Below are 128665 nucleotides of genomic sequence, written 5' to 3'. Positions count from 1 at the left end.
AAGAACCAAGCACGGTGAGGCAGCATTTACTTATTATGCTCCTCACCTCTGGAACAAGTTACCTGAAGGTCTGAAGTATGCTCAAACTGTTAGCTCCTTTAAATCAGGGCTAAAAACGATTTTGTTTAGCACTGCATATCCATAACTGTCTATATATTTCATTCTATTTGCTTTCTATTCTTATCTCCATTGCTGATTTCAATTATTAGCAGTAGTAGTAGTATTTGTTTTTTTATTTATTTTTTATTCGTTATTAAATGCGATTTTTATGTATAATTTTATTTCCTATTTGGATTGTCTATTTTTTTTTTTTTTTTTTTACTTTCTATTGATTTTAATGTGATTTTTATGATCTTCCTGTGATGTAAAGCACTTTGATTTTAATGTGATTTTTATGATCTTCATGTGATGTAAAGCACTTTGACATGCCTTGTGTTGAATTGTGCTATATAAATAAATTTGCCTTGCCTTTGCCTTAACTGAAGATTTGTATGTTCTTTCACATCTTTACCAGTGAATTTGGCACCAGGGACATCATTTTCGAACAGAATTGGTAGGTTTAGCTCAGTAAACATCTTGTTCATACACTATTTCCATTCATTTCCTATTGGGGACAAACGGTCGCGTGTTCCCCTCCATAGCAACATTAGCTAATATCATGAGTATTAATGAGTGGAAGTGACGTGTAGCGGGCGGTACGCCATTCAAATTGCATTGTGTAAAAAAAATTTCTGAGGATTGAAGTCAAAAGCTGAAACAAATCAACCTGTCAGGAGTCAATGTTTCAAAAAACAAATCGCAATACGCCCAAAAAAAAAATACAAAAGGATTCACTGCATCTAACACTAATGTATTGTCATTTTTAGAATTATTTTGTTGAATTTGACTGTGTACATAAAAATTTAAAAATGACTTTCAGTTCACAGCTCACGCAATGTGAGGCAAAAAAAAAAAAAAGAAAGTTCAGCTCACTATAATGAAGATGCTGCTGGAAGCAATCAGCGTGGCTGAATTTCAAGATGTACAAGAACGGGTATGGGGGGCACCAGACTTTGCTTTAAAGCACTCTCACATTTGTATGATGAGGCACTAAAAAAGTACTCTAAAGTGGCTAATATGAGTGTTATTTAGCCTATTTACAAGTATTAAAAACATGTGAGCATAGACTTCATAACCTATTGACATAACACAGGAAACGGGGCCGATTCGTATGGGGCGTATTTTCAAACTTCAAATTCCAATATTTTCATACCAAAGCTGCTGCCAACCTAAAACCAAAACAGGCATCTTCCTTAGCCAAAAATGAGTCTCCATGAGCAGCGGCATCAAAAAAATTCAAAGTCGTTCCCTTATAAAATCCCGATTAATTATTTTTATTTTAAGTTTTCAATAGCTAATAAATCACTCAGTTTAACATCAGAAACTTAAAGGGTATGAAAAAGCAAAGGGGGTGTGAGACATCAATAGAACCGTTATGTGCCAAGATAACAAATATTGATAAAGTTAACAAAAAAATCAATCACATTAATGAGCAATTATCGAAAATAGATCGAAAATGACGAACATTTCCGAAAGTGTTCCGGAAACAGCCGAATGGGGCGGAGACGTCATAACAAGGAAACAAAAGGTCGAGGCAGGTGCCATCGTTGTTTATCGACGAGAGAATTGCGTTCGTGTTTTATCAAAAAATCGCTAAAATGGTTCAAACCTGTCATGCTATGTGGTTTACAAATAGCCATTTGTCGCAATGTAGTACCCATGGGTTCCCAAACGCGAGAAAAAGAGCTGGACTACGCAGACAATGAGTAAAGTTCGTCAGTGCTAAGAGGGCTAATTTTGCAATTTTACAGAGAAACGGGAACCTGACAAACCAGATGATGTGCCTACAACCTCAAAGAAAACAAAATTTATGCTACTTCCCAATCACTAAAGACCCACGAACTGCGAAGGAGTGAATTCGTGACCTGTATGTGAATAAATCGAGTGATTCGAGCATGTCTGTGGAACAGGAATATCAGCTTGGAGAGATCGCAAATCACGGCGACTTAAACGTACATTTGAGACAACAATTCTACCGAAGTTCTGGATTAAAGTCATTTCCGAATATCCCGACATCGCTCGGAGCGCGCTGAAAACTGTGCTACAATTTCCAACATTAGCTTGATGCTAGCTTCTCTCACTCTCCCATCTCGTCTCAACGAAACAAACTCAGCCCTCCCACTGATTCAGCGGGTGAGTTGTATTTTTTCACTGCACTTAAGACGACGGGGCTAAAAACAAATGCTATTTTATATTTGCTGTATTTTTCTGCCGCACATTGCCGGTGTTCTGACAAAGTTGGCATGCGTGTAACGTTAAAAAGGACCGCGAATGCAGCGATTCCTAAGTACACACTACAAACTTTCTTTAAAGAAAGGAATATTAACTTACGTTTGCCATGTTTGGCGCACACAACAACTGCACGTAGCCCTCTCACTTAACGACTTCGCCGTGTCGTTAAGCGTTAATTTATGCCATTTCCGTGTTGCACATGTATGTTTGTGATGTAAATAGTTTTTTAGCACCATTGGATAACATTGAGAGTCCAACTGAATATAAAAGAGGGACACCGGTCCGTGAAAAAAGACCCAAATCACACTGGTCCGTGGTGCAAAAAAGGTTGGGGACCCCTGCTCTAATCCCATTCATATTTGTGTCGGTTGGCAGAGCGCAACCGATGATAGCATATTAAATGATAATTATTCTATACATTATTTTGCGGTCACGGTGTATCAGCTTCACAAAAAGAAATGCAAAACATACCATTTGGTGTTTCCCACACGAACTGTTGTCGGGGTTTCATCAGTGTGATTGCTCCCCTCAATGATCCTTTCATTAGGCTGCATTGGCTTTCGTTTGGGCTCAAATTGATAACCCAAAACACCAAAGAAAGGTTCATAACTCTCCTCGTCACCATTAGAAGAATGTTCGTTGCATCGTATTCGTCGCTGCAACTAGAAACGTAATTGTCCGCCATCATCGCCGCCATTCATTACTAAAGCCCTGAGCCGGTTGTTTCCTTGTTTTGATGTCACGCCCACAATCTGCCAGGTTTCCGGGATCTCGGGGGCGGGTCTTTTTAGCTTGAAATTGACCCAAATTTCTCTCATTTTCTTGGTGTTACGATGTGTGTAATTACACAAAGTGACATGATATGAATCCAAAAGGCATTCGTTTATGGATAAATGATGGAATATTAGCATTTCCCCAGGTGTTGACATACACTTTAATACTTGAGGAAAACGCGCAGAATCAATTGTAAATAATATGTAAATAGGTTATTAATAAATTCTATATACAAACACAACTTTATAGAATAGAGTGCCCCCTTATAACCATTATGCACTATATACTGTTAGCGAATGAGGCTAGTGGCCGCCTGACGTAAACAGAGCTTTTCCGGCAAAAATTCTTGTGAATAACTGCTTAAATCCCCGAATTCTTCATAGATATGGACATAAAACAGTCTCGATTCTTGGATAAAAGCAAAAAAAAACGTGCAGTTCGCATTTATTTTATGTAAATATATTAATATATAATAAATAAAACTATGATGCTGGTCAGTAAGCAAATTAGCAGCCGTCATTTCTAAACAAAGAAGAAAATTCCTGCAAATAAATGCTTCAACCAAGCATTCATGGTACTAAAAATATAATATTTACCTTGAATCCTTGAACAAATCACTCCTGAGACAATCCTTCCTGTTTGTATGCGGTACAGCTTTTAAAAATCCAAGCTTCAATCCAGTTTAGACATGAGCGTGTGCCGTCTTCGCCTCACTTCCAGCCATTTTCACCAGTGCAACCCCCTTCGCTCCCGGCCGTTTTACTGGATTTTGACTGATTTTGCAAGGCCCACAGAAAATTCTGTTCTATTGCTATATAAACATGGAACCCACCAAAAGAAAGATTAGACTATCTTCTTTCAGCAGGAAAAAAAATTATTTCATATCTTTTTCCATTCTTTAGAAATCAGCATTAGAAAATAGCTTAGTTTGAGCAATTTTCCATAACACAGCTATTTTTTGCTTTAGTTACATCCCAAACATCAGAATAATGTTTTCCTTCTACAAAGTAACATAAATAACAAGACAAATAGAGCTTTTGATAGCAAAGTAACAATTTATTTACAAACAACTAAACTACTGAACTGAGAGATGACACTGTTGTGGCCATGACAGCCGAGGTAAACTTTTCCCACATAGCCGCCCGTCTCATGAAGATTTTTTTGAGTCTTTCTTTTGTGGTGACCACTGCCTCGTGGCGGAGTTCGCCTGGGGAACTTGTGTTCCTGGGGGGGGGGACTGGTTTGGCCATGCGCGTTTCTGGCTGAGTCGCAGGACACTGGAGCGTGCGGGGGACACGAGCGGCCGAGCACGACGGCGCTGGCTCTGCTCGGCGTGCAGCACGGACTCAACGGCATCGTCCGCTGCACTGGTTGTCCCGGTCGTTCTGCTCAGTCATCCAGCGCCTGGCATCCCGGGCGTCCTCTAGGTTGTTCTGCTCAGTCATCCACCGCCTGGCATCCTGGACGTCCATTCGGTCATCTTCCGCTGGCGCCCCAGCCGTGGGGCCCGGCCATTCGTTTTGTTGAATCGGGTTCAAATTACCAAATGCGCTACTGCCCTCCAGTGGCCAGTTTTATTGTTTTAACATGGATTTTCAGCATTGTGCTTTGGAGCTAAATTGCATCAGAACATAGAGATGGCTCTTGTGAAAAAAAAAAACGTAAAAGATACAAATTAAAAATAAAACATATTTATACGTTTTTGGGAGCAAATGAGTTAATAAAACCAAACAGATTGGAAGAACGGGAGTCAAGGTTACATATCTCACGAGTATGAACCTAATTAATGGATAGGCTATATGATCAATAAAAAATAATCTGTATAGACCTATAAAAACGTTCACACTGCAAATTTATAACGTCTTAATCTGATAATTTTTCTTAAATCTATTCGAATAATTTCACCCATCTTGTATAGAGTGTTAAAGACTAGTTATCAGATAACTGGGTAAGATGATTCCATTTACTTTTAGTAAATATTACCATTTGTTCTTATTAAGCCAATACATCTAAAAGTTGGTCATTTTTCACCTAAATCAAGAAAAAATAGCTTTCAAATAATGTTCTGAACAATATCTATTCTTGAATTAAGAACAATTCCGATTTTTTTTTTTTTTTAAGTATATTAATTTAAGATTATTAAGCGTTTTTGTTTCCCATAATTTTTGAGGGAAATTCTAAACCAGGCTGCATAGGAGTTATATTTTTCGCCTAGATCGTCATCCATTGAATATGGAACGCCCTCCGTTGTTAACAGGTGATCTGTCAAATTTTGCACCCCATCAGAAATTGCAACTTTGTGTTAAAAATGGCCGCAAAAACAGGTGTTACATTGTAACCCCTACAAACTTTCTTACGTTCTTACTTAACTTACGTTCGATCATGGATCATGGACGGACATGTAGAAAAGTTCTCCTCAGACACGTTCTGCCATGTTTGCTGCACACAACAACTGCACGCCGCTCTCTCACTGTTTACGTCTTCGCCATGTAGTTAACGATTAATTTACACCATATTCGTGTGGAACATGTATCTTTACGATGTAACTTGTTTATTTAGCACCTGTGGATAAAATTGAGAATCCAACTGAATGTAAAAGAGGGCTTATTCACAGCCATAACAGTTTTGGCAGCGAAATATTATAAGGGTACAAAATTTGTTGTACAATTAGCGTCTTTAGTGGGGGAAATTGAAACTCCGCTCACCATTTTGGCGGTTATCTCTGGCTTTTCATGGTCCAAATTTTCAATCCTTAGTTCTTGCTCAGTAGTTGTTGTCGCTTTTGATAGCTTAGGTTTAAAAAAAAAATTTCGTATGTCTATCTTGCCTCTTCGTTTCTCAGGTGGTTTTGGCTAAGCAAAGCAAATGACCGTCTAAGGTGCTGGTTGTGTTACTTTGTATTTGTGGGTTTCTTGAATAAAATAACTTACTGAAAGGGTTGACGTTTTTTACTGACCGATATTTAGTTACAGAACAGAAGAGACGAATCATCAACATTAACTGTTCCTGGCGGGCTTTTTATCAGCTGTCTCGAGCTCGCTGCGTATTTCTGACTTCCGTGCGCTGTGACGAGCAGATTACTAATTACATTACTAATTGAACATGCAGATACTATTTGCTCATATCATTAAAATAGTCACAAGATCTGTTCGAAAAATAATTTTGACCCATTATAATTTTTTTTGTCCATTTCATTCATTTTTGTTGTTTTATTGCTTTACAACTTATATCGACAATATTTTACCGGAAAAAAAAAATATTTCAAAATCAAATATGGGAAAGTCAATTACATGCAATGACACTTTATGGCCACCTGGGGTCCTGGCCCCCCCTTAATATTCGCTTATGTTTATAAGATATTTTTTAACATACACAAGAAATACAAACCATGTTAATCATCTCTTAACTATCCAAAAATTAACATTTGTCTTAAAATATTTACTATTTATTTATACTATTATTACTATTATAATCATATTTTGAGACGATTCGACTATATACAACAATTTGGCAAAGCACAGATGACGAGAAATTAGTTTTTTAATCCGCCGCCTAGCCACGCCTACCATTATAGGGCTCTAGTGTCCCCAACAGGTGGATGACGTCGGCAGGAGAATGGTTTCTTCTGTTTTACTATTCAGCCCATTGAGGGGTAATTATACATCACGAGGAAAATGCGATGAAGAGAGCCGCAAAATGTCATTGTTTCAGACTCTGTGCTCCAATATTTTTAAAGGATATTCTTTTTATCCAAATATTTTTCCCAATTGCTAAATAAATGGTATGGTCATTACGAATAAAATTTTTGTGCGAAATGGAATATGAAATAATAAAATAGCATTTATTCATTACGACATGGCAAAATTTCTCCATAATGGTCAAAACTGTCGACTTCACCTTTACTGTCGCACCTCCCAAACGCTATATTATGCCGCCGTAGTTAGTCAGGCTTTTGACATTTCCATGTCCCCTGGCTTCGGAGAATGTAAACAAACCAAGAGGCGTGACAGCTAGCCGACATGCTAACCCGAACCGAGTGACGTCTCCAAGTCTTATTTTCACTTTTTGAAGGAAAAATCACACAAAACTAGCCCGGACATATCATACTGCCGCGGGGTTGTCGATTGTCTTCACCGATTGGCTACCCGCCCGGCGGAGAGCAAGTTACAGCTCGTTCCCCTGCTACTACGGACAGGAGAGCTCGCAGGGGAAGCAGCTGGAGAGTACCGCCGGACAAACCAGCTGACGTCGGAGGAACACGTAGCTGCCACATGGTCAACATGAATATAATGAAAAATAGTGCTTTACTACACAGCCATTACGTAAATAAAGAGCGGCGTGCAGTTGTTGTGTAGCTAACATGACAGACAGAATGTGTCTGAGGAGATCTTTTCTACCTACCCTTCCATGTTGAGACATAAGTAAATAGTTCTTTATTAAAGAAAGTTTGTAGTATTTTGCAATCACTGTATTCGCAGCCATTTTTAACACAAAGTTGCATTTTCTAATGGGGTTGAAAATTTGACAGAACGAGTATAGTGCTCTCCCGGCGGGGGGATGTGCGACAAACCGCCGGTGTCATCGGCCGAGTGGACAAGGAGCATGTCTGCCACAAAATGCAAACCACCTACGTATTAAAATGATCCCAGTATTTGACAGTATTAAACACGTTTACTCACTTCCTCGTAAGTCCAGTGAGTCAGTTGTTTGCCCTTCAAAATATATGTCTGGCGTTGTAGAGGTATTACTGACAGCATCTGATTCATCCATTGTTTGGCTGAAGGTCGATGATCGGATTTCCATACTAATGCAATGCATTTCTTTGCCATTATTAAACCAAGATTGATAAGTGTATCTGTTCATGTGTTTTGTAATTATGTTCCTCTGGAAAAAATCCCAACAGAAAAAAATTTGGTCCAAATGGAATTTCTTTTAAAGTGTGTATGACACCAAAATGCATGTTTATTTCATATTTCATGTGGTGTTTTATACTCCTGTATGAAATCGACCACTTGGATGTGTGTGGAAGCGATCGTTTTATTGATTCAATTTTTGAATCCCGCACAATGAAAATTAGTTACTTCCTGCTCCAGTCTCGGGTTTAGGACGAATGCGAATGTGACGTCACCCGGGTCAGCATCTCATAATAGAGCATTGCTTTATAGCATGCAGATGGACTGCGGATTCAGCTGATTTTGCGGATTAATTCGTTTATTTTTCCATCACGCCAGTCAAACGGCTGCAGGCTTTTGTAGCTGCAACAGGGGAGAGGCGTGTGAGCCTTGTCGGGTTTCAGAAAGTTCCAATACACCCCGAGACGGCCAAAACAAGTGTGCGACAACTGTGAGACAATTGGACTTACAAGTGAGTAAACCGTGTTTTGTATGATGTCAAATAAAGAGATCATGGCACACATTTTAATACGAAGGTGGCTTGCATTTTGTGGCTGACATGCTCTTTGTCCACCAAGAATGACACTCGGCCGACGACCAGTGGCTTGCCGCCCCCCCCCCCCTCTCCGCCAGGAGAGCGCTATACTCCGCTTATTGCCTCTTCGTGTGCCCGGTGTTCTGTCAAATTTTCCACCCCATCAGAAATTAACTCCTGAGTTGCAAATATTTAAGAAAGTTTCCCGTCAAGTCCAAATTTCAGTCTTAATTGATCAAAGGACATAACATTTGTGTCAGAAATATAGAAATCATCAATTGTTTTAAAGTGCCCACGACAGGATAAAAAAAAAAGTCTTATGGCATTATTATGGGAATTAGAATCATATTTTAAGATGATTCGACTGTTTTCAAAAATTTGGCAAAGCGCGGATGACGAGAAATTAGTCTTTTAATCTGCGGTTTAGCCAAGCCTACCATTATAGGGCTCTAGCGTCCCCAACAGGAGAATGACGTCGGCAGGGTCATAGTTTCATCTGGTTTAGAATTCAGTCCATTGAGGGGCAATTATTCAGAACGAGGAAAATGCAACAAAGAGAGCCGCAAATGTTATTGTTTTAGTTTTTCTACTCCAAAATTTTTACAGGATATTCTTTTTATCCAAGTATGTTTCCCCAATTGCTAAATAAATGGTATGGTCATGACAAATAACAGTCTTGTGCTAAATGGAATATGAAATATTAAAAATGCATTTATTCAGTACAACATGGCAAAATGACTTCATAATGGTCAAAACTGTCCACTTTTTGCACCTCCCAAACTGTATTTTATACCACCAGAGTTTTTTGTCATTTCCCTGCCCGGCTTCGGAGAGCGTAAACAAATCAGGAGGGGTGACAGTTAGCCAACACGCTAACCCGAACCAAGTGATGTTTCAGTCTTATTCTCGGGATTCGAAGCGAAAAATCTAGAGCTGAAACGAATACTCGAGCAACTCGAGTAACTCGAGTAATTTTATTCACATCGGGGAATCGTTTAATTTTGCCAGCTCTAAGCATCACGTTTTGCCCGGACTACTTTTCATGCGGGACAACGCGCTGATGTCACGTGTGTGGAGGAAGAAGCAATAAAAAATAAAATACCTTACTGCAGCCGACAGCTGTTACAAATTGCACCAACGTTGCTAAAAATTACGCCCGCATGTTGCTACAGTGGTAGCATGTAGCGTCTGATGCGTGTCATAGATATCACATGTACGTAGAACTAGATGCGAAATGACCGACTCAGCGGTGTTAATAAAACAGCCGCCATCTTAAAGCAGTACACTTCTCAGCGCTCATAAATAAGATTAACGTTACTGTCATTTGCTCACGTAACGTTATCCCAGCGGAGGGCTAGGTTTCTATTGATTATGACCACTGTATCCGTGGCTAACTCTTACATACAGGCTTTTCTGCGAAAACAGCGCTGTAGAGTGATTAGGGTGTAAGATGAAACTTTATAATGCTAACTGTCAATTTTAGCTCAGTAGTCATTGCTGGAAAAAACACCAAGTAGCACTGGTGCTTAATGTGCTCCAATACAGCACAGCATTTATTTTGAACAGTGCAAAAACTCAAAATCCTATCAGGACTTACAGTTTAGACCAAACCAAATGCGGCCCCTGGTCAAATTTCATCTGGCCCCCAGCCTCTGTCATAAAATCAATAACGTCTGGCCCGCACACGGACTTAATAAATTGGTCAGCAGTACTGCTACCAGCATATGAAGTAGCTTACACACTAAATGTTGCTCCTCATTTACCCACTAAAAGGCAGCAGCACTCAAAGCAACATTACCCTATGTGACCCTATGCTCCCAATTTTCTATAATGGTGACAATCAACAAAAAAAAAGTTGACTGCGACGGCCGACGCTTAAAGGATAGGTGGAAATTGGACTATTTCTTCACTAAAATACGCAACAACTGTGTCTGCCTCATTTGCAAAAAGACAGCCGCTGTTTTTAAACAGTTCAATGTGAGGCGATATTACCAAACAAGACACGCTGACATGTACGACAAGATTACAGGGAAGATACGTAGCGAGAAATTGAAGCAACTTGAAGCTAGTTTAATTTTGCAGCTGCAGTATTTCACAAGAGCCCGAGAGTCGAAAGAGTACGCTACATAGGCTAGTTGCAAGATTGTTGAAATTATTAATAAAAAAAAATAATAAAGCAAATGTGACACACGGAATGGCTTGCTAAAATTTGCTTAAATATATTGTTCTACGTAAAGGACATCAGCCAAGGTCAGCCCCCTACAATTTTACCACACCAAATCTGGCCCCCTTTGCAAAAAGTTTGGACACCCCTGGTTTAGACTCACTTAAAACTTAACTAGAACTTATAGCTTGACACAAGTGGAAATTCAATTGACACGTGGGAAAAACACCTAACTTTTAAGTTATGTGTGCTATCAAGCATAATGAAATTTTTAGGTAAGACATTTTTTATAAACTTTATAAAGTTTTTTGAGTGAAAGCAGTTAATTATTTTTTATTTATTTTTTAGTCACATTTGAGATGCAATTGTTGGCTGTTTTCAACAATGTACATCAAAAATAAAGACATTGATTGACTGAAAATGGTTCTATATTAGATGAAATGTCTTGTTTTCTCATCTATATTTATAATTGCTATTTACCTAAAAAAAAATATACGATTACTCAATTAATCGATAGAATTTTCAGTCGATTACTCAATTATTAAAATATTTGATAGCTGCAGCCCTAGAACAATCACACAAAACTACCCAGGATCATGTCACACGGTGGCGTGGTTGTCAATTGTCTTACAATGTATCACAAAAGTGAGTACACCCCTCGCATTTCTGCAGATATTTAAGTATATCTTTTCATGGAACAACACTGACAAAATGACAATGAAAAGTAGTCTGTGTGCAGCTTATACAATAGAGTTCATTTATTTTCCCCTCAAAATAATTAAAAATATAGCCATTAATATCTAAACCCCTGGCAACAAAAGTGAGTACACCCCGATGTAAAAAATTGAGTACTGCTTGTCATTTTCCCTCCAAAATGTCATGTGACTCGTTACAGGAGTGCTGTCAACATTGCTGCAGAGATTGAAGAGATGGGGGATTAGCCTGTTAGTGCTCAGACCATACGCCGCACTCTGCATCAAATTGGTGTCTATGGCTGTCACCCCAGGAGGAAGCCTTTCCTGAAGACGGTAGGTACACAAGAAAGCGCAAACAGTTTGCTGATGACATGTCAACAAAGCACATGGATTACTGGAACCATGCCCTATGTTCTGATGAGACTGGCGGGCTTTCTTGTGTACAGTCTTCAGAAGAGGCTAAAATAATGACTAGCTAAAAATGTGGCTTGGGAGACTACAACATAACGGGACGAGAACGAGACGAAAATGCCACATTATTTCTGTCAGCGTGACATTTTCATATTGTATGTGGAGTAGGTCAGCTTGCATCGTAGCAGTGTTTGGGTAGTGTCACTTGTGCGAGAAATGCTGCACCTTTCCCTCACTCTCCCCACTGGAGTTGAAAATGTGTTTCAAGCTGGGCTGCGCTCCATCGCGCTTGGAAACACATGGTAATATTTGTTTTCGTATCTTTGCCAGAGAGAATATGTAATGTTGCTTTAGCCTTTTAAGGTTTGTGTTAAACAATATTTCCCACACTAAATATAACTCGTTGCATTAGCATCGCATTTAGGTTAGCATTAGCAAGCATCCCCTAAATACTCGGTCTTTTTTTTTTTCCCATACAGTTTGTGGCTTTTAAGTGGGTTTAATTGAAAATAATGTACTACTTTTCCTGCCGAGTGCGTATTATCATCACAAAGTTGGCATTTTCCTTATAGACGCTACAATATGTGCTTGTCTGTCTATGTTGATACGAAATGGTAAATGGTGTTATACTTCTATAGCGCTTTTCCACCTTTCAAGGCGCTCAAAGCGCTTTACACTATTGAAAACCTTTATTTTTGTACCAAAACTTTTGAATTTTACAGACGAAAACATATTGAGTAGCTCTCGACTAAAACTAAATGAAATTTGTATGAAATTTCATCGACTACAACTAGACGCAGACGAACACATGTTGAAATAACTAAAATATGACAAAGGCAAATAAGTATTTATGTCCAAAAGACAAAGACAAAAATTTAAAGGGCTGCCAAAAACAACACTGCTCTAAAGAGTACAATCATCCGGTGTGCAAAATCTGATGACACTAGCATGGATGAGAGGCAAATCAGTCACACCAACACATATGTGTCTCTTAATTAAATCCTTTTGAGTGAATCCTTGACCACAAACTGAGCAGGAAAAAGGTTTTTCACCGGTATGCTTTCTTTCGTGTATTTTTAAAGAGCTCCTGCAACTGAATCCTCGACCACAAACTGAGCAGGGAAAAGGTTTTTCTCTTGTGTGGGTTCTTCCATGTCTTTTTAAAGTGTGTTTGTTAGTAAATCTTTTTGCCACAAACTGAGCAGGAGAAAGGTTTTTTGCCAGTATGGTTTCTTTTGTGTATTTTTAAGGAGCTCTTGCAACTGAATGCTCGACCACAAACTGAGCAGGAAAAAGGTTTATCTCTTGTGTGGGTTTTTTCATGTCTTTTTAAGATTTGCTTGTCAATGAATCTTCTTCCACAAACTGAGCAGGAAAAAGGTTTTTCGCCAGTATGGGTTCGGTCGTGTATTTTTAAGGAGCTCTTGCAACTGAATCCTCGACCACAAACTGAGCAGAGAAAAGGATTTCCATCAGTGTGGGTCCTTGTGTGTTTAAGCTGCCCTTCCAATTGAATCTTTGACTACAAACTGAGCAGGAAAAAAGTTTTTCGCCAGTATGGGTACTTTTGTGTTGTTTTAGGGCGCTCTTGCGACTGAATCCTCGACCACAAGCTGAGCAGGAAAAAGGTTTTTCGCCAGTATGGGTTCTTTCATGTATTGTTAAGAAGCTCTTGCAAATAAATCCATGACCACAAACTGAGCAGGAAAAAGGTTTTTCACCAGTATGGGTTCTTAGATGTGGTTTTAAGGATTGCTTCTTAGCGTAACCTTTTCCACAAACTGAAGAGACAAAAGGTTTTTCGCCAGTGTGGCTCCTCATATGCATACGTAAAGTATAGTTTTTAGTAAAGGTTTTTCCACACTGAGCGCATTTGCAGAGTTGTCATCAGGGTAAGATTTCTTATGACCATCATCATTGTAAGGTGAGTGTGATGTGGCGCCATTTCTGTCTAATACAGCGATGAAAAAATGTGCTTGCAATCCTTCTGATGAGCTGCTGCTGCTGCTTGGAGGCTCCGCCCCACTGCTGGGCTCACTCGGACAATCTTCACTCTTCAATGGCTCACCAGTCGACCTGGTGATACAGTCCTCCTCTTTAACGTATGGCACCTCCTCCTCCTCCTTGATTGGAAGTTGTTGTTCTCTCTCCTTCTGTTGACAGGGCTTTGGCTCCTCCTCTTTGATTTTGGGGTGCTCAACATCCTCTAATGCCAGAATATTCTGGCTCCTGCCGCTCAGCAACAAGATATTTTCTGAAACCTGCAAGAGACAAAAAAAACCCACTGAAATATTTCATGGACCACCACTGAGTCATCGGCCAGTCTGTTCTTTGTGAAAAACAGACGAGTACAGTGATCCATCGCGACTTTGCAGCTCACCTTGCATGGATTCAGTGCATCGTGGGGTTTTAAAAAGTATTCATCAAAAAATAAAAGTGAAAAAATACCACGGTGTTTCATTTTTTTAGGAGCAAGAGACAGGTTTCGCATCGAGATGAGACCGAAAATTTGGCACCGAAAACTGTCATCCAAAAGTTGCTCAGACACATTATTGTTTTTTGGTTGAAATTTTTTACAGACTGACAGGGGTTAATTTGAGCCGGAACATGTCGGAACTCTTAATTTTGGCCTCCCTGTGTTCCGGGACTTATTTTGGCAGATCAGACAAAATGTATTGCAATATTCCTGAATGGTGGGAAAGAAGGAGAGGAGTCGCTGATGGATTTCTCCACTATATTGTGGCGACAATTAGAAAACAATAAACAAAATACCAGCATACTGCCGCCACATTCGACCGCTAACTTTTGCTTCTCGCCTGTCTCCCCCTCGCTACCCATTACCTCACAGCTCTCCAGTCCCAGTGTCTCTTAAATCGACCGTGCATAATTACGGACATTACAGTATAAAATAAAATAATAGTCTGCATAAATTCATTTACAGAACAAATCCCATGAATTGCATGTTGTTTATAAAAATTTAACGTCATTTGAAAGAGTCGAATTTGTTGATGCACTGGTTTATATGGTTTAGCGATAGTACTACTCCAGATTGTCCCTAGTTGAATTTATTTTTTGGGCTTTTGACCTCAATAGTGAAATTGTAAATTAATTGTATGACAACGTTCTTATTATGCCCTTATTATATTTTCAGGTAGTTCATTCACAACGTCTGAGTGAGACGCCTCTATCACCCTGGTTTGCTGCTCAGCCCTCAGGAACAATCTTGTGTGGACATTGCACCTGCATGGCTGGTTTGGGTGAAACATGTTCACATGTCACTGCTGTAATGTTTGCTGTAGAAACGGCTGTAAAGATGAAAAATGACACTACCAGAACTTCAGTTGCTTGTAGCTGGCTAGCTCCTTCACAAAACCAAAATGTTGAGTATGCCAGATCATCAGACATAGACTTTACAAGCCCAGCAGCAAAAAGGCGGAAATGTGCTGGGAAGTCAGTTAAGTCAGTAACCTCAGGTAAACAGGTACTGCCACCCCCTGAGGATTATACTGACTTTTATCGAAAATTACACTCTTCTGGTGTCAAGCCAGTGGTGCTGTCAGTCTTACCCGATTACTGTGAGGAGTTTGTCCCCAAGACTGTTAAGTTGGACTTGCCGAAACCAATGTCTTCCCTCTTCATGGAGACACATGTGTCTAAGTCATTGGATGAACTTATAGCGGAAGCAAGTACAATTATGACCAACATGAAAATTGATGATTCTCAGGTAAGGCTTAATTTCACTGTCATTGTCGAGTTATAATATTTTAAGCTGTGACCAGTTCAGTGAAAATTTTGTCTTCATTTCAGATCAGTGCCATAGAACAGATGACTAGAGAACAGTCAACCACAAAATCCTGGTTTCTGTATCGGGCCGGCCGTATTACAGCTAGTAACTTTAAAGCTGCATCTCGGACAAAGATAGAAAATCCCTCCAACTCACTGATTCAGAGGATATGCTACCCTGATGCATTCAAATTCACAACAGAGGCTACAAGGTATGATCAAAAATCATAAAGTCCCTTCAGAATAAATGCATTTTTCACAGGTTTGCATTCATTCACATTTTTTGCAGGGGAGGATCATTATATTATCTTATCACAATATTTATATCCATTGATACATATTTTCAGTTTTCATTGAAATGTAGCAGTGACAAACATGAGTGTATTATTTCTAATATTTTTAATATAATTTTATCATTGTAGGTATGGATGCAGTCATGAATGGAAAGTGAGGAAAGACTATGAAATGATCACCGAGACAAAACATAGACAAATGAAAGTGACAGAGTGTGGATTCTTCATCTATAAGGAGTTTCCTTACATAGGTGCCTCACCTGATGGCTTAGTGACGTGTGACTGCTGCGGAGAAGGACTCCTGGAGATAAAATGTTCTTTCTGCCACAATGATTCAACAATCGAATGTGCTGTGCAAGATAACAATTTCTGCATAGAGTCTGTTGATGGGCATTTCAGATTGAAAGCAGACCACACATACATGTACCAGATCCAGTGTCAGCTGGCTGTGACTGGCCGCAGTTACTGTGACCTGTGTTTGTGGACAGGTAAAGAAATGTTTATCCAGCGCATAACCCTGGACACAAAGTTCTCTGCCGAAGCATTGGAGAAGGTTGCCACTTTCTACAAAATGTGCATACTACCTGAACTTCTTAGCAAGTACTTCTCCAATAAAAATACATTGTGTTTGCCAGTTGAAAATGTAGAGAACAAGATATGTTACTGCCAAAAAAGTGACACCAAGAAGACAATAATTGATTGCAGCAGTGATGATTGTAAGATTAAGGCTTACCACAAGGAATGCTGCGGTCTTAAAAATATGCCTAAAAAGGGCTGGTTTTGTCAGTATTGTAAGACATTGCTGAAGAGAACAAAATGTACAAACAAACAAAAAAATAAATAAAATTCTCATATACTGTACCATTGTAAGAAATCGTTTAATCTTTTTTATCAATTTCATTTCCACAGTAAAGCTATAAATCAGTCGGACGGAACAATGGGAGGGCAGGCATTGCAAAGTGCACAAGCAATTGCAACAATTTTATCGAGACATGTCGTTTCATTATTGGCTGATTGAATCATAGTGATTGGAATTACTGAATTTAGAACAGAATTTTTTTTTCGAACCATTCCTATAACTCTTTCTACATGTATCCTGACATTAGCAATTTTTCTAGTTTCTAAAACATCCGTGGCATCCAGCTGAGATTTACTTCTAGTAAATGCAGGAATGTGTAATGTAGCATGTCGAAGGGCAATTGAATTGGCAACATCAAAACCACGATCTGCAAGCATAACGTCACCTCTCTTGAGCTTATCCAGGTAACCTGAATGGTCCGTGACATATTTATCTGATGTTCTGCCCCCCAACCCTTTTGAAATGAAAGATATATGCCCCTGAGGTGTAATACTGATTAGGAATTTTATAGTGTTATGGGATTTGTACTGAGAGTAGGTTTGAGCGCGAGCTTGCAGGTCACTGGGTCTGGCAATAAACAATTCAAAACAATCTATTAATGATGTACAATTCTTAAATTTTCCATAAAAACATGCAGGTAAAGATTGCCGAAGAATATCCTTATCAGGCCAGAATACAAGAGCAGGTACAGCGTACTTATAAAGAAGTTCAATATTTTCCAGGAAAATCCGAGAAACACTTGACCTGCTCAGCTTAAATAAACAAGCCAGAAAGTCATTGTTAATGAAGAACTTCATCTTCAGTAGGCACATGATAAACTGCTGGAATTTTGACACTTTCCTTTCAGTCATGTGTGGTTTCACCTGCTCAAATATCGCCATGAGCACTGCCAGACAGGGAAGTCCAGTGAAGTTGGTCACCTTCGCAGAATTTTCGTCAGTAAAGCCAGACTCATCAAAGCTACTTTCACTCAGCTTTCTTTTCAGTTCAAGATTTTCAGTCCTCAACCTCCGGCATTCCTCCTCAAGTGATGCCATTTCATCCATAGTACAACTCGTTTGGGTCCCCATATCAAGAGGGGCATTGACATTGGGGCCAGCTTCAACAGCCACCTCTACATCCTTTAAGTATATCTTAAATGCATCTTACCTGATATAAAATGACTACTACATTAGTCTGTGGTGATTTTTTGGTGCCCAGTTTTCACGTCGAATTGCAGCCGTCCATTTCGCTATCCTCTTTGGATCCCTCGGAATACGGTAAAACTTCAAGTCTCTCCTTCCATCTTCTCTGTTAGTGCAACCAACAGCCACACACGCCTTCACCATTTTGATTATTAATCTTCAACACACTACATTACCGTCTCCCGAGTCCCAATTTACCGAGAGATTTTATCGGTAAAAATGTCAGCTGTGTGGGATCATTTCACCTTAAAGGACGACAAAGAAGAAGAGACAGAGAGTGCAACGTATGCCACAGTAAAGTCAAGCGTGGTGGTAAAGCTGTAAGAAGTTTTAATACACTCCACCTAATCAAGCATTTAGCGACATACCACCACAAACAATATAAGGGGTGTGTTAAGAAAACCGAAGACAAAAAGAAAGGTCCTACGCAACTTAACACTGGCAGAAACTTTTGCTATGCGTGACAAACTGGCACTCAACAGTCCCAAAGCCCAGGGAATAACAAGAGTCATTGCCGAAGAATTCATTCTGGATGACGAGCCATTATCTCTCGTGAGTAAAGACGCACCATCCAACACTTTTATGCTCCATTCCAGAGAAGTGGGAAATCGGATTTATCCCACTCGGATGGTACCAGTTCCGACCTCAAAGCGTTCCAAGCAAATGTAAACAAAGATGGCTGATCGCGACGAGGTGTTTTTTATTTTGGCCATCCAAAGACATTTTGACCTCCAGCGAACCTGCCTTCCTATAACCGATCAAATAGTAGAGGAAAAACGACGGCTGCGTTATAGCCCACACTGTAAACTGCCTTTTTTTAGTTACATCCTTTGCTGATCGTCAATATAAAAACATAGCACAACAAAGATAATTCACTGTATGCGGAAAAAAATACATGTTGTCTCAAATGAACTTGATTGTGTTATCATTCAATACGTTTTCTTGAGCGCCATTTTGTCCAGTGACGTCAAATTGAAACAACTTGGAAGTCGGGGTAGTTATTTTTTCTCCGACTTCGCGACTTGGACCTCCTAGTTCGAGTGGCGTTCCAATGATATTTTCCTAGTCGGAGGCCGGGAAAGTCGGACATCATCTTTGTTGTGCTATGTTTTTATATTGACGATCAGCAAAGGATGTAACTAAAAAAGGCAGTTTACAGTGTGGGCTATAACGGTAGCCGTCGTTTTTCCTCTACTATTTGATCGCTTATAGAAAGGCAGGTTCGCTGGATGTCAAAATGTCTTGTTTTCCTCTACTATTTGATCGCTTATAGACCCTACTCACCAACGTCACACAATGACGTGTCGCTGTATCCGGCCGCCATATTGTCCGTCATTGTTTATCCGTATTCTCAATGGTTTCAATTTGTCGTAAAATTTATAGTGCAATTCATGGAAGCCCCGGTGCTTTCAGACGCTGTAAACTCATTGGATGCGTTGCATAAAAGGCGTTATGTGGAAAAGCTTCAGTCTATCCATTCGCCAGATCCATTTTTGATGCCTAAATCGACATTTTTCGACCCGCTGTCTTCGCCCTCTCTGCCTGACATCTGCCACCCTGATATCTACAACTATCTTGTCCACACAAAATCAGCCTATTCTCACCAAAGTTTGAAAAACTTTAAGAGCAGCACTCTCAGCAACACTACCCCGTGTGACCCTTTACTTCCAATTTTCTAAAATGGCGACAATCAATAAAAAAAAAAAAAGTTGCGATGGCTGACGCTTCAAGGATAGGTGGATATTGGACTATTTCTTCAATAAAACACGCAACAACTGTGTCTGCCTCATTTGCAAAGAGACAGTCGCTGTTTTCAAAGAGTTCGATGTGACGCGATAATGATATTACCGAACAAGACACGCTGACATGTATGACATTACAGGGAAGATACGCAGCGAGAAATTATAGCAACTTGAAGCTTGTTAAATTTCACAGCAGCAGTATTTCGCAAGAGCCCGAGTGTCGAAAGAGAACGCCACAAAGACGAGACTGTTGAAATTATGAATTAAGAAAAATAATAAAGCAAATGTGACACACAGAAGGGCTTGCTAAAATTTGTTTATATATATTGTTCTATGTAAATCAGCCAAGGTAGCCCCCCGCATTTTACCACACCAAATCTGGCCCCCTTTGCAAAAGGTTTGGACACACCTGTTTAACTGATGATCCGTAGACAAGGCCAGCTTCTTTCACTTGGTACCAGCTAAATATTATTCAAAATGTAATGAAGGTGGAAGGTCGCGACCCGACCCCGGAACAAGCGGAAGATAATGGATGGATGGATGGATGGTGGAAGAAATAAGCATCTTGAATTTGAAACTATATGTTGTCGGCGATTAGCCTCGCAATGATCTTAATTGTGGTTGTCAGCCGAAAACCCTCTAGATATATATTAAATGCATCGTACCAGATATAAAATGACTACTACATCATCCGTGGTAATCGTTTGGAGCCCAGTTTTCTCGTCGAATTGCAGCAGTCCATCTCGCTCTCCTCTCCCGGGTCTTCACTATTTTGATTATTAATGTTAACGAGCAGAAAAACACGCCATAATAGGAAGAATTTACGTAGCGGTAATGCGTCAACACGACGAGTTGACTGACAATATGGCGGTTGTGGTGGTTGTGACGTCATGTGAGTAGGGTCTATAGGAAGGCAGGTTCGCTGGAGGTGTCTTTGGATGGCCAAAATGAAAAACACCTCGTCGCGATCAGCCATCATTGTTGTTTACATTCGCTTGGAACGCTTTGAGGTCGGAACTGGTACCATCCGAGTGGGATAAATCCGACTTCCCACTTCTCTGGAATGCAGCATAAACATCATGCTTGTCTAATAGATATCATATGTATATAGAACAAGATGCAATTTGACGGACTCAACGCCGTTAGCAACACATGCATTGAAAACTACGTTAGTAAACAGCCGCCATCTTAAAGCAGGAGACTTCCCTTGTAGGCTGTTGTAGTGAACCTTCCAAGCGAACCTAATTAACGTTTTATCTAAAATACTCCTAAATCGGCAAAATCTTGACTTGAATCTATCTTCAAAACAGTTTTAAAACTTTCACATGTCAAAAGTAGACAGAAGGGAAATTATGGAATAACGGGAGCAATTTTAACAACTTTTAACAGTTGATTCGCAAAATTAAATTAATTGAATGTAGTTTAAAGCTGCTGATAGAGAATGGGGACTTGAGTAATTTATTTACTGTTTTAAAATGTTAACTTCATACTGAAATGGTCGTTTATTTAAACCCGAGAGGCTTTTTATACAATTTTTGTAACTAATGCACGAAACATTAAATGTATCTAATAGCTTGGAAAGTTTGTGGGATTTTCCACTGACAGTTTACAATATTATTTGCACGTTTTATTGACTGACTATGCCATTTCTGTTTGTTATCTAGAATGTTTTGTGTTTGTCACTGAATAAACAGGTCAGTTTCTTGTTACCAACCATTGTGTGTTATTCAAACTCACCTAATTCAGCTGGCTAGTTGTTATCAAGAGTACTAAGACCCTTTTCAACATGAGTCTAACAACAAAGTAAGGAGGCTAAATAACTTTAAACTTTAATACATGCTCAGATAGGCCGGTATCGGTATCGGCCAGTATCGGTATCGGATCGGAAGTGCAAAACAATATTGGTATCGGATCGGAAGTGCAAAAACCTGGATCGGGACATCCCCATTATAAATAAGCGCTCCCGTCAGGGGGGACATTTCACGCGGGGCAGCTATTTTTCGGCACACACCGGGCCGTTGTCGATCAAGTTTCATTTTACAATCGTGACAACGGTGACGCTCAGGTGACCAAATGTCGGTTTATATTTGGGCCGGTGCCGATTTTGGGTACCCGACTCCTCACCGTGACATAAACTGGAGTATGATTGGAAATTTTGTGGTCTCAGGACGAGCTCTGACGCACGGAACGGGACCGGATGGGAGGAAATATCGGTTTGGGCATAAAATATGGATCTGCCAACTGGATCGACCGAAGCTTTTCCAAATAACGGCTTTTATGCAACTCATCCAATGAGTTTACAGCGTCTGAAAGCACCGGGGCTTCCATAATTTGCAAGTGAATCCACCTTTATAAACTACTACCATTGACAATACGACACACAATGACGGACAATATGGCGGCACAATACAGCGATAACTATAGACCCCAATCACGTGACGTCACAACTCCGCCCCCCTGACTGGTTCCGCCATATTGTTCGTCAGCTCGTCGTGTTTACATATTACTGCTACGTACATTCGTCCTATTAATGCGTGTTTTTCTCCTTGTCTAAGGAATAAAACGAACCCAAAAACCTTCCTGACAATCGTTAACATTGATTGATCTGACTTATTAATCAAAATGGTGAAGGCATGTGTGGCGGTTGGTTGCAGTAACAGAGAAGATGAACAGTCATTTTAGAAGTTGCTGTGTGCCCATTGTTAAAAGTGTTAAAGCCCCACAGCAGGCCTGTATGCCTTTTCCTTTTTTTTCCCTCTCCCAGTCATCAGCACTCATTCCACACACCTGTCCTGCACACCTGGTCATTACCACAGCCTCCCTACATAAGCACACACAGCCCTCTGCTCCATTGCGAGTTTGTTAGCCCTCACTGCAACTTACGAGCGTTCCTAGTTACCTTGTCTTGCCGGTTTTTTGATACATTTTTTTACCTTGTGGATTTTTGCCTCTAGCCTGCTCCTCGTCTGTGCCTCTGCCTTTGATACATTTTTTGACCTTGTGGATTTTTGCCTCTAGCCTGCTCCTCGTCTGTGCCTCTGCCTTTTCTCTGTGACCTGAACCCTGCTACAGGACCGGCTCTAGACGCATCCTGCCTGGGCCTTCGCCTTGCTCGTCCCCCCCCTGCTCGAACAGCGTTCCGTGCCTCTCCAAGAGCCAAGACTTCTTCCTCTCATAACCATTGTTAATAAATCTGCTCTGAGCACTGCATTATTGGGTCCGTTTGTTCTCTGAGCCTTGTCAGAACAAACTCGCCATAATATGGACCCAGCAGGCTCTTCCCTGTATGAACAGGCCATCTACAACCAGGGCCAGCGTTTGGACAAGCATGAGCAGCTCCTGTCTCTTCTGACCCAAAGCGTGTCACAGCTTTCCCACATGGCTGCGTCATTTCACAACCGACCCGCTGCCGAAGGGGAAACGCCAGTGTGGCCTGAGCCAAACATTCCGCCACCCACTAAATACTCAGGTGACCCGTGTTGGGAATAATTCATACCTTAAAATATTACGCAATAATTACCTGACTCCGTTTTAGTGTTATATAAGTTTTACCTTATCACCAAACACTCTTCCAACAATTACGCGTATTCGTTCTGAAAAGAAAGGCGTCAGGAAGCCGGCATTTTCACACACGAGTGGATTTATTCCTAACAAGTAAATCTAATACAGCACTTGGGTCTCGGGCCCCTCTCAGTACAGCCTCGTACTTCCCTGTGTCTATCAGGAGAAGCACACACCCCGAGTTGCCCAAGAATGATTCATACTACACAATATGCAAATACATGTTCCTATCGACTATTGATTGGCTATGTGATATCTGCAATTAGTCTTAGCTTGCTCTGATTGGTTTAAATTCCTCTGCAGGATGGCGGGGTCTTCTCTCTTTATCTCCGGATGGTTCCTCCCAATATGCGGGACAGCCGAGGTGTCTTACCCGCCTTCTGAGACAAAAGGGAGCGTCTGCCCCCCTTCCTGTGGTTGACTGTGGGCTTATTCTGCAAGTCCTGTAATTGTGCCTTCGCACACATCTGTTATGTTATTTCCTGGAACTTGTATGAATGCCTCTGCCATTACATTTGACTGTCAATTAATGTTAGACATGTTAAAACACTGTTTTCTCTTGTTATGAAATTATTTCACCTTCATTCCCTCTCATGACCTCAGACCACTGAGGTCATCATCACATTTTCACATTGATTAATGAGTACATGAATATTTGATCGTAAATCACCACAACAAAAGGATATATTGATTGAAAAAATACATATTGTCTTCTTCAGACACCCATGTCCAGAAGGGGCACATCCACGTTGTCATCCTCCTTTTCCAAGTCCTTCTGTGGAATTAACATATATTGCCCCCCGGATGGGAGTGGACCCATTGTACGCTCTAAGGTCCTAATGGTTAGTTGACGAATGCACGGAACACAACAGCAACCACATAGGACCATAATGGCCACAAACACAGCGATTGAAGTAAATATGGTAGCGACAAAATGCTTGTAACGACCAAACATGTCAAACATATCATCATACCAGAAAGTATTCACACCAGACGCAGCTTTTATTTTATTAGTAAAAGTTTGCAGTCCTTCCAATGTTCGGGTCAGGCGGCCATCCGGGGCTGTGTTATTGGGAATTAAAGTGCAACATTGTTCGCCAAATTGTCCACATACCCCGCCATTTTCTGCCAACAACATGTCTAATGCAATACGATTCTGGAAGGCCATAAGCGATGTCGCTGCAAGTTGTTCATGGACGGCTTGAAGGCCAACCAGAGTCAAATTAGCAAGCCTTTGCACATTATAATGTATCCAGTTAATGTTATCTACATTTCTATTTATCGTTATCCATGGAAGTATACTTGCAAATCCTGCACCTACCTGGTTTACCAATTTATATTCCGATGGTACACCTCTAGGGATACCTACCGCATCTATGTATGTGGGATCTCCTTCTTTCAGCCATTCCCACATGCTTTTTGGAGAAGCTATTTGTCTTTTATTACGTTGTAACCCTCGTATATTAACTCCCTGGACCAGTCTGTCCCAATCTGTTTTGGAGGGATCAATTGGCACAACGGTTACTGTCAATATGTTACTGTTTTTAGTTAGCACAATTTTATTAGCATAATAACGGTATACGTCGGTCGACTGTGGCCCCCAATAGTCCCCTGCCTGTGTTGTAATCAGTGTCTCCCAACTTATATCTACTACGTCGTACCACCAGTTTTCCAGGTATTTGCTGCCATTCACCTCATATACACCTGGGAATGCGGTTGCTGTAGGTTGGAAACCATTTAAGGCTGCAATAGGTATCTGTAACGAGGTTGATGTGTTTCGAGCAATCGTAACCTGTAAGGAGAAATTATACGCCCATCGTAATAACCATGGTAGGTGTTGTGGCTGTTGAGGTATCGAATTCATGGCTGTACTTCTTCTCTTTCTATGTGGTGTGTGTGATTTTAACCAATTCTTGTGCTGATATGTCTCCACTTTAGCCCTTAAGTCTTCCCATTCCTCCGAGACATCTAATAATTTTACCAATGCCATTACTTTGTGTGAGTCTGTACAATTTGTTTGCAACATGAACACCTGTGTCTGTGTCAAAATGTCACCTGTGCCTCGCTGAGCTTCATACATCACCGTTCCATTGCGCGCATACTGGACCATACATCGTTCCTCAATCACTCCTTCCATTCGTTCGCCATTGGGATTAAAAGCCATGGTGGGAGTGTCTCCAGCCCCACCCAAGAAAGCAGACGACACCTATTGCTAGTGCGACAGTGACAGTGTAAACAACAACACAACATATTCGATTAACTCTTGTCATTGTCTGCCACGTCTTCCATCTGTTAATCCAGGTCCCAATGTCACTTTGGGGCAGCATACTATTGGTTTCCTTCCACGGCGGCTGCATCATGTCTATCCTCCCTCTCTTGTCCAGCCCGTCCGGGCTGGCAACTTGGCAATTCACCATGATGTGGGGTTTGTGCTGGTCTCACTTGCGAATAATGAAACCACTTACGACCTTTTGAGTCCAGCTGCAACGCGTGGGAGGTTCTGGCAAGAACCTTAAATGGGCCGCACCACCGTGGTTCAGACCACTTCCTGGAGAGAACGCGGAGGTAGACGTACGGTGTGACCACCTCCTCCAGTGCTGGTGAGGCCTCGTCCGGCGTATTCTTCTCAACAACCTGCGCAGAGACACTGGACACAAGGGAGTGAAGATATTTCCAATATGACGCATGCGACAAATCTGGCGTCGGCAGTTCAGTGAGTGGCATAAGAGTCGAGGAGGGACCCGGCATCAGGCGACCTGTTAAAAGCTCAAATGGAGCAAACCCTGTGACTTTATGAACTGATTGTCTGACTACCAATAAGGCCAAGGGAAGAGCTTGAAACCAAGTCATGTGTGTTTGTGCCATAATTTTGGCAAGTTTCTCTTTCAAAGTTCTGTTGAACCTTTCTACCTTCCCTTGACTCTGGGGGTGGTATACACAGCCGAACCGATGTTTCAGCCCTAGGAGGGCCTCAACTTTGGCTAGGGCCTTATTGTTGAAGTGTGTTCCATTGTCCGACCTTACCAGAGCCGGAAATCCATGTGTTGGAATGTAATGATTGACTAGGGCTTTGACGACTGACGCGGTGTCTTCCCTGGCACATGGGTAGGCCTCAGGCCATCTGGAGAATGAGTCAATGATGATTAACAAAAAGCGTTTACCATTTATTCTGTGATTCAAGTCTGTGTAGTCTATCACTATCTCCGCCCCTGGCCAGGCCACCGGAGTAAAAACACCGGGAACTGGTTTTAAGGTAGGCCGGGCGTTAAATGTCTGGCAAATGTCACAGGTCGCCACAAATTGCCACACCACCTCCTGCAACCTCGGATGCCACCATTGACGCAATTTAGGGAGCATTGCCTGAGGCCCCACATGAGCGGGAGTGTGGGCCTCCTGCAACGCTGAGGTCATTAGGTTACCTTCTGGGAGCACTGGCTGACCTCTGGGGCCGACCCAAAGGCCATCATATCTCCGCACCGCTTTAGCAGCCATCCATACAGACTTTTGTTCCGGTGATGACTTACCTTGTGCCTCCATGATGTCTTCCACTGTGACTGTTGGGGTCACAGGGAGACCAGGGGCTTCACCATCCCACACCACAGAGGGAGAGGCCAACATCATCTCCCCCTGCGGAGTGTACCCTGCGGCTTGTTTCGCGAGCGCGTCTGCCTGATCATTTCCTTTGGCAATCATTGTGTCTGCCTTGGAATGACCAGGTACTTTAACAATTGCCACCTCATGGGGGCCCTTAATGGCCAAATATAAGCGCTCCATGAGGTGTTTGTGGGCAATTTCTTTACCTTTTGCCGTCAGCCAGCCACTCTGTAGCCAGCCTCTGAGATCAATTAATGCGGCCGAAGCTGCATATGCCGAATCAGTGTAAATTGTCACTCTTTCGTTAGCCCCCGCCTCTAGAGCCAGGACCAGTGCCAACACTTCGGCTGATTGAGCCGATGGCTTGACACTCACCTGTTGTGCAATTAGAGGGGTGAATGTTCCATCGATGAGTTCAACTACCGCTGCTCCCGCATGTAAACTTCCATCCTTAGCCCTCCAACAGCAACCATCCGTGAAGAACGTCCGTCCTCCTTCCAGTGGTTCTGTATAGAGGTTCTGTCTCACCCTTTGATCCACCTGGACCCTAAGGGCACACTCATGCGCCCCCTGGACCAAGTGGTTTGCCATATTGACTCCATTGTGAACGTAGGTGATATTTGGAGCCGTCAATATCCGCAGTAACCTGGTTTGCCTGAGCGGTGTTAGGGTGAAGGCTGCAGAAGCCACAAAAGCTGAAACGGCATGATCTGTCAGCACCTGTATTGGGTATCCCATTACTACATGAGCTGTCTTTTGCAACACTTTCGCTAACCCTGCCGCGTACCTGACACAATCAGCCTGCTTCTTCTCGACACTATCAAGTGGGACACTGCAGTACATGAGTACTAACGATTGGAACCTTGTTTTTGATACAACGCTGCATTGACTGTGTGTGCTGTGTTTGCAACATCTAGATAAAATGGCTTTGTGAAGTCTGGGGTTGCTAGGGCAGCAGCAGATGCCAATTCCTGGACCAACCGCACAAAAGTTGCATCTTCTTCTGGGGTCCATTGTAAGTTCGCCTTGAGGTTGCGGACTCCCTGGGTTTTGATCAAGGCCCGCAATCCGGCAGTTTTGTCGGCGTAACAAGGAATGTAGGCTCTGCTGTACCCACATAAACCCAGAAATGACAACATTTCCTGAACAGTGTTCGGACGAGGATGCCGCAAAATGGTGCTGCGGTGTTCTGGGGACATGGCCAATCCTGCTGGGGTGATGACCCGTCCCAAGAAGACAACCGATCGCCTACAACACTGTAACTTCTTACGTGACACTTTGAAGCCCAAGTCTGCCAGTGTCACCAGTACGGCACGTGTGGCCTCAAGACATTGTTGAGATGTTTCTGCTGCAATGAGGAGATCATCCACATACTGCAGGAGGACCGATCCATCTGGCAATTTGCACGGGGCCAGCAGCTCTTTCAGGACTTGGTTGAAAATTCCAGGGGAGTTCTTGAAGCCTTGCGGCAACCTTGTATATTGTAATTTCACGCCCCTATAAGTAAATGCAAACGCGTATCGTACATTCTCCGCCAGAGGCAGACAAAAATAGGCATTCGCCAGATCAATGACCGTATACCACACTTTAAGTGGACCTATGGAGGATAGGATGCGGTGAGGATCAGGAACTGGCAGCACTGGCGTAAGTGTGATGTCATTGACAGGCCTCAAATCATGGGCCATCCGCCAGGTCAAACCGTCGGCCTTCTGCACTGGCCGCAAAGGAGTGTTCCACTTTGAGGTGGATGGTTCCAGAACTCCCGCATCCCACAGTCCTGCCACTGTATCCTCCATTCCCTTATCTGCTGCTTGGGGCCAGCGATATTGTGGGCGGTATATCGGAACCGTGTTATCTATTTGCAACTGAACTGGTTCCACCGTGTGGCAAAACCCGACATCAAATGGACTTTGCGACCATAAGCTCTGAGGCAATTGATCCAGCATTTCTTGAGATAACTCATGGTCCGACTGTTCACGTCCATGGTACCGGTCCAAAAAGACTAGTTCTAAAACAGCGTGATCTGCCATTGTTGCCATAATGCGATAGCTTTTATCTGACGGTGAAAACCAGACATCTGAGATATTGGTCAGTGTCCAGTCCCCTCGTTGCGTAAGGCGCCGTACCATGGGCCCCAATTGGCGTGGCTCATGGCCCGGCGACACAGCAAGTGAAACATGAGGGCTACCTTCTTCCCCCATTTTGAACCAAACTTCCTGTTCTGGGGTCAACTGGACATATGCAGCTACTCCTTCTTTGCCTATGTAGATGCAGGGGGAAGCTATGGGCCAAACATCCCCCTCTATTTCTTCAAATGCGTCCCTGTACACATCATCTGAATTTCTGTCATAATACAGGGTGCAATGCAAAGGATCCACTGGAGGGTGGTATGGGGCTAAAGCCTGGATCCAAGGTTTCCACAGGAGGTAGGTGGAGTAGATGCCACCCCCAAACGGTGTTTCTGGTTGTAACTGGGCCCAATAAATTCGTGCTGTTTCCGGAACTGCAGGTAGTGGCGCCATCAGCCACTGTCCTTTTGTCATTACAGGCTGTGTGCAGTTCATAACCTGACCACCAGGGAACGTGACCGTGAGTCCCTTGTCGCCGCACAAAATTTGGGCCCTTAATGCGGAGAGCATATCTCTTCCCATTAAGTTGACAGGTGTATTTGTTGCATGTACATATGAATGAAAAAACTTCTGTCCCGTTTGCGGGATTTCCGTCCTGAGAGGACGGGTAAAAGGCAGAGACTGAGAGGATCCCGAGAAGCCGACCAAAGTTGTAACTCGCTTAGATATTGCTGTACTCGGCAGTGGCAGGTTGAGTGAAGAATGTGTTGCTCCTGTGTCCACAAGCATCTGGACTGGTGTCCCTGCCACTGTAAGCTGAAGCATTGGCTCTGCCTGTGCCATGCTTCCCGAGCTTCCCAGGCCTCCCTATTCGCTGCTGCCATACCAGGGGTCAACCTGAGAGAATTGACCCTGCGTGGCAGGCTGTGGCCAGGGGCGGAACTGTTGGGGTGGCCCCCTGGGGGCTGCTGCCCCACCACTGGTTGTCGTTGTGCCGCCCCTGGAGGTGGTGGGTTCCCATGGCAATCCCTTGCCCAGTGGTCTGGAGATCCACAATTAAAGCACGTACCTGGGGGAAAACTCGTCCTATACTGGGAAGATCTAAACTGGGGATTCCTAAATTGGCCCTGCGGGGCACCGCGTCCTCGACCTCTGTATCCACCTCTCGTCTGGCCTCGACCACGACCATCCCCCGGCGGAGCCTGGAACATTTGCTTTTGCTTTACTTTTTCTTGTTTGGCTTTCCCGTGCAACTTTGCTAGTTGTAGCTTTACAAGGTTCTGGGCTAGAACGTCTGTCTCCTTTTGGTCTTTATTTACCTTATCAACATAAATGCGACAATGATGGATCAAGTGCCTCTTAAAGCGTGCCTCATCGCAAACAAGAACATCTGGGTCTGTGTTTAAGGTTACCTTTACTTCAGTGGGCAAACCATTCATAAGTGCGGTTCGGAACATCATTTCAGATTCCGGTGTATTCGCCGGATGTTTACCTGTTATACTTATCCATGATTCTAATGCCTCTGCATAATATTGCTCTGGGGGTGCTTCCTTCCGATAATTGAATGTAGTCGGCATAATATCTATCGGTGAAGGAAACGCTGCTTTTATTATACCGGAACAAGCCATCCGCCATGCCCGCTAAAGGAGTCTCTCTTCCCATCTGCTGTGTTCCCGCCGCTCTTTCAATATTCTGTAATTGGATCAGGGAACACGAACCCAACATTGCCTGCCGCAAGTCTCCCAGAGCAACCCCTTGCCCTGACATGGCCGCCAAAAACTTGGTCACCCAGGCTCGGCCTCCTTTGTGCAGCGGAGGGAGTTTCTCCACCAGGGCAGCCACATCTCTTAGTGGCAGTGGTTCATATTGCCTTGTACCGAGAGGTGACGTAATCAGTGGTGCCATAATGTGCTTGTCGCTCTGTGCTTGTAGTAGCATCTTACTTGTACTTCGAGTTCCATACTTCCTTCCTGCCTTTTCTCTCTCCTGCTTGTCTTTTCTAATTGCCCGCAACATACTCTTTTCCTCTCTTACCACATCTTCCTCCTCCCCTTCAGTGCTTATCTCTTCGTCTGTGCTGCCCTCTTCTCTATGCCTGCCTCTCGCTCCTCTCTGCTCCTCCCCCATCACTTCTCTCAACATGGCTGCCTCTTCATTCTGCACTGTTGCTCCTTCGCTACACTTCCTCAAATCCTTCTTGAGCATTTTCTCCATTCATAAATGCCTTTCTATGCTTCTCTTTTTCCTTCTTCATCTTCCGCTTATCAATGCCACTCAAAACCTGTAATTCCAACCTTGCGTAATGATCCGTAATTTCACTCCAAACCTTGCTTCTTTCCACTCTTTCTTCCGACCCGATAACCCTCTCATTCGACTTTCCCGCCATTTGTTTAATCCACTCATGTGCGTCCCGACAACCAAACTGAACAGAGCGTATCGCCGTGTACAATCACACACACAACTTTCACACTATTGTTCGTGATATATAAATTCCAATTTATGTTGGATTTAATATTTTGTCGACAGTGTCAAAATCTACCGTAAGTAAATCCCAGATTTTATACCTTACGTTTTAGTGAGTAAATCCCAGATTTTATACCTCACTATTTCCACACATTTCTTATTAAATACGCAAATCCCAGATTTTAAATCGTATTTGATCTAGTAAGTAAATCCCAGATTTTAAATCTTACTTTTTAGTGAGTAAATCCCAGATTTTATACCTCACTTTGTCCACACATTTCTTATTAAATACGCAAATCCCAGATTTTAAATCGTATTTAATCTAGTAAGTAAATCCCAGATTTTAAACCTTACTACTTTATACTTCCACACTTACTTCCTCTTTACCATTTACAATGTCCAATCGCAGATTTTAAAAGGATTCTGCTTACCTTTTTTGGGTGATCACCGAGAGGAAGGAGTGTAGGAAGTCTGGCTGCCTATCGCCTCAGGTCGTCACCTGGTGTGGACTAGGGTCCCAGACCCTTTTTCCTTGTTTAGTTGTCGATTTTTCCTCTTATTTCCTTTCTTTCATCACGTCGGGGTCACCATGGAATTGTTGGGAATAATTCATACCTTAAAATATTACGCAATAATTACCTGACTCCGTTTTAGTGTTATATAAGTTTTACCTTATCACCAAACACTCTTCCAACAATTACGCGTATTCGTTCTGAAAAGAAAGGCGTCAGGAAGCCAGCATTTTCACACACGAGTGGATTTATTCCTAACAAGTAAATCTAATACAGCACTTGGGTCTCGGGCCCCTCTCAGTACAGCCTCGTACTTCCCTGTGTCTATCAGGAGAAGCACACACCCCGAGTTGCCCAAGAATGATTCATACTACACAATATGCAAATACATGTTCCTATCGACTATTGATTGGCTATGTGATATCTGCAATTAGTCTTAGCTTGCTCTGATTGGTTTAAATTCCTCTGCAGGATGGCGGGGTCTTCTCTCTTTATCTCCGGATGGTTCCTCCCAATATGCGGGACAGCCGAGGTGTCTTACCCGCCTTCTGAGACAAAAGGGAGCGTCTGCCCCCCTTCTTGTGGTTGACTGTGGGCTTATTCTGCAAGTCCTGTAATTGTGCCTTCGCACACATCTGTTATGTTATTTCCTGGAACTTGTATGAATGCCTCTGCCATTACATTTGACTGTCAATTAATGTTAGACATGTTAAAACACTGTTTTCTCTTGTTATGAAATTATTTCACCTTCACCCGACAACATGCAGAATGTTTTTTAAGGCTTATTTTTATGTCTCAGTCCCGTCGATTTTCCCAGGAAAACGGCTAAGATTGCTTTTCTGGCCAATCTCCTGGAGGGGGCACCGTTGGGCTACTTCAACGCCCTAATGGCGTCATATGATCATGTTGCAGCAGAGCTGAAAAAAATCTACGACCACCCACTCCGCGAACAGGAAGCCGGCGCTCTCCTCCTCCAGATGAGGCAAGGTGGCGAACCCATTAGAGAGTACATCAGCCGGTTTCGCTCCTTGGCGGTGGAATCTGGCTGGGAAAGCAAGGCCCTGATTTCATCTTTTAAGACCGGGCTTAACCCAGAGATCGGCAGGGAGATAGCACTCAGGTGCTGTTTTTCGACGCTGGACGAGGTCATTGACACCGCCATAGAAGTGTCGGACCAGTACAACCAGTGGAGGTCCCATTCCGTCGGCCTATCCGTTGGGCCCTCAGCCCCCCGAGGTATCGCCAAGGCTGCTTCTCCCACCCAGGGAGAACCGATGCATATCGGCAGAGCCAGGTTGTCTGTAGAGGAACGCAATCGCCGTATTTCAGCAAGGCTCTGTCTTTACTGTGGGGAGCCTCGGCATTTTGCTGTCAAATGCCCCAACAAGAGGCAAAATTATGCACATAAAGTGTCTGTCAGTCGAACCATCTCTCTCGGTACAACCTCTCGAGTCCAACCCACTGTTGTTTTAAGTGCACCTGTCTTCTCTCTCCAGCAGAAAGCATTGATTGACTCGGGGTCAGATACCAACCTGATAAACATGGACCTGGCTAAACAACTTCGATTGCAGCTCATCAAAATGCCTTCTCCTCTGGAAGCCGTGGCCCTGGACGGAAGCCCACTATGGCGGGTAACACACCGCACACCCGTCATCCAGATGGAGTTTCCAGGTCGTCATACCGAAAGTATCAGTTTTCATGTTTACCCTTCCCCCAACGAACCACTCGTCCTTGGATTGCCCTGGCTGAAAAGACACAACCCCCACATTGACTGGGACACTGGGAGAGTGGTCTCCTGGAGCCCATCGTGTGACAGAACTTGCATAACAGACGGTATGGCGGAGACGGAAAAGACTGACTCAGCCCAGATTGCATCCACATTTATCTGGCAGAAAGAGAAACAAGCGGAGTTCCCTGACCTCGATAAAGTCCCGGCCTGTTATCATGACCTCAAGCAGGTATTTAATAAGTTCAAGGCCTCTAGCCTCCCACCACACCGTCCTCACGACTGCGCCATAAACCTACACCCGGGCTCAATACCCCCCAGGGGTCGCTTATACTCATTGTCTGGCCCAGAAACCCAGACCATGACGAAGTATATAAATGAGTCGTTAGCATTAGGGCTCATCAGGAGATCCTCCTCTCCTGCAGGTGCAGGGTTTTTCTTTGTCGAAAAGAAGGACAAGTCTCTCCGTCCTTGCATTGATTATAGGGGGCTCAATGAAATAACTGTCCGCGATCGTTACCCGCTGCCATTAATGTCTTCTGCTTTTGAGATGCTCCAAGGTGCCCAAATCTTCACAAAGCTTGACTTGCGCAATGCATACCACCTTATCCGCATAAAGGAGGGGGATGAGTGGAAGACTGCTTTTAACACTCCTATTGGCCACTTCGAATATTTGGTCATGCCTTTCGGCCTGACAAACGCCCCGGCTGTCTTCCAAGCCCTGGTCAACGATGTTCTGAGAGAATTTTTGAATCTGTTTGTTTTTGTCTATTTGGATGACATTTTGATTTATTCCCCCAACCTTGAGACCCACATTAAAATGTCCGTTCAGTTCTTGAAAAATTGTTACAAAACGGCCTTTTTGTCAAAGCAGAGAAATGTGTATTTCACAAACCATCTGTTCAGTTCCTAGGGTTTGTCATCGCAGAAGGAGAAATACGCATGGACCCAGGAAAGGTACGAGCGGTCCAGGATTGGCCAAGCCCCAGTTCACGTAAGGAGGTACAACGCTTTTTGGGATTTGCGAATTTCTACAGAAAATTCATAAGGGGATTCAGTTCAGTGGCTTCACCACTACACTCTTTGACATCTCTCAAGTGTCGTTTTCAGTGGAACCCCAAGGCCGAGGCGGCCTTCTGTAGACTGAAACGCCTTTTCACCTCTGCTCCGATCCTCAGATTTCCTGATCCAGCTCTCCCGTTTATAGTCGAGGTCGACGCCTCAGACACCGGAGTTGGTGCAGTGTTATCCCAACGGTCTCTCCTTACGGGAAAAATGCACCCATGTGCATTTCTATCCAAGAAACTCACCAGCGCAGAAAGAAATTATGATGTGGGGAACCGGGAGTTATTGGCCATCAAAGTGGCCTTAGAAGAATGGAGACACTGGCTAGAGGGGGCTGAACAGCCATTTGTGGTGTGGACAGACCACAGGAATCTCGAGCACCTCAAAACAGCCAAAAGACTCAATGCTCGTCAGGCCAGGTGGGCCTTGTTTTTCACACGCTTTAATTTTACCTTGTCATACAGACCTGGGGCTAAGAACACCAAACCAGACGCCCTTTCGCGGGTGTTTCCCTCTGAGGGACACACGGAGGAACCTGAACCCATCCTTCCCAAATCATGCTTGGTGGGGGGTTTCCAGTGGCAGATCGTCAAGAAGGTCCAGGAGGCCACGAAGGGATTGACGAGCCCTCCTGGTACCCCCGTAGGGTTGCTGTTTGTGCCGCAGGGCCTCCGAGGGGAGGTCATTCATTGGAGCCACACATCCCGATTTGCAAGCCATCCGGGGACCAAACGCACGCTTGCTATCCTGGCACGGAAATTTTGGTGGCCGCACATGAGGAATGACGTCAGGGACTATGTGGCGGCGTGTGTGGTCTGTTCCACCAACAAGACGCCTAGGAGGTCACCGGCGGGCAAATTGCTCCCTTTGACTGTTCCAACGCGACCCTGGTCACACATCTCGTTGGACTTTGTCACCGGACTGCCTCCCTCACAGGGGAAGACCACCGTATTGACGGTGGTGGATAGATTTTCGAAGATGGTCCGATTCATCACCTTCCCTAAACTACCAACCGCCAAAGAAACTGCCAGCGCTCTCCTCGACGAAGTGTTCAAGATCCATGGCTTTCCGTCAGACATCATGTCTGATAGAGGGCCACAATTTGTGGCTCGCTTCTGGAAGGCGTTCTGTGGGCTCATCGGTGCCACCGTCAGCCTATCATCAGGGTACCATCCTCAGAGCAATGGGCAAGCGGAGAGGATGAACCAAGACCTGGAAACAACCCTACGCTGCTTGAGCTCCAAACAACCCACCACATGGGCCAAAAACATCGTGTGGGTCGAGGTCGCCCACAACTGTCTGCCTTCCTCTTCCTCGGGGTTTTCCCCATTTCATGTTGTTTTTGGGTATCCAGCCCCTCTCTTCCCACAGACCGAGACGTCCACGCAAGTTCCCTCCGCCTTGTTATGGATCCGTCGCAAGAAGAGGGTGTGGCACCAAGCCAAGGCCAGTCTTATCAGGAGTGCAGCCCGCATGAAGAGGTTAGCGGATCGCCACCGGTCACGCAACCCGATGTACAAGGTGGGTCAGAAGGTGTGGCTGTCTACCAAACATCTGCCTCTCAGGGTTGGGAGTCGCAAACTGGCTCCCCGGTTTGTTGGCCCCTTCTCGGTCTCCAAGGTCATCAACCCTGTGGCTGTACGGTTGCGTCTCCCCAGGACCATGAGGGTCCATCCGACCTTCCATGTCGGACAACTCAAGCCGGTCTGTGAGAGCCCTCTGGTTCCCCCCACGCCGCCTCCCCCACCTCCTCGATTGATTGACGGTGGTCCGGCCAATACCGTGAGGAGACTCCTAAAATCCAGACCGCGGGGTCGCGGTTTCCAGTATCTCGTGGACTGGGAGGGCTATGGCCCCGAGGAACGTTCGTGGGTCCCTTCCTCTCACATCCTGGACCCGGATCTCATTCGGGACTTCCATCGACTCCACCCCGACGCGCCTGGTCCGTCCGGAGTCCGTCCCTTGGGGGGGGGGGGGGGGTTCTGTTAAAGCCCCACAGCAGGCCTGTATGCCTTTTCCTTTTTTTTCCCCTCTCCCAGTCATCAGCACTCATTCCACACACCTGTCCTGCACACCTGGTCATTACCACAGCCTCCCTACATAAGCACACACAGCCCTCTGCTCCATTGCGAGTTTGTTAGCCCTCACTGCAACTTACGAGCGTTCCTGGTTACCTTGTCTTGCCGGTTTTTTGATACATTTTTTCACCTTGTGGATTTTTGCCTCTAGCCTGCTCCTCGTCTGTGCCTCTGCCTTTGATACATTTTTTGACCTTGTGGATTTTTGCCTCTAGCCTGCTACTCGTCTGTGCCTCTGCCTTTTCTCTGTGACCTGAACCCTGCTACAGGACCGGCTCTAGACGCATCCTGCCTGGGCCTTCGCCTTGCTCGTCCCCCCCCTGCTCGAACAGCCTTCCGTGCCTCTCCAAGAGCCAAGACTTCTTCCTCTCATAACCATTGTTAATAAATCTGCTCTGAGCACTGCATTATTGGGTCCGTTTGTTCTCTGAGCCTTGTCAAAAAGGGCAAATCTCTAAAGCAGCACAGTTTGTTTATCTCGGTCCATGATGCGTTTGTGTCGACAGCCGTCAGACAGCGGCAAAAACATCAATATGATGGCAACACGAGACATCATCAGACGGAGACTACGAAGCTCGTCGCCACGGTCGCGCAGCAAGAAGGTGAGCACAACAACAGGTGTTGTGCCGAAAAATAGTTGCCCTGCGTGAAATGTTCCCCCCTGACGGGAGCGCCCATATGGAAACGACTTTCTTGTACCGTGAATATGTATTATTTTACTCTGCTTGAACTAACAAATGTCATACCTGTGTGATTGTCATTGGGATATGGTCGTGAAAACCTGTAGACTAATACATTTCTGTTCAAAGATGGTTATGTGGCCCAGTCCACGATTTGTTACTAAAAGGAAGTACTAATATTTTGTGTAATTTAATTATTTAAAACTGATCTTACAGTCGTAAATCCATTACTGTAATGCGTCCATGATAACATTTGATGTTTTCACGTCAATAAAGCGTTATAAATAAGCGCTCCCGTCGGGGGGCATTTCACGCGGGGCAGCTATTTTTCGGCACACACCGGCCCGTTGTCGATCAAGTTTCATTTTACAGTCGTGACAACGGTGACGCTCAGCTGACCAAATGTCGGTTTATATTTAGGCTGGTGCCGATTTTGGGTACCAGACTCCTCATTGTGACATAAACTGGAGTATGACTGGAAATTTTTTGGTCTCAGGACGAGCTCTGACTCACGGGACGGGACCAGACGGGAGGAAACATCGGTTTGGGCATCAAATATGGATCTGGCGACTGGATCGACCGAAGCTTTTCCAAATAACGGCTTTTATGCAACTCATCCAATGAGTTTACAGCGTCTGAAAGCACCGGGGCTTCCATAATTTGCAAGTGAATCCACCTTTAGAAACTACTACCATTGACAATACGGACACACAATGACGGACAATATGGCGGCACAATACAGCGATCACGTGATTGTGTGACGTTGGTGATTGGGGTCTATATGTATCATCGAACGTGAACCAACCTTTTAGTGTGAGAAGCGATTGTTGGTGACGAGGGGGCTCCTCTTTTACTCCACAAAGTTCCTCCTGGAACTTAACTGCAGCCTCTGTCGTTCTCCCGGACATTTTCTGAACGTTTGAGGACGTGCTTTGCAGCTTTGTTAGCGGTTGGCCAGCTAGGCTAGGCTAAAGTAGGTCGCAAAATGTCAACGAGTGCTGAGATTTGAAGACTGATGTTTGAGTCCGTAATGTGGCTAATGCCTGACACGTCGTCTCGGTTCCCGTTTAGTTAAAGGGTATGAAAACGCAAAGCGGGTGTGAGACATCAATAGAACCGTTATGTGCCAAGATAACAAATATTGATAAAGTTAACAAAAAAATCAATCACATTAATGAGCAATTATCGAAAATAGATCGAAAATGACGAACATTTCCGAAAGTGTTCCGGAAACAGCCAAATGGGGCGGAGACGTCATAACAAGAAAACAAAAGGTCGAGGCAGGTGCCATCGTTGTTTATCGACGAGAGAGTTGCGTTCGTGTTTTATCAAAAAAATCGCTAAAATGGTTCAAACCTGTCATGCTATGTGGTTTACAAATAGCCATTTGTCGCAATGTAGTACCCATGGGTTCCCAAACGCGAGAAAAAGAGCTGGACTACGCAGACAATGAGTAAAGTTCGTCAGTGCTAAGAGGGCTAATTTTGCAATTTTACAGGGAAACGGGAAACGGACGAGCCAGAAGATGTGCCTACAACCTCAAAGAAAACAAAATTTATGCTACTTCCCAATCACTAAAGACCCACGAACTGCGAAGGAGTGAATCTGTGACCCGTATGTGAGTAAATCGAGTGATTCGAGCATGTCTGTGGAACAGTTGGGGACCCCTGCTCTAATCCCATTCATATTTGTGTCGGTTGGCAGAGCGAAACCGATGATAGCATATTAAATGATAATTATTCTATACATTACTTTATTTTGCGGTCACGGTGTATCAGCTTCACAAAAAGAAATGCAAAACATACCATTTGGTGTTTCCCACACGAACTGTTGTCAGGGTTTCATCAGTGTGATTGCTCCCCTCAATGATCTTTTCATTAGGCTGCATTGGCTTTCGTTTGGGCTCAAATTGATAACCCAAAACACCAAAGAAAGGTTCATAACTCTCCTCGTCACCATTAGAAGAATGTTCGTTACGTCGGATTCGTCGCTGCAACTAGAAACGTAATTGTCTGCCATCATCGCCGCCATTCAGTACTAAAGCACTGAGCCGGATTGTTTCCTTGTTTTGAGGTCACGCCCACAATCTGCCAGATTTCCGGGATCTCGGGGGCAGGTCTTTTTAGCTTGAAATTGACCCAAATTTCTCTCATTTTCTTGGTGTTGCGATGTGTGTAATTACACGAAGTGACATGATATGAATCCAAAAGGCATTCGTTTATGGATAAATGATGGAATATTAGCATTTCCCCAGGTATTGACATACACTTTGAGTGACTGAAATCGAGGAAAAACAAGACGCGCACAAAGGCCAGTCTTTTTGTTTTACATTTCCGTCCAGAATTAGGCTCGAGCGTTTACGTCACAGCAGCACGGGATCGTGCGAGATTTGCGACAACGCAGCCATTTCGGAAGCACATCTGCATCACGGGACATTTAAACTTAACAGCAAATACAATTCAACTACGAGTGCCAAAGATGGCAAAATGTAGGGAAAACTTGCCAGTTCGATGTTATATATTTGCCCTTTGGCTTAAAGATGTTTAATTCAAATAAAGAAAGACAGTGGAACATGCGTGGAGCTTGGTCTGTTTACTCAGCCATGATGGATCACGCAAGTACGTCACATAGATCTCGCGATATGACAAGTAATCCCAATGACATGGTGTGTTGGCGCTCTCTAGCGTCTGGATGTTACATCTCCCTTCTTTTAGAAAAAGTAAGTCACATAATGATATGTATATAACCATTTGAGCATGCAGCATCATTAAACACGTGAAATCACATTTGGTGGTATTGCTAACAAATTTAAACAATATAGATATCACTGACCTATAGTACTAAATAAGCATAACCAAAGTGCTAGCAGAACAATCACCAATATTATGAAAATAATATTGCAATGACAAAGTAAAATGAAACTTGTGCAAGTCACTCAAACGTTTGTTTTTTCCTAAAGTGCTATTAACATTAGCTTATCAACTGAACAGTAGAACACACTTTATTTACTATTATTTTATAGGTCTAACACTTGTCTTGGCTTGATGGCTCTGCCCGATCTGGTAGTGTACTCAGATTGAGTCGAGGGCGGGCTGGATTCGACGGGTGTCGGCATTTGTGGATCTTGGCTCGCTTGTGGCACGGATTCGGTTTCTCCAGCTTTGCTGGAATGGTCTTTGGTCTCACGCAAATGCCGTCGGTTACGTCGAAGACTCTGTCCTTCCTCGGTCTCGATGTGATAGCTCCGGTTGGTGTGAGCTGGTTCTATCACTCTTGCGGGTTGCCATGAACCATCGTCGTGGTGAAAGCGGATGTGCTCTCCTGCGGTGAGTGGTGGTAATTCTCTGCTCGATCGGTTGTAGTAGAACTGCTGACGCCGTTGGCACGATGATCTGCGCTCTTGTACTGCGCGCTGCTGTGCGAGTGTCGGCTGTAGCTGTTTGGCTGTTGCAGGGAGGATAGAGCGTAGTCTGCGACTCATCAACAGTTGTGCTGGGGACTTAAGATTGTCAACAGGCGTGTTTCTATACTCTAAAAGTCCAATAAAGTAGTCTTTACCATCGGCTTTTGCTTTGCTCAGGATGCGTTTTGCTGTTTGTACAGTTTTCTCTGCAAGGCCGTTGCTCTGGGGGTATTTGGGACTGCTGGTGGTGTGAGTGAAGTCCCAAACCTCAGCAAAGCGTTTGAATTCATCTGCACAGTAGCATGGGCCGTTGTCGCTGATGACGCGCTCAGGGATGCCATGCCGAGCAAATGCTGTTTTGAGTTTTTCGGTGACGACCTGTGCAGTGCAGCTGTTCAGTTTTTCCATTTCGAAAAATCGACTGTAATAGTCCACTATTATGACATAGTCTTTTCCGTTCCATGTAAATAGGTCGGTTCCGACTACCTGCCATGGGCGTTCAGGAATAGCGTGTGACAGTAGTGGTTCTTTGGCGTTGGCATTTTGTCGTTCTTGGCAGATACTGCATTGTCCGACTACGGTTTCAATTTGTTGGCCCATGAGTGGCCAAAACAGTAGGTCACGTGCCCTGTTTTTGGACTTCTCAACGCCCATATGACCGGCGTGAATGCGGTTTAGCATTTCTTTTCTGAGACTCTGGGGGACAATGATTTTCTCACCTTTGAACATTATGCCGTCAACTTCGCTGATTTCGTCTCGATGGTTCCAGAATTCCTGAATCAGCTGTGGGCATTGCTTGCGTTGGTTAGGCCATCCCGTTCTAGTGACCTGTTTGAGCGCTGAGAGTTGTATGTCAAGTGCAGTGGCCATTTTGATTTCTTCGATTTTGTTGTCGCTTACTGGAATACTTTTCATGAGCATGTGAACTTGTGCATCCAGGCCTTCTTGTATGTTGTCATCATTTTGCTCGATCGACTTCCTGGACAGTGTGTCTGCCACAGGTATTTCCTTACCGGGCTTGTGAGTGAGGTGGATGCTGTACTTTTGCAGTTGCAGTATCATCCTTTGAAGTCGAGGTGGAGCAGCTGAGAGGGGTTTTTTCAATATTGCCTCCAGTGGTTTGTGGTCAGATTCTACAAGAACTTTTCTGCCATACACGTATTCGTGGAAACGCTTACAGCCGAACAACACGGCGTATAGCTCCTTTTCGATTTGGGCGTAGTTTTGTTCGGTGCCGTTTAGCGATTTGGATGCATAAGCGACTGGCTTTTCGTCTTGGAGTAGCACAGCACCTAAGCCGCACTTTGAAGCGTCCACTTGGAGTGTGAGCTCTTTCTTGGGGTTGAAGTATGACAGGACTGGATATTTTGTGATCAGTTCTTTGATTTGGTTGAATGCCCTGTCGTGGACCGCGTCCCACGTGAACTCGCTGTCCTGCTTCAAAAGTTGTCTTAGTGGTGCGTTTACTTCAGAGATCCGAGGTGTGAACCTGGCCAGATAGTTGATCATTCCGAGAATGGTCTCGAGCTCGGGTTTGGATTGAGGTGGTGCCATTCCACGGATTGCCTCGATCTTTTTGGGGTCTGGGCTGATCCCCTTGTCTGAGAGGGTGTGCCCGAAGTAGCTGACCTGCTGGACACCGATTTTGCACTTGTCTGGATTTAGCTTAAGTCCTCTTTCTCGAGTGCGCTCTAACATTGCCCGTAGGTTTACATCGTGTTCCGTTTTATTTTTTCCGAACACCAGAATGTCGTCTACAATGGCGGTGACACCAGTAAGTCCTTCATAGGTTTCGTCAACACGCCTTTGGAATTCGTCCTGCGCTGAAACGATCCCAAACGGCAGCCTTAGAAACCTGTACCTGCCGAAGGGTGTGTTGAATGTAGTTAGCAATGACGACTCCTCGCTCAGTTTTATCGCCCAGTAGCCTGACCTAGCGTCAAGTACACTGAAGTACTGCGCTCCGGCTAGCTTGGTCGTAACGTCCTCAAGTGTTGGCAGAGGATAGTGGGGCCTTTGAATTGCTTTGTTTAGGTCTCTGGGGTCTAAACATACACGGAGCTTGCTTTTCTGTTGTTTTTCTACAATCACCAGTGCGTTGACCCAGTCAGTAGGTTCAGTTACCTTTGTGATGACCTTCTCGTTCTCCATTTTGTCGAGTTCCTCTTTCAGTCGTTCCCGTAGCGCGATGGGGACTCTGTGTGGAGGGTAGACCACCGGCGATGCCTTTGGGTCGAGCCGAAAAGTGCATTCCCCTTGGAACTCTCCAATGCCCTGAAATACATCTGTGTATTCTTTTAATATTTCTTTTGAGTCAGAGGGTGTTTTTTCAGTTTTTGTTTCACTCACTCCCATTACTAGTCGGATGAGGTTTAGTTCCAGGCTAGCGCTCAGTCCTACAATGGGTGGTGCTTTAGCATCAATGATGTGGAAGTCAAGTTTGCGTTTGTAATTGTTGTGTTCACACGTGAGACTGCAGACGCCACATACCTTCAGTGCTTTACCCCCATATGCTGTGATGGACTGGCTTGGCGGGGTGAGAGTTGTAGTTTTAAACAGTTTGTTGTACAGGCTGCTTGGAATAGCATTGATTTCTGCACCTGTGTCGATTTTGAACCGCACTGTTTCTCTATTTGGACCCACTTGTATGTCTGCATAAGCCTGAACATTGTTTTTCTCTGTGTTCATGGTTGTAATGTTGTCAATGAATAGCTCGCACGGGTCTTCATCGCCTTGCTCTAAGGCGTGCAAGGGTCTTCTGGGTGGCTTTGTTGTAATAATGCTTTTAGTTCTACAAGATTTGGCAAAATGATTGTATTTCTTGCAATTCATGCATTGTTTCCCTTTGGCTGGACATGCCTCTTGTAGACTGTGCATGCCTCCACATCTGTAGCATTCTTTGTTTATCGTTTTAGGACTTGTGGATTTCACATACTTTGTTTTCCTTTGTTTTATTGTGTGAACATCAGCTTTGTCCTTTGTCCCTGTCATTTCCTTCAGTTGTGATTGTGCTAACTCATGTGCGCGCGCAATATCAATGGCCTTTTCCAATGTGAGATTAGCACCTTCATTTAGCAACTTTTCTCTAACACGTGGTGAGTTTATTGCGAAGACGATGCGATCGCGGACCATTTCGTCACCATTTGGGTATCCACAGTCTTTGACTAGCAGCTTAAGCTCAGTCACAAAATGATCAAATGGTTCGTTCGGGGCTTGTACTTTCTCATGGAAACGGTACCTGGCGTATATGGGGTTGGATTTTGGCGTGATGTAGGCCGCATACTTATCGTAGTACGTCTGGAGCAGCTTCGCCTCATCTGCCGTGAATGTCCACGTGCTGTACACATCTCGACCCTTTTCCCCGATCCATAAAAGCAGGTAGCTACATTTGTCCGCCTCCTCTTTTTCACGGAGCGGGCCGGAAAATATAAGATCTGCCTGCTGTTTGAAGCGCCGCCATGCCTCCGGTAAATTCGCCGAATCCCAATCCATCCGTGGCGCTGGGATGCCGTACGCGTCCATCTTGATCTCTTCAGGTGGGTATGCGAACCTCTACTCTGACACCATGTTATATATTTGCCCTTTGGCTTAAAGATGTTTAATTCAAATAAAGAAAGACAGTGGAACATGCGTGGAGCTTGGTCTGTTTACTCAGCCATGATGGATCACGCAAGTACGTCACATAGATCTCGCGATATGACAAGTAATCCCAATGACATGGTGTGTTGGCGCTCTCTAGCGTCTGGATGTTACATTCGATACAGAGACAAACTTGTTACCACGGCGAAGGACAGATATGTGAGCAATTTTAAGAATGTGAACAATGTTGACCCTCACGAGCAAGCCGAACACAAATGGAATAAAGATGTCGAAAAGCTTCCACCACTACGCGAAATGGACATCATGCTGTATTTAGAGTTTGGTGTATGTTCCTCCACTCATCAGCAATTCCGAAACTACAAATCGGTACAAACCTACAAACAGTTTTGCTGCGGATGGGTGCAGGATCTGCACATTATGACCATAGCAAACGGCAACACCATCTTTCAAGCAAAGGTAGGCAATGTGTGTTTACATTAGTCTGTGACCACGGATGTACAAATTTTTTGTTGCAGAAAATGTAGCCTGTGTACAAATTCTTTGCCACTCTCTCACGTCAAAATATTACAGCTTTTTCATTTAGCAACGACAGGAATTATGTCTTATGAAGACAATGAACATGTCTGCATCCTAGTTGTTTAGCTGTAGCTATAGCTAACAACAGGCCGATTTAGGGCATAAAGTTACTGAAATTTGCGTAAACAAACGAAATTAACTTACCGGAGTGGAAGTGCATAGAGCAAACTCTGTGTGTAACTGGAGAATCAAACGTTATACCCTTCCTTCTGATCGAGACCACCCATGCCATTCTTCGACATTTGGTAAGTTCAGATATGACCTTTCCCTCGCCTTTTCTCCACGTAGGGATCCGGAAGAAACTCAATGGTGTTCCGTTGAGCTGTACATTCTCCTTTCTATTCGATCGGTTGTTGCAATTCTTTACCGCACAATAATTTCCAACCATTTTTAAAGAGCGACCTGTGTTGAAATGCCTCACTGTTTATGTTTCTCGCTTCCAAAATGGCGATAGCGGCGGAAACCTCGCGAGTGCCACGTCATACGCTCGAGCCTAATTGCATGATGGGTAAGATAGTGCTCCAGCCCAATCACACCGTAAAACCCGCCTAGTTCAATGATAAAAAAAAAAAAACAGCCCAAATCACAACTTCCCTTTCAAAATAGAAAAAAATTCTCTTATATCAATCTACAGTGCCTTGCAAAAGTATTCGGCCCCCTTGAACCTTGCAACCTTTCGCCACATTTCAGGCTTCAAACATAAAGATATAAAATTTTAATTTTTTTTCAAGAATCAACAACAAGTGGGACACAATCGTGAAGTGGAACAAAATTTATTGGATAATTTAAACTTTTTTAACAAATAAAAAACTGAAAAGTGCAATATTATTCGGCCCCCTTGCGTTAATACTTTGTAGCGCCACCTTTTGCTCCAATTACAGCTGCAAGTCGCTTGGGGTATGTTTCTATCACTTTTGCACATCGAGAGACTGACATTCTTGCCCATTCTTCCTTGCAAAACAGCTCGAGCTCAGTGAAGTTGGATGGAGAGTATTTGTGAACAGCAGTCTTCAGCTCTTTCCACAGATTCTCGATTGGATTCAGGTCTGGACTTTGACTTGGCCATTCTAACACCTGGATACGTTTATTTTTTAACCATTCCATTGTAGATTTGGCTTTATGTTTTGGATTATTGTCCTGTTGGAAGATAAATCTCCGTCCCAGTCTCAGGTCTTGTGCAGATACCAACAGGTTTTCTTCCAGAATGTTCCTGTATTTGGCTGCATCCATCTTCCCGTCAATTTTAACCATCTTCCCTGTCCCTGCTGAAGAAAAGCAGGCCCAAACCATGATGCTGCCACCACCATGTTTGACAGTGGGGATGGTGTGTTCAGGGTGATGAGCTGTGTTGCTTTTACGCCAAACATATCGTTTTGCATTGTGGCCAAAAAGTTCAATTTTGGTTTCATCTGACCAGAGCACCTTCTTCCACATGTTTGGTGTGTCTCCCAGGTGGCTTGTGGCAAACTTTAAACGAGACTTTTTATGGATATCTTTGAGAAATGGCTTTCTTCTTGCCACTCTTCCATAAAGGCCAGATTTGTGCAGTGTACGACTGATTGTTGTCCTATGGACAGACTCTCCCACCTCAGCTGTAGATCTCTGCATTTCATCCAGAGTGATCATGGGCCTCTTGGCTGCATCTCTGATCAATTTTCTCCTTGTTTGAGAAGAAAGTTTGGAAGGACGGCCGGGTCTTGGTAGATTTGCAGTGGTTTGATGCTCCTTCCATTTTAATATGATGGCTTGCACAGTGCTCCTTGAGATGTTTAAAGCTTGGGAAATCTTTTTGTATCCAAATCCGGCTTTAAACTTCTCCACAACAGTATCTCGGACCTCCCTGGTGTGTTCCTTGGTTTTCATAATGCTCTCTGCACTTTAAACATAACCCTGAGACTATCACAGAGCAGGTGCATTTATACGGAGACTTGATTACACACAGGTGGATTCTATTTATCATCATCGGTCATTTAGGACAACATTGGATCATTCAGAGATCCTCACTGAACTTCTGGAGTGAGTTTGCTGCACTGAAAGTAAAGGGGCCGAATAATATTGCACGCCCCACTTTTCAGTTTTTTATTTGTTAAAAAAGTTTAAATTATCCAATAAATGTTGTTCCACTTCAAGATTGTGTCCCACTTGTTGTTGATTCTTGACAAAAAAATTAAATTTCATATCTTTATGTTTGAAGCCTGAAATGTGGCGAAAGGTTGCAAGATTCAAGGGGGCTGAATACTTTTGCAAGGCACTGTATATTTTGGCATGATTGGGGGGGGGGGGGGGGGTCAACTGTGGGATCGTAGCATTATGATTTCTCCTATACACGGTTCCCGTTTGACGTCATATCCGCCCCTGCGCCGCCATTTTTGTTGGCAACAAGGAGCAAACTATTACATAATACAACAGCACTCAAGATGGTTGTATCTTGTTGGGTCCGTGGATGTGTGAACAGAGCAGATGGGGCGAAGAAAATTGGATTGTACTCCATTCCAAAGGTCAGACAACATGAAGGGGATTTCACTAAATCGCTCACAGAGGAACGTCGTCGTCTCTGGTTGGCAAATATTAAGAGGAAAGATGAACCCTCGAAACATGTCAGGCTCTGCTCGGACCACTTCATTACAGGTAAAATCTAGTGTGTTTTTTGTCATATGTGAGTGTCAGAAAAGTACTGGCGTAAGGCAAGCAAGCAAGCTAATGCCAGGGACACACGGTAGGATTGGTTGGTAAAATTCCAGACAGACGAGAGACCCCACGCGGAACGAGCACATTCCTAGACAAAAAGTTTTGCTCCTGCCGATTCTCTTCCCGTGGGTCGCTGGTTTTTAGCCGTTATCACACAGCAACCTTCTCTTAATTAGTAATGTTGGGGATAAGTGAAATACTAAGCTGATGTTATTCGTGTCTCTCTAAACGATGTTCAGGTCGCCCTGCTAACATGTACGACCGAACAAATCCTGACTGGGCGCCAACATTGAAACTCGAGGAGATGACTCCTACCGAATATCTGAAAAAGCATGCTGAGCTTGAGAGAAAGCAAAACAGGTATGTGTAATTCTCAAACCCCCAGATCATTAATTTTTTCGGTGTCTGACTGTAGCCTGTAAAGCCCACATGACTTTCTGCCAATGCCGTTCAAGTTTTTTGTCAGTAATCTTGCATGGCAACATAATGGCTTCATATATAATGGCTCCTTGGGCCCTCTGGTACTAATAATTGTCATTATCAAGGACACCAATAGACACATCACTGTCACAGTTTTCATCTAACAGTATTAATGTCACTTGTTTTTTCTCAGCTATGAAGATTTGATGTTTAACATTGGTGTCATTAACATGAACAGCCTATGTGGTTTTGTGTCTAAACAGATTTCAGAGAACAGCTAAAAGGCAGGAAACAAAGATGAGGAACGATGCAGCCAGTGCTCTTCTTCACCTCCAGGACAGCTGCCACCAACATGGCTACATGTTTCACCCAGTCCAGCCTTGCAATCACAATGTGCTGCTTCAACTGTTCCATCCTTGTTGGCAATGACCCACGGATGCAAAGGGGCTGCAGTCAGCTGCTGAGAATGAAAGACCTGCACAAAATGCAATGAATGTACATTAAATATTAATTACAGAATACTTTTTGCACATTACAGTTTTCTGCAAATGAAATTACAAATGCAAATAACTGATTAAATGAGTTCATTTACATGCACACTAATTATCTGATTATTAACAGACCTCTTCAGTTATTCAAATCAAATCCTAATCAATAACATACTGCCTCCCCCAACCCCCTGGTTGGGAGGTAACAACAAATGTAAACAAAAAATGTAAACAATAACATCAGATGTGGGCTGCCAAAAACGGTTTTGAAATTATAATATCTTGGTCACATATGGTGGTCAGTAGTGAAAGTATTTGAAATAAAACGTCATGATTTATGTCTGTTATGTAAATTTTTATGTTATGATTTAATGACATATTGATGGCTCTAACTTGTCCATATTGAATATTCCAATTTAAATGTTTTTTTATATATATGCAGATGACTGTTAATTTTGCTCTTAGCACAATATTGCTTTTATTGTCCATAGAGTATGGAGGACCAGGAGTGCAAAAATTCAATAAATAAATACACAATTAGATAAATAATTAAAAGTGTCATTAAAATGCTTTTATTTCAATATTTATTTATTTATTTCAATATTTATTTCAATTTTTATTTATTTATTTCAATTTATGTTTATTTCAATCAATCAATCAATCAATCAAATTTATTTATATAGCCCTTTACAAAACCTGAAAGGCCCCCAAAGTGCTTTACGACAAAACATGGCTCAAGATAAATAAAAGGCAGGAAAATATTATACAATGACATTTTACAAAATAAAATAAAACAAAGAGCGCATCGCAATAAAATTCCAGCAAGTAAAACAATAAAACCGATAAAATCGAGTAAAAAAAAACATTAAAAAAGTCCTTAAGCTAATAAAACCAGGCTATCCTAATCTTTGTAAAAGGCGAGTCTAAAAAGGTGTGTTTTTAGCTGAGACTTAAAAAGACCTACATCCGTGGTGGTGCGGATTTCGGGGGGAAGGCTGTTCCACAGCCTGGGGGCAGCAACCGCAAAGGATCGGTCTCCCCACTGTTTAAATTTTGACCTTGGAACATCTAAAAGAAGCTGGCCGGTCGAGCGAAGAGTCCTGCCAGAGTTACGAAAAGTTAAAATTTCCGATAGATAAGATGGAGCCTGGCCATTAATAGAATTAAAAACAAACAGTAAAAGTTTGAAATCAATTCTAAAATGGACTGGAAGCCAGTGGAGTGATGATAGCACGGGGGTAATATGCTCACGTCTAGGTGTACCTGTTAAAAATCGAGCAGCAGCATTTTGAACAAGTTGCAGCCGAGAGATCGAGGACTTGGGTAGGCCAACATAAAGTGCATTGCAGTAGTCCAGCCTTGAACTTATAAAAGCGTGAATTGCTTTTTCAAGGTCGTGGCGACTAAGAAAAGGCTTCACTTTGGCTAAGAGATGAAGCTGGAAAAAACTTGCTCTTACAACGGAACTAATCTGTTTTTCAAAGTTAAGCCTGCTATCGAATATCACTCCGAGATTTTTAACGTGTGTCTTAAAAATGTCAGCCGGAGCGTCAGAGTTGGGCTCAAGGGCTTTCATCATGGAAGGTGTGCCAAAATTAATAAATTCAGTTTTGCTCTCGTTAAGGTGCAAAACGTTTTGTGCAAGCCACTGCTTCACATCAGATATGCACCCCATCAATTTAGCAAGAGCAGTTTTTTTGTTAGGTCTCAGGGGCAGATAAAGCTGCAGGTCATCAGCATAAAAATGAAAAGCGATATTATGTTTTTTTATAATTGATCCTAAAGGTAGGAGATAAAGCGCAAAAAGAACAGGCCCTAAAATAGAGCCTTGCGGTACCCCGCAAGACAGAGAAGTTTGTGAGGAGGAAAATTCCCCAATCATTACCGAGAATGTTCTATGTTGTAAATAGGATTTAAACCATTTTAAAGCGTTACAACGGATACCTATGAAATGTTCTAAACGAGATACAAGGACTGAATGGTCAACTGTATCGAATGCTGCTGTGAGGTCCAGTAAAACAAGGATAGCCGGGTTTCCATTATCCACAGAAAGAGCAATGTCGTAATGTACTTTTAACAATGCTGACTCAGTGCTGTGTCTGGACCTAAAACCTGATTGGAACTTGTCAAGGGTGGAATTTGTCTCTAAGAAGGTTTGCAATTGAATAAAAACAACTTTTTCTAAAACTTTGGAAAGGAAAGACAAGTGGGAGACAGGTCTAAAGTTGGACAGCACAGAGGAGTCGAGATGGGTTTTTTTAAGAAGGGGTCTGACTACAGCCTGTTTGAAGGCAGCTGGGACAGAACCGGAACTGAGAGAGGTGTTTATGAGAGACAGCAGACTTGATCCAAGGCAACTAAAGGCTTCCTTCAGAAGCCTAGCTGGTATTACGTCTAATGGACAGTTAGTGGGTTTCATGCTACTAACTATTTCGGTGAGGGATGACAATGAAATATGTTCAAATTGCTCAAAGACATTGAGCAGTTCCGAAGGACGTACGTTATCGGATGAGAAACCAGAGTTGCAGACATTTTGCCTAACTGAAGAAACCTTGTTTTGAAAGAAATTGAGAAACTCTTCGCATTTGGCAGCTGACACATCAGTTCTGTGGGTTTAAAACAGAATCAATAGTGTTAAAAAGGAGTCTTGGATGATTGGAGCTGTTATTTATAATGGTAGATAAATAACTAGACTTGGCCTGTTTTATGGCCTCCTGGTAGGCAGCTAAAGTGTCCCTCAGCAATCGCAGAGAAGCATGGAGTTTGTCCTTTTTCCACTGGCGTTCAGCACGCCTGCATTTTTGCCTGAGCAGGCGGGTATTGTCGTTGAACCATGGAGCGGCTTTGGGTTTGGAGCTTTTTTGCCGTAGAGGGGCAATGGAGTCTAAGACAGCAGTGCAAGTGGAATGGAAAGTGGAGAGAAGACTGTCAGAGCAAAGAGGAGAAGGCAGCACGGCGCCAGGATGCTGCTGTAAGTCTCCAAAAGCAGCCACAAACTCTCCTGATGTGCATGGAGTAATGCGTCGTTGGTAGCAGGCTGGAGATATTGGCTTTCCGGCAGAAAAAGGGGCAGAGAAGTCGAAAATGATGGGAAGGTGGTCCGAGATTGCAGTATCCACAATTTCTGTGATGGAGACTGAAAGCCCAAGTGAAATTACCAAATCCAGGGTGTGACCTTGCTCATGAGTTGGGGCACTCACAGACTGGGTGAGGCCAAATGAGTCCAGAAGTCCTTTAAACTCATTTGCCAGCTGATTAGCTGAGCAGCAGACATGGATATTAAAATCCCAGCAAATTAAAACCCTGCCAAAGTTTGGAATAAAATCTGATAAAAACTCAGAAAACTCCGGGATAAAATCCTTGTTAGAACCAGGGGGGCGATATATTGTGGCACAAAGCAATGGGGGAGAAAGCCCGATAGAGAATAACTGCAGTTCAAAACTTGAATAATTATGAGCAGTTATTGGCCTGCATCTAAAATTGTCCTTGAATACAACAGCCAGGCCGCCACCACGGCCAGTCGCTCGCGGGGTGTTGAAGAAACAGCAGCCGGATGGGAGGAGCTCCGAAAAGGCGCTGTATTCACCTGGTTTCAACCAGGTCTCCGTTAGAAAAAGGAAATCCAAATGGTGTGCCGAAAAAAAGTCATTCAAGATAAACGTCTTATTCGTAAGGGACCTTGTGTTAATCAGCGCTGAGTGAACCAGGGATCGCTCAGCCGGGGGGGTGGGGCCGCGGAGCGGGCGAAGGTTCCCCGGCACAGAGCCCCGCAGAGTGAGCCTCACCGGCCGACAACGCGGAAGTAGTGTCCCGAAGTCCCGTTGAGTCGGCTGAAGCCACCGATAACGGAACTCCAAGGAACTCCGTAGGTCATATCCCTTGAAGACAGTCGGGGGTCTAGCCGGTAGATGATAGCGATCGCAGCGATAGGACGCCAGGTAGGCTTTCAATTTGACAGCAATTCCTCCCCGCTTTCCACGCCACCGGCGGCGGTAGGTACGTGACAACCAACAAGGAAGGCGCCGTAAATGTGGTGGTAAAAACGCCAGAAAAGGCGGCGGTGACTTTGAGTGACTGTAGCCATCGAACGGCAACTTTTCCAACGTGTCACGGATATTAAAAAGCGTCAGGCGATCGTACACATGAAGCGGTGACACTGTCCGTATGACGAATAGCAAATACAGGGTAAATAACAATAAATCGAGCAGCGTGAGACGGCCAGCCAAACACAGGGGCGCCATCTTGTTTGTCATTACATTAGCAGTAATAAGTATTTCCATTTTTATTTATTTATTTCAATTTATATTTATTTCAATTTTTAATTATTTCAATTTATATTTACTTCAATTCATATTTATTTCAATTTTCATTTATTTATTTCAATTTATATTTATTTCAAAATTTATTTCGATTTTTATTTATTTATTTCAATGTTTATTCTTTTATTTCAACTTTTATTTATTTATTTCAATTTTTATTGATTTCATTTTATATTTATTTCAAAATGTATTTCAATTTTCATTTATTTATTTCAATTTTTATTTATTTATTTCACCATTTATTTATTTATTTCAACATTTATTTATTTCACTTTTTATTTATTTCATTCTTGCACTCTTGTTCCCCGTGTGGCCGCATGAAATAATTTTATCTGTCATTGGCTCATCAAACTCGGTGGGCGGGCGTGAACTAGGCGGGGTTTGAGTTGATCGAGTAATAAGAGATTGCTTCGTCCTATTTCTTCCCAACATGGCGGCATTATCTGAGATTTTGCACGAGCTCTCTTGGGACATGTTAGATTTCTCAGAACAAATTGAAGCAGGACATTTGGACCCTGAGTACGTGTCCTACAAAACAGAGCAATTAATTAACGTTATTGGCATAATCTCGGCTCTGTCAGATCAAGATGTTGATCGAAGAGTTTTCGATAGTTTAAAACTGTGGTCAAGCCAGTCTGCACTCGTAAAAACGAAGTCAAACCAGCCGCCCCTCATTTGGATTATTGTTTGCATTATGTGCATTACGGTAATGCAATGCGCTGGCTTCAGAATGCAATGAGGTGGCTTCAGAGCGCAAGTCCCTTTATTAAATATATGGGGGAAAAAACGGTGACCTATTCGACAACGGGTCTACTTTAGAGAGACACTGGAGCACCCCTAGACCCAAACTAAATCATTATCATGTAAAAATGATGTTGGAGTTCAGAGTAAAACTACTTAGAAAACTGCTAGTTATTTCTGTCATTTAGCTTTATTTCAAAACTTAATAAAAAAAAAAAAAATCTGGTAAATATCCAAGGACCGTTCCACTTCTGAGTTATACTAGAGTTTCCCGTATGCAGACATCAGCCCGTTTAAAGGCGCTGGCCCGCGCGATGTAGAAGCCACAGACTGGACTCCACCATGGGCTGCTGGTGGAGTTCTCCTCAGAGTGTCCTCGATTAAATTTGCTGCTTCTCTGAGCAGCTCTGGGCACATTTTGGACATATGTATGTTTTGCTTGGACAACACGCGAAATGCGTCAAAGCCTACTACCGCTACACTGACCACGCTACTAATCTTCGTCGTCTTTGTGATTTTGAGGGAGCAATTATTTTTCAGATTATACGGATCTACACTGCCACCTTATGTATCGGGTGTACATAAAAATTAGCCAATGCCTCAGGCGTCAATCTATTATCTGATATCGACTAGTTGCTTTGCTGAGCAACCAATCAGACGTTAGAAACTTTGACGAGCAAACGTGACAGATAAAATTATTTCATGGTTGCACCTCCAGAGGAACAAGAGTGCAAGAATGAAATAAATAAAAAGTGAAATACATAAAAGTTGAAATAAATAAATAAATGATGAAATAAATAAATAAAAATTGAAATAAATAAAAGTTGAAATAAATGAATAAAAATCGAAATAAATAAGTAAAAATCGAAATAAAAATTGAAATAAATAAATATAAATTGAAATAAATAAAAATTTAAATAAATAAATATAAAAATGAAATAAATATAAATGCAAATAAATAAATAAATAAAAATGGAAATAAATAAATATAAATGGAAATAAATAAATAAAAATTGAAATAAATAAAAATAAATTGAAATAAATATAAATTGAAATAAATAAATAAAAATTGAAATAAATATTGAAATAAATAAATAGATATTGAAATATAAGCATTTTAATGACATTTTTAATTATTTATTTAATTGTGTATTTATTTATTTATTGGATTTTTGCACTCCTGGTCCTCCATAATAGAGAGCATCAACAATAAATAAATAAGAACTATATATGTATGGATAGGTCTGATGCCACTGAACATTTTGAGTGGTCGCAAGCAAAATAATATTCAGAAATGACTTTGATATTACACTTCAAAGCAACGTCCCAAACTGGGACATTTTTTCTATGTGTCGCAAAAATAAATCAGCACACAAGGGTTAAGAGGAGGACGCCTTGAGCCTAAACGCGTTTGTGTTTAGGTCACTTTTTGCATTGATGAGGTCATTTACGATATCAAAATATGTGACGGCCGGCAAGAATGTCGGGTCTTTGGTAAAGCCCTCTTTTTGAAGGGTATATGGATCCTTTCCTGCAATCAATCCTATCTTAGCGTCATACCGATGGTGTTCATTTGCTCCCAAACTATCTCTATAAGACGTTGCCACTCCTGAAGTAAGTCATTTATAAGTCCTAAGTTTCGTTGCAGTTGTAATGCCCGTAGTAGCGATCGTTCTTCCAACAAACATGGCGGACCGGAAGTGGCAAATTTTATCATGGGAACGGTGAATAAGGATCATGGGAGGTGTAGTTCTTCACAGGAATTATTCAACTGCGGTCAGCAGGGATGAAGTCAAATGATTTTATTACAGGTATTTTCATTTCAAGAAACACAATAATTATATATTTGACGCAAAATGACTATTTATTCATCATTTAACATCTAAACTACATGTTTGTCGATACAAATCAACGTAGAAGTACAACTCCCGACTAAGAAGTTTTTTGTTATATTCAATTTATATAGACAGACCATTTTGAGTGGTCTTAAGACAAATGTTAATTTTTTGCATTCCTGGATAGTTAAGAGATGATTAACATGGTTTGCATTTCCTGTGTATGTTAAAATAATTTATGTTGAAATATTGCAATTTAAATTTGTTCATAAAATCCAGACATTTATTCTGCAAGTTTCCAAAATGTTTCTTTAGTAGTTTTTGAAAACAAAGGTTTAAATCAAACGGTGTATCACCTGAACCAATATATATGCACTGAAAAAACATGCCTCTTTAAAACTAGTTAAATTCCCTTGTTTTCAGTGTGACTCTACCAGAAATAAGTTAGATTATCTCCCACTACTTCAAGTACATTTTATTCACTTAGATTTCTTGAAATCAGAGAAATAGCCATCTGAAAATAATCTTAACACACTTATTTTAAGCAAAAAGTTAGTACACTTAATCTAAAAAAAATCTGAAATGTTTTTAATTCAAGAACAGAGATTGTTCAGAACATTATTTGAAAGCATTTTTTTTTCTTGATATTGGTGAAAAATTGCCAACTTTTAGATGTATGGGGCTGATAAGAACAAATGATAATATTTACTTAAAGTAAATAGAATAATCTGACTCATTGATCTGTTAACTAGTCTTTAACACTCAAAACTAGATGGAGAAAATTATTCGACTAAGAAACTGTTACAGTGCTGGCCAAAAGTATTGGCACCCCTGCAATTCTGTCAGCTAATGCTCAATTTCTCCCAGAAAATGATTGCAATTATAAATGCTTTGCTTAGTAATATCTCCATTTATTTTGCTTGCAATGAAAAAACACAAAAGAGAATTAGAAAAACACAAAAGAGATTTTTTTTTTTTTTTTTTTTTAAATCATCATCATTTACACAAAACTCCAAAAAGGGCCGGACAAATGTATTGGCCCACTGAGCCTAATACTTGGTAGCACAACCTTTAGACAAAATAACTGCGAACAACCACTTCCGGTATCCATCAATGAGATTCTTAAAATTCTCTGCTGGAATTTTTGACCATTCTTCTTTGGCAACCTGCTCCAGGTATCTGAGATTTGAAGGGTGCCTTCTCCAAACTGCCATTTTCAGACCTCTCCTCAGGTGTTCTATGGGATTCAGGTCTGGACTCATTGCTGGCCACTTTAGAAGTCTCCGGTGCTTTTTCTCAAATCATTTTCTGGTGCTTTTTGAAGTATGTTTTGGGTAATTGTCCTGCTGGAAGACCCATGACCTCTGAGTGAGACCCAGCTTTTTTACACTGGGCCCTACATTATGCTGCAAAATTTGTTGGTAGTCTTCAGACTTCATAATGCCATGCACAGTGCACACGGTCAAGCTGTCCAGTGCTAGAGGCAGCAAAGCAACCCCAAAACATCAGGGAACCTCCGCCATGTTTGACTGTGGGGACCGTGTCCTTTTATTTGAAGACCTCATTTTTTCCCTGTAAACTCTATTTTATGTTTATTTATTTATATATTTCAATGCATTGTCAGGTAGATTCGCTTCAGCTTTTGACACCAATCTTTCGAAAAAATGTTCACACAATTCACTTTGAATTGGCTCTGAACAATATTGCCAACATTGTACTTCTATAGTGATTTGTATTTTAAAAAATGTCATTTAAATGTTTGCTAATGCACAACTAGACCGACATATGTTAATTATTGTATTTCTTAAAATGAAAATACTGAAATGCAATCGTTCTCCTTCATTCCTGCTGACCGCCTGAGGGCGTTGCTGAACGCACTGAATGATTCCTCACAAGAACTACACCTCCCATGATCCTTATAGGAGAAATGATAACGCTACAATCGGTCTTTGTCAGTCACGTGCCCAAACTAGCGGACACGCCCCCATGCGCCATTTTGAGTGTACCAAGGATGTAAACAAACCAGAACATGAGTAGCTCCGACGCCACATTACTGCCTCCAACTTCATCGCTGGATATAAAAAAGTCCCTCGTTTACGGTATCAGCGCTTACATTTTAAAAAATATAAATCTCTCGAAGCTCACGGACATTTAACGAATGGCTCGGTGCAGGATCTTCGCATTTCGACCGCAGGACTGCGACAACACAGTCGTCACTCGTTGCTCCTCTCAGAAACATGATACAGCTCTTACTTGAACATCCTTGAACTTGAATTGTACTTTGAATATCATCTTAAACATCACATGACTAAAACAGGTGAAGGAACTGTCATAATGACATGCAAATTCATGTATATTGCACAATATATTGTTTCAGTGTTGACATTGCCATGCAAAGGTGCAATTCTCTCAATGCAGGACTTATCATGTGAAGAGGGACAAATTTACTTGAACATGTTATTCTACAACTAGTGTTATTTTACTTCATATGCACGTTTTATATTTCCTTGTGTTGCTATTTTCTGTTTACCATTGTGCTGCTGCTGTGTTTTGATTGAGAATTTTAGTAAAAATTATAAATCCCCAAAAAGTAAACCTGTCAAACATCTCGTTTTGTTAGCAAACATCGTATTTCCTATTCAGTGTTTATCTCCAAAAAATTGTTTGAATGTAATTAGTAAAAACAAAACAAAAAACTTTTCATTATCAAAACCAACACTAGTGTTTTAAGTACCTAAGGGAGGCAAGGAGTCAAAACTTCAAAATTGTCACTGACATACTTTATTAAACAGGTTTAAGTAATCTACAAACATATAAAAAAAACTTCTTGTACAAACACTATGAAAAGAAAATTGTACTATAATACTGTTGGGCAATGGCTTATCAGGGCACAGCAGAAAGTGACAACCTTATCCAACATTGTGGCTTCTTCACCTTCACATGGAAGAATCATGTTTATGGGTATGGTTCCTGTTAAGATCTTATTCTTCTGACAAACATTTCCGATGACCCTTTCAACATGGATTCTCAAATGTGCTGACAGCGGCCTTTTGTAAATGCTGGGAGTTTGACATCTGAACAATACATGCTCACACATTCTTGTACGTCAAAACCTCTGTCAGCCAAGACAATGTCCCCAGGTAACAAATTATCAAAAAAAAAAAATCACTGTTCAGGGTTATATGTTTGTCACTTGTACGCCCTCCCCAGCCTTTTGATAAGAAACAAATGGCTCCCTTGGGTGTAATACATATTAAATACTTCATAGTGTGGTGGTGTTTGTAGCTGGAAAACATTTGGGCACATGCTTTCAGATTTGATGGGTTTTCTGTGAAAATTTCAAAACAGTCAATAATCACATCCTGATTGGTGTTGTGAGTCTCATCCTCTGTGATTAGCTGATCACCTTCTTTTCCAGCGTCAGGTGTCCCCTCCTCATTCTGTTGGCGACTGTTTATTTCACCAGGTTCAGATGGTCCCTCCTTGGTCTGCAGCTCTTCAATGTTTGCATCCTGCTGGACCCCCATCTCTGGTGTTTGCAATGTCTTTTTCTGTAGCTGCTCACGCTTGCTTCGTCTTGCAGAGCGTGCAGTGTTTGTCGGTGTAACAGATGTGTGTCCCAGATGTAGGGATGGTGCCCAGTCTGGGTCAGTCTCCAACATTTCATAAGCTGGTTCACCTGCAATCACAGGTTTTATTTAGAAAGCTAGGTAAGATTGGATATTTCCATGGCATTTCACAATCGTAAACACTTAATCAGGCATGCTACCATCCTATGAGATCTCTCAGATCACAAAAGGAAATCTCACGCATTGATAAATATTTCTGTGCATTTTTGCTGCTTACCTTTATCTTTCAAATCATTCACTCTATAATGTTTTTATAAACGATGACTGAATAAATTAAACACTGATTAATCACGTACAGATTAACCCATTTCAACTGCCCTCCCTCTTTGCCTGTAGTTTACAAGTGAGGCTAGCTAGCTAGCTAGCTAAGGTTAGCCAATGAGAAAATAGCGACTTTAGAAAGCAAAAAAACAGCATATTCAGTATCAATACTTTGAAAAAAACTGACTTGCCTGTATGAAAATGCCGAGAGCAATCACGCAGGAAGGGAGATATGGTGTAAAAACTCGTTTCATCGCTGCGACCCAGGCCATCCGACGCCGCTTCGGTAGTTCCTCAACCTGCTGTCTATGACCTCTTTTCCAAGAGGGAAAACAAAAAAATCTTACGTCGTGGTCAACTTTGCTGCCATTTTTGTCGTGTGATTTAGTATGGCAGCCTTTCAAACAACACGAGTGTCCCATTTATCAAAGACAATGATGAAAGCAAAGACGATTCTCACTGCTCAGTTGTTTACAATAAGTGTGCACTCAAAATGGCGATTCGACCCACAATGCACTGCGGCTTTTGACAGCGTTACGTCACCTGACAAAGACCGATCCCATTGCTGCTTTTTCTTAATCATTTCAAAATATAGATTGAGTTGTATAAGAGAAACATTTTTATCTTGAAAAAGAAGTTGTAATTTGGTCTGTTTTTGGTTTTTATTCTTCAACTAGGCGTGTTTTACTATGTGATTGGACTGGAGACTGTCTTTCCCATCATGCAATCCTGGTCAGAAAAGCAAAAGATAAAGAGTGGCTAAGGTGGAACATATTTTTCTTTGTTTGTGGCTTGTTTTTCCTCGATTTCAGTCACTTAACTAAACCGAAGCCTCGACGACGTGTCCAGCATTAGCCACATTACGGACTCAAACATCAGTTTTCGAGTCTTAGCACTCGTTGAAATTTTGCTACCGACTTTAGCCTAGCTTAGCCTAGCCTAGCCGACCAACCGCTAACAGAGCTGCAAGGCACGTCGTCAAGCGTTCAAAAAAATGTCCGGGAGAACGACAGCGGGTGAGGAGGAACTATGTGGAGTAAAAGAGGAGCCCCCACATCACCAACACTGGACTTTGTGCAAAACAATGGACGCAGAGGTTGTTCTTCACAATCTAGAAGGTTAGTTCACGTTCGATAATACGTATACTGTATATGAGAGACAGATCCCGGTGATGAGAATCCATGTTTAATGTTAAAAGTAGGGCTATCAAGGGATTCGAATTTTTAAATCCCATTTTTCATAGTTAAACGGTAGTTAACTCGCACTTTTATTATCCCCCTCCCTTTCCCAATAGGGAATGGGACGTACTACGTCACTGTTTGGACGCGCCTCCATGCTGGCAATATGATTTACTTCCGGTTCGGCAGAGTCAATGCGGATTGTAACGTGTGGTAGTGCTAAGCTAACTCCTTCGGTGTTTTAGAAAGAAAATATGGGCGTTTATTGTTGCGTTACCGGGTGCAGCAGCGTCTCCCACAGACAAAAAGGGGTTAGGAAAAATGGACTCACTTTTCACCGTTTTCCTGCATGGAGGACCAAATATCAGATCACGAAGGTACGACGGATGGCTGGATTGCAGCGGTTCGTCGGAAAAGCATTTCTTATGATCATATTTCTGCTGGAATGAGAGTGTGTTCCTGTCATCTCTACTCTTGTAAGTTGAACGATTTATCCACTTTTGGTTTCAATACGTTTTTCTTTTTTTACACCGTTGTGTAAATCTGCCTCGGTAGCAATGCTCGCCTACTACGACTCACCTACCTGTTGTGTTCCTAGGTAAACCTGCTGACAACACATCCCGATTGGTCACCATCTCTCTTCTTGGATCATTTGACAAAGAAAATTTGTTCAATGGAGTGGTTCCATTTGTCCTGTGTCGGACTCAAACAAGCCCCTGCTGCAGACGCCATCTGGGTCTGCCCTTCTCGTCGATGAACTGCGGGCTTTTAACTTGTGAAAATGCAAGAACTGTAATGCACATATTTATTCTGCCTGGCTATTTAACTATGGCCAGTGACGTTTTTTTTAAATCACTTTGACAAAGACACGTTTCATTGTAATGTTGAATTTATATATTCTATTATTTTTAATTTATAATATTCTTATTTGCACTAATGTAGACTTTAGACTGTCAATTCAAATAGTGTTGGAAAAGTTGCAATACCTAAAATAGAAATGCAAGAACTGTAAAGTACATATTTATACACGTTTATTTACCTAAGGCCACTGGATGTTTTTTAACTGCTTTGAAAAATACAGGTTTTGTTGTGATCTTGTATTTATATAGTATATAGCTTATTATAATGTATTATGTATTATAATATTTGCTGCCCCCTGCCAGAGTGTGGGCCATTTTGTACTAAAAGGATTTTAAACTGTCAGTTCAAATACTGTGTTGGAGACTAGTACTTGCAATACTTAAAATGGAAATGCAAGAACTTTAAACCACATATTTATTCTGTCTGGCAATTTACCCAAGGCCAGTAAATAGTTTTTAAACTGCTTTGACAAAGACACATTTATGTTAAACTTGTATAAATTACTTATAATTATATAATATTTGCTGACCCCGTCAGAGGGTGGGCCTTGTTTGCACTAATTTAAAGATTTTAAACTGTCAGCTCAAATACTGTATTGGAGAAGTTGCATTACTTGAAATAAATCTATTGCAACTTATCAGTCCCAGTTCTTGTCTACAACACTGTCCACACATTGTCAATGCATATTCCAAATAGAATAACAAAATTAAGTCACCTGACTTTGTAATTATTACACCTGTTTATTATGAAGACCTGAAGTAAACAACAAGCAGTTACAGTTTGTCAAGAAGTTGTTCAAGTCATGTTTTGGTATTCATATTTTATTGACTTTTCACAACAACACTTGGGATCGTGTTTGTAAGAGCAGAGCAAACTGAAGTTTCAGCGTGCACTCTTCGCCTTTCCAACCTCTCATAACGCTCCGATGTGGTGCGCTTGACCTCAGAATAACCCAAGAAGAGATATGGTGACCAATCGGGATGTGTTGTCAGCATTTCATATGCAGGTTTTCCTAGTAACACAACAGGTAGGTGAGGAGGAGGAGTAGGTTAGCATTGCTACCGAGGCAGATTTACACAACAGTAAAAAAACAAACAAAAAAAACGTATTGAAACCAAAACGGATAAATCGTTCAACTTACAAGAGTAGAGATGAGGGGAATACTCTCATTCCAGCAGAAATATGATCATAAGAAATGCTTTTCCGACGAACCGCTGCAATCCTGCCATCCGTAGTACCTTCGTGATCTGATATTTGGTCCTCCATGCAGGAAAACGGTGAAAAGTGAGTCCATTTTTCCTAACCCCTTTTTGTCTGTGGGAGACGCTGCTGCACCCAGTAACGCAACAATAAACGCCCATATTTTCTTTCTAAAACACCGAAGGAGTTAGCTTAGCACTACCACACGTTACAATCCGCATTGACTCTGCCGAACCGGAAGTAAATCATATTGCCAGCATGGGGGCGCGTCCAAACAGTGACGTAGTACGTCCCATTCCCTATACATCACTTATTGCTGTTTATGGTGAAAAACCGCGAAGTAGGGTCACCGACTCACTCCCCTCATTTTTCAAACATTTTTTGGGGTGTATATATATCAATAGGTGTAAATAAAGCCCTATAAATGTATGTGTTATCATTAGAACATGAAAGAATAGTCTGAAACTATAAAATATTAATAATATAAATTGTGTACATAAAAATAATGTATGATATATAATATAAATAATACATACTGTCAAGGGCGTTGGTTTGGTCTCAACATTGGTAGGGACGATATAACAGCATAACCTGCATGTACACTTTTTGCTGGGGACGGCACATTAATAAGACCAAAATTCTACAATTCTCAGGAATATGAACCTAACTAATTGATAGGCTAAATGATCAATGCAAAATTAATCTCTATTGACTTAAACTTTCATGTGTATAGGTTCAGGTGTTACAACGTTTGATTCAAAGCTTTGTTTTCCAAAACTACTAAAGAAACATTTTGAAGTGCAAGTCCCTTTATTTAAAAAGAAAACAAATGGGAGTTTTGAAAAAAAATGGGTCCACTGTACACTGGGGCACTCCTAGCCTCAAACTAAAGTATTTTAATATTCAAGTGATTTGGGAAAAAAATTAAGCTATCCAAGGACCGATCTAGCATACTAGAATGCCCCAAGACTCAAACCAAAGTATTCTGATGTGTGATGATTTTTTTACACAGATTTCTTTTTTCATGTCATTTCATGTTCATGTTAGTGTCCCCCTGAAGTGGATCCATTCTTGGGTAGCTCCCCGTTTTTTAATAGAGACTAGCACTCTGAAGGAACCGTGTTGCATTACCATAATGTACATAATGCAAACAATGATCTGAATGAGTGACGGCTAGCTTGACTTCATTGTTCCTTGTGGAGGCTGGCCTGACCGCAGTAGTTTTGCAGGTTAACAAGTTCACACAATATAATGTGATACTAAATCTTATGCAGGTCAGACTTTCAGCAGCAAAATTAATAGTGTTTCCTCCACCTCCACAACATTGACGTCTTTTGACTTTACTTACAGTAGCTGCTGCTGACTGTAAAAAAACTTCTTGTATCCCTCTTCTTTGAAGGGCGGCATGTTGTAGACATGAATTTGTCAGAGCTGTGTGAGTGTGCGTGTGTCTGTGTGGCATGGGTTCATTTCATTATCAGCCAATCAAATGTGCGTGGGAAGGGGAAAAATGGACTGGCACAATCAGCAAGTGAAAGTAGGTAAATGTAAGTCTGAAAGTAATGAAAATAATTCACTTAATAATGGTGAGGTCAATTGTATCCTTACAACATATGGGAAGACAATCTAAATTAACTCTATGACTTAAGTCATTATATAATGCAAATAAGGTTGCTTAAAAATTGGTGGGGACAATTTGAGCATCCTGAAAAGTTGCTAGTGTTATGTCCCTACCGTCCCTATGTAAACCTACGCCCTTGCGTACTGTACACTCATTCTCTCACTTTCATATGATGCGTGTGTATAAATGTATGACCGTTTACATTAGGGCTGTCCCAAACGATTATTTTTCTCCCGATTATTATGCAGGCTATTAGTCGACTTGTCTCCCCCAAAATTTTGATGAACTTTTTGTTTTTAACTTGCAATTTGATTTTTGTTTATGATTACTAATTCACAAAAACGTGAAAAACACATAAATAACAATAACAAATCACAATTAATGAGGTCAAATGCTGATTGGATGAACTAGTGGAAAACACTGGCCGATGTAAACAGATTCGGAGCATTGTGACTTCACTTTTCCAACAGTTTTCAAAACAATTCTTACTTTCTCTTTTTGTGGTATGTCTATATTGTTCTCAGCATTAGAGTGAGCACCAGCAGAGTAGATCAGATTAAACTAGATCAGATTGCTTTAATTGTCATCGACACACAGTTAGGCATGTGCCGGTTACCGGTTTCACAGTTTACCGTGGTGTGAAAACGTCGCGGTTTCAAAACCACTAAAATTTTCCGTCAGACCGTAGCTATTTTTCTGGTGTCAAAAATGCAGCCAGAAGCGGCTTGGCGCAGCAGCGCTCACCCCCTCCGGTTTGTTGCTGTGTGTGAAAGTGACGCTATCGGCTAGCCAGCCAGCTAAACCAAAAACAAATACTCCAAACATAAGGCGTACTGTTCTTCAATTTATTGAGCTCTCAAATCGTGGTAATTGTAATATACAAAATGAATACATTTAAAATGTTGTACAATTAGATTTTTCCATGTGAGTAGCTTTAACAGATTAGCACCATGGAAAAAGTTCGCCAAAAACAAAACACACATTTTCCTTTCAAATTCAATATACAAACTAACTAAAAGCTTACAAAGATGATTGTTAGCCTAGGCTTACCTGGGAGAGCAACTTCGTTGAGTGTTACAGCCTCAGAGTGAGAAAACAAGCTTGATTCGCTTGAATGAAGGGGAAAAAGTGATAGCGTCAAAGATCGCTAATTGCGAAAGATGATCTTGCCCTAAGCACAAATCCACGTTCGCTGGATCAAGGAGAGGTCTCACTCCCAATGTTTTTTTTTATTTTATTTTATTTTTTAGATGAAACCTTTCCACAACAATATTGACATTTTAACTAACTTATACATTTTTAACTAACTTAATTCTTTATTTTCTTTTTAACACAAAGGCATGGCATCATGTAGACTAGAGTTGACACAGTAGCTGAAAATGGCGAAACTTCACTTAAGCTTTTCCACCCTCCAAAAAAAAAAAAAAAGTCATGCAGTATAAATTTTTAAATTTTTTTATTCAGAAGTGTTTTTACTTTTTTATAGAAATTATTTTGTTCTTGCTCTAATCTTGAGCAACTTGAGCTGTGACTGTGAGTATAGTCTATAAGCAGGGGTGCACATAAGTGGTCCGCATGCGCGCATGCGTACTGGACGTAGACAAATGCGCTGGCCCTCAACGGCTTCCATAGCTTTTGCGTACCGATGGCTGACCACTGTATTTGCGGCGGACACGAGAAAATAACTTCTTAAAATTTTGAAGAGGCAGGCCACATTGAGTAATTACTTTAGTGATGGGACGAAATGAGCCGAGGTTCCGAAGCTTGTGTCGAGTAATGGGAGGGGGGTTTCCACGAAGCTTGTAGCGAGGCGCGCTTCATTTTGGCAAAACCCGGAAATGATGACGTGGGAAGCCTCGCCGGCGGTGAGTGCTTCGGAAGTGATCCAACGTTTGGCGCACATTGCAAAAACAGGACAGACTACGGTATAAATTGGTTGCAAAACGCAATGGCGATCGCCTGTTATCTCACATTTTGTGGATTTCGGGCTCCTGTACTTGTTACATCTGTGCGCAACAGTGCAACCAGTGCAATCTTTTTTCGAGCCTTTGCTTGCGATGGAACCTGCGCGAAAAGAGCGATCCTCCCCTGTATGGGAACATTTTGATTTGATTGCTTTCAATAAGTTAAGGGAGAAAAACTACTTTAATATAAATGTGAGTGCGTGTGTGTACCTATCTGAACCAAACATCAACAGAATGAACAATCCATTAGTGTACTGGGAGGCACAAAAGAATACCTACCCAAATTTATATAAACTGGCACTCACATTTCTCTGCACCCCAGCTTCATCTGTGCCTCGTGAAAGAATATTTTCTAAAGCTGGTGAAATATTTTCCCAAAAAAAAAAGAAACTGTTTAAAGCCAGCCACTGTGGGAAAGCTATTATTTCTAAATAAAAATGAATAACAAATTACCCTTAGCACTTGTTGTATTTTGTTCACATACTAAATTACTAACACAAGCACATTCATATCTTTGTCTTAAGCAAATAGCCATTGAATTCTTAACAATGTTGACATCTTGGGCTTCTAGACCACTTGATGGCGCCATAGGGTAAATGAAGCACCATGAAGCTTTGCTACATGTGCAAACCAATTGGCTGCAAAGCTTCATTGCTTCATGAGGCTTCATTTGGCCATCACTAAATTACTTCCGTGTTCCCCCACCCCCGTCAAAAGACAGACAGACGACAGAGACGTCCCCGGAGCTACCGAAAAAAAGGACTTTTGCTGAAAAGTGGCTACAGGAGGTACCATGGCTAGACGCAAATGATGCTCGCATGGAAATGCGGTACAAAATGTGCCGTGAGAATCCCAATGTCGCCGATAAGAGCAGCGCATTTTATGTAGGGTCAAAGAATTTCAGCCATCCAAACTTTGAAAAGCACGAAAAAAACAGAGAGCATGTGGCAATTAAGCAAACTATCGATGTCAAACAGGACCCCACTCGCCCTATGGACAAGTGGCGGAATAAAGGTAATGAACAGCGACATGCACTGACAAACGTGTTTTTGCTCGCATTTTACAAAGCTGAACATGCACGTTCAATGAGGTCTTATGAGGAGGATATCCCACTTTTAAAAAGGCTTGGAGTTAATGTGGGAGCCGCATAATGCCCTTTATTTTGAATTGGTGCTTCTTATTTCTTTACATTTCACTTCAAAGTAATGGCAATTTTGTTGTGCCAGTTGATGTTAATCAAGCATTAATTGTTAATATAATTAATTAAAGTTAATTGGCTCTAAGTAAAGCTTGTCATAAATTTATCGCATCAGGCGGGTCGGCTCTCAAGCTCAATGAGGACCAAGTCACATCTCCAGGTCCTCCTCTGAGAACCTGGGCAAAAAAATTATGTGCACCTCTGTCTATAAGTTATATTTAGTTTAATTTTATTTAAAATATTTTTTTATTGATAATTTATTTATTTTAACAATATATTCATGTTCCAATTTGCAACTATGGTCTGAAAAAAAAAAATCCTGTTCAATGGAAAAAAGTAATTTTTTTTAACCCATACATCTCAAATTTTTTTGGAGCTATAATTGCAATACCGTGAAACCGCGGTATTTTTGCTCACGGTTATCGTACCGCCAAAATATCATACCGGCACATGCCTACACACAGTACAAGTTCGATAGGTGAGCATCGGGCCACAGCAGGTCATCCCGTGCCGCCAACTTCTCTCTTCAGAGGATTTCAGAGGAAGTTGCAATATACACAACTTATGTCATATAACATAGCAGGGATATGACACGCGTGCAGAAATTTTTCGTTACAACAACAGGGTTCCCCTAAGATTTAATTTAAGGTACAAGGTACAAATTAAGGTAAAATATAGTCATGATTATCAAAGGTAGGTGCACGATTCTTAACACTCACCTTGATTTGTGTGGTACAGCCACGACTTGAACTATGCCATTTCTCTCCATTCTGGGTCCCAGCTAGATTCCCTGTTTGTGCTTAGTTGAGACTTCTCCTACCATGGACTGTGCACCTTCCTGATCTGCGTCTCCAGCTGCGATCTTGCCTCATTCAGTTTTTGAAAACGATATCTTAACATTAAAATGTAACGCTTGCCATAAATAACCTTTTGGTTATTTGTACTCCTCGGAACGTGAGAGCTAATACTTGGGAGCTTGCGCCTCACTTTCAGAAATATTTAATTAGTCTCAGATGCTAATTAAATATCTCGGAAGGTGGCGGTCTAGAGTCCTACAACAATAATAGAGTAGAATAGGTCTTAATTGTCATTGTCAACAACAGAACATTGTGAACAATGAAATTGGACGTGGCACTCCAGTAGAGGTGGGAATCTTTGGGCACCTGATGATTCGATTACAATTCAGAGGCTACAATTTGATTACAAATCGATTATTGATGATACCCCCCACGCTTTTAGCTGCTAATGTTTTGTACATTAGTTACAAAAACTGTAAAAAAAAAAAAAAAAAAAAAAAAAAAAAAAAAAAGCCTCGCATGCTTCAATAAACGACTATTTCAGTATCAAGTTAACAGTTAAAAACAATAATTAATATACCCAAATCCCCATTCTGTATCAGCAGCTTTAAACTACATTCCATTAACTTAATATTGTCAATCAACTGTTAATGTTGTTAAAATTGCTCCTGTCATTCCATAATTTCCCTTTTGTCTACTTTCGACATGTGAAAGTTTTAAAACTATTTTAAAGATGGATTCAAGTCAGTATTTTACCGATTTAGGAGTATTTTAGATAAAAAGTTAATTAGGTTCGCCTGGAAGGTGGGCTACAACAGCCTTGCAGGGAAGTTTACTGCTTTAAGATGGCGGCCGTTTACTCACGCCCGCATCTAGCTTTCTCTACATGTGCTGCTATCGCCACCGAGTCTATTATGCATCTATTCCTATATAAATATGATATCTACCTTAACATAATGTATTGTGGACGTACTTAGTAGCAGCTTTCGGCAGCAGTCAGGTATGTTGTTGTTTTTTTTATCTCGCGGCATGAGTTGAGCTAGAGCCGTGAGTTGAGCATTGGCATTACCCGAGGGGCCGGGTAATGACAAGCATGATGTTTAGCTACTCTCGCTCCGTTCCTCATTGTGTCCGGAAGACCGCGCGGCACGCTGATTGTGTTTTACTTCCGCTTTAGTTGACATATAATAATCGGAATTTGGATATTTGTGAATCGTTCTCGAATCTTCCACGACCGAATCGCAAATAATCTAAGAATCGGAAATTTCGCACACCTCTACACTCCAGTATAAAAATATGTATTCAATAAATTTAAAAAAAAAAAAAAAAAGGAAATTATATGCTCTAGAGCTATAAGTGCTAATTATAGCTTCCTTAGACTGAAGTGCAAGGCAAAAATAGTGCAATGCTTTCCAAAATACTGTACTTCAAAATACTCATCTAAAATTACAACGAGTGACGTCAGTACAAATGGTATGCTTGGACGCGACGATTCGGTTCAAAGACACGCCATAAAGAACTTAAATGTTACTTCAATGTAATTATTAAGGTTGTTTTCACAGGCTTAAGCCAAAAGTACATTCATTAACTTCAAATGCCTTTCTGTGGATTTTCCATCTCCGCTCCGACGTACTCAGGTGCAAGCTTTCAATAGAACTGATGCACTTTTCAAAATAAAGCATGTAAAGGAACAATTCGTGTTTGAAATACTATTTCAGATGATTTATGGCATAGACTTCATACTATATTGACGGGAAACGGGGGTGGGGGATTCATAGGGGCCTATCTCCGTCAAAGCTGACCGAGTGGAAACACAGACAATGAGTTTTTTCCGTAGAAAATTCTTGTGAATAACTGCTTAAATCCCTGAATTCTTTATAGATATGGACGTAAACCGATCTCAGTTCTTAGTTAAAAGCAAAAACAATGTGCTGTTAGCATTTATTTTCCTTAATCATAGACTTCATAATGATATTGAGGGGACACGGAGCGCGGGGCCGATCAAGAGGTGGCCTGCATTGTTGGCTCTGCCGTCAAAGCTGACGAGTGGTATCATAGACAAAGAGCTTTTTTCGTTAAAAATGCTTAAATGTTTAAATGCCCAAATTCTTTATAGATATGAACGTAAACAGTTACCATTCTTTGTTAAAAGAGCAAAAAATGTTAGCATTTATTTTATGTAAATATGTCAAAGAATGATGCTAGTCAGCCCCCTTATCACAACAAAGAGCTTTTCCAGTGAAAATTCTTGTGATTAAATGCTTAAATCCCTGAATAACCAATGCATATGAACTGCAAAAATCAACCTCCTTAAAACTGACCCCCCCGCAAAAAAAAACTTAAATTCCCCTTGTTTTCAGTATAAATCTACTAGAAATAAGTGAAATTATCTGCCAGTGTTTCAAGTAAATTTTACTCAGATTTCTTGAAATATGAAAAATTGCTAGTTGAAAATAAACTTAACAGACTTATTTTAAGCAAAAAGCTTCTATATTTAATCTTAAAAAACTTGTCAGTAATGTTCTTAATTCAAGAATGGATATGGTTCAAAACATTATTTGAAAGGATTTTTTTCTTGATTTAGGTGAAAAATGACCAGTTTTAGATGTATGGGCTTAAAAAGAACAAATGGTAATATTTACTAAAAGTAATTGAAAGAATCTGACACATTAATCTGTTAACTAGCCTTTAAAACTCAAAACAAGATAAAGAAAATTATTCGACTAGGTTTAAGAAAAATTATCAGATTAAGACGTTATACTGTAAATTTGCAGTGTGAAAGTTAGTATAAGTCGATACAGATTTATTTTGCATTAATCGTTGAGCCTATCAATTATTTAGGTTCGTATGGGTGAGAAATGTAGCCGTGATCGCCGTTCACCCAATCTGTTTTGTTTTATTAATGTCCGGTTCCCAACAAAAGTGTACATGCAGGTTATGCTGTTATAGCGTCCCTACCAGTGTTGTTAATCTGTCTTTAAAAAAAAGTAATCAATTACAGTTAGAAATTACTCCTCCCAAAAAGTAATTGAGTTAGCAACTCAGTTTCCTTCACATAAGAGTAATTAGTTACTCGGCAAAATAACTGATGTTACTTCTCATGTTCCACACGTTATGACATAATCCATTCTATAACGACTTTCACATCAACTATGGTTATTGTAATTGACTGAACTGAACTGTCTTTTTCATTCCCCCCCCAAAAAAACATAGGTCACCCTTTTTACATTCTTAAAAATTTCACATACATGAGTGTAATGGTATACAAACGTTAACTTCCAAATGCTGCAAGAAAAAAATCCTTTTTCCTGTTGTACTGAAGCTTGACTCGTGTGTACCGTCACACCCCTAATATATATAGGTATATTTTTCAATTTGTAGGTGACGCTGAGTCTTCCTTCTTCTATCTTTGCTCTATTTTGATTTTTTTGAAAAATCACACACAGTTTATGGATACGTCATTCACGCACTACGCCCACTTGGTGATTATAATGTATACCGAACAGAAAAACATTGTTATTTTTAATTAATTGTACCCACCTGAACGCCACGAACTGTATGTAAAAGGTTTCCCAAGCGTTTAACATGACACTCGCCACGCTAAATGCCAATGCTAGCGAGAACGCGAATGCTATGCTCCGAGCCATCTAGGCATTTGCAACGGCGTCAAAACCCCCCACCCCTCTCCCTCTCTGGTCTCCACACTCTTGTCTCTCAGACATTTCTAACGTCATTCAACCTAACGTAGTAACGCATTTTAACGCACGCCTTTACATCCTCAGTAACTAACAGCGTTGCAAAGATGGGAAAAATAATTAGTAATAATTAATTATTACTCGCTACTGATAAAAATAACGCTGTAATACTCTAAAGCCATTATGAACTCATTTGCTCCCCAAAACATATAAATACGTTCTATTTTTAATTGTTTCAGTGTCCCAAAGAGGTATTTATACGTTATTTAGTTGTTGTTTTTTTTCATAAGAGACATCTCTGGGTTCTGATTCAACTGAGCTCCGAAGCTCAAAGCTGAAAATCCATTTTAAAGCAATAAAACTGGCCACTGGAGGGCAGTAGCACATTTGTTAAGACCCGCAACCCGATTCAACAGCAACGAACGGCCAGGCCACACGACCGGGGCGGAAGGATGCCAGGCGGTGGATGACCGAGCAGAACAACAGAGAGGACGCCCGGGATGCAAGGCGCTGGATGACCGAGCAGAACAACCGGGACCACCAGTGCAGCGGACGATGTCGTTGAGTTCGTGCTGCTCGCCGAGCAGGCCCCGCAGAGACTAAAAAAAAATCCCATCTTTATGCGGCAGGCGGCATGAGGGAAAAGTTTATCCGGCTATCGCGGCCACAACAGCGTCATCTCAGTTAGTTATGTGTAAATAAATTGTTACTTTGCTATTGAAAGCTCTATTTGTCTTGTTGTTTTTTATTTTGTAAAAGGAAAACATTATTCAGATGTTTGGGATGTAACTAAAGCAAAAAATTGCTGTGTTAAAGTAAAAGTTATGTTTGAAATGTATGCTTTCACAAAAAGCTCAATTTGTTTTTTTCATCAGAACTTGGAAAATTGCTCAAACTAAGTTATTTTCTAATGCTGATTTCTAAAGAATGGAAAAAGATATAAACTAACTTTCATGCCTGCTGAAAGAAGAGAGTCTAATCTTTCTTTTGGTGGGTTTCATGTTTATATAGCAATAGAATTTTCTGTGGGCCTTGCAAAATCAGTCGAAATCCAGTAAAACGGCTGGGAGCGAAGGGTGTTGCACCGGTAAAAATGGCTGGGAATTAATGCGTTAACAACACTGGTCCCTACCAATATCGAGACCAAACCTACGCCCTTGCCTAAAATGAAGAGAATGTAAATGCCCCAAAAATCGGAAAGAGTGTCTGTGAAAGCTCGTTTCGAATGTTCATTCACCCTTTCCAGTCTTAATGGATTGGGCGTCTGGCGCCATCAATGGCAGCCATAGAGTTAACTGAGACACTTATGGTGGAAGATTTTGGTAGCAACTTTTATTGGTTCCTTTTTAATTAATTGATTTTTAAACACTCACCTTTTTAGAACTACATCTTTATTCTTGGCATGAGCGTATTGATAACCTCTTGAAATGCAAAGTATCATGATATATCACCTTTTCGATATTTTGTCACACTAGTATAGTAATTTTGGTTTCATCTGACCAGAGCACCTTCTTCCACATGTTTGGTGTGTCTCCCAGGTGGCTTGTGGCAAACTTTAAACGAGACTTTTTATGGATATCTTTGAGAATTGGCTTTCTTCTTGCCACTGTTCCATAAAGGCCAGATATGTGCAGTGTACGACTGATTGTTGTCCTAAGGACAGACTCTCCCACCTCAGCTGTAGATCTCTGCAGTTCATCCAGAGTGATCATGGGCCTCTTGGCTGCATCTCTGATCAGTTTTCTCCTTGTTTGAGAAGAAAGTTTGGAAGGACTGCCGGGTCTTGGTAGATTTGCAGTGGTCTGATGCTCCTTCTATTTCAATATGATGGCTTGCACAGTGCTCCTTGAGATGTTTAAAGCTTGGGAAATCTTTTTGTATCCAAATCCGGCTTTAAACTTCTCCACAACAGTATCTCGGACCTGCCTGGTGTGTTCCTTGGTTTTCATAAAGCTCTCTGCACTTTAAACAGAACCCTGAGACTATCACAGAGCAGGTGCATTTATACGGAGACTTGATTACACACAGGTGGATTCTATTTATCATCATCGGTCATTTAGGACAACATTGGATCATTCAGAGACCCTCACTGAACTTCTGGAGTGAGTTTGCTGCACTGAAAGTAAAGGGGCCGAATAATATTGCACGCCCCACTTTTCAGTTTTTTATTTGTTAAAAAAGTTCAAATTATCCAATAAATGTTGTTCCACTTCACGATTGTGTCCCATTTGTTGTTGATTCTTGACAAAAAAATTAAATTTCATATCTTTATGTTTGAAGCCTGAAATGTGGCGAAAGTTTGCAAGATTCAAGGGGGCCGAATACTTTTGCAAGGCACTGTATATTATGGAATAAATATGAAGTGCGATAGCACTACTCCAGATTGTCCCTAGTTGAATTTATTTTTTGGCTTTTGACCTCAATAGTGAAATTGTAAATTAATTGTATGACAACTGTCTTATTATCCCCTTATGATTATATATTTTCAGGTAGTTCATTCACAACGTCTGAGTGTATGTTGTCGGCGATTAGCCTAGCAATGATCTTAATTGTGGTTGTCAGCCCAAAACCCTCTAAATATATATTACATGCATCTTACCAGATATAAAATGACTACTACATAATCTGTGGTAGTCGTTTGGAGCCCAGTTTTCTCGTCGAATTGCAGCAGTCAATCTCGCTCTCCTCTCCGGGTCTCTCGGAATACGGTAAAACTTCAAGTCTCTCCGTCTATCTTCTCTGTTTTTGCAACCGACCGCCACACATGAATTCACCATTTTGATCATTAATGTTAACGAGCAGAAAAACACGCCATAATAGGAGGAATTTACGAAGCGCTAATGCATTAACATGACGAGTATACGGACAACATGGCGCGGGGGCGTGGCTGTGACGTCACGTGAGTAGGGTCTATACAGCATTGCTTTATAGCATGCAGATGGACTGCGGATTCAGCTGATTTTGCAGATTAATTCATTTTATTTTTCGCATCACGCTAGCCAAACGGCTGCAGAAAATTGTTGCTGCACAAGGGAGAGGTGTGTGAGCCTTTTCTGGTTTCGAAAGGTTCCTGTTCACCGAGAATATTGGCCAAAACAAGCTCTACTACTGTGGGACCATTTGATTTACGAAGAAGTCAGTAAACATCATATTTTGTATATGATGTATTTTGTACTTTGTGTGCCCGGTGTTCTGTCAAATTTTCAACCCCATCAGAAATGGCAATTTTCTGTTAAAAATGTCCGCGAATACAGCGATTACAAAGTAAACACTACAAACTTTTCTTGAAATAAAGGACTATTTATATACGTTTGATCATGGACAGACATGTCGAAAAGTTCTCCTCAGACACATCCTGCCATGTTAGCTGCACAACAACTGCACGCATCGCTTTGTTTACGTCGTCGCCCTGTAGTAGAGCATTATTTTTCATTGTATTCATGTTGCCGTGTTGTGGCAGCTACGCATTTCTCTGACGTCGGCCGGTTTGTCTGGCGGTACTCTCTGGCTGCTTCCCCGGTGAGCTCTCCTGTCCGTAGTAGCAGGGGAACAAGCTGTAACTTGCTCTCCGTCGGGCGGGTTGACAATCGGCGAAGACAATCGACAACCCTGCCACCGTGGGATATCATCTGGGCTAGTTTTAGTGTGATTTATCGCTTCGAAAAGCGAAAATAAGACTTTGAGACGTCACTCGGTTCGGGTTAGTATGTCGGCTATCACGCCTGTTGGTTTGTTTGCATTCTCCGAAGCTGGGGGGGCAGGGAAATGACCAAAGCCTGCCTAACTACGGCGGCATAAAATATTGTTCGGGAGGTGCGACAGTAAAGGTGAAGTCGACAGTTTTGACCATTACGGAGTAATTTTGCCATGTCGTGCTGAATAAATGCATTTATTTAATTTCATATTCCATTTAGCACAAGACTGTTATTTGTCATGACCATACCATCTATTTGTTTGTTTATTTTTGGAAACATTAACACCTTTTTAAAACGATGTCTTGATTATTGGCATGAGCATATCGATAACCTCTTGGGGTGCAAGTATCATGATATATCAACATTTCGATATTTTGTCACACTAGTATAAACCAGCCTGAAGGAAATCATCATGGACTTACGATGGCACAAAGCCAACCCTGGTCCCCTGTACATCAACGGCAAAATTGTGAAGCAAGTGGACTCCTTCAAATGACTTGCGGTCCACATTTTTGCTGACCTCTCCTGGGCAACAAACATCACTGCACTGGTTAAGAGGCACAGCAAAGACTACACTTCCTGAAAGTGCTCAGGAAGGAGCAACTCGACACCATCCTGCTGGTGACCCTCTACAGCTCAGCCATTGAGAGCTTGCTGACCTATGCTGTATCAGTGTGGCACTCAAGCTGCACAGAAACGGATAGGAAATTGCAGAGGGTGATCAAAACGGCACAACAAGTCATCGGCTGCCCTCTTGTCCACCAGCTACACCGTTCGGTGCCTCGGAAGGGCAAGGAGCATCATATAGACCCTACCCACGTGACGTCACAACTCCTTCCTCCTGACTGGTGCCGCCCAATTGTCCGTCAACACATCATGTTTACCTGTTACGGCTACGTACATTCCTCCTATTTACGACGTGTTTTTCTGCTCGTTAACATTAATAATCAAAATGGTGAAGGCGTGTGTGGCGGTCGGTTGCAATAACAGAGAAGATAGACGGAGAGACTTGAAGTTCTACCGGATTCCGAGAGACCCGGAGAGAAGAGAGCGAGATGGTCTGCTGCAATTCGACGAGAAAACTGGGCTCCAAACGATTATCACAGATTATGTAGTAGTCATTTTATATCTGGTAAGATGCATTTAATATATATTTAGAGGGTTTTGGGCTGACAACCACAATTAAGATCATTGCTAGGCTAATCGCCGACAACATACACGTATGTATGTAGTGAGAGTGCTATCGCTAAACCATATAAACATTAAAAGCCCTAACTCCATTGACAAACGACATGAAATACATTAGACTTGACAGTGGATGTTAGCAATAACAAAAGATTTTGAATTGAAAATTTCGTAACTCACCTTTCCAAGCACAAGATAGATTCCTGCCGAATTTTCGTGGACGAGGACCTGTTTCACCCAACCAGCAACGAAGTATTTATAAGCCTCCAAGCTCTTAAAGTTTTTCAAACTTTCGTGAGAATAGGCTGATTTTGTGTGGACAAGATAGTTGTACATATCAGGCTAGCTAGCAGATGTCAGGCAAATACGGCGGAGACAGCGGGTCGAAAAACATCGATTTAGGCATCAAATATGGATCTGGCGAATGGATAAACTGAAGCTTTTCCACATAACGCCTTTTATGCAACGCATCAGGTGTGTTTACGGCATCCGAAAGCACCGGGTCTTCCATGAAATGCATTATAAATTGCTCGAGCAATTGAGACCATTGATAATACAGACACAAAATGACGGACAAGGGGGCGGAACCATACAGCGAGCACGTGATTTTGTGACGTCGGTGGGTAGGGTCTATAAGACTATACACCCCAGCTTCCACCTCTTCAACCTGTTGTCCCCCACAGATTTTCTTCCCTAGAGTTGTCACAATACTCAAGTTTGAACGAAATTTCACGGTCATTGCACTGCTAATGCCACAACATTGTCACATGCATCTCGCTAAGTAAATTGTTTTCAGACATCTGTCTCACTCTGGGTACTGGCATAGGCAATATTTGCAGTTACATTGCAGCGTTTACATCATATCAGGTCAACCGTTTGCCTCCTTGTCTGAGTACTGTAAATTGTCATATATGCACTGTTATACTACATCGCTACTTGTCACTTATTCACTTCATTCCCAATTTGTGTACACTGGAACCTGTGTTTTTATATTAGCCTTGTTGTACTTTTGCTTTTGTTTGATGTGGTGCATGTTATGGCGAAGCTTTGACTCTCGTTGTACTCGCTACAATGACAATAAAGGCTTTCTGTTCTATTTACGCTGTGATTGGGGTTACGCTGTAATTGGGCTGGAGACGGTCTTTCCCATCTGGCAACCCTGACCACAGCAAAATCCCGTCACATCCCTCACCAATTTACACTTTGGTATATATTGCTGTATGACCACCCCTACGGAGGCAGCAGCAGGGCGGGAGTTGTAGTCCTTATGTCTACTTCCGAAGAAATTAGGCTATGTCCTTTTGCATTCGTGTTGCGAGCCATTTTCATTCGTGTTGCGGGCTATTGAGGTTCGTTTGCGTGGCTATTTGCAATTGCGCTTTGGCCAATTTCCATGCGTTTTTTTTCTTTTGCGAAGTATTCAGAATTGCCATTCCTGTTGTGGCAGTTTGCATTTGTTCTTTTTTAATGGCGTTTTGACTTTGCAGTTTGCCTGACACAAGTTTGCAAATGAAGAAATAAGACTAAGCCCATGTGTTTGTGGTCTTGCAGATGTCAGCCAAGCTCATCTTCCTGAGCACCAGGAGTCTGCATGCATCAAGGAGGAGGAGGAAGAGTCGCCATGCTTCATGGAGGGAAAAGACTTCATACACCTTCAAGGTCATCCCACGTTTGTTTTTTATATATATACTTTTTGGAGATTAGGCATAAATTAAATATTGTACCTTCTAGACATTTGCCAATTACCATTTTCAAGGTATACCGTGGTATGAAAACGTCACGGTTTTCAAAACCGCAAAAATTTTCCTTCATAACGTCCCTCCGGTATTAGCTATTTTTTATGTCCCAAAAATGCAGGGAGAAATCCCTCGCTTGCAGCTGCAAGGCTTAACCCTCACCCACTGGTTGTTGCTCAGTGTCAGTGAGTCAGCTGTGCACGATAGCTGGAGGAGGTGAAACTCCTGAACTTTTTCACTATTGAAGAAAACAAAATCGCTGGTATGGGAATACTTCGGCTACAGAAAAGTTATAGACTGCCACGGCTTAGACGAAGAGGGCCAACCGACATGTAAAACATGTTTGCGGAGGGGGGCTGCTGAGGGGGCAACTTGGCATTTGGCACCTTCCCATTGACAAAAAAAGCCGTTTCTTTTTTCACCCGTCCAACCCCCCACCCCTCCTTAGCCGTGCATAAGGTTACGTGACGTCGCCACGCTAAGATGCGCGTCGCTAGTGCGACCGAATTCATTCAGTTTAAGGAAGTAAACAATGTAGAGCAACATGGAAGCCTCCTTTCCGTTTGTGTTCTCTGTTTTCATGCTTTTTACAGCCCTCAAAATGGTCGAAATGCAGCAAAGGATCAACACTCTGCTTGTACTGAGGCAACGTAGGCGACGTCGTAGACTCGAGCTTTTAATTTACCAGCAATATTTTCATAAATTGCTGTGTCTCGCACGGTCCCAGACATCTGTCGCTGAATCTCCTCTACTCCACGGATGGAAAGGAGCTGGCAGGTCTCGTCATCTTTCCAATGCTGGGACATGTTGTTCAATGTGGTGCGCTACTGGCTCCTTCTTCTTCTACTAGCTTTGTTGTGAGCATCAACGTAACTACGGTTGTGGGGCATGTTAAATGGGAGGCGACTGGCACGTTTTTATGACGCATCACGTAAGAGCCTACGTCACCACGTAGATTAGGGTGTTGACTGTTGACCCGGGGTTTTGCTTTCACACTGCATGACGATCAGAGCAGAGGTGATTTTAACATGGGTCGCTTTGCGGGTTGATTGACACGGGTCGAGGCAGGTCGCTGCACCTTTCCCACTGCCACCAACAGCCGATTGTTAGTGGGTTGACATGGGTTTTTTGGCCAGTGGGAAAGGGGTATAAATCTCTTTCACAACACACATAAGTATCATATAGTGAAAATACTACAAAATGAATACTCATACCTCTCAAAAAATGTCACCAAGAAAAAAAGTGCTTCAATCTGTATTATCGAGGCCCTATTCTCACACAGTTAACACAACAGTGCAAAGAGAAGTGGCATTCACAATCAAAATAGATGCCCAAAATACACATAAAACTTACTCAGACTTTGGTCAAATTATGTTTAAACATTTTAGCAACTCCTTTAACTCAACAAATACACTGAATGGTAATATTTAGTCACAATACACAAACTCTGATGCTGGGAGCCATTTTCAGGAGTCTTGTGAAGACAACACTCAAATGAATCACAATAGACCCAGTCTAAAAAAAACAATAGTGAGCTACTGCGTCAGTCGAGGGACAAAACGCACTCATTTGCTTGATGTCCTCTTTATGTAAAATTTGCCATGACACCTTGTGGTGTATTTAAATTAGGGCTGTCCCAAACGACTAATTTCCTCCCGACTAGTCAGCCGACTATTTTTACGATTAGTCGACTAATTTTTTTTTTTTTTTTTACTTATTTAATAATGAATTTTTTTGTTGAAGCTTATTAATTCACCAAAAACATTCATTTTGGAATACCTAAATTCTTTATTAAAGGGTATGACAACACCTGGGGAAATGCTCATATTCCATCATTTATCCATCAGCGCATGCCTTTTGAATTCATACCATGCCACTTCATGTAATTACACACATCGCAACACCAAGAAAATGATAGAAATTAGGTCGATTGTCAAGCTAAAAGGACTCGCCCCCGAGATGCCGGAAATCTAGCATATTGTGTGCGTGACATCACTATAGGGAAACAGCCGGCTCAGTGCTTAGTACTGAATGGCGGCGATGATGGCGGACAATTTTGTTTCTATTTGCAGCGACGAATCCGACGTAACGAACATTCTGCTAATGGTGAAGAGGAGAGTTATGAACCTTTCTTTGGTGTTTTGGGTTATCAATTTGAGCCCAAACGAAAGCCAATGCAGCCTAATGAAAGGATCATTGAGGGGAGCAATCACATCTGATTAAACACCGGCGGCAACAGAATCACCGAATGGTTTGTTTTGCATTTCTTTTTGTGAAGCTGATACACCGTGACCGCAAAACAATGGTGCTAAAAAACTATTTACATCACAAACATACATGTGCAACACGGAAATGGCGTAAATTAACGCTTGAGAGAGGTGCAAGTGAGAGGGCTACGTGCAGTTGTTGTGTACGCCAAACATGGCAAACGTAAGTTAATATTCCTTTCTTTAAAGAAAGTTTGTAGTGTGTACTTAGGAATCGCTGCATTCGCGGTCCTTTTTAACGTTACGTGCATGCCAATTTTGTCAGAACACCGGCAATGTGCGGCAGAAAAATACAGCAAATATAAAATAGCATTTGTTTTTAGCCCCGTCGTCTTAAGTGCAGGGAAAAAATACAACTCACCCGCTGAATCAGTGGGAGGGCTGAGTTCATTTCGTTGAGACGAGATGGTCCCGAGATGGGAGAGTGAGAGAAGCTAGCATCACAAATACACGATGTTGGAAATTGTAGCACAGTTTTCAGCGCGCTCCTAGCGATGTCGGGATGTTCCGAAATGACTTTAATCCAGAACTTCGGTAGAGTTGTCTCAAATGTACGTTTAAGTCGCCGTGATTTGCGATCTGTACGAGCTGATATTCCTGTTCCACAGACATGCTCGAATCACTCGATTTATTCACATACGGGTCACGAATTCACTCCTTCGCAGTTCGTGGGTCTTTAGTGATTGGGAAGTAGCATAAATTTTGTTTTCTTTGAGGTTGTAGGCACATCTTCTGGCTCGTCAGTTTCCCTTTTCCCCGTAAAATTGCAAAATCAGCCCTCTTAGCACTGACGAACTTTACTCATTGTCTGCGTAGTCCAGCTCTTTTTCTCGCGTTCGGGAACTCATGGGTACTACATTGCGACAAATGGCTATTTGCAAACCACATAGCATGACAGGTTTGAACCATTTTAGCGATTTTTTGATAAAACACGAACGCAACTCTCTCGTCGATAAACAACGATGGCACCTGCCTCGACCTTTTGTTTCCTTGTTATGACGTCTCCGCCCCATTCGGCTGTTTCCGGAACACTTTCGGAAATGTTCGTCATTTTCGATAATTGCTCATTAATGTGATTGATTTTTTTGTTAACTTTATCAATATTTGTTATCTTGGCACATAACGAGGGGTTCACATAATTTTTTTGCCCAGGTTCTCAGAGGAGGACCTGGAGATGTGACTTGGTCCTCATTGAGCTTAAGAGCCGACCCGCCTGATGCGATAAAATTATGACAAGCTTTACTTAGAGCCAATTACCTTTAATTAATTATATTAACAATTAATGCTCGATTAACATCAACTGGCACAACAAAATTGCCATTACTTCGAAGTGAAATGTAAAGAAATAAACATAAAAGCACCAATTCAAAATAAAGGGCATTATGCGGCTCCCACATTAACTCCAAGCCTTTGTAAAAGTGGGATGCCCTCCTCCTCATAAGAGCTCATTGAACGTACTGTTTAGCTTTGTGAAATGCGAGCAAAAACACGTTTGTCAGTGCATAGCGCTGTGCAGGGCGAGTGGGGTGCTGTCTGACATCGATAGTTTGCTTAAGTGCCACATGCTCTGTTTTTTTCGGGCTTTTCAAAGTTTGGATGGCTGAAATTCTTTGACCCTACTACATAAAATGCGCTGCTTTTATTAGCGACATTGGAAAACTCACGTCAAATTTTGTACCACATTTCCGTGCAAGCATCATTTGTTTCTAGCCATGGTACAGCCACTTTTCAGCAAATGTCCTTTTTTTCGGTAGCTCCGGTGACGTCTCTCTCATCTGTCTGTCTATTGACGGGGGTGGGGGAACACGGAAATAATTACCGGTGCTCAGTGGGGCCTGCCTCTTTGACATTTTGAGAAGTGATTTTCTTGTGTCCGCCGCAAATACAGTGGTCAGCCATCGGCACGCAAAAGTGTATGGAATCCGTTGAGTGCCCGCGCGTTTGTCTACGTCCAGTACGCATGCGCGCATGCGGACCACTTATGTGCACCCCTGCACATAACAGTTCTATTGATGTCTCACACCCCCTTTGCGTTTTCATACCCTTTAACGTATAAATAACTAACTAACATAAACATCAATAATGAATCACAAACAACAAGGTCAAATGCTGCTAGCATGAACTAGTGCAAAAAATGTAAATGGAAACACTGCGACTTCACCTTTTTAACAGGAGTCAAAACAATTCTTACTTTTTTTGTGGTATGCCATTGTATAAATTGTTCTAAATGTTAAAATGAATTGCAATGTCCAGAACAATCATTTTCAGAATACTTTGTGTGAGTTCAGATGCTCTTTCGTGTGTGCATTCCGCATTTTGTGGGGAGGGGAAAAACTGTTCAACTTTTGTTTTAACCTGAAAATAGATAAAGCAGAGAGCACACTGAAATATTACTTTGAATGAAAGGCACACATAATCATAGTAACAAAAATTATAGTATTTTATAGTATACTACTATATGTATATACACAATAACACTTTATAATATAAAGTAACTAACATTAGTGCAGTCATGGATTACAGTAAGAAGGCCAGTGCTGTGTTTCCATGTATATTTTTATTATATTATGTATATACAGGATATATATTATATATATTTTTTTCCACAAGTGGGAGCTTCCATGATCCTAATAAATTTATTAATAATTAAATTAAATATTATATAATTATATATATATATATTATTTATTGTTTTATTCAATAAAAATGCTCGTTGATACAACGCACATAAAGGCAACTTCAATAAAAGAAAAATCGATAGAAAGTTGTATGGATTTACAATCCACTAGTTTATTGTTTCTTATTGTCTTCCAAAATTACATTTGGGTGACGGCGCTTCAAGTGTTCGTTAATATCCGACGTCCTATCATGGTATGCGAGCTCAGTTTAGCCAAGAGTACACACAGTGGCACCCTCCATATTTTCCTTGAAATAATTCCAGGCTCTGGCTATTCTGGTCTGCTTTTTTGGCTTTATGCCGCTTTCACCGTGTTATCAATTCTGCCCTTCTTGGTAATTGGCGGTGTTTTCAACTCCTCACCATAGTGAGGAGTGAACCGGCGATTCACTTGGCTCGTTGTCGTCTGTTCGTCCGATTTCCTCCTCAGGAAGGCGGCAGCGTGCATAAAAACACCAAGAAGCGTCGGATGGCTTTTTATGGATACTTTGTTTGAGCAAAACAAAAACGTGGCGGACGCAGCCTCTTAACTCTCAGCGCTACCCGTGCACTTTCCCAACTCTCACCTATCTCGCTCCCTCTCTTGCTTTCTTCCTCTCTGCTCAATCTGACAATGCCGGTCACATTGAGAATAACGGCGGCCGCCATGGGCATGCCGGTAACAGCCGCTTGCATCGCAAGCACCCGCCATTCTAAACTTTATCCACATGTATTTTTTTAACCCGTTATCTAGGCCTGTCGCGATAACAAATTTTAGTGTACGATAATTTATCTAATAAATTATGATATGCGATATTATTGCACCCCCCCCCCAATTTTTTTAAACAAGTTTACAATAACAGTGAGAATACAGCATATATTAATAGCTCAAGTACACCCATTTAAACACGATAAGAAATCACAACTAAAAACAATAGACCATGCCTCTGAAGTAAGAGACAACAATATTAATACCGCACAGAAACACAGAATAAATAAAATGTGTTTTTCAAGAAAAAAAAAATACAATTGCAGTTAATAATTTAAGCACTTAGGCAAATGAAAACTTTTCCCCACATAGCTTCTGCAATGGTGTTCCATAGGGATGCAACGATACAGTTCAGTCACGGTTCGGTACGATTTTCGATACGGGCACACAATTTCCGATCTGATTCAATACATTTAATGCTCTGAAAAAAAAAAAAAACCTGTATTTTTTGGTTTCGTTTTTTTTTTTTTTTTTTTTTGGCAAACGAGCAAAAATTAAATTGCCATCATATAAACATGCATTTTAGTGCATAATATCTATGTGCTTACGTCTTACTGATCTGAAGAAATTTAGTATAAAAGTGCTGAGAACAATCTTTACTGTTTGTAAAGTGAGGCGGGGCACACTTGATTGCTACAGCTCTCTCAGCAGCTAGGTTTACTACATGAGCAAGACATCCTATTTGTGGTCACAATCTATCCGTGTCACGTACTGAATTAACAATATTTGCAGCATTATCTATAGTCACTGGTATGGATTGATTTGGCCTTCTTAACTTCCATTCAGTCATGGCGGTTTATAATTTATTGATGTAGTATATGGACTATATCCCCCATAATCACTCTGGGCTCACGTAGCCAATGGCATGGGACGTAGCACATCTAATTTGCTATTTCATGATATCTAGAGTGTGCACGCATTAAAAAAGTTAGCAAACGGCACAGAAGTCACATCTGCTCATTACTGCACAATGCCAGCATATGACAATCGACTTTCATAAACAGGACGAGTTTGAAGCACAGCGCTCTTAATTTGCCACTCCAGTGTTTCCCACAGGATTTTAGGAGACTGTGGTGGGAGGCTCTCTGACTATAGGATTTTTCGAAACTGTGGTGGTGGGCTGCATCGGAGTCGGACAGCCACACCATGTCGTGCCACGGCGAATTTTTTTTTTTTTTCATTATTTTTTTCCCCCAAGAAGAACCATAACAAAGATATATTTGAACTATTTCATTAGCTAGGCTAATGTTATAGCTCTCAGCTACGGTACATGTATGTTAAATGCTTTGCTGATTACAGCTACGTTACCCTATGTAATAATGCGACTTTTTTTCTCGTAGCAATAGTACGACTTACATCTCGTAGTGACTCAGGGTTGGCAACCCAAACTGTTGAAAGAGCCATATTTGACCCCCCCCCCCCCCCCCCCCCACAAAAAAAAACTGATACAGTATGTCTGGAGCAGCAAAAAATTAAAAGCCTTGTACAAGCCTTATAATTATCAATACTAGCTATATTAGCCTACTATAAAAATGAATAAGTTGGCTAGAAATACATAATTAGCCTTCATGATTAAATGTTTATTTTCCCTGCAGTGGATCCTATAGCGCACCACGTGACTACTCTGTTGTACGATGACACCACAAGTTTAACTTCATTACAATATTAATGAATTGAAAGAATGTTTGTATCATGTTTGTCCTCCTAGAAATCCTATTAAAACAAAAAATATATTTCCCTCCCCCATCTTTTTCCATTAAAAAAAAAAAAAAAAAAAAAAAAGCTCCGAAGCAGCACTAAAGAGCCGCATGCGGCCCAAGAGCCGCGGGTTTCAGACCGCCGTCGTAGCCCTCCTTTTTCCTTTTTATTTGACCCTCATAAGTACTACATTACCACAACAATAACAGTCCTTCTGTCAACTGACCCATTTACAGGACTGGGGGAATTCTAATGGCCGTGTAAAGTTTTTCTTGATTCGGTGAGAAGGTGAATAGTTTTTTCCCCGTTGTTCGTGAACTAAATTTCCACACAAACGCACATCGAGGTACCATTAACTTAGCAAGGAGAGGTATGAGAGTCATTTTTCGAGTGTCCCAGAGCTCGCGAAATTGGGGGGGCGGGGGGGCGCATTTATCCAACTTTCGTCAGCCGTAATTGTCTGAAGTTGGCGCGTCGGTGTTGTGCCGAAAAATAGCCACTCCACGCGAAATGTCCCCCCGACGGGAGCGCCCACACGTCACTCGTACAAACAGCCTTTTCTTACCAATCGATGGACACGGAAACGACGTTCTTGTACCGTGAATATGTATCATTTTACTCTGCTTGAACTAATAAATACTTTACTGTGACCAACGCTCTGAAAATAGAGCAAGGCTTTATTTTGGGCCCCGCCTCTCTGCGCAAGTTCAATCAAAGTTTGCTTTCCGTCCAAGACGGCCGTCCACCGCTCACTTTCGCCGAAAAGTCCGATCCAAACTATTGTAATGCCCCGGATATGGGGAAGAAGGAGAGAAGTCTGTATTTGCTTACCCACTTGATTGTGGTAACAATAATAAAGAAAAACAATAACAAAATAACAGCGGGCTGCTACGACATGCGACCGCTATCTCTCGCTATCTCGCTCGTTCTCCCATTCTTCCTACTCGTTCCCCTTGCGTCTCTTAAATGAATAAATAAATAAATAAATAAAATACTACTCTAAAATGCTGCTCTCACTCGCGCGGGTAGTAGAGTGGAGTGGGCTACAGCTGTGTAATCGGCTGACTGACGCATCTGATTAGTATCTTTTTTTTTTTTTTTTCGGCGGGGGGGGGGCGCAAACGAGACTGTGGCGGGCCCAAACGAGACTGTGGCGGGCCGCCACAGTCTCTTTCATTGGTGGGAAACACTGCACTCAAATATCCAGTGTTGTGCCGAAAAATAGCCGCCCCGCGTGAAATGTCACCCTTGACGGGAGCGCCCACACGTCAACAACACCGGCACGCCGGAGATGGTCCGGAGTCAATCCAGAGCACCGTCGACGGTATATTTTGCCGCATTTACGCCATCGATGACGTCAACAACGTCGACTAGTCGGGACAGCTCTAATTTAAACCACTACCTTATATAGTTAGAGTGACTGTGAAGTACGACAGCGTGGCCCTGTGACGTCACCGCCCTGCGAGGTCAACAACAATGGCGAGCTACTAGTTTATTTTTTTGTATTTAAAATTTTACAAAATTTATTAAAATGAAAACATTATGAGAGGTTTTAATATCAAATTTTTATTACTCGGACTAGCATTTATCTTTTAAGGGCTACATGTCTTTTTATCTGTGGTTCCCTTTAAAGGGTATGACAACACCTGGGGAAATGCTAATATTCCATCATTTATCCATCAACGCATGCCTTTTGAATTCATATCATGCCACTTCGTGTAATTACACACATCGCAACACCAAGAAAATGATAGAAATTAGGTCGATTGTCAAGCTAAAACGACCCGCCCCCGAGATGCCGGAAATCTAGCATATTGTGTGCGTGACGTCACTATAAGGAAACAACCGGCTCAGTGCTTAGTACTGAATGGCGGCGATGATGGCGGACAATTTTGTTTCTAGTTGCAGCGACGAATCCGACATAACGAACATTCTTCTATAAAGGTGACAAGGAGAGTTATGAACCTTTCTTTGGTGTTTTGGGTTATCAATTTGAGCCCAAACGAAAGCCAATGCAGCCTAATGAAAGGATCATTGAGGGGAGCATCACACTGATGAAACACCGGCGGCAACAGAAACACCGAATGGTTTGTTTTGCATTTCTTTTTGTGAAGCTGATACACCGTGACCAGTGTTTCCCACAGGATTTTAGGAGACTGTGGTGGGAGGGTCTCTGACCCTCGGGGTAGGGTGTGTGTGTACATTTTCAAGCCTGGTGTATCTCTTTAGGGCATTTTGAGACCAAGCGGAGGAACAATTCAATAATCAACTGTATTTATAATGGCACTTGTTACATACATTTGGACCCCTTTTCTGACCCAACCACTTAAATTTATATTTTACAGCCATAATCTACAATACATATGTTTATATTTAAACAAATGATCACAGAAAACCTACATTTATTTTTGCTTAATTTATCATTTGCTAAAGAGTTAGGTTTGAAAGATATGGAAATGTTCACAGTATGGAATCCCCCTAATACCAAATGAAAACTTACCATGTGGAGTTTTGTAGAGCCAGTGTTTAAACTGAGGCATTTGCAGCCATTCAGCGTTCCACGACTTTCCGTGTTTGTCTGGACCTTCATGGCATGAACAAAATAATTATTCCCTAGGCACACCAACAGCTCCTCAACTACGCTCAGCAACTTCCCCTTTCTCTGCTGTCAAACTCACCTGCTGTCCCTCTTTCAGGGGAAGCTGCCTCCCCTGCTACCCCTATGTCATTCACCTGCTCCTCACTTTCTTTCACTTTCACAGCACAGCTATGAGTCTGGTGTACCAGGCTAGTAGTCCCGTCTAGGTTTGATCTTGTGCCGAATGTCGGGTCGGGTCGGGCCCAAAATGTTAAGCATTCATGTTTGGGTCTGGTCGGGTCGGGCCGCCGTGCCGGACTAATAAATTATTTTTTTTTTTAAAAATGGAGAGCAGGCTCTCTGTATTGCGCTTTTGCTTGTGCACGCACGCACATGAATGCCATGGCGCCGCCCGCTTTTTCTTCTTGTTCTCCCGCTGTAGCACTTGCGCACGGCCGAGGCACCGCCCTCTTTTTCATTCTCTCCTGTTCTGGCGCCTTGCGCGTGTACACAACTCCACAACTCCTCATCCTCATGGTACTTCTTTTTCAATATGGAGCAGCGAGAAGTTAAAAACAAACTGAAGACGGGGGAATGGAAGAGGCAAGAATGCACCGGTAGGAGTGAGGTGTGGAAAGAATTTCAATTAATCACGGAAGATGCAACAAAAAACTGTGTCGGCTTCGTCGAATGCAACAAATATATATCCAAAACTTTCCAAGATGGCAAGAAAAAGTGTTGTGCATCCCTGCTAGGCTGCAAGCAGCAGCAGCAGCAGCAGCAGCTGCGAGAGTTTTGAGCGCTGCAGGCCGCACAATAGATCAGCGGAGAACGTCACTGAAACCTGCGAGTGGACGCAATCTTATTCCTGCACGACGGCGACCAGAAAAATATAAACACTGTAAGTAAGCCATAATATCCTGCGGTTCAAATTGCCATTTTTAGTCTGAGCCGGTCTAATTATTTCCCTTATTTCACAGGAATAAAGAGCAGGACATGAGGCCGCAAGTTGCAGACTGCAGTCAAGGCCAGCCCGCAGTTTAAAAGCTTTTATTTCATTTGTATTTTTTTTTTATAATTTATTTTTTGGTATTGTTGTCATTACAATAAAGAATGTTATTTCAAAGCATTTGTAGTTTTTTTTTTTTTTTTTCTCTTGCTGCTGTTCCCTCTCCTTGTCAGAGAGACGCGTCCATGTGAGAACAATATCCCACACATTTAGAAATATATTTAACAAACTTTCCCAGCGTTATTTCGTTGTGTAAATGCTTTTATAATTCTCATAAAATATGTAGACTATTTGGATATTGAGTAAACTTGCATTTTTTTCTGACAGCTGTGAATTCGTTACGAAAGACACTTATTTATGCACACAAAGGCAACACAAATGTGATCCTTTTTTTTTTTATATATATTAAACTTTCCCAGCGTTATTTCGTTGTGTAAATGTTTTTATAATGATTATAAAAATATGTAGACTATTTAAACATTAAGAAAACTTGACAGCTCGAAGAAATGAAAATAAATTGCTGCGTTTTTTTTTTTTTTCCGCCTCACTCCAACAGCTAAAATGTTTTTAAAAATCGGGTTTTTCGGGCTCTGGCCTGCAAATCTAGTTAATTGATTGGGTTCGGGCCGGGTCGGGCCTCAATACCAGCGGGCCGTGTTGGGTCGGGCTGGCTTTTTTAGGCCCGAACTAGGCTCTACAGCAGGGGTGCTCAAAGTTTTTTGCTCCAAGATCTACTTTTAAATGAGACAACCTCCCGCGATCTACCTTAAGAGAGGAGGGTGAACTAAAAAAAAGAAAAAAAATTTAAATGTACAGTTACAGTAATTATGCTTTGTGAGCAACATATGAGGTTATGTTGCTCACAAAACACAAATAACTGTGTACATTTAAAAATATATAAATGAAAAATGGACGGTAAATTATGTTTGCTCACATAACATAATTAACTATGTACATTTAAAAAAAAAAAAAAAATTTTTTTTTTTTTTTTTTTTTTTTTTTTTTTGATGCTGCGAGCTACCCACACTAGCGTTGCGATCGACTGGTCGATCGTTATCGACGTAATGCCCACCCCTGCTCTACAGTATGAGCGCGACCTGTTGGCGCGTGTGTCTGTGTGTGTGCACGCACGCACGCGCGTGCTCTCGCTCGCGCGGGTAGTAGAGTGGAGTGGGCTATAGCTGTGTAATCGGATGACTGACGCATCTGATTACACAGTCTCGTTCATAGGTGGGAAACACTGCGTGACCGCAAAATAAAGTAATGTATGGAATAATTATCATTTAATGTGCTATCATCGGTTTTCGCTCGGCCAATCGACACAAATATGAATGGGATTAGAGGATTTGTTCTATATATTTTACGAGCGATAATTTATACATGTGTCCAGTCCTATATCCAATGCGTGATATGTTTTTTTTGTCATAAAAGAGTACTCACTCTGGCCATTTCCCTCCTTTGCTTTGCCTGGGTTGGTGGGGTGGTGTCATCAGAGCCAGTCATCGTCCTCTTTCTTGTTATCTCGGGACATTTAGGTGGCTGCGCGTGTAGGTGGGCACCACATCTGCTTTCAGCATTAATTTCTTAGCAAAACCTGTTATCATTTGTCCATAATTCGTATAGCTTTCAGGTGTAAAATGTGCACCACACGAAACCGTGCCGGAGGCTGGGTCTGCAAAATTAGCCCTCTTAGCACTGACGAAATTTACTCATTGTCTGCGTAGTCCAGCTATTTTTCTCGCGTTCAGGAACTCATGGGTACTACATTGCGACAAATGGCTATTTGTAAACACATAGCATGACAGGTTTGAACCATTTTAGCGATTTTTTAATAAAACACGAATGCAACTCTCGTCGATAAACAACGATGGCACCTGCCTCGACCTTTTGTTTCCTTGTTATGACGTCTCCGCCCCATTCGGCTGTTTCCAGAATACTTTCGGAAATGTTCGTAATTTTCGATCTATTTTCGATAATTGCTCATGAATGCGATTTTTTTTACTTTATTAATATTTGTTATCTTGCCACATAACGGTTCTATTGATACTTCACAGCCCCTTAGTGTTTTCATACCCTTTAATGGAAAATCTATTTGTGTTCTGTTGGCAATAATGTTGAGCTGTGGGTTTAAGCTCTCGTAAAGGACTGCATTTATTCTAATTTTATTCAAAATTTTTGTTTTTTTATTTCAACTTAACATGATAGTTATATTCCAATTTGCTAATGTTTTGAGGAATTAAAAGTCATATTCAATGGAAAAGTTTTTTGTTTTTAATCCAAATATCTCTAACAAATTTTCAGCTGTAATTGCACTACAGTGATACCGTGAAACCGTGATATTTTTGCCTAAGGTTATCATATTTTCAGAATCTCATTCCGGCCCATGCCTATATGTGACATTAAAATTGAAATACCTGAGCTCAGCCTCAAACAGTATTGAGAAGAAAAAAAATGTGAGTAAGTAAAACAAAAGAACAATTTGCTAACTTGCAAAAGTCCGCTAGCTTAAAGTGCGAAGCGGTATTTTATGCTCCTGAATGATATGGACCGCTTGAATGTGTGTGGAAGCGATCGCTATATTTATTTAGTTTTTTTTTAATCCCGCGGCATGAAAATGAGTGACTTCCGGCTTCGGTCTTGCATTGAGGAGGAGGGCGCTGTGACGTGTACGGTTGAAGGCGTCCTCTTCACTACAGCCGTACTGTTGTGTATGAGGACTAAGGATTCCGCTGATTTTGCGGATGAATACGTTTATTTTTCGCATCACGCCAGCCAAACGGCTGCAGAAAAATCTTGCTTTATAAGGGAGAGGCGTATGCGCCTTTTTGGTGTTTCAAAAGGTTCCCATTCACCGTGGATATTGGCCAAAACAAGCCCTACTATTGGACTTACGAGGAAGTGAGTAAACATCTTGTTTTGTATTGTGTCAAATACGAATACAGCGATTACAAAGTAAACACTACAAACTTTCTTTAAATAAAGGACTACTTACGTTTGATCATTGATGGGCATGTAAAAAGCTCTCCTCATGCACATTAGCTGCACGTTAGCTGCACAGCAACTGCAGCCGCCCTCCTCCGGGGAACAAGCTATAAATTGCTCTCCGCCGGGCGGTTTGCCGGTCCACAAAGACAATTGAAAACCCAGTCGTCATGTCAAATAATCCGGGCTAGTTATGTGTGATTTTTCCGCTTCGAAGACTTTGAAACATCACTCGGTTCGGGTTAGCATGTCGGCTAGCTGTCACGCCTCTTGGTTTGTTTACATTCTCCGAAGCCAGGGAAGGGAAATGACATATGTCCGATTTAGGTGTCATAAAATATCGTTCGGGAGGTGCGACAGTAAAGGTGAAGTCGACAGTTTTGACCATTATGGAGTAATTTTGCCATGTCCTGAATAAGTGCATTTTTATTATTTCATATTCCATTTAGCACAAGACTGTTGTTTGTCATGACCATGCCATTTATTTAGCAATTGGGGAAAATACTTGGATAAAAAGAATATCCTGTAAAAATATTGAAGTAAAGAGACAGAAACAATGACATTTTGCAGCGCTCTTCGTCACGTTTTCCTCGTTGTGAATACTTCCCCCTTGACGGGCTGACTGGTCCTTCTCAAGCCATTTATTTAGCTATTGTGGAAAAATACTTGGATAAAAAGAATGTCCTGTAAAAATATTGGCGTAGAGAGACTGAAACAATGACATTTTGCGGCTCTCTTCGTCGCATTTTCCTCGTTCTTAATAATTCCCCCTCAATGGGCTGAATAGTAAAACCGATGAGCTCAGTGTCCCGCTGACGTCATCCACCTGTTGGGGACGCTAGAGCCCTATAATGGTAGGTGTGATTAACTGGCAGGTTAAAAGACTAATTTCTCGGCATCTGCGCTTTGCTAAATTGTTGTATATAGTCGAATCGTCTCAAAATATGATTCTAATTCACATAATAATGCTATTTAAGGCTTTTTTTTCTCCTGCCGTATGCTCCTTAAATGCTATAAAGTCTTTTTTTTTTAAAAAGCTCTTTAAAAAATCAAATATTCTCACAAAAAATATTAAACATACTTCTAAACTAAATAAAGAATGCATAAACAAATATATTAGGTCAAACAAAAACATTTCCTATTTTGGCTTTAACGAGGAGCAGCTGGATTCAGCCATGTTTGATGAAATGTCATATTCACCATTGCCACTAGAGGACAGTGATTTCGCCCAAATCAATAAAACTGGATGTAAACACTTTCAAAACAAAACCATTACAACACCACTCTAATTTAATCCCCGAAGCAGCAAAAATATATTTCAAGATTTTTTGTAATCGAATTATTTGAGTTAATCGATCAATTGTTGCAGTAATATATTGAATCATTTTGACACAAATGGTGCTCTTCGCTGTTGGTCAGACATGTTTGAGTGACAAGTGGCTACACCCATGGCGTATTTCTGAAAAGCTTGAAGAAGCAAGAATCATGGCCACCACTCGTCAGGCCGGCCTCAGCCCAAGCAGAAAACAGCGCGCCTCAGGCGGACGAGGGACTCGATGCGAGGGGCGGGCCTCTATCCGAGAGCCTGCCGCTTATTTTGACTCAACACGGGAATCACAGCACAAATGAATATAGTATCACAACAGTTATGTGTTTTACAAGCACGAATAAAATATAATTTCACCGCGCACAGTAGTACTTAGTAATTCGCTTCTTGGAGCTCGTTTCGCTGGTTTTTGACAGAACACCGGCGGGTGAGTAAGCGTGTGCCCATTCCTGGCTCTTTTTGTGAAACGTGTCAGGTGCTGCTTGGTAAGTTTTGTTTTCTTATCGTGGCTAGATATGCCATGTTACTTTAGCCTTTAAAGAGCATACGACAGTAGAAAAAAAGTCTTAAAATAGCATTATTATGTGAATTAGAATCATATTTTGAGACGATTCGACGATATACAACAATTTGGCAAAGCGCAGATGACGAGAAATTAGTCTTTTAACCTGCCGGTTAGCCACGCCTACCATTATAGGGCTCTAGCGTCCCCAACAGGTGGATGACGTCAGCGGGAGACTGAGCTCATCGGTTTTACTATTCAGCCCATTGAGGGGGAATTATTCAGAACAAGGAAAACGCGACCAAGAGAGCCGCAAAATGTCATTGTTTCAGTCTCTCTACTCCAATATTTTTACAGGATATTCTTTTTATCCAAGTATTTTCCCCAATTGCTAAATAAATGGCTTGAGAAGGACCAGTCAACCCGTCGAGGGGGAACTATTCACAACGAGGAAAACACGACGAAGAGCGCTGCAAAATGTCATTATTTCTGTCTCTTTACTTCAATATTTTTAATGGATATTCTTTTTATCCAAGTATTTTCCCCAATTGCTAAATAAATGGCATGGTCATGACAAATAACAGTCTTGTGCTAAATTGAATATGAAATCATTAGAATGCACTTATTCAGGATGACATGGCAAAATTACTCCATAATGGTCAAAACTGTCAACTTCACCTTTACTGTCGCACCTCCCGAACGATATCTTATGACACCTAAATCGGACATATGTCATTTCCCTTACCCGGCTTCGGAGAATGTAAACAAACCAAGAGGCGTGACAGCTAGCTGACATGCTAACCCGAACCGAGTGATGTTTCAAAGTCTTCGAAGCGGAAAATCACACGTAACTAGCCCGGATGTTTTGACATGACGACTGGGTTGTCGATTGTCTTCGCCAGAGAGCAATTTACAGCTCGTTCCCTGGAGGAGGGCGGCTGCAGGTTTTGTGCAGCTAACAAGCAGCTAATGTGCATGAGGAGAGCTTTTTACATGCCTATCAATGATCAAACGTAAGTAGTCCTTTAAGGGCAACTGAAGAGCTTTTCGGATTTCGCTCTTGAGTGTTTTACTCAGTTGAATTGTATTAAATGCATCATTCGCTGTCTTAAAAAGTCACATTAAAAAATAATAATAATAATTGACCGCGTAGTTTTTGAGTTATGGCCATAGCAACACCATAGCAACGAGGGACGCGCCGCCCTGCCGACCGCTACCTGATGACGTAACTTCCAGGAAGCCTTGTCACCACTCTGAACACGGAAATATAGCACCACGCTATCCTCGCCATATATTGCAAATATTTTCTGGGTTTTACTCGCGGGATTTGTCATGCCATCTCGATGTGTAGTGATGAATTGCTGACAGGAAGACTCGAGACTCTATGAGTGGTCCAAAAAAACTTCTCCTGCAAAGGTTTGAACCGTTTTTGAGCATGCATACAGGTCCCCAATCGGCTCATTGTTTTCATCATTTCAGCCACGACAGCTTTGAAAACCTACAACAATGCAACCTTGACGTAAGACGTAAGTTGACCCTTACAGTTTTGGTCAAAAGTTTACATACACTTGTGAAGAACATAATGTCATGGCTCTCTTGAGTTTCCAGTTATTACTACAACTCTGATTTTTCTCCAATAGAGTGATTGTAACAGATACCTCTTTGTCACAAAAAACATTCATGAAGTTTGGTTCTTTTATGACTTTATTATGGGTTAACAGAAAAAGTGATCAAATCTGCTGGGTCAAAAATATTCATACAGCAACACGAATTAGCAATTTTGACTTCTCTGAGGCCATTTAAATAGGGCTCATTGGATGCAAACGCCCACAAACGCTACAATGGGAAAGTCAAAGGAGCTCAGCATGGATCTGAAAAAGCGAATCATTGACTTGAACAAGTCAGGAAAGTCACTTGGATCCATTTCAAAGCAGCTGCAGGTCCCAAGAGCAACAGTGCAAACAATTGTTTGTAAGTATAAAGTGCATGCCACTGTTTTGTCACGGCCACGATCAGGAAGAAAACGCAAGCTATCACCTGCTGCTGAGAGAAAATTGGTCAGGAGGGTGAAGATTCAACTGAGAATCACCAAAAAGCAGATCTGCCAAGAATTAGAAGCTGCTGGAACACAGGTGTCAGTGTCCACAGTGTGTCCACAGTCAAGCGTGTTTTGCATCCCCATGGACTGAGAGGCTGCCGTGCAAGAAGAAAGCCCTTGCTCCAAAAGCGACACCTTAAGGCTCGACTGAAGTTTGTTGCTGATCACATGGACAAAGATAAGACCTTCTGGAGGAAAGTTCTGTGGTCAGACAAAACAAAAATCGAGCTGTTTGGCCACAATGCCCAGCAATATGTTTGGAGGAGAAAAGGTGAGGCCTTTAACCCCAAGTACACCATGCCTACCGTCAAGCACGGTTGTGGTAGTATTATGCTGTGGGGCTGTTTTGCTGCCAATGGAACTGGTGCTTTACAGAGAGTAAATGGGATCATGAAGAAGGAGGATTACCTTCAAATTCTTCAAGATAACCTGAAGTAATCAGCCCGAAGAATGGGTCTTGGGCGCAGTTGGGTGTTCCAACAGGACAATGACCCCAAACACACATCAAAAGTGGTAATAGAATGGCTAAATCAGGCTAGATTTAAGGTTTTCGAATGGCCTTCCCAAAGTCCTGACTTAAACCCCATTGAGAACTTGTGGACAATGCTGAAGAAACAAGTCCATGTCAGAAAGCCATCAGATTTAACTGAACTGCACCAATTCTGTCAAGAGGAGTGGTCAAAGATTCAACCAGAAGCTTGCCAGAAGCTTGTGGATGGCTACCAAAAGCGCCTAATTGAAGTGAAAATGGCCAAGGGACATGTTACCAAATATTAGCGCTGCTGTATGTATATTTTTGACCCAGCAGATTTAATCACTTTTTTCTGTTCACCCATAATAAAGTCATAAAAGAACCAAACTTTATGAATGTTTTTTGTGACAAAGAAGTATCTGTTCCAATCACTCTATCAGAGAAAAATCAGAGTTGTAGAAATAACTGGAAACTCAAGAGAGCCATGACATTATGTTCTTCACAAGTGTATGTAAACTTTTGACCACAACTGTACCTTTCTGATTCTAAAATTTGATGCACTTCTGTTGATAAACGAGGGGGACTCCTACTGCCTGTTTGTTGAAGCGCGACATTTTTTGTTGTTGTTGCTGTTGCCCTGTCATAAGTAGATAGGTTTGCGCACAGGTCTACTCATGTGATTTTATTACTATATCAATTGGTATTATGTAAATTCAAATGTCCCCAGCACCAAATAGGTCCTTGGCTCGTTGTTTTTTGGCCTGTCACAGGGTAAATATAGTGGGGAGAACAAGTATTTGATACCCTGCCAATGGGAAAACCCACTGGCAGGGTATCAAATACTTGTTTTCCCCACTGTATGAAGTCCACCTGCCAGGCCCTAATGTATCAAATACATCTCAATAAAGCAATAACTATTGTACTTCAACATCAAGGTCTGCCTATTTGAAGAGGGAACAATAGCATCAAAAAGATGCTGCTTTGACTGGGGCATTATTATTTGATCACCAAGAAATTATTATTAAAAAATATTAAATTAAAATTAGGATTCATCCAATGTTTTCATGCTGCTGTGATTTTTTTTTCTTTTCTCCAGGAAGCCAAACATAAAAAATTAAGCGGCGGAAACCCTCAACATGATGAAAAAAGCGTTGCAAGTCAGTCGCCACCCAGTTTCCCAAAATCAAGAGAGAGTGGGTCAAGTCACATGATGACCCAAGTGATGCGGTGTCCAGCGATGACGACTGAAGAGATCGTATGAGGCCTGTCAGATGCTGAATTTCTTCCGTCTGCGACATCAGATGACGATGACTTAGGAGAAATACATGTAGCAAATTTTGATGACGTGAAATCATAAACTAGTCATATATACAGTACACATTTTTTTAAAGAAAAATCTAGTTACCTTCATATTTTAATGATAATGCTTTATCTTTGTATAAAGAACACTTAATGCTACAGAAAAGAGTAATACATATTTCCCACTGCCATTATCATTTTTCAATGTTGCGCTAGTCCGTTGCTATCGTAACTTTGTGTTGCTTACTAAATTTATGTTCTTTGATGTGTGCCATTGTGAGCTTATAACTTAGTTTATATGTTGTATCACAATCTGACAGCGAAAGCTGATGCTGATTCAACATAAATCTGGTATCATTTATTATTGTGGCCTATTAATTTTTTATTTTTTTTTCAGAATGTAATATAATTACAATATATTATATACCAATAGAATACATTAAAAAGTCAACAAAATGTGTCAATGTTGTTTACAATTTATGGTTTTATTTTTTTTAATGTAATTCATGCCCCTGTCAGTGCTTCAGCTTCCTCAAGTTTGGCTCTCACGTCTGGGATCTCCTGACCACATAGGCATACTCTTGGAAGGGTAATTACTTGACGGTTTGCAGCAACACCTCATTTATTTTGAAAAATCAATAACATATCATTCATTTAGCCACATTTGGGCTAGCTTTACCATATTTAGATCGATAGCAGCTGTCCCATTACCTAATATCCAGTTTTACCTATGTGGAGAGCATGGAAAAATATACAACCATGTAATCGCATTCTCTAAAATAAAAAAAACACGATGCTGGATTTAGGCTTACCACTCACTCTCCCGTTCGTGAAGTGTCGAGCTGTCAATTGGCGTCATGACGACATCTGCTGTGTCAAGTAAATCGCCGTCATCTGACGCCTCAGGTTCAAACATGTAGGGATTAATTGTAGTTCATCTTTCCTGGTAGCCTTTGCCATCGGTAGCATCACGAAAGAGCGATCCTGAATGGTTACCTTTGGTGGAAATATCACTGACATCGTTGTTGCTGCTATGCTAGCTGTGGATAGTCTTCTCTGTTGCGTCGGGGAATCTATGTCACACTTCCGAGTTTGTGAAGGGACCATTAACTGAGTGCAAAAAAACTAAAAAAAAAAAAACGCAAATTATCCTTACAATTACGTCTTGATAATGTCATGGTTGTTTTGACGAACTTGTCGAAAGTTTATATTCGTAAAATTGCACCAAAATCCGGAAAGGTCTTCAGTTGCCCTTTAATTTAAAGAAAGTTTGTAGTGTTTACTTTGTAATCGCTGTATTCGCGGCTATTTTTAACTCAAAGTTGCGATTTCTGATGGGTCGGAAAATTTGACAGAACACCGGGCACATGAGCACAATAAGCCGGATATAGTGCTCTCCCGGCGGGTGGATGTGCGGCAAGCCGCCGGTGTTGTCCCGAAAAATAGCCGCCCCGCATGCATGTCAGCCACAAAATGCAAGCCACCTACATATTAAAATGATCCCAGTATTTGACATAATACAAAACACGATGTTTACTCACTTCCTCGTAAGTCCAATGGTCCCACAGTAGTAGGGCTTGTTTTGGCCAATATCCAAGGTGAATGGGAACCTTTTGAAACTCCAAAAAGGCGCACACGCCTCTCCCTCATACAGAAAGATTTTTCTGCAGCCGTTTGGCTGGCGTGATGCGAAAAATAAACGTATTAATCCGCAAAATCAGCTGAATCCTTAGTCCTCATACACAACAGTACGGCTGTATAGTGAAGAGGACGCCTTCATCCATACACGTAGCAGCGCCCTCCCCCTCAATGCAAGACCGAAGCCGGAAGTCACTCATTTTCATGCCGCGGGATTCAAAAAACTAAATAAATATAGCGATCGCTTCCACACACATCCAAATATCATTCAGGAGCATAAAATACCACGCGTTAGGCCTGAACGATATTGGAAAAAACAATTCTTACAATTTTTGGGGGGTTTGCGATATATTGCGATATTATATTGCGATATTAATTTTTTTTTTTTTTTTTTTAAGAAATTTTCACTAGATGACTTGAATAGCTGTTTGGAAAGACTTTGGATGACTCACCGTCACCACAGTGTACAGTGATCCCTCGTTTTTCGCGGTTAATGGGGACCAGAACCCGCCGCGATAAGTGAAAAACCACGGAGTAGCGCACCCCCCCCCAATTTTTTTTTTTTTTTTTGTGTGTGTGTGTTTTTTGTGCTCAATGTATTTATTCAAATTTAGCATTGGAAAGAGATACATATAGACCCTACCCACGTGACGTCACAACTCCTTCCTCCTGACTGGTGCCGCCCAATTGTCCGTCAACACATCATGTTTACCTGTTACGGCTACGTACATTCCTCCTATTTACGACGTGTTTTTCTGCTCGTTAACATTAATAATCAAAATGGTGAAGGCGTGTGTGGCGGTCGGTTGCAATAACAGAGAAGATAGACGGAGAAGACTGAGAAACTTGAAGTTCTACCGGATTCCGAGAGACCCGGAGAGAAGAGAGCGAGATGGGCTGCTGCAATTCGACAAGAAAACTGGGCTCCAAACGATTACCACAGATTATGTAGTAGTCATTTTATATCTGGTAAGATGCATTTAATATATATTTAGAGGGTTTTGGGCTGACAACCACAATTAAGATCATTGCTAGGCTAATCGCCGACAACATACACGTATGTATGTAGTGAGAGTGCTATCGCTAAACCATATAAACATTAAAAGCCCTAACTCCATTGACAAACGACATGAAATACATTAGACTTGACAGTGGATGTTAGCAATAACAAAAGATTTTGAATTGAAAATTTGGTAACTCACCTTTCCAAGCACAAGATAGATTCCTGCCGAATTTTCGTGGACGAGGACCTGTTTCACCCAACCAGCAACGAAGTATTTATAAGCCTCCAAGCTCTTAAAGTTTTTCAAACTTTCGTGAGAATAGGCTGATTTTGTGTGGACAAGATAGTTGTACATATCAGGGTAGCTAGCAGATGTCAGGCAAATACAGCGGAGACAGCGGGTCGAAAAACATCGATTTAGGCATCAAATATGGATCTGGCGAATGGATAAACTGAAGCTTTTCCACATAACGCCTTTTATGCAACGCATCAAGTGAGTTTACGGCATCCGAAAGCACCGGGTCTTCCATGAAATGCATTATAAATTGCTCGATCAATTGAGACCATTGATAATACAGACACAAAATGACGGACAAGAGGGCGGAACCATACAGCGAGCACGTGATTTTGTGACGTCGGTGGGTAGGGTCTATAAGACATGTTTTTTTCTCACTTTTTCCCCCAAATTGATTTACAAAATGTATATAAATAAATGATTTTTAAGCACTTCAAATGTCATAATTATTATCAGTTTTTAACATAACTGTCCAACAAATCATTTTTTAACAAGGATAAAGTACTGTAGTAGAAAAATGGCTGGCTTTATTAAATGCTTCTGTTTATCTACCTTAACTGTGACTCTTGGAGTGACATGTCAAAATTTCAAACTCCTCATGATCACTTCTGGCATTTATTTTATATGTCTCCAACGTCTTGTTCTTTGGCAAGATCAAAGACAACGAGCATCGTCAACTTGAAGAAGCAAGTGCTGCAGTGACTGAGAGGATCAAAGGGCTGGGAGAGGGAGGGTATGAGGCTGTGCAAGGCATATGTGGATTAAAAAAAATAAAAACTATCGCACGGGCTTGCGATGGGACTATCGTGCAAGCGAACATCGCGATGGCAATGTTTAAACGATATATCGTTCAGGCTTACCGCGCGTTATGAAATAAACATGCTTTTTCGTGTCACGTGCACTTTAAAGGTCTTTGCTGAGTGATCATTACACACTAAACTAACTTGTAGCTTAGCATTGTGGTCGCATTAGCATTTAGCGTGGTGACTAGGTGTCTTTTTAAACTTTAGGAAAACATTTCAGATACAGTTCGTGGTGTCCAGGTGAGTTTAATTAATAGATAGATGGTTAGTGTTATTCTTAGATAGATAATGCTATTCTGTTTTTTTTTTTTTTTTTTTTTTTTTTTTAATGGGATTTCTTCGCGCGCCGCACAGCCCGAACCGTTTGACTGATCGGCACCGTTCGAATATCAAAACGACCGGAACGCTTTCTTTTCGAGGCTGTGAGTCGATCGGGTTACAGTTTCTTTGTGTTAATTATATTTACTCGGTCTTCTCTACTATAATGAGGACCAACACGGTAGGACACCAAGAAACGTCAACGGCGCGACAACGTGGCTGCCTCGAGAACGCAGTGAAATGCGGCAGTTAAAGTCAATCAGCCAATGCACACCAGTCGCAGTGCGGCCGCATGTTAGACGAGTCCCAGAAGCGGCTCAATGCGATGCACGCGAAAAGAACGGGAGAGTTTATTATTTGACGCGAGACGCGGCCCTCCTGCGTCAGTACTACTAGCTAGCAGACCGGAAGTCACTCGTGACAAAATAACGGTGGATCTGGTGTTCGGCCATTCCTTACTACGCGGCGAAACGTCTACACGATGCTCAGTGCGCTTGCGCATGCATCCACACGCATGCGCACATCGGTTAGAAGCGGCGAGTACGCAGTATTTTTGTTTTTATTTAGTTATTTAGAACCTTTTCACTGCCTCAAAGATACTTTTTGCATGTACTACCCTCTCATACTTTTAACCATTGTGTTTTTTGTGTTGGCTTTGAAGCAGTTGACAACATTAGTCACGTAGCGCATTTAAACCGTCCTTATTTGATATAACTACAGTGCCTTGCAAAAGTATTCGGCCCCCTTGAACCTTGCAACCTTTCGCCACATTTCAGGCTTCAAACATAAAGATATAAAATTTTAATTTTTTGTCAAGAATCAACAACAAGTGGGACACAATCGTGAAGTGGAACAACATCTATTGGATAATTTAAACTTTTTTAACAAATAAAAAACTGAAAAGTGGGGCGTGCAATATTATTCGGCCCCCTTGCGTTAATACTTTGTAGCGCCACCTTTTGCTCCAATTACAGCTGCAAGTCGCTTGGGGTATGTTTCTATCAGTTTTGCACATCGAGAGACTGACATTCTTGCCCATTCTTCCGTGCAAAACAGCTCGAGCTCAGTGAGGTTGGATGGAGAGTGTTTGTGAACAGCAGTCTTCAGCTCTTTCCACAGATTCTTTATGTTTTGGATCATTGTCCTGTTGGAAGATAAATCTCCGTCCCAGTCTCAGGTCTTGTGCAGATACCAACAGGTTTTCTTCCAGAATGTTCCTGTATTTGGCTGCATCCATCTTCCTGTCAATTTTAACCATCTTCCCTGTCCCTGCTGAAGAAAAGCAGGCCCAAACCATGATGCTGCCACCACCATGTTTGACAGTGGGGATGGTGTGTTCAGGATGATGAGCTGTGTTGCTTTTACGCCAAACATATCGTTTTGCATTGCGGCCAAAAAGTTCAATTTTGGTTTCATCTGACCAGAGCACCTTCTTCCACATGTTTGGTGTGTCTCCCAGGTGGCTTGTGGCAAACTTGACTTTTTATGGATATATTTGAGAAATGGCTTTCTTCTTGCCACTCTTCCATAAAGGCCAGATTTGTGCAGTGTATGACTGATTGTTGTCCTATGGACAGACTCTCCCACCTCTGCTGTAGATCTCTGCAGTTCATCTGGAGTGATCATGGGCCTCTTGGCTGCATCTCTGATCAGTTTTCTCCTTGTTTGAGAAGAAAGTTTGGAAGGACGCCTGGGTCTTGGTAGATTTGCAGTGGTCTGATGCTCCTTCCATTTCAATATGATGGCTTGCGCAGTGCTCCTTGAGATGTTTAAAGCTTGGGAAATCTTTTTGTATCCAAATCCGGCTTTAAACTTCTCCACAACAGTATCTCGGACCTGCCTGGTGTGTTCCTTGGTTTTCATAATGCTCTCTGCACTTTAAACAGAACCCTGAGACTATCACAGAGCAGGTGCATTTATACGGAGACTTGATTACACACAGGTGGATTCTATTTATCATCATCGGTCATTTGGGACAACATTGGATCATTCAGAGATCCTCACTGTTGTTCCACTTCACTATTGTGTCCCACTTGTTGTTGATTCTTGACAAAAAAATTAAATTTCATATCTTTATGTTTGAAGCCTGAAATGTGGCGAAAGGTTGCAAGATTCAAGGGGGCCGAATACTTTTGCAAGGCACTGTACATTTGAGTATTTTCTGCAGGCATTCTTTTAGTACGTTATTCCTGTATGCATCTAAACAAAACAAGTTTAGACCGCATTTTGGGTGTCAAATTTGACTAATGTCGAATGACTAAATTCGACAACGTTTCGCCGATGTAGCACATTTTGGCAGAACACCGGTCGATTTTCAAACTAATATGCAATCGTAACCCACTTTTTGAGTCCATCAGATCTCTTGAGTGGTAGATTGGGGCACAGTTGACTTGTCTTTGTTGATTTACAGTTGTCTTTTCTGCTATAATAATAACCAATACGGCCCTGTGTTCAATACAAAACCCTTCTACCACAACAAAACAAGTAGGAACTAATATTCACATAGGAACTAAAGTTATACAACATAAAATATACAATATAAATGAATGCTACATCACATTTGTAAAATACAAACACATAATAAATAATAGCCCATTTAAATAAAATAAATTGAAATGAGCTAAAACACCTGTAATTAAATAAGCATAATACACAGATCCTGCTTACACAATTAAATTTATGAATTTCTGTGTGGCGCTTTAACTTGAGAAAATCCACCAATAAAGCTTTTGAAAACCGTTCATGAGAATAATTCATTGAGGCATTTCATTTGTAAAATACATGTTAATATCTTTGTCATTGGGATTGCTTTTCTCTTTAGCACAGGACTTCTTTTTTCTTCTTTCTTTCAGAAAGAAAGCTGACCAATACGCGGGGTCTGAAAGGCAAATTGTTGTTGGATTATTACCTTTAAATACCCGCTGCTTTTTGAGCAGAATTCTAGCTTTGTATAGGCTGCTGTTCCTATTGTTGAAAGCACAAAAGTATGTAATAAGTAACTAGCACATTTATATTTTGCATTTTGTTTTATTACTTTACCGAAAATGAACCTAATCGTGACCTCAAAACCGAGGTACGTACCGAACAGAGATTTTTGTGTACCATTACACCCCTAGTATCTAGTCCTACAATTTTTGACCAAATCACATAATTTAGACATCAAAAATTCCGGGACGGTGAGGGGGATAAAAATTGTTTACAGAATTTGGAAAAAATTTACGGTTCCCCGGAAATTAGCCAAAAACGTTTCCTTTCATTTTAAATGGGATGCAACGTTCAAATTTCCCAATTTACTTTCAAAGGAATTTCCAATGAAATTTACATTGCATTGATGCCATTGACGGCCATGTATGTCGGATCTATCGATGCCAATGTACTCGGATTCCATTGAGGCATATATAAGTCGGTGCCATTGACGGGCATGGACGTCCAAATTTGTCATTCATTTCCAATGGCATTAACTTTGCATTGAGGCCAATTTAGACCGATGCCATTGACGGCCATGTATGTCATTTCTATTGATGCCAATGTACTTGGATTCCATTGAAGTATATGGATGTCGATGCCATTGACGGCCATAGACGTCCAAATTTTTTTCCCATTCATTTTCAATGGCAAAAAATCCAATGTCCCCAAAACAAAAGGAAATGACCAGATATCAATAGAACGTGTCCCCCAAATGTCCCCGATTCCATTGACGCTTATGGAGGACGCTGCCATTGACAGCCATGGACGTCCAAATTTCCCATTCATTTCCAATGACATTTACTTTGTTTAATGCCATTGACGGGCATGTTTGTCCATTCTATTGATGCCAATGTACTTGGATTTCGTTGACGCCTACGTAAGTCGGTGCCATTGACGGCCATGGACGTCCAAATTTTTTCCCATTTATTTTCAATGGCAAATAAAACACTGTCCCCAAATCAACAGGAAATGACCAGATGTCAATCAGACATGACCCCAAATGTCCCCAAATGACGTGATGACTAGGCCACGCCCCCAATTGTCTCCAAAATACCTGATATGACCAGCCACGCCCCCCAAATGTTCCTAGATCAATGGGAAGTGACCAGATATTCTCCCCGAAATGTCCCCAAACCAACCTGGGCGGGGCTAAGATCTGTATCTCCACACAGCAAAGACCCAGAGTAATTTCTCCAGAAATGGCAGTTTCTAGTTGCAAATAATGTTCTGTTTTCCTGCTGAATGTGTATTTTCATCACGAAAATGGTGACGTCCTTTTAGACTCGACAATTATGTACTCGTCTGTCAATGTTTTTTCAAAAGTGTTGGAAACCTTTATTCATGGACAAAAATTTTAAAGTTCATAGACGAAAACATTTTGAGAAATGTCGACTAAAACTAGACGAAAATGAACACATTTAGAAATGTCTAAAATATGATTAAGACTAATAAGTATTTTCGTCAAAATGACTAAGACGAAGATTAAAATGGCTGCCAAAACAACACAAGCTGGGAGTGACATTTTTGGTTCTGCATGTTTGTAGGGCCAAGTGGCTGATTAACTTTTTTTTTTTTTTTTTTTTTTTTATGAATACCTTTTAAATCCGCGCGACGTACTGAATCAGCGAAACGTGATCCGTGAATGTTGCGAGGGATCACTGGTGTTCTCCACGTTTTGCACAAAACTTGGCTGATGACGCATTGGTGGTCCATAAAATGTTTCAATGGGTTTCTTGTGTCTTGCAGCTTTCAGAGAATATCTTAGGGCTGAGCGGCAGGAGCCAGAATCTCATGGCGTTAAAGAGGATGTTGAGCTCCCCCAAATCAAAGAGGAGGAGCAGCCAGAGCCTTGTCAACAAAAGCAGCTTCCAATCAAACAGGAGGAGGAGGAAGCGCTGCCTTATGTTAAAGAGGAGGAAGGTATCAGCAGGGCGACTGGTGAGCCCTTGAAGAGTGAAGATGGTCTGATTGAGATCAGCAGAGGGGCGGAGCCTTCGATCGGCAGCAGCAGCAGCTGCAACTCAACCAAAGGACTGCAAGCGGACAGATTCACCGCTCCATTATCAGATAGCGAAGACGCCATGTCACACTCGCCTGACAGTGATGATGAAGGTCATAAGAAAGCCGACAGTGACGACAAATGCAAATGCTCTCAGTGTGGGAAAACCTTTGCTACTAAGCAAAGTTGTCTTAGGCATATGAGGAGGCACACTGGTGAAAAACCTTTTGTCTGCTCAGTTTGTGGTCAAAGATTCAGTCGCAAGTGCGCCTTAAAATTACACGAAAGAACCCACACGGGAGAAAAACCGTTTTCCTGCTCAGTTTGTGGTCAAAGGTTCAGTCGCAATAGCAGCTTAACAGATCACACACGAACCCACACGGGTCAAAAGCCTTTTTCCTGCTCAGTTTGTGGTCAAAAATTCAGTCGCAAGAGCAGCTTAACAGAACACATACAAACCCACACTGGCGAAAAACCTTTTTCCTGCTCAGTTTGTGGTCAAAGATTCAGTCGCAAGAACTTCTTACAAATACACAAAAGAACCCACACGGGAGAAAAACCTTATTCCTGCTCAGTTTGTGCTCAGGGATTCAGTCACAAAAACACCTTACAATTACATGAAAGAACCCACATGGGAGAAAAACCTTTTTCCTGCTCCGATTGTGGTCTAAGATTCGCTCAAAAGCCAAACTTAAAATCACACGCGAGAACCCACTCCGGGGAAAAACCTTTTTCCTGTTCAGTTTGTGGTCGAAGATTCAGGCATAGGAACACCGTAAAATTACATGAACGAACCCACACAGGAGAAAAACCTTTTTCCTGCTCATTTTGTGGTCAAAGATTCTGTCAGAGTAGTACCTTAAAAGTACACGAAAGAACCCACACGGGAGAAAAACCTTTTTCCTGCTTAGTTTGCGGTAAAAGTTTCGCTCTAAAGCAACACTTGACAACACACGAAAGAACCCACACAGGTGAAAAACCTTTTACATGCTCAGTTTGTGGTCAAGGATTCGCTCAAAGGTCAAATTTAAAATCACACGAAAGAACCCACAACAGAGAAAAATTTGTTTCCTGCACAGATTGTGGTCAAAGATTCAGTCACAAGAACACCTTAACATCACACAAAAAAACCCACACGGAGAAAAACCTGTCTCCTGCTAGATTCAGTCACAAGAACACCTTACAATCACAATCTTTTCAATTTGATGTCTCACCCTAATATAGATGTTTGTGGGAAAAGAAAAAATAACATGAATGGCTTTGTTCTTAACTGTCCTTCAGTTGCAGCTCACATGGTACATTCCATTACTATTCATAGTCAGTTTGCCAATATAGAAATGCAAAGTTTGTTATTCATGCAGTTTGTGCAGGTATTAGGCAACCTAATGGCACAAGTTGAGTACAGCACCTCCCATGTTTTCATATCCCCAAGTACCTTCATTTGGTCGAAAGATCGCTCATGTATAATAGCGTCCCGCACGAATGCTATTTTAGACCGTGACGTCGCATCGTAAAGCGGACGTAAAGCGAAAGTTATAGACCCCCCCCTCTCGCATAGAAACAATGTTAATTCTGCTACTTTTCTCCAGTAATGTTTCAAAAAGGAACATGCCGATCAAACACTGCTGCTATGAAACTTGTAGAAACGACTTTAGACATTATGACATATGAAGGATGTTTTCTTCATACATGTCCCGAAATCCAAAACACGGAGGAAAAAATGAGAAGAATTAATCAACTTGCGCGGACTTTTAACTAGGGCTGTCCCAAACGACTAATTTCCTTCCAATTAGTGAGCCAACTATTTTTACGATTAGTCGACTAATAATTTTTTTTTTTACTACTTTAATAATGAAATTTTTGTTGAAGCTTATTAATTCACAAAAAACATTTCGGAACACCTAAATTCTTTATTAATATAAAGTAACTAACATTAGTGCAGTCATGGAATACAGTAAGCAGGCCAGTGCTGCTTCAATATATATTTTTATTGTGTATATACAGGATATATGTATATATTTTCCCCAAGTGGGAGCGTCCATGATCCTAATAAATTAAATAATAATTAAATTAAATATTATATAATTTTATATATATATATATATATCATATTAATTATTTTATCAAATAAAAATGCATGTTGATATGACGCACATAAAGGCAACTTCCATTTAAAAAAAATCGTTAGAAAGTTGTATGGATTTACAATCCACTAGCTTGTTGTTTCTTGTTGTCTTTGAAAATTACACTTAGGTGACGGCGCTTCAAGTGTTCTTTCATAGTCGACGTGCTACCGTGGTATGCGAGCTCAGCTTAGCAAAGAGTACACACAGTGGCACCCTCCATATTTTCCTTGAAATAATTCCAGGCTCTGGCTATTCTGGTCCGCTTTTATGGCTTTATGCCGCTTTCACCGTGTTACCAATTCTGCCCTCTTTGGTAATTGGCGGTGTTTTCAACTCCTCGCCGTATTGAGGAGTGAACCGGCGATTCACTTGGCTAGTTGTCGTTGGTTCATCCGATTTCCTCCTCAGGAGGGCGGCGGCGTGCATAAAAACACCGAGAGGCGTCGGATGGCTTTTTATGGATATTTTTATTGACCAAAACAAAATGTAGGGGATGCAGCCACTTAACTCAGCGCGACCCGCGCACTTTCTCAACTCGCCTATCTCGCTCCCTCTCTCGCTCACCCACTTTCTTCCTCTCTGCTCAATCTTACAATGCCGGTCACATTGAGAATAACAGCGGCCCCCTTGGGTGTGCCAGACTGCCAGTAACAACCGCTTGCATCGCGAGCGCCCGCCATTCTAAACTTTATCCGCATGTAATTTTTTTCAACCCGTGATTACCCGTCGACGGTATGTTTTGCCTGTCGACGCTTTTACGTCATCGATGATGTCGACAACGTCGACTAGTCGGGACAGCTCTACTTTTAACGCCAGCTCGGTGAAGCTAGGGTAAAGCCATTCACATTTCATATGCATTAAACATTTTGTTGGGTTGGCATGCTCCTTCAGAGGACAAAGAAGTAAGCCATTTTGATATTTTTAACTTATTATTTAGTGTGGCGTTGTGCCGTGCTGCTCCTGTCTGACAATGAAGGACCTGAGAAAGAATTAAAATGGTATCTGACTGCCACTGTTACCTTTTCTGTTGTAAAAATAATAATAATAATAACAACTTTAGTATGGGGGAGGTGTAAATAAATTTTAGAATTATGATTTGTTATTAATGAAAAAATTAAGTGTTCGTTGGCTGTCAATGAGTAGCATTGTGATCGCTACACAAAAATATCAATGTAAATTGCCCAAAAGAACGATCAGAGTGTTAACTTAAGACAACCAGATGATATAATATACAGGGCATATGGTGGTAAAGGATAGATTGTTGAAACAGGAGAATGTCATTGTCAGTCGCGTAAGAAAAAGGTGTTGATTAAAAAGCTAAGGCTATTCTTAGGTCCGCTCGTTTTTTTTCTCGTCATTTTCAGCCCTCGACGCTCAAGCCATCTCCAAGTGTGCGTTATTTTGTTTTGACTAAATTCTTGTGATTTTGTCCAAAGTATGGCTTTTCCTTTGAAGTGTGATAACTAAGTCATTTCTGATTTTTTTCCCCCTTTCAATCACTCAAAATGTTCAGTGGAATCAGACCTACAGTGCCTTGCAAAAGTATTCGGCCCCCTTGAACCTTGCAACCTTTCGCCACATTTCAGGCTTCAAACATAAAGATATAAAATTTTAATTTTTTGTCAAGAATCAACAACAAGTGGGACACAATCGTGAAGTGGAACAAAATTTATTGGATAATTTAAACTTTTTTAATAAATAAAAAACTGAAAAGTGGGGCGTGCAATATTATTCGGCCCCCTTGCGTTAATACTTTGTAGCGCCACCTTTTGCTCCAATTACAGCTGCAAGTCGCTTGGGGTATGTTTCTATCAGTTTTGCACATCGAGAGACTGACATTCTTGCCCATTCTTCCTTGCAAAACAGCTCGAGCTCAGTGAGGTTGGATGGAGAGTGTTTGTGAACAGCAGTCTTTCCACAGATTCTCGATTGGATTCAGGTCTGGACTTTGACTTGGCCATTCTAACACCTGGATACGTTTATTTTTTAACCATTCCATTGTAGATTTGGCTTTATATTTTGGATCATTGTCCTGTTGGAAGATAAATCTCCGTCCCAATCTCAGTTCTTGTGCAGATACCAACAGGTTTTCTTCCAGAATGTTCCTGTATTTGGCTGCATCCATCTTCCCGTCAATTTTAACCATCTTCCCTGTCCCTGCTGAAGAAAAGCAGGCCCAAACCATGATGCTGCCACCACCATGTTTGACAGTGGGGATGGTGTGTTCAGGGTGATGAGCTGTGTTGCTTTTACGCCAAACATATCGTTTTGCCTTGTGGCCAAAAAGTTCAATTTTGGTTTCATCGGACCAGAGGCCCTTCTTCCACATGTTTGGTGTGTCTCCCAGGTGGCTTGTGGCAATCTTTAAACGAGACATTTTATGGATATCTTTGAGAAATGGCTTTCTTCTTGCCACTCTTCCATAAAGGCCAGATTTGTGCAGTGTACGACTGATTGTTGTCCTATGGACAGACTCTCCCACCTCAGCTGTAGATCTCTGCAGTTCATCCAGAGTGATCATGGGCCTCTTGGCTGCATCTCTGATCAGTTTTCTCCTTGTTTGAGAAGAAAGTTTGGAAGGACGGCCGGGTCTTGGTAGATTTGCAGTGGTCTGATTCTCCTTCCATTTCAATATGATGGCTTGCACAGTGCTCCTTGAGATGTTTAAAGCTTGGGAAATCTTTTTGTATCCAAATCTGGCTTTAAACTTCTCCATAACAGTATCTCGGACCTGCCTGGTGTGTTCCTTGGTTTTCATAATGATCTCTGCACTTTAAACAGGACCCTGAGACTATCACAGAGCAGGTGCATTTATACGGAGACTTGATTACACACAGGTGGATTCTTTTTATCATCATCGGTCATTTAGGACAACATTGGATCATTCAGAGATCCTCACTAAACTTCTGGAGTGAGTTTGCTGCACTGAAAGTAAAGGGGCCGAATAATATTGCACGCCCCACTTTTCAGTTTTTTATTTGTTAAAAAAGTTTAAATTATCCAATAAATGTTGTTCCACTTCACGATTGTGTCCCACTTGTTGTTGATTCTTGACAAAAAAAAAAAAAAATTCATATCTTTATGTTTGAAGCCTGAAATGTGGCGAAAGGTTGCAAGATTCAAGGGGGCCGAATACTTTTGCAAGGCACTGTATCTACACGTATATAGTTTTTATTTTTTTAATGCCCCCTATGGACAATAATAGCAGTATTATTCTAATAGCAAATAGTCAAATTTGAATATTTCATATGATGTAGAGGCCCAAATAAGTTCATAAGTCATAACAACAGAATTTCTTCGCAAGCAAATTCATGTATTGGCCTTTGGCGTCCCCTAGTGGTTTGTGGGTGTTAAGACTTTCAACACACAAATTTCTCTATTTCCATGTTTTTGACTTGCCAAAGAAGCGATTGCATCACTAATCATGGAAAATGCATTATAACACATCAAGTTTACAGCATATCAAAAATTATGATTATAATGGGAGTCAATGAGCCAGAACATGGCATTATTACAGGAATTTAGTGTGACTTTCCCCAACCTGTTTGCAATCAGTTAGAAATTGCAGCATGGTGCCACTTCAATCTTTACATGTTTTTACTATCCTGGGGAAATATTAGCTCCCTAGTGTAATTTTTCCAATGCTTTTTCTTTGATGAAACACTGAAAAAAAACTTTAAAAAAAAAAAAAAAAAAAAAAAAAAAAGGCAGAATATGGACAAATAACACCGACTGGTTTTAACTGAACATTTGTATGTTCGGCGCCAGGGACATCATTTTTGGACAGAATAGGTAGGTTTAGCTCTGTAAACATCTTCACCTTCGTAACACGATTTCAATTCATTTCCTATGGGAGAGAAACGATAGCGCCCCCCCCCCCCCCCTTAGCAACATTAGCTGACGTCATGAATATTAATGAGCGGAAGTGACGCCATTGCCAGACTGATGCAATGATTTGTAATGCTGTGCTGTGATTGTAATTGTTTCTTTTATTGACAAAACCCAAGCACGCAAACAAAATGTTCATCCACAATGAAATTTGGAATCCTCCCGTGCGAGAATAAAACTGAAAGGTCCCCTGAAAGACTTAATTTAATCATCGCCTATAATCATCTACCCTTGTAACCGGAGAAAAGGGCATCCAGCTGTAGCACACACTACACATAATTCAATACAGTTTGTGTTTTCTAACTAGAATGATTTGCCTTTGGTTCAGTCACGCCTGGGTGACGGTTGTCCTGTCTAGGTATATTGATGTCTCTTCCTGTTTTATTTTGAAGCTTCACCTTTGTTTACACCAGTCACCCTTCCTCCCTCACCTGTCTCTGATTGTGATTACCTATTGTTCCCACCTGTGGCCCATTCCTCATGTGCTTAAATTGTTTGCCACACCAAAGTCTCTTCGCCCTTCGTTGATGTTACAGCCAGCATTCATAGCCCCAGTTATTGTACATAGTAAGTTTGTTCATAGTGTTCTATTTCAGTTTATTGTTTTTTTATGCCTCATGCCTTTGTTGCATTTTGCCTGACGCTCGTTTCTTGTTTGTATCATTTTGTTTAATAGCCCGTTATTTCATCCTCCTGGAGCGTCCTCAGTTTGTTCCTGCCTCTGACCATTTAAGTTAATAAAATACTGAATTCTGCACCTGAGTCTGCTTCATTCTGTCCAAGTGTGACAGGTTCCAGAGCTTTTAGTCACTGTGCCTCAAAGCTCTGGAACTCCCGACACCCCGATCTTTGCAATATATCCACCCTCTCACTTTTCAAATCAAGACTCAAAACACACCTGTCTACTCTTCCTTACCTGCCATGATCCTCATATGTGTTCTATTTTGACCTAATTTTTTACACTTTTATCCTGCTTTTGATTAAATTTTATGGTTGTTTTGTTATCATGGTTTTTGAACTACTGTTTCATAAACCTAAAAAAATAATACATTAAATTAGTTCTTTTTTAATTTTGTATTATTTGTTGACAACTCTTTTCAGTCTATACACATTTCTAGAATATAATGTACCGTAATTTTCAGACTATAAGGCGCACCTGAGTATCTCATTTGCTCCCATACACGTATAAATACGTTCTATTTTTAATTGTTTCAAGGTCCCAATCGTTTTTTCTCCATGTTTTTTTTTTTTTTTCATAAGAGACATCTCTGGGCTGTGATTCAACTGAGCTACAAAGCTGAAAATCCATTTTAAAGCAATAAAACTGGTCATTGGAGGGCAGTAGTGCATATGGTAAGACCCGCAACCCGATTCAACGGCAACGAACGGCCGGGGCACCGGCAGAAGGATGCCAGGCGGCGGACGACCGAGCAGAACAACAGAGAGGACGCCCTGGATACCAACTGCTGGACGACCGAGCAGAACAATTGGGACCACCAATGCAGCGGACGATGTCTTTGAGTCCGTGCTGCTCGCCGAGCAGATCCCGCAGGGACTCAAAAAAAATCCATCTTTATGAGACAGGTGGCGATGAGGGAAAAGTTAACCCGGATGTCGCGGCCACAACAGCGTCATCTCAGTTAGTCTTGTGTAAATAAATTGTTACTTTGCTATCAATAGCTCTATTTGTTGTTGTTTCTGTTATTTTGTAAAAGGAAAACGTTATTCAGATGTTTGGGATGTAACTAAAGCAAAAAAAACAAAGTTATGTTCATCATGTATGCTTTCACAAAAAGCTCAATTTCTGTTTTTTCATCAGAACTTCGAAAATTGCTTAAACTAAGCTATTTTCTAATGCTGATTTCTAAAGAATGGAAAAAGATATTAACTTTTTTTCCTGCTGAAAGAAGGTGGGTTCCATGTTTATATAGCAATAAAACTGAATTTTCTTTGGGCCTTGCAAAATCAGTCAAAATCCAGTAAAACGGAGCAAAGGGGGTTGCACCGGTGAAAATGGCTGGGAGTGAATGAGTTAATAATCTCTTAACTATCCAGGAATGCAAAAAAATAAACGTGTCTTAAGACCACTCAACATTGTTAAGAAATGAATACAATATATATATAAATATACATTAGAAATAACAAAAAAACTCTTAGTCAGGGACAAATAAAAATTCAGTCTTCCTTCAAGTAAGACACTACTGCTTTTGTCCACAAGCACAGCCTAACTCAACAACAACAACAAAAAAAGAAATCGCCTTTGCGCTGCTTTAAAACCACATAAATAAAATAAAAATGAAAATAGGAGAGAAAGGGATGAACCTCGGTTCACTGCATTTCTCACAGTTTAATTAACGTTAACAGTAGAAAATACTTACCGGAGGACACTTCTTTCTAAGCAGCTTCCTACTCAAGTTTTGCAGGTTAGCAAATTCACACAGTTTAATGTTATGCTAACGCTGATACAGGTTGGACTTTCAGTAGCAAAATTAGTGGTGTGTTCCCCACCTCCACAACATTGACGTCTTTTTACATTAAATACAGTGGCTGCAGCTGGTAAAAAAAACAACTAATATTCCTCCTCTTCGAAGGGGGTGGAGGAGGCAGCATGAGGCTGGGGCTGTGAGTGTGTATGGGGGTGTGTTTGTGTGTGTGTGTCATCAGCCAATCAAACGTGCATTTGAGGGGGAAAAAATGGACTGGCACACTCAGCAGTAAGAGTGTGACAATATCTCGATACAGCGATATATCGCGATATTTTGCAACCCGATTGGTTATCGATATGCTCCCGCCAAGTATCGATACTTTTATTTGACATATTGGCCATTGGATGCTGTAAACTTCTCAATGTTTGTTGAGCAATTCCTTGGCGGTCCACTAGGGGCGCTCAAGAGAGGCGGTGAAGGTAAAGTGCGTACAAGTCGTTTAGAGAAGAAAAGAGGAAGGTCCAAGCGGGTTGAAAAAAGATAAAAAAGCTTTGTGGGAACAGTGGAGGAAAAAGTGACAAAAATATTGCTACAAATCACACATGTGGACACACTTTAGATTTTACACCAACAAGAAAGGAAGTAAGGTGAACAAGGACTTTGCTGTAAGGAAGAATTGTCTAACAAAAATAAGGTTCACTGGCAGCTGGTGAAAAAGTGGACACTGATTTCTTCACTGCTTCGCTTTCATCACTTGAGGTAAGAAAGTTTTGCAATGCAATTGATTTTTTAATTCTGAATTCAGAATTTGTAAAATATAAACACATAATAAAATAAATAATAGCCCATGTAAATAAAATACATTGAAATTAGCTAAAACAACTGTAATTAAATAATAAGAATAATACACACATCCTGCTTACACAATTAAATTTATTAATTTCTGTGTAGCGCTTTAACTTGTGAAAATTCACCAATAAAGCTTTTGAAAACCGTTCATAAATTAAAAAAAAAAAAAGATTCATTGAGGCATTTCATTTGTAAAATACATGTTAAAATCTTTGTCATTGGGATTGTTTTTCTCTTTAGCACAGGACTTCTTTTTTCTTCTTTCTTTCAGAAAGAAAGCTGACTAATACGCGGGGTCTGAAAGGCAAATTGTTGTTGGATTATCTTTAAATATCCGCTACTTTTTTAGCACAATTCTGGCTTCGTATAGACTAATGTTCCTATTGTTGAAAGCACAAAAGTGTGTAATAAACAACTAGCACGTTTACATTTTGCATTTTTTTTTCTTACTGTATCAAAAATGAACCGAACCGTGACCTCAAAACCGAAGTACGTATAGAACCAAGATTTTTGTGTACCGTTACACCCCTAATATATATACTGTACAGCAATGTAATATATATGTAAAACTTTTTTTTTTTTTTTTTTTTTTTGAGTCAAAGAAATAAGTATTGATGTCGTTTTAGCATGATATTGCAGTAGGGTTTGATCACACTTGACAGATATAAATCATCGGATTATTCGTGTTTAAAAGTTGAGAATGAGCGGAACAACATCTTGTGTCTCAAACGTGTTATTTCTCTTGTCAAATCAGTCATCTAAAAAGTAACTACAGCTATCATAAAGGTGGTTGATTAGAAAGTACAATGTTTCCTTTCTGAAATGGAGTGAAAATATTAAGTTGGATCAAATGGAAATACAAAAGTGAAATAGAAGTTTCATTATAGACTTCATATTGACAATTACTTTCCACCACTGGAGTTATACAAGGACAATACCAACATTATGCAGATACAATTCAATACTCAAGGAAAGTTCTTGATAATGAGCTCTTTTACTTTGGTATATGTCTTAGCTTAAATTGTTCCAATTGGTATTGTCAGGGATAAACTCACCATAATTGGTTAGGGGTTGAAGCACTGTAAATTCGTAGACGGATTGCACGGGACTTCTGAAAGACCGTCCAAAAAGACTTCTGAAAGACTCTAACTCGCCATCTTTAAATGCGTAGTCCACGTGCCCTCTAGCTCCTACGCACATAACGTTCACCTGCATTTGTGGTGGACTGAAGAATTTCTCCAATAATTCTATTCAGATTGTCATCTGTTAGTGTTGCATATGTTAATGGCTGAATGGCAAGCCGCTCTCTGTGCCTGTAGAATGTACTGCCAGTTCATTCCAAGAGATACTAAAAGAGAGGTTTGCTCCGCTGAAATGCTGTATCAAGGCCTGCCTATATATAACAGGTGGAGGCAACAGAACATAACTGTTTTCAGATCGGGTTCTTTGCCTGATTTCATGAGCAGTCAGAAAACACTGAAGACATCCATGCAAGCACTCTAATGAACTGACTGCCTCTCTATTTCTTGAATCTTCAACAAAGCTTGAAACCGAGAGAAATCCAGATAAGGTTTGAATGTGATCACAGAGTTCTCCATACAGCCTTTCATGAACAAATGAATCCGTAGCTTTTCTTTCTAGTTGTTCAACACAATGTAAAACATTGTTTAAAAAAAGTCTGACGTCATTCTCATTGCCACTGACTCAAAAAATGCAAAACTGCAGCACGAAATTAAATAGGCGAGCACTGAAAAGCATCATTTTATAGTCCTTCCATTTAATGTAAAGATAGGATAACCTTGAGTATGTATCATCTAGATTGAGAGTGACTTCCTGCATAAGGAGAAGCTTCCTGTATAAGGGAAAGCAGTGAAAACTTACAAAAGATTAAACAATGCGTGAGTGACTGTTTGTTCAAATGTATGTATATAAAATTGAAGAATACATATGTGTGAATGTGGAGAATAAGTGTGTGTGTATGTGAGAGGAGAGAATATGTGTGTGTGAGTGAAAATATGTGTAAATGTGAGCGGAGAATGTATGTGTGTATGTTAGAGGAGAATGTATCAATGTGTATGACTGAATATATATGTATATGAGCGGAGAATACGTATGTGTGTGAGAGAGAGTCAATATATGAAAGTGAGAGGAGAATATATGGATGTGAGAGAATATACAGTGCCTTGCAGAAGTATTCGGCCCCCTTGAATCTTGCAACCTTTCGCCACATTTCAGGCTTCAAACATAAAGATATGAATTTTTTTTTTTTTTTTGTCAAGAATCAACAACAAGTGGGACACAATCGTGAAGTGGAACAACATTTATTGGATAATTTAAACTTTTTTAACAAATAAAAAACTGAAAAGTGGGGCGTGCAATATTATTCGGCCCCTTTACTTTAGTGCAGCAAACTCACTCCAGAGGTTCAGTGAGGATCTCTGAATGATCCAATGTTGTCCTAAATGACCGATGATGATAAATAGAATCCACCTGTGTGTAATCAAGTCTCCGTATAAATGCACCTGCTCTGTGATAGTCTCAGGGTCCTGTTTAAAATGCAGAGATCATTATGAAAACCAAGGAACACACCAGGCAGGTCTGAGATACTGTTGTGGAGAAGTTTAAAGCCGGATTTGGATACAAAAAGATTTCCCAAGCTTTAAACATCTCAAGGAGCACTGTGTAAGCCATCATATTGAAATGGAAGGAGCATCAGACCACTGCACATCTACCAAGACCCGGCCGTCCTTCCAAACTTTCTTCTCAAACAAGGAGAAAACTGATCAGAGATGCAGCCAAGAGGCCCATGATCACTCTGGATGAACTGCAGAGATCTACAGCTGAGGTGGGAGAGTCTGTCCATAGGACAACAATCAGTCGTACACTGTACAAATCTGGCCTTTATGGAAGAGTGGCAAGAAGAAAGCCATTTCTCAAAGATATCCATAAAAAGTCTCGTTTAAAGTTTGCCACAAGCCACCTGGGAGACACACCAAACATGTGGAAGAAGGTGCTCTGGTCAGATGAAACCAAAATTGAACTTTTTGGTCACAATGCAAAACGATATGTTTGGCGTAAAAGCAACACAGCTCATCACCCTGAACACACCATCCCCACTGTCAAACATGGTGGTGGCAGCATCATGGTTTGGGCCTGCTTTTCTTCAGCAGGGACAGGGAAGATGGTTAAAATTGACGGGAAGATGGATGCAGCCAAATACAGGAACATTCTGGAAGAAAACCTGTTGGTATCTGCACAAGAACTGAGATTGGGACGGAGATTTATCTTCCAACAGGACAATGATCCAAAATATAAAGCCAAATCTACAATGGAATGGTTAAAAAATAAATGTATCCAGGTGTTAGAATGGCCAAGTCAAAGTCCAGACCTGAATCCAATCGAGAATCTGTGGAAAGAGCTGAAGACTGCTGTTCACAAACACTCTCCATCCAACCTCACTGAGCTCGAGCTGTTTTGCAATGAAGAATGGGCAAGAATGTCAGTCTCTCGATGTGCAAAACCGATAGAAACATATCCCAAGCGACTTGCAGCTGTAATTGGAGCAAAAGGTGGCGCTACAAAGTATTAACGCAAGGGGGCCGAATAATATTGCACGCCCCACTTTTCAGTTTTTTATTTGTTAAAAAAGTTTAAATTATCCAATAAATTTTGTTACACTTCACGATTGTGTCCCACTTGTTGTTGATTCTTGACAAAAAATTTAAATTTTATATCTTTATGTTTGAAGCCTGAAATGTGGCGAAAGGTTGCAAGGTTCAAGGGGGCCGAATACTTTTGCAAGGCACTGTATGTGTGTGTGTGAGAGTGAATATATATGTATGTATGTGAGAAAAGAATGTATGGATATGGGAGGAGAATATATGGATGTGAGAGAATGTGTGTGTGAGAGTGAATATATATTTATGTGAGAAAAGAATGTATGGATGTGAGAGAATGTATGAATGTGAGAGTGAAAATGTATGAGTGTGAGCGTGAATATATATGCATGTGAGAGGAGAATGTATGTGTGTGGGAGGGCCAGAATGAAAAATGTCTTGTACGGCCCCTCATACTTTTTCACATCGCGTAAATGTACACTATGCATAAATATACATACGTATGCAGTGCTTAATTTGTAAATCATAAGGTGCCGGAACGCAAAGTACATATGACAGCGCAGGGATGACTAGACACGCACAGGTCCCGTAACACAGGCAAAAACTGCTGTCAAAAACAACACGCAAATGCCCACTTGCCATACTGTGGGACTTACAAGCCTCAATTTCAGATAATATCCATGTTATAAATGCTATGACAACAATTTACAATTATTACCTGACCAGCTGCTGCCACGGTAGTAGCCTTCTGCTTGGCTGGCTCCCCGTGAACCTGGCTACCTGCTGCAGCACTAGCCTCCTTCTGCACCTGCTTCTCACTGTTAGCATGTTTGCTGCAGCTTCCCTGTTCGCCGGCTGTGGCTTTTTTGACTCGTTTTGAATCTTCCTTTTTTTGAAAGAAAAACTGTAAATTCAATTGCCTTTTCGGCATGTTGAAATAATGTTTAATCCGATTCCTGGCTGCGTGCTTTCCAGATGCCGCCGAAGTTTTTTTTTGTTTGTTTTTTTGTATGTCGGGGAGGGGCGTAATTTGTCATCACCAAATCTCCGACTCTTTCAAATGACGTTTTTTTTTTTTTTTTTTTTTTTTTTTTTTTAATAAACAGCATACAATTCTTGGGATTTTTTTTTCTGTAAATGAATTTATGCACATTATTATTTTTTTTAATGATTTTTTTTTTTAAAAACGACTTTTTTATATAATATTATGGGCTCTTATTGGTGCGCCAGCACGACGCTCCAATTGGTGGACTGCATAGCCGCCCGCCAGTGACTTGTTGTTTATTTTGCATTAGGGTGGCGGAAAGAAGAATAAAATGAGGGGGTAAAAAGCGTCAAGGTTCCTGTGTTATTTTCGCTGCCAAGCTTTCACCTAGCAAGTGTTACAATTTAAAGCAACTGTTTTCTGTTAAGCCCAAATGCTCGATGAAAAGTTTGGGCAACCATGACTTTAGAGTGGTGGTTGGTTTCCAGTTTTATATAATGTGTGCTCCGTGCTTTAAACTATTGCAAGTCGTGGCGTAATGTACTGAAGAGGGCGCAAGCATTAAAAGAAACGATCGTCGCTATACGCTCTCCTCTAAAACACCCGGCATATTATTATCATGAATATTTACACTCAAAAGGTGCCGGAACGGACCAAATAAGTCCCGGAACACGTGGAGTCTAAAATCAAGAGGTACCGGAACATGTTCCGGCACAAATTAACCCCTGTACGTATGTATATATGTATATATATATATATATATATATATATATATTAAGCTTGAGAACGATAAACCGTTACGACCGGATATCCAGTTTTACAGGTGAGAGATACAGCTGTATCGATAGTAAACTTACCATTCGACAGTAATTAGTATTAAATATTCAATGAACCGATACTAGAGATAGAATTCGGCAATTGTGAGCACAAGAATCGGCTTCTAATGCCTAGTTCAGTGCATTGCTTAATATGATAATAATTTAGCCTTTACCAGTGGTACCCGCGGGTTATTAAAAGTATTAAAAAAGCATTGAATTTAGTTTTCCATTATTAAAGGTATTAAAAGTATTAGATTAGCTGTTGTAAGTCTGGAATTTTTTCACCGTGGTCTTAATTTTCAAGAACATCTCAGTGCAACCTAAATTATATCAGTTACGAAGTTGTTGTTTTTTTTGTTTGTTTTTTAATCCATAACGAAGATGACGCATTGAATTTTTACGATGCACTGCACTACAAATCGAAATGCAACTCGTGCATGCCAAACCACCACAACCGGCAAAACGGAGAATCCACCCACCTCTGCATCGGGAATGCGTCCGTTTGTCGGTGGAACGAAAACCCTGCAGGCAGAAGTATTGTGGATTCTGAACACCAAAACAGACCACCATTCATATACTTCAAATGAGTCCATTGGTGATCTGTTTCGGATAGTACGTCATTTTTGGTCGACATCGGCTATCACAATGTTGGTCATATTGCGTTTTGTTCCAGAGGGAGCGTTCCCGATGTCATAACCGTCAATTGTAACGAATTTTCAGTTGGCAGAAAAAAAAAACAGCATTTGGTTTTAGTCTGCGCTTATATCTAGCCGCTCCGGTGAGATCTTTCATTAGTTGTCATCTACTAAAATCCTCAAACGCGGTAGGAGAAAAATGGCGACAACAAAGCCTTGGTTGTTTGGGAAGATTTGCTTGTCTACAGGCATTTTCCCAAACCTTTCTCCTCTTCTTGTCAACAGGAAATTTGTGGAGACTCGCATCACTCTCCTTGTTTCCATTTGACTCGAAATTGCATCCATAAGCAGCACATCGTGGCATTTTACTTCGCGAGTTAAGCCAGTAATACACAGTTGTTGTACACACGCTACACGATTGGAAAAATATCATCTACGTCATCACTCCGCGTCCGCAGAACATGGCGCCAACTATCGGTCAAAATATGCACTAAATATTATAAAATATTTCCATTGATTTAACATTTTATGTGTTTCTAACGACATATTTTAATACAAGAGAACAATTGTGATTTATTAGAGACTACATGTCTTTAAAATCGAGGATCACTTTAAACATTTCGGTTTGCCTTTCGAATGAATGTGAATTTTGCATTTTAACTCGAGATAGCCATGTTCACTGGGGTCTTGGCAGGTGCACAAGCGGCTAGCCTGTTACAGAAGATGGCTGGTCTGAGCATTGTCCTCCTCCTCTTTTTGTCCATAATTATTGTGTGCGTGTGTGTGTTTAAAAAAATTCTGACAGACTTTATAATGTTACTTTAAATGTGTTTTAATTGTATCTTCAATGTATGCGCATTCTTTTGTCAAACACACTTAGTAATTGAGGTTAAATTTGATGTTCGGTGCTTTATTTATTTAATATGATTCAATATGATCTAAATAATGGGTGGGAGAAAAGTATTAATTTTCAGTTGAAATGGCATTAAAAAAGGTCTTAAAAGTCTTGAATTTAGATTCATCTATCCTGGGGGGACCCTATTACCTCACATGCTGCGCTTGTGTCATTCACCACACAGCACACTTAGATTGTGACCGCCGTCGTGGTTCCCATTCATTTCGGCAGAAGCGCTAGTAGTCGCCGTCATTACCCGATGGTCATGGGCGTGTCATAACAACACGAGAGCTAACAAAACCACTGTAACGCACGCTTCGTAGCGTTTTCTTCACTGCCCAAAACGAAACTAGTAGTGGCAACGAAGCAACATGCAAAAACAATGGACAGTTTGCGCACCACGCCAGCGATGTGCAGCGATTGATTTTCAACGCACCCCGGAAAACAAAAGTCGGACTTTGAAGCGACGAAGGCAGCCAGATCTGTTCGAGCTAGTGTGACGCGGTACAGAGATCATGAGTTTTTAACCCTGAAAAATAACCCACGACAACGGTGGAAAGGACGGCATATTGTTTCCACGAAACACAGTCTACTTAAACTTGAACATGTGGATCAGTTGATCTTCCTCAAGAAAAATCTCCCCTTCAAAAAAGTGATGAGGAGTTAAAAAAAAATGTGAAAGGACAGGCATAAATGAATGACTTTGCTGTGTATAAGGTTAAAGTAATGATTATAGACCTGTCTGTCTAAAATGCCATGTTTTTTCCCCCAGTTATACCAGTGGTAAAGCATAATTTATTATCTATTTATGATAATACTAGCAGGTTTGATTTTTTTTCTAGAGCTGCTGCATATAATTAATATATTTTTGCTTGTAAGATGTTCACGTTGAAAGTTTGCACTTAAATTACTTACCTATTGTGTTCAAAACACCAGGAAATACAGTAATTAAATTACTGCACTTTATTGTTGTCTGTCACTGGAGTTTTATTTTATTATCAATGCCATCCAACAAAATGACGGTCATATAGTAAGCTATATTTTTTTTCATAAAAAAATAAAGCATAACATTGGTATGAAATTTTGTTGTTTAATTTAATCTTTAGTCTTTTTTATATGTTTAAAATACTGTACGAACACACACAACAATATCGTATCGTTTTCTGTATCGAACCGTATCGTTCTTAAACTGTATCGAATCGTATCGAATCGCTCAGCCTTAAAAATGTATCGTTTTTTTAATCGAATCGTAACCTGTGTATCTAGATACCTATCGAATCGGCTTCATGCCAGAGATTCCCAGCCCTAATATATATGCCATATATATATTGCGGAAAACACTCAGGTGACTTGAATTTCCGGTCTGAGACCCCCAATTTGGCCAAATTTCAAAATTGTCCGATATGCATGTGTGATACATCATCGGAAAGCTTAAAATCTCCATTTCGGGGGGAAAAAAATTTTTGAACAGGAGGGCATTTTTAAAAAATAAATGTTTTTTAAGCAGCAAAACCCTATCTGGAGGCGAGAGCACGCGAGAGCAGAATTACAGATGCTATGACTTTAACGAGATATTATGGCGTACTTACTTTGTTTTGATCCAAAAACTCCATGTAGCATGTATCATTGAGTGTTAAGACACAGCTGTGAATACCCACAGCTGGATTTTTGGGGGGGATTTTATGGGTGAAACATGGCAATATAACAAGGGTCACGATGCAGAAATCGCACACATCAAGGAGGTGTCGAGATTTTTTCATATATTTATCCCTTTGAAGTTTTTTTTTTTTTTTTTTATGTTCCATGTTTGGATCGATTACTTATCATCTAACACAGGGGTCCCCAAACTACGGCCTGCGGGCCGGATACGGCCCACCTCCACATTTGGTCCGGCCCCCTGAAAAATCCCCCCCCCCAATAGACCCTACCCACGTGACGTCACAACTCCGCCCTCCTGACTGGTGCCGCCCAATTGTCCGTCAACACATCGTGTTTACCTGTTACGGCTACGTACATTCCTCCTATTTACGGCGTGTTTTTCTGCTCGTTAACATTAATAATCAAAATGGTGAAGGCGTGTGTGGCGGTCGGTTGCAATAACAGAGAAGATAGACGGAGAGACTTGAAGTTCTACCGGATTCCGAGAGACCCGTAGAGGAGAGAGCGAGATGGGCTGCTGCAATTCGACGAGAAAACTGGGCTCCAAACGATTACCACAGATTATGTAGTAGTCATTTTATATCTGGTAAGATGCATTTAATATATATTTAGAGGGTTTTGGGCTGACAACCACAATTAAGATCATTGCTAGGCTAATCGCCGACAACATACACGTATGTATGTAGTGAGAGTGCTATCGCTAAACCATATAAACATTAAAAGCCCTAGCTCCATTGACAAATGACATGAAATACATTAGACTTGACAGTGGATGTTAGCAAGAACAAAAGATTTTGAATTGAAAATTTCGTAACTCACCTTTCCAAGCACAAGATAGATTCCTGCCGAATTTTCGTGGACAAGGACCTGTTTCACCCAACCAGCAATGAAGTATTTATAAGCCTCCAAGCTCTTAAAGTTTTTCAAACTTTCGTGAGAATGGGCTGATTTTGTGTGGACAAGATAATTGTACATATCAGGGTAGCTAGCAGATGTCAGGCAAATACGGCGGAGACAGCGGGTCGAAAAACATCGATTTAGGCATCAAATATGGATCTGGCGAATGGATAAACTGAAGCTTTTCCACATAACGCCTTTTATGCAACGCATCAAGTGAGTTTACGGCATCCGAAAGCACCGGGTCTTCCATGAAATGCATTATAAATTGCTCGATCAATTGAGACCATTGATAATACAGACACAAAATGACGGACAAGGGGGCGGAACAATACAGCGATCATGTGATTTTGTGACGTCGGTGGGTAGGTGGGTATTTATTTCCTGGCTTTTTTCTGTGAAGAACCCAGAGAGGGTTATTTGGTTATTATCTATTTAATGAATATTGTTATAATTTTATTATTATTGTTTTAATTATTTTTATTTTATTCACTTTTGTTCCACGAAGAATCCAGAAAGGGTTATTTGATTGTGGCTTTCTGAAAAACAATAAATTTTTACATTTAGGCACTCCTGCAATCACACTTTTTCTGTTACAAACTTACCCCGGCCCCTCATCAGAGAAGGGAAAAGTTATGTGGCCCTCACAGGAAAAAGTTTGGGGACCCCTGATCTAACATACCAGAGAAAATGCGACAGTAAAAAAAATAAAAATAAAAAAAATACAATTAAACGATAGTTATGAGGTAGTATATTTGTGACTTTTTTACAGACGCCCTTTTTTCATGGTGACATCATTTGTTTAAAAATTTAAAGTATGCGAGTGAATAATTTTTTAAAGTCGTTTTTTTTAAACAAACTATAAGACATTAATTAATAATTCTAAGCTAAAAATGACATTTTGAATAATAAATATAATTACTTTTGTTTTATGACTAGGTTAAAACAAAAGTGGTTGTGCGACGCCTGTGACGTCTGAAACCCTGGGGTTTTCAGGGTAAAACGGACAAATTAAAAATAGTTCGGGAGCTTCATGTGCCATGAATCTGCTATGGCAGCATACAGTTGTTTTGGCTTAAAATACAGCAGTTTCTTGAGTGCAAGAGCAGAAACTGCTTTTCAGTCTTGTCTGTGTTTTCCGCCATATCAATAAAAATATGGGCTGTTACTCACTTGTTGGATGAAAATGGGAACCTGTTGCTTCATTGTAATTAATTGTAATTTCCGAAGAAGGGCAAGTTGGCGGTGCAGAACGATCTGCAGCATCCCGATACTCACTCATGAAACGCAATTTCGTTGTCATCTGTACTTGTACTGTGCGTCAATGAATATCAGTATAAAATCAATTCAATCCAATCGAATATATCTACATACACAGAGAGATCTGAGACAATATTAAAAACCAGAAAATTGACAGCTCAATTTCATTTAAAACAGCAGAATGGAAAAATGCAATAAAATTGACTGCATTTTTTTTTTTTTTTTAATGAAAAAAAGAATAGTCATGCTGTTACGACGAAAAAACATTCTTGTCGTAAGACAGTACTTCTCAAATGGTGGGGCGCGCCCCCCCAGGGGGGCGCAGAGCGATGCCAGGGGGGGCGCGAGTGACCTCGGGGAACTGCTTTTTTTTTTTTTTTTTTTTTTTTTTTTTTTTTTTTTTTTTTTTGCCGTACTAGAATAAAGTGTACTTGCACATCCACTCCGTGGGTGGCAGTGGCGCTCTCATTTTCAAAGTGCGTGCAGTATTTTTGAAGTAAGCAAGAGCACACGGAAGAGACTCATGCAGAGCTGGACTCACGCAGCGACCCGGTGTCTTCTTCGGTTCTCACGTGTCCGGCCGAGAAGTGCCGTTTTCGGCTTGGGATCGTCACGACCACCGCCCTCACCTACGGTTCTCCCTCGGCCGCCGAGAATGCGCTTTTTTCGGGCCGTTTGCCTTTGACTTTTAATATAGTGGGAAATGAGGAAAGACCACTGTTTACTGAGTCTAAAAATGATTATAGCGGAGAAGCCAAATCAGTTAAGATGCCACTTAAAGACATTAGACCTCAATCTCATTGATAACCCGCTTGATTGTTTTTCAGCGAAAACGTGCCGAATATTGCCAATTGTCACAATCGTCCTGCTTTGTCAGTGTTATATCAGTAAACCAGTGAGCACTGTGGTGAATCAGCGAAAATAAAAACTTTCCTTCTGTCCAAAGACCTTTTTCCCCCCTTCTATTCAGTTTTGTCTTTTTTTCGGTCAAATTTTTTGGCATGTTGTCCTGAAGAGTAAATGTTTCTAATCAATTTGAATTTGTTATTATTTACTGATTTTATTACATTTTATTTTTCAGTATCAAATGGTCAAAAATGTACCTTGAGTGTATTTTTACAGTTTGGATGTGACTTTTTTTTTTATTTTTTATTTTTTTTAACTTCAGGCAAATTGATGCGCGTTAAGTCTTTTCTGTTACAAGCAACACAATGTTAAAAAAGTTATACTTTATTATAAGTTGATCTATGTTACTTTTTTTCTTTAATAGAAAAAAAGGACACAATGTTAGGCTGAGGCGTACTTATAATAGTAATATAGACGAATGATACTATTTACAGTGGCGGCAGAGAGTTGGGGGGGCGCGAAACATTTACGTCTTCCTTGGGGGGGCGTATCAGAAAATAATTGAGAAGCACTGTCGTAAGAG

The 128665-nt window shown here is 41.2% G+C and overlaps 2 protein-coding genes across 3 annotated transcripts; both read left to right on the top strand.

The window, feature by feature from the left end:
* Positions 1 to 15325: 15325 nt before the first annotated feature.
* LOC130928652 (uncharacterized) lies at positions 15326 to 17768 on the top strand. Its single transcript, XM_057855376.1, has 4 exons — positions 15326 to 15526; positions 15610 to 15797; positions 16008 to 16655; positions 17585 to 17768. Exons 1-4 carry the CDS (start codon positions 15425 to 15427, stop codon positions 17766 to 17768), a joined length of 1122 nt encoding a protein of 373 aa, XP_057711359.1. The 5' UTR covers positions 15326 to 15424.
* Positions 17769 to 59928: 42160 nt separating this feature from the next.
* Positions 59929 to 110904, top strand: LOC130927903 (gastrula zinc finger protein XlCGF57.1-like). 2 transcript variants are annotated; one of them, XM_057854015.1, is made up of 3 exons: positions 59929 to 60489; positions 78317 to 78424; positions 106929 to 110904. In XM_057854015.1, exons 1-3 carry the CDS (start codon positions 60366 to 60368, stop codon positions 108398 to 108400), a joined length of 1704 nt encoding a protein of 567 aa, XP_057709998.1. In that variant the 5' UTR covers positions 59929 to 60365; the 3' UTR covers positions 108401 to 110904. The 2 variants fall into 2 exon arrangements, with proteins under 2 accessions (XP_057709998.1, XP_057709999.1); XM_057854016.1 differs by lacking the exon at positions 106929 to 110904 and adding an exon at positions 97956 to 98588.
* Positions 110905 to 128665: the final 17761 nt, after the last annotated feature.

The sequence above is a fragment of the Corythoichthys intestinalis genome, chromosome 13, assembly GCF_030265065.1.
Source record: "Corythoichthys intestinalis isolate RoL2023-P3 chromosome 13, ASM3026506v1, whole genome shotgun sequence".
NCBI classification, from domain to species: Eukaryota; Metazoa; Chordata; class Actinopteri; order Syngnathiformes; family Syngnathidae; genus Corythoichthys; species Corythoichthys intestinalis.
The sequence above is the reverse complement of the archived record's forward strand: the minus strand, read 5'-3'. Positions and strand labels throughout refer to the sequence as shown.

Excerpts from the sequence above, each read along its gene's own strand:
- LOC130928652 (XM_057855376.1), top strand. The coding sequence starts at position 15,425 with ATGTCTTCCCTCTTCATGGAGACACATGTGTCTAAGTCATTGGATGAA. Across the intron at positions 15,798-16,007 it reads TTCACAACAGAGGCTACAAG|GTATGGATGCAGTCATGAAT; the intron begins GTATGATCAAAA and ends TTATCATTGTAG. Across the intron at positions 16,656-17,584 it reads AATATGCCTAAAAAGGGCTG|TCATGTGTGGTTTCACCTGC; the intron begins GTTTTGTCAGTA and ends CTTTCCTTTCAG.
- LOC130927903 (XM_057854015.1), top strand. The coding sequence starts at position 60,366 with ATGTCCGGGAGAACGACAGCGGGTGAGGAGGAACTATGTGGAGTAAAA. Across the intron at positions 60,490-78,316 it reads TGTTCTTCACAATCTAGAAG|ATGTCAGCCAAGCTCATCTT; the intron begins GTTAGTTCACGT and ends GTGGTCTTGCAG. Across the intron at positions 78,425-106,928 it reads AGACTTCATACACCTTCAAG|CTTTCAGAGAATATCTTAGG; the intron begins GTCATCCCACGT and ends TGTGTCTTGCAG.